The sequence below is a fragment of the Malaya genurostris genome, chromosome 3, assembly GCF_030247185.1.
Source record: "Malaya genurostris strain Urasoe2022 chromosome 3, Malgen_1.1, whole genome shotgun sequence".
NCBI lineage: Eukaryota > Metazoa > Arthropoda > Insecta > Diptera > Culicidae > Malaya > Malaya genurostris.
In genome coordinates, this window is record NC_080572.1 from 1,856,899 (window position 1) to 1,979,559 (window position 122,661).

Here is a 122,661-nt window from a genome sequence, read left to right on the forward strand (position 1 = left end):
ATTTTTCTACAAAGTTTTAGAACTATTGCAAATAATTTACTTTGTCAAATATACCAAAAGTGTAGGTCGCACCGTTTCGGATATACATAGCGTTTTCATGTCAACACCCTTAAAATCAGTTTTTTTTTATTTTTTCGAATTATTTTTTTATGCATACTTTCTTTGGAATAACTGAAGAAAATAAAAAATCCCATATTTTTGTTGAAGGTTTGTTGTTTCCTGGCAAAGTTATACAACATTTTACCTTTTTTTTACCTATGATAAAACCTTACACCGAAGCGAAAAATGCAACTTTATGCAGCTGAATTTCTCAAAATTTACAGGAAAAGATATGCCCAATACTATAAAAAAATCTAAGTGGAACTCGATGGAACTTTTTTTTTGGGCATTTTCAAAGTTAGTTTTACCTAATTCATATTGTCATAATTCAACCCTCTTAAAACTAGTTTTCTACTCATAGCTTGTTTCATGTTAGTTTTTTCTACATACTTTATTTGGAATAATTGAAGAAAATATAAAATCTCATAATTTTGTAGAAGGTAATGCATAGATTTATTTTTTTCTGGAAAAGTTATACATCATTTTACCTATTTTTACCTAGAAAACCTTGTACTGAAGCGAAATATGCAACTTAATGCAGTAAACTTTTACAATACTTATAGGAAAATATATTCCTCATCCAATTTATTTTCCAATGAGAATATCCTGTGTACTATTCGTGTGACTCATTTTCACTATGGCCATGCTGAAACCATGAATGGTTAAGAAACGGAGGGCGTCACGCGTCTGTCATTTCAGTAACTCACTTTTGCAGTGAGCGTAGAGATGTGCAATTCGCTCCTAAGTTATTCCAGTGAATCGAATCTTTAAAGTGAGCTGATAGATAGATTTACACAGATGCTGGAATCGATCATAGATTTGTAAAATTGATCACAATTTAGCACTAAAAACTACAGAGCGATAGAAAATAGTGAGAGTTTTTGGATGGTCACAGATTTTTGAAAAAATGACCTGGCATCCCTGCTGGCTCTTGAAGAGCGAGTTATAATTGAGAAGAAATGTGTACATGAGCTTTTGTTCGTTCTTCCAAGTGTGTGTCTATCCTTTTTTTTACCAAATTGAATGAGCCATTGTCAATAAGAAATTTTACCTCTCACTCAGTAGGCTAAGGTACATTCAGACAAGTTAGTTCGCATAGCGCTCGAAACAAACCTTCAGTTCAATCTTAATGAGCTGATGAGCTGATACATTGAATCAATTCCCTTTAGTGAGCTAATCGGTTCGGAGCTGCTCACCGGTATGAGCTGCTTCGCACATCTCTAAGTGAACGTCGCACGATCAACATATCGTCATAAAAAACGTGTTGCTTCGCGATAACTCAATTTATTTACACGTTTAAAAATGAAATCTCTTCGTTTGTACTTTCACAATACATTTTCATATTTTATTTAAAAAACATTTTTTTCCATTTTTTAAATATGTGTTGAACTTTTGATAATTTTCCGGATTTTCAATATTCAAAACTAACCTCCAAAAGGCCTACAAAATTGCATCGAGTCCCACTTAGATTTTTTCTAATATTGTTAATTGTCAAAAAGTAAACAAAATAATAATCACAACAATTTGCTTAAGCTGTGCGTGCAAGCATGAGCTTGTTTATCCGTATTTATGCGCACTTTGTAGTAGATACTTAGGTGATAGAGGTAGATTCCTCGTAGATAAAATCCAAAAAACTATTTTTAAATTAAGTGAATATATCTCAAAAAATATTTTTTTTACATTATTTATATATTCAGCAAAAAAACTTCATATGTTTTTTTTCTTCAAAATGAGATAGAAAAAAAATTTTTTTTTCGAAATTGGTACTACCCCCTTAACAAAAATTAAGATGCCACTTTCAAAAGAAGTGTAATATAATCTTGTAAAAATTCTTTGAAGACACGTTAGCTCTTAAAAATCAGTGAAAATCAGTACAGACTTTTGAATATCTTTTTTCCAGTTTTGGACCACTGTGCGTCGTCCTGAACGCTATTGAATGGTTTTGAGATCGGATGTATACTTTTTGAGTTATACGAGGTTTTATGTCAAAATTTTCAGTTTTTTGACAATATATGTCACAATTGACCTGGAAAACAGAATATGTTTTCAGACTAAGATTCCCCACGGTGATAGCTATCTAACAAGCTATACATTGTTAAAATCCGTTCATTTTTTAACGGAGATATCGATATTTTTGTGTAAGCGACCTTTCACCTTATTCCAGTAGTAGCATTTTTACGCGCTTGATAATAAAGCGATGTTTCGGAGCAAAGTGAAACACAATTTTCAATACTGTTTTATGCAATTGTTTCTAAGCACCTAAAAGACTATGCACAGCACACTTTTTCATGACGTTCCGATTTTAGCACGGTATGTATTAGAAAGATGGCTGTATTTTCAAATTCAAAACAATTTAATATGTATATTGATTTATACTGCTTTCAACAATAATTGCTGAAAGAACACAACTTTTTACACCCTTATACCATTCGAAGCGGTTCGTCGAGATAAGCAAATTTGTGTATGAAAAATAATAACGAATTTAATAAACATTAAACACAATTCAATTGATGATGACTTTCAATTTCGAAATAACAGGGTGATGAGTTCTTAAACTGTCATAGAAGATGACGATACCGAAAAATCTTCAAAGTTGGGCTTATTTCAATTTATTCCTCATACTAATTACTGATTTTTACATACTGAGGCTCAAATGAAAGTAGTTATAGCTGTGTAGGCTGCTATTGAATTTTTTTCCTGATCTGCCTCCCTATTCCGGATTTATTAGAGAACCAAGTGTGCTTCAAATTTGAATATATATGAAACAGACAAGTTCTTCTAAATTTCACTCAAAACTGTTTCGATTTGTAGGTAATGCTAGTTTATCTTATCAATTAACAGTATTTTGTAGGATCACACAGTAGTATTTATAAGAATATGATTAATATGTAAAAGCCATAATAATTGGTGAATCAAAGAAGGTTTTTATGATAACAGTTCTAAAATGAACATTTTTTTAACAATTTCATTATTTATTTTCTGTCTTCATTCATTTTGGTATTTTCATTTTTTCCTTTCTTTATAGAAAAAGTAAATAATCGCTGGAAAAACTGACTGTGACGGAGTATTTTCGACTCAGCTCAATAAGTATGAGTTTACGTTTTGACGTTTTAACTATCCGCTCAATTTTCTCGAAGATGATTAAACCGAATTCAACTGTAAACTACTATCGAGTTATAGATCAAATTTGAAGATAAAATGACTGACACTTCCAATGCGGGAGATATGAACGTAGAAGTGACAACAGATAACCCGACAAGCAGCGTGTTTTTCCTATCCACTCATTTCTTTAGAAATTGGCCAATGATCGAATTCAAATGTATTATCGCTGATACTTTCGTTTTCTGGAGTGTTGCCAAATATGCGAAGTAAGTGTTGAAGCACGCTTTTGTGATCTATTCGAATGAATATGAATGAACTTGTGTCGAAAATTTGTCCAAATCGTGTCAAAAATGTGTTTAAATGAGGCTGCTTGAAAAGCAAGAGAAACCGTATTATCACCCCACTCGGTGGATTAGGGAGAGATATTTACTTATTATATTACTGGGAATATGCCCCCACCGAACAGTTGAACAGTGTCATCAATCATTTAATCAATACAGTCGGAACGAGCCTCCATGAATCGTCAAGATGGCTTTCCTGACAATCAAGGGGGAAGTTATTCATTTCATCTGTCAGTCGCGTACGAATTTGTAGGCACCCCTCTTCGGTCAGTCATTGAAAGTATGAATCATCCTTTCGGTTTGACAAACTTGACGCTAACCCCTCCGCATGGAATATTGTCCTGGCCATGTCAACATTCAACTGTATCAGTAAAGCTACCCACACCAATATCCAAATGAGGTGCTCACGCATTTCATGGGATGACTGTAAAGTGCATGCGCCCCGTATGACAGTTTCAACAATCGAAGTGGTTCTCACTCTCTTCAGTTTCGCGCGCGTGTCAACATTCTCTCACAGCAAGCTGTGCATGCGCTCGCACGAATACTGTGACGCTCAGGACCTTCCATTCAATTTTAATGTACAAACATTTGCGTTTGGGTGGGGGAGGGGTCTACATACATGCTTCCACCTCATTCTCAGCAAGTATGGAGCATTACACTGAACCGAGAAACTAGTCTAAAATCGAATGATGTTTGTGCAATCTGCTTGATAACTAGTTTAGAAAATTGCAATCAGCCCAAGTAACAGCTATGGTTCCCAATTGATTGTTCGATATTTTGTTTACCAGGAGACCGTAACGCGTAAGTTTGTTACTGTAAATATTACAATCGCATTCCTTGTTTGCTTTTTTTTCTTAGAATCATTAATACAATGATCGTTTAATCATTATGTGTTGAATAAATAGTGAAACTGGAAAAAATAAACACCAAATTATTGTATAGAACGGTATGATCCAACATTTCAAATATTTGAAAATTATATACATTTTTTGTCATCCTTCTGTGACCCTCAGGTTATCTACTGGAGTTCAAATTGATATTGTTTTGAAAACGAAAAAAAATGGAGAAATTCGACTAAACATTTCGAATTATTGAATTATTCAGATTGCAAATTGGCATTGATCTTAAAATAGGTGAAACATTGTATGTTTTATATTTTCATTTAATAGTCGATCATCCGATTATTTGAAATTAACATCTAAACCTTTCGAAATGGGTCGTTAAACGTAGTGCCATTAAATAACGATAGTCTTTTGTAAACGCATGTTTCTTATTGTGAAGGATGTAAATATTTGCACATGCCGCCTACTAAGCACTCACGCAGACATTTTCATCAATTCTTTTCAAAATTTGTAACTCTCACAGTTGTTCGCTCACTTTAACCCCTCACTCTCTGCTTACCAGTGAGGTCGGTTTGGGTGGATGTTTGACATTGCATTCACACCAAGCGACCACCAACGTATCCTTGCTGGTGGGCGGAAGGGTGATCTGCTCACCACAAGAGACAGAGCGATAATACATACATACACAGAAATTGAGGAAGGAAAGTGCTCTCGCCGTAGTCACTTTCGTGAGGTTTGTTTCCTTGCATGGAAAATGTCACTACTGAGTACTCAGTTTCTGCTTGATATGTGTGGAAATCGCCATTGAAGCCGAACCTGTCAGCGCTAATCCTTCGCGAGGATCCCATCGTGACAGACGTCGTCGGGCTGTGTCGAATTCGGTCGAACGAAGAAAAAAAACAGAGTCACTTTGATTGGATAGTGCGCGTTTGAAAGTGGAGAAATTTGGTATTCCAGTGCCAGATTTTTGGATAAAAACGAAGTGCACAAGAACAGGAAGTGCACGACGGACTGCACAAGAAAAGTTTTACGCTTTGCCGAAACCACTGCTGGGCAGCTCGGCTCGACTCTCGGCACTCCGACATTGCTTCTCGCGTGTATGTAGAAATATTGATTTTTCAAATAAGGTGGAGAATTCAAGGCATTGAATTCGTCTGTTTCTGATGGTTTTAAAGTGGAGTGTAAGCTGAAATATGATTTGCTTTCTGCACGATGGAAACTCTAGGCTTCGGTGGTGATCAAGCATGAAGGAAAAAGTGATATTGTGATAATTCATCGGGTTTCGATTAGCTAACATCGTTCAGGAAGTACTGATTGTACTAAGTGATTGCTTTGAAAGATAGAAAGTGGTGTCCCTTCTCGTTAGTTTTTCCTTGGAAAATAGCGAGGATCCTTCCTAGAAGTTTTGCCTAAATTATATCGAAAGGCCATCATAAAATCTTTAAGCTTTGTTCCAAAAATGAGCAGAGAAGTACAGAAAGAAAATAGCACCCCTTCAACAGAGGCCCATCAATACGTGGGGCCTTACCGTCTGGAACGAACTCTCGGGAAAGGTCAAACCGGTAAGAGGATCGTGCTTCAAATGTCCTCTCGAATCTACATCGAACACAATGAAATAGTGAACCGAAGGTCAACATCTCATTTCGTGATTATTTTTTTTTCTTTTCGCAGGTCTTGTGAAACTGGGAGTGCATTGTGTCACCGCGAAAAAAGTGGCTATTAAAATTATCAATCGAGAAAAGCTTAGTGAATCAGTGCTTATGAAAGTAATTATCCGTTTCTTCTGAATCACTCTAGAAGAAAAAAAATTACACATGGTCAATCTAATTTACTTATTATCCTTTCTATCTTTTTTCTCATTCTTCTTTATCCTCTCGTGTAACCTCCCTGCACTAATGCGGGGAATCCCATACAATAACAACAACATCAATAATTGCATAAATTCAACGACGATGGCTAACACACGAATCGAAATAAACTTTTCAACTGCCAGGTGGAAAGAGAAATAGCTATAATGAAACTAATTGACCACCCACATGTCCTTGGCCTGACGGATGTTTATGAAAATCGGAAATATTTGTAAGTTTCAACTTCCTCAACACACCGGCCTACTAAGCATGGATTATTAGCTCGTTTTCTGTTTTTTTTTCTGATGTCGAATCAGTGTGAGTGAGCAGGAGACAAAGTGATGAGTGCCAAAGCCTGCTTTTATCGGTTCTAATAAGCACAGTGAAAACAAATGGAAGGCCAACGAAAGCATGTGAAATTAAATATTGAAAAACCCAATCAATAATGCAACACAAAACAAGTGGCCCTTCTTTGTGCACCCTTCCCCGCAATCGTTTGTCGCTAAATTTTCCGTTTTGGTTCGCTTGTGTAACATACCCCTAATGACACCATTCGTGGATAAACAAAGGACAGTGCTTGTGAAGTGTTTGGAACAATTTGATGTTGTTTTTTTTGGTGAGACCAAATCCAACTAAGAATCACTCATTCCCGCAGATATCTGGTTCTGGAGCACGTTTCCGGTGGGGAACTGTTCGATTATCTGGTGAAAAAGGGTCGGCTGACACCGAAGGAGGCGCGCAAATTTTTCCGCCAAATAATCTCCGCGCTGGATTTCTGTCATTCGCATTCAATCTGGTAAGTAACTGGGACTACCCAAGGCTTGTTCCTATTTTTGTGGAAGCCGATAGTTAGATATGAGGTAGCCGAAAGAAAACATGGGCGTCTACTGGGACGACGACGACGAATGAGATGTTTTTGCGGTTATATGCTATATATATATATATATATATATATATATATATATATATATATATATATATATATATATATATATATATATATATATATATATATATATATATATATATATATATATATATATATATATATATTCATTGATTATTCATGATTAATTTTAATAATAATCAATGAAATAGGTGAAAATTTTGATTTTAATCAAGCACTTTGTTAGGCATTGCGTGATTGTAAAGTTTGTTTCTTATCTCGGAAATATCGCCGAGCTTCCACATTTTGGAATCCGAGAATATTAGATGACGAATTTCCTAACAACTCGTACACATCTCTCAGACTTCAATCAAACTTTCTGGACACAAAAAGCCACTTTGCATTTTTGTTTTTCCATAATTGGTCTAGACTGTCTTTCACCGATTATTTTTGAACGGAGAAAAATTACAAACCCTTCAATTGTGTGGGCATTGAATATTGGAGAAAATCCAAGTTGTATCCTGCACTGAAAAAACAAAAATATCGCTAATAGTACTGTTGTTGTACCGTTGAATTCCACCATGTCACGTCATTACACTCTCACAAAGTCACTATTTTCACAGTCATTATTTTTCCGAGAGTGTATCAAACGTTATAATACAGATACGTATTTCGGAATGTTATTTACATCCTTCTTCAGTGTATCGGTTTTATAAGTTTATTAACAAAAATGTGCTCATCTTGATGTGAATGGAAAATTCTTTAAGTGCGGAGCTCAGTTTGGATAATTTTTCAATATTTTCCTTCGAATCTATATACCTTATGTTCAAAAAAGAACCGAAATATTCATATTAAAATTCCCGCGTTTGTCGAATCGGTAAACTTTTATTCTCTCAACGTTGGCAACACTTTTATACACATTCTGTCAAATTTTGACGCATATTCTTCCCTGGTCGGTCGGTTGAGACAAATCTCGTTTGTTTCACATCGTTTTGCACCGAGCAAATGTCCAACAAATTCCAGATAGACACGGTCTACACTGACCTTAAAGCTGCTTTTGACTCTGTGAATCACGAAATTTTGTTAACCAAGCTGGGCAAACTATGATTTACGATCAGATTTTGTCAATGGCTCCGAACATATCTCGTTAACCGTAAAGTTCTCGTACAAATTGGAAATACTGTGTCTGAACCATTTGCAAGTATCTCAGGAGTTCCTCAGTGAAGTACTCTAGGACCACTTCTTTTTTCGTTGTTTGTGAACGATGCTGTATTTGTCTTAAGACATGGTGGCAAATTATTTTTTGCTGACGATTTGAAAATATTTCTCGTTATTCGCAAAGAAGCTGATTGCCGTGAGTTGCAACATCTTGTTAATATGTTTTACGAATGGTGTGTAAGAAACAAAATGGATCTCTGTGTTTCTAAATGTTCCGTCATAAGCTATCATTGTACGAGAAGCATGTTTAATTTTAATTACACCGTCGCTGGCACTCAACTGCAACGCGTTGATCACGTCAAAGATCTAGGTGTTATTCTGGATGAAAAACTAACGTACACCCGCCATCTTTCAGCAACGATTGACAAAGCAAACCGTTTACTTGGATTCATATTTAAAATCTCGAGTAAATTTCGTGACCCACTTTGTTTAAAATCGCTATATTGCTCATTGGTTCGTTCACAGCTGGAATTTGCGAATGTTGTTTGGTGTCCATACAACGCTTTATGGATTCAAAGGATAGAAGCTGTGCAACGTAAATTCGTGCGTTATGCTTTACGGGGACTACCATGGAGTAACCCGTTGAGCCTTCCACCGTACGAAGATCGTTGTCAACTATCGGGGATTAAAGCTTTAGCTGATCGTCGACGTGCTTCACAAGCCACTTTTGTATCTAAGCTATTACTGGCTGAATATGATGTTCCAGATCTTCGATCACAGATTAATCTGTATGCTCCAGCACGTGTTCTTCGGCCTCGATCCTTACTGCACACTGATCTGCGGAATACCAACTATGCTAGCAACAGCCCGATTTTTGCAATGACTCGCCGTTTCAACGAATTCAGCGATGTGTTTGACTTCAATATGACCTCTTTACAGTTTCATCGTCGGTTGCTATAGTATAAGTTTAATTATTACCATTTTTAATTAGTTTTATTAGTTTATAGTCTAGTTCATTAAGACTTGTTGTCAGATGAGCATTGTCCTAATAATAAATAAATAAATAAATAAATAAATAAATAAATAAATAAATAAATAAATAAGTTTTTGTTTGGCGTCTATACAAAGAAGTTGAAAAATTTTCTTGTGGCGATTTTTATAATGGATGGTTTCGGCTCGCCTTCGAAGCGCCATTCGGTCGATTGTTGTGCGGTTCCGACGTCATATTCATAGATCCACACCTCATCACCAGTTATGAATATGGAGTCACTATCTGCGTTGGAAATCATCTCTTTGGCCACATCAACACGACGCTGTTTTTGAATGAAATTCAGCTTTTTTGGCACCAGCCGAGAAGCGACGAGTTTCAAACCCAAAACATCAGTTAAAATGTGTTCGGTTGATCCAGAAGAGATGCCCAACAACCCAGCAATCTCTCTAATCGGTACAGAACGATTTTGCAACACGATTTGCTTCGCCGATTCAATGTTTTCTTCAGTAACAGATGTTGTTGGGCGGCCAGGGATCTCATCATGATCCAAGCTTGTACGACCACCTTTGAAGCGTTTATACCACTCGTATGCCTGTGTTTTCCTAGACACGATTCACCAAAGGCCTTTTCTAACATTTTCAACGTTTCGGAACACTTAAATCCGTTTGCAACACAAACTTCTTCTTTGTATAGACGCCAAATAAAAACTAATCGTACGATATGCGTCAAAATTTGACAGAATGTGTATAAAAGTGTTGCCAACGTTGAGAGAATAAAAGTTTACCGATTGGACAAGCGCGGGAATTTTAAAATGAATATTCCGGTTCTTTTTTGATCATAAGGTATATAAAAATGCAGAGATCATTCTTTGTAATCGCATCACGTAAGAAAGGATGGACGGATTTACATGATTCTTTTTTTTGTTTGATCAGTTTTTACCCAGTTTTTTTTTCGTACATAAAAAAATATTGAAAACTTGCCGGAAAAGTGGGAAAAATCCATATTGTTGATTTGTATGGACAATGGAATTTTCCGTTGAAAAAATCGCCAATGATTGCAAGATCTACGATTGATGTTTGGTGCGCAACGAGTTGCATAAGGGTTTGACCATCGAAGGAAAGAATACTAGATAGTCGAAAAAATTGTTTGGCGCGCAACGAATTGTTTTGAGTGGAGAGAACCTGGGTTAGGTTTGGCATGAAGCGAAAACGACATAAATGACTGGCGGAATGTATATGACTGTTCTGGAAATACCGCTGTAGGCAGAAGAAAATAGAAAAAAGTTCACCAGTTGATAGATTGTTTTTAATGGAGTCAGATGAGTAATATTGGTCATTGTGAATCAATGAAAAGTTTGTGATGTAGAAGCGCTAAGGTCAAACTAAGAGATTTTCCTTGTATATTGCTTTCGAATGATTTAGATTACACGAAGCGCACATAATAAATGGCAATTAGATATCAATATTCAAGATGGATTGAGACTATTTCTCTACATTGTATACAACATCGTCAATCTGGTAGATGATGCTACAAGAACTCGCTGCCTTTCAATGCATGAACCGCGAGAGAATTTTTCTACATTTTTTCTCTCTACCTTATACTGCGAGTATTTCACGGTCCTTACCAAAATAGATACAATTTTGCAATAATCGGCGCTGTGTGGAATTTCAAAACATTTGTGTTGGGCATTCACAGATATTTTGATAGACACAACTTATATATAACCTCGCATAAGTTGTGTCTATGAAAATATATAGTTAGAATAAGCGGCAATAGTAAAATGATTCTATCACAATTATCCACTGCCCGTATAGAATCGGATCGCAAAACGAGAATTGCTTCACAGCAAATCCCTACCCTGACGTGCTCACCCGTGATGCTCAAACGGGTCATCGAGAGAAGATCGTTTTCGCACTGGTTTCCATTCAATGTTAAATTAATCATGCAGGTGTTTTGTTGTTGAGATGATATCCGTCTCTCTTTGATGGCACTGATTGAATCGTGTGAAGAATTGCTAGAGAGCGTTCTTTGATGAGTTAAAAGCCATTCTTGCTGAGAAGAATGCCCAAATTGGTAAGATCAATATCAACTTAAACTGTAAGCGTCGTCTCTCCAAGTCACCAAAAGTTCCCTCGTATCTAAAAATATCCACTTTTGGGCAACGTACAAAACAAGATCTGAGAAAACATTATCGATGCTTAAAAGCTGTACACATGTTCACGATAATTTTGGGTGATATTTCTTGTTTTGGGCAAAAGCGAATGTGTGTCGAATTTCGTTGATTGTAGGTTAAGTAATTAGAAAAATAGAGAAACGTTAACCACTTAGTCGTTTCTGCTCTCCGAACACATAAATGGGAACAAATAATTTTTGGGCGAGACGAAGTTCGACGGGTCAGCTAGTATTTGACTAATTTTGTGATAGTCGATTTCAACAACGAGAACCAGAGGACAATCAATTCGAAAAGCCATTTGATTGTTTCAACATGAAAGCTACTTCTTTTACAAATAGTTCTAAGTTTTCGAAGTAAATTTTGGGCAAAATTTTGACATAATTTACTTTTAGGCCGTGGATCATATAGCGAAATATTTTTCATCGAGTAGTTAAATTTAACTAAAAACTGCTGCTCATTTCAAAGTTTGACGGATGGAAAGTTATTTCGGTTTATTTTGCACTGAAAACAAAATGATATCCAGTGGTATAATAATTGCAATACAGAAAACGTATGAAGACCTTCGAAAAACACTTACTTCTTTTGTCAATATTTTGATATTTGGGATATTTTTTTACTGAAGTATAAGTTATCTTTACTTAAGATCTGGACATAGAATTTTTTTCGTTGTCAGAAAATATAAATCAAACTCGCGAGCGGACCCATAGCCTTAGTAGTTTGAAATACAAATCGACACAAAATAAAATATATAGCATAAAAGCAATAAAAGATTTATTTTCAAGTTCATCCGCATAATTACTATATATTCTTGCTTTAAGCTTCAGAAAAGTTAGAGCGACGTCCGTCACGTTCATATGTTTGATGGATTTATTAAATGTTCGAAGAATTTTCCCTACACAAAAATCTCAGAATTGCGGAAGCAAATGATGTCTTCATGGTAATAACCAAATCATGTATATAATAGGGCTGAAAAGTCACCACTTGTGGCTGAACACTAGGGTGGGACAAAATATTGATTTCAGCTCCACTAAACTTTTCGTGTTCCTTTTGGGTCCCATAAGCACCATGCAAAATTTTAGCTCGATAGGAGAAACTATATTTTCGCGCCCGCGGTTCAAAGTTTGTATGGGATTTAGTATGGGAAAACTAACTTTTAACAAAAAAATCATCTGGAGGTCACCCTATACACTCAAAAAATCAGCGGGCATGTAATTTTTGTAGGAAATTTAATGAGGAAGAAAACCTTCGAAGACTGTAACATAATCCGACATCTGTAAAAAATGTTATTAAAGAAAAGCCGACACAAGGTCCGAACGATGGCTCATTCGTTAATGTATCTAGCACCACTGCTGCTAGTGGTGGTAATATGAGTTTGCTTTCTTTTATTGTGCTACAACGGTTGATCTGAGTTGTTTGATGTCTTCACAATAGTTGCTCGGTGTAGTTTGAAGATTTTTTTAAACTTAAAAACCATGTTCCAAAACTCACTGTAAAGACACACAAAAAACTAACTTTTTTATTTGAAGAAATACAATTTTGAAGTCTTCCACAATATTGTTGATAAACTCAAATACTATAACTTTGTCGAAGACATAAACCATCTGTCTCATATGGTTTAAAAGATATGGACGATAGAAAAATAAGAAAAAGAAAAACTTGGAATCAATGTTTTTTTCATAATATTAAATGAAATCATCCATATCTTCTAAACCATATTAGGCAGATGGTTTATGTCTTCGACATAGTTATAGTATTTGAGTTTATTAACAATATTGTGGAAGACTTCAAAATTGTATTTCTTCAAATAAAAAAGTTAGTTTTTTGTGTGTCTTTACAGTGAGTTTTGGAACATGGTTTTTAAGTTTAAAAAAATCTTCAAACTACACCGAGCAACTATTGTGAAGACATCAAACAACTCAGATCAACCGTTGTAGCACAATAAAAGAAAGCAAACTCATATTACCACCACTAGCAGCAGTGGTGCTAGATACATTAACGAATGAGCCATCGTTCGGACCTTGTGTCGGCTTTTCTTTAATAACATTTTTTACAGATGTCGGATTATGTTACAGTCTTCGAAGGTTTTCTTCCTCATTAAATTTCCTACAAAAATTATATGCCCGCTGATTTTTTGAGTGTATAGGCTGACCTCCAGATGATTTTATTGTTAAAAGTTAGTTTTCCATACTAAATCCCATACAAACTTTGAAACGCGGGCGCGAAAATATAGTTTCTCCTATCGAGCTAAAATTTTGCATAGTTTCTATGGGACCCAAAAGGAACACGAAAAGTTTGGTGGAGCGAGAAAATAATTTTTCCCATACAACCCTGTCCCACCCTACTGAACACCTAATTTAAATCTTAATTATTTAATTTTAACTCATATTCCAATAAATAGTTATTAAAAAGAAATAAAAAAAAAATTGTTCGAAAATCCAGCGTGCAGAGAAACGGAACCATTAATTTCACATGCTTCTTGGTTTTTCGGACGACAGCGATCATTGTTATTATGTCAACAAGCAGCCCAATCGGACGCTGGGACAGAATCAAATGAGCAATACACGAGATCGGAAATTATATTAAAAATCATATTTCTGGGAAAATGCATGTATTTGGTCATGACCCGACGAGTTATTCCCGATAGATATAAAATTATTTTTGCTGAGGAATGCGCTAGAAAATTTCTGATTTGGCATATGATTTGTAGCTGCAGATAAAAATTTCAAGCTTTCTGCTTAAGATTTCCGTTGAAGCTTCTACTATGTTCGATTCTACTATGTCACGTCATTACACTTTCACAAAGTCATTATTTCCACAGTCACTATTTTCACAAAAATGTATCAAACGTTATAATACAGATACGTATTTCGGAATGTTATTTACATCCTTCCTCAGTGTATCGGTTTTATAAGTTTACTAAAGTGACTTTGTGAGAGTATAATGACGTGACATAGTGGAACTAAACGGTACATTAGTAGTTAAAGAATTGTTCCGGAAAAATCATCAAAGCCAGTGTTTGGCAAGTTTTCATCCTAAAAGTTCTTTTCATTATCACTCGTGGAAAAATCAGCTGTTGGATTTTTCTACAAATCTTATTGTCATAATGATAATACAAAACAGATTGCATGGGAATGAATTAACATTAACTATCTATTAAAACAGTTTTAGGCAAAATTTTGAAGAATTTGTACGTGTTTTGCTTCGTCATTTAAAGCAAATGGCGGTTTGAAATTTTTGAAACACATTCTCCCTGTAAATGTTTGGGGTATTTTCCTTGTATTTGCAAAAGCAAACGCTAGATCCGAACAGAATTCTAAAGTAATTTAAAAAACGTTAAGATCATTAATTAAAAATTAAAAACAATATTTGACACTCACACACAAATATTGCTCAACACGACGAGCTGAGTCGAATGATCTATGCGACTTGGCCTTCCGAGTCAATTTTCACTAGTCGAATTTGGCTAGCTGCCACTGCCGTGAGGCATTTCAGTGTATTGCAAAGGAACTCAACTCAACCTAATTGCCCCCAATTTTGGAGTGGATGTTGCAAGTGTTTTAGAGATGAAGAGATGGTGGAATAGAATGGTCACTGAAGTTGAAAAACAGAGTGTTCAAAAGTTGACGCGGAAATTTGTTATTTCATCGACATCAAAACGGATTCGAACTGTTTAATTTGTGGTAGATTTCCCTGAAAGCACAGTGGAAAACCTTTATTGTGTTTACTTCATCAAAATAATTCTGATATTCATTTAATTTCTTTCGTCCAGATATTGATCTATTTTGAACTTTGAATCAAAGGATTCATTACAGCATACGTGCATCGATGATCATACGTGTGTCATCATTTTTCACTTCAATAGAGTGGAGTAAATGAATTGTCGGAATGAATGGTTCAAAAAGGAAGAAAATAAATCTTTTTTCCGTTTTTTTTCTCGATTCGTTTGAATAATGAGGTTCCAGTAAACTCAATAAATATTAAATCATCTACTACCCAACTGTTGACACGATGTTGAATACATATGAACATGAAATCTAACTGTAAGGCACTCTTCACAATACAGTTGGTGACATTTATCTGCGGAAGCTGTTCAGACGTTCGTCAAGATTTTTTTTCATTATCCGCACTACTGACTTTTGACTACTGACTATTAAAGACTGTCCCAGAAAGTATGGACGCACTTTGATTTCGCTGTAAATAATTCACACACGGAAAGACCGATATCAGCATTTTGGCGAAAAAATTAGTTGATTTTCTGATTTTAGTTAGTTATTTTTTGAGACAACTAAAAAAATCTTACTTTTGCTAATTTAGATTTTTTAATTCTAATTTCCTTGATAATAATAAAATGTTTATTGAAATGGCTATTTTTTTAGTTGAATTCACCAATTGTCATTTCTTAGCTAAGGCACACTTCATATCCATTCAACTAATTTTTTAGTTGAATTAGAGAAATAAAACGTTGTTTTCAACCAACATAAATGGTTGAATTGGTTTCTGCAATTTGCAGCTATATGGCGCTCTGTCGCCGAAATAACGCACCGTAATGACTACTAGCCACTAGATGGCACACCACTACCGAAAAAAATTTCAGTCGCGGTTGTCTTTTCTATATTGGCAGGTATAAATACGATGTTGTATTGGAGAAATAGACATAAGCGAAACATAAACTTCTTTTTGAACATTTTTCTTCTAAATCGCTGTTTTCTTCATTCGACTTCGCGAAATCGACTCTCTCACTGAAAACTTAGAGCAATCGGAAAATAAAAACCGAATACAAGTAGTACATCGAACGGCGTGGCCCGGAAGGTTGGAAGATACAAAAAACATCATTTGACATGTACAATTAGAGTGCAACATTCGAAACTCAATTCACTGTTCCGCGTAAAAACATTATTACGCACAATCGCTTCAAATGCGCACAAATTCTGAATAAATACACTTTCCACTAACAGTTTACGTCATTTTTACATACCGGTTTAGAAATTTATATATGGATATATCGTAACACATGCGTAAAACATCTAAACAATTTGCAAGCAGTTTCAACGAGACTGTCCCTTTTAGCTTTTTATTGGATTGTTTTGTTTTGACACTTCTCATGAATTTTGTGGCTAATAAACTGGTGATAGATAAATAGAAACAAATTTTCTGATTTTAAAAACAAAATTAGTTATCAATGAGAATTTCGTGTTGGATTGAGATATTGCTGGTTTGTGTCCAGAATATTCGCCAACTAAACACATTCTCTAAAAATAAGAGTTTTTTTCAGCAAATAAATTCTCAGTTTTAACTAATTTTATAGTTATTTTGGAAATTTTGTTGTTAAAATCAACTAATTCAAAAACAGTAATACGAATTAGGCGCAGAGCTAATTTCGGTCGTTCCGTGCAAGTGTTAGATATTCAAATTTTATTCGATATATTGATAATATTGGACTACAACAACAGAATATTATTCTCAACATTTGCTACTTAGCCATTGTAGACTAGCTGGCGCACCTTCTTGCGAACGTTCCTCATTAAATTCCGTACAGACTTCTTGGCGAGTTTTGACACTTTTTTCCAATCTTTTTCGAACTGTTGAATGGTTTCGGCTGCCGAGACATGTTTCCTAATATGTGCCTTCGTTAATGCCCAAAATTCCTCAATTGGTTGAAGTTGTCTTTTGGGACGAAAGTGACATTTTTGGTAGTATACCATTCTACCGTTGATTTCGAGTAGTGGCAAGAAGCAAGATCTGGCCAGAACACAACAGGATCCTTGTGGCTTCGAATCATGGGTAGAAGTCGTTTTTGTAAACATTCCTTGATGTATATTTCGCTGTTCATTGAAGCAGTGGTGAATAAGGGTTTCGAAATCTTACCGCAGCTACAAATTGCTTGCCAGACCATAGCTTTCATACCAAATTTTTCGACTTCAATCGATGTCTCGGACTGGTTTAACACTTGCCCTTCTCGGACCGTATAATATTGATTATGCAGTTGAAAGTTCCAGCAAGAATCGTATTGTACAGCTTTCGAAACCTCGGCCTGATCGATGCTTCTTGTTTCGGACTACGTTTTGGTTGTTTCTGCTTCTTATAGGTTCGAAGATTCAAACGTTCTTTAGCACGAAGAACATTTGACTTCGAAGTGCCCACTTTTTTGACCACATCCCGAACTGAACCCTCCTTCTTTTGCTCGAACGCCTTCAGTATACGTTTATCCAACTGAGGGTTAGCAGGACCTTTTTTGACTCGTTTTCCGTTTATCCTCAAAGGTGTTATTCTCACCGAACTTCCTGATTGCATTTCGCACGGCTTTTTCATTTACTCCTTCCATTTTTGCTATCTTTCTCAGTGACAGTCCGCGTTCTGTGCACCATTTGTACACAATTTTTCGACGTTGTTCTGCTGAAAGTCCACGCATTTCGGAACAAACAAATGAAAACGAATAAACAACTGCACAAGTGGTTAGAGAAGAGTGTAAACAACAGGACGCAGTCATAAAAATTAACAGATTCTGAACCATTGCGAAATGGCAGAGGTTTTTGGTTGCGTCCATACTTTCTGGGACAGTCTTTATAGCACTGTTCTCTGAGAAAATTCAACTTCATGATACTATCCACAGAGTGTAAATGAATAACGATTTTTTGAATGAGTAAATATATTCCATTGATCTTTTGACGTCATCGTTGACATACACGAATTAGAAATAACCTCAACTAGGAAAAAAATAGGTCGATATTGACCACAGGTGTTGCATTCATTTGGTCATGTTCTATGTTTATCGTTCGGAACCGGTCTAATCTAATGCATAATTTGTCTCGACTCGGACGAAGACTAGTCACTTCACGACCTCAAATACATTATTTCCTTATGTTATATTATTTCAATGTGCTTTCGTGCTATGCTACTTACCTACTGGTAAAAATTCTGGCCGAGAAAAACGGTATTAAATTTCAGTTTGATAATCGAGCATCACCTGCCTGAGTTTGTATTTTTAGATCGCAAGGGAAGACTCTACAAATTATAGTATGGACATTTTAGAGATGGGTTTATATTAACAGTTTCTTTTGCAGTATTGGAAAAATGTTTGATCCTTTTTGATTCTCTTTTGTGCATCAGGAAATTCTGACGGAAGAAAATACCCCACGAATAGGAAAGGCAACATTTCCCTAACGCGTGCCACGTTATTTATCACTTTCAGTGGGTTTGCAACAAAGAATAAGTGGGCTCGTTTTGAGTGTATGCATCGTGATAAATAAACACACACACACACACAAAAGCGCTGTGGTCGAATATTCTCTCTTTGATAAAATTACATTAATGTGGTCGAAAAACGGTCACCACAATTAACAGTAGGCTAGGAATGTGTGCTATATCATGACCTGTTAATACGTGACAAAAGGTCATAAATCCAGCGCAGTTAGTGTTGAATCATGGAGCTAATAAGAAAAGCCTGTTGGGCAAATTTTTTAATAGGGCAACGTCAAATCGTTTAAACTGCTATTATTTCGGAGATTTGACAGTGCTAACGAACAATTATTTCTTATAATAATACTAATTACAATCCATATCCGTGAATGTTTGTGCTGTATCATTATGGAATTTCTGATCATTGGACGTGGAAATATTTCGTTTCGTTCACTTTTGAGATTAGTTGGTGAATTTAGTTGAGAACTGAAATAAATTAACAAGTATATGCTCTAGTTGATTTTGCCCCGGTTCACTAAATTCAAAGTAGTATTCTAATTGATGTGCAACAGCAATTCTGAACGCAATTCAGTTGATTTAGAAATTTATCGAAGGAAACCTATTAACAGAAATAAAGAGAATATAATAAGCTTTCTCAGCTCATTTTACAAACGAGCATTGCACTGTTTATTAGAGTTCGAAACTGTGATACTTTGGAGGAATAATTGTAAATCTTCATGTAGAAATGGGGGTAGAAATCTATAAAAATAAACTTATTAACAAATACAAACAGTGAATCGATTCAATTGAAAATTGCATCGATTTTTGTCGGAATTCGTTCCCAACCATTAAATTCCATGACAAACCGTTCAATTTTAAAACTATTGTTTGATATCATGAAAGAAGCTGTAGGCTAATTGGGAGTTATTGAGTTGTTGTTGCATTTGGTGAAGTTTTTTCTATGTAGTCAGGTAATCAGGTTCCTATTCCTTTTCCATTCTGTTTTTCCGTTGGGTATTGATCAAAACAGTTAAAACTATGTTTAAGGCGGCTTGTTTTTCAATGAACAAAACATGCAGTTTGACATTCAAAGGAAATGCACTCGATCTCGTTCTAGGTAAAATGAATTGAACTATTTAGGTCTTTCAAGGACCATAAAGCAATCTTTAAAAATTGATTGATTGAGTCCTTCTTGGCTTAATCCTGTGAGGTGCCTATATTAGCAAGTATAGGACCGTGGTCAATAGACATATCATTCCCACGACCTCCGTAGATTTGGAAAATCAGAGGTAAAAATATTATACAATTTAATATTCTTCTGTTTTAATATCTATTCAATCTTCTCTTGTTATAATATCATCTAATTGAGGGGAAGGTGGAAGTGTGTTACCTGTTTTGATCCACCTACCTGCAGTTTATTTTATGTTTCATATGGCCATGTAATTTCGGAGCCAGAATTTGTATCCAAATAGAAATCAGCATTATTATACGAGTATGTAACTCTGGAACCGGAGGTTGGATCCGGATTTAAAAGCGTTCGATGGGAAAGTATGGCCTTTCAAATGAATCCAAGATTGTGAAAATCGGTTCAGGTTCAATCTCCGAGAAAATTAAGTGCAAATGTTTTGCACATACACGCATACACAAGCACACACAGACACACGCACGATCATACATACACAAATATTTTGCGATCTTGACGAGTTGAGTCGAAAGGAATATGACACTCCGTCTTTCTATATTAGAAAGGCAAAATACCATTTTTGAGATTTTTTTAGAATTCAAAAATATAAATTCAAAATAATTTTGAGAAATGAGTAAGTGACGAAATTTTTTCAAGGACGCGTTTTAGAAATCATGATTTGCGATGTCCACTGTATCTAAGCGCGAAATTATCAGAAGTCAAAAAATCCCAGTTGTACTAAATGGTGTTTATACCCTTACGTTTTTATTTTAAATTTAAATTTTTTTAATTTTGGTTGTTGTTTCAAGTCAAATCTCAATTTTCACGAAAAAATACGCTATTTTGTAGCTGTAAAACCTTCCCAAAGTAACAAAACACGAAAAAGAAAACGTTGGGGTTGGGTATTTTATATGTACAGAGTAACAGATCGGCTGAAAAGTTCGTATCGTTTCTATGAGAGGGAATGTTTGTGCAAAATTTGAAAATGATTGGTGAAGCAGTTTTTAAATTACGATGGACACAGACTTTTGAAACATGCTTTCGAGAAAAACGCGTTTTTGTCTTTAAAATCGATGGAAACAATTTATATTTCTAGGGACGCGTAGGACAGAGTTGCCATTTCAAAATCTGTGTTTCAACTTAAAAAATCTGTCTACCATCTGTGTTACATATTATCGATCATAATCTGTGAAAAACATTTTGAAAATCTGAATAGGCATAAAAATTTGTAGAAATCTGTGAGTTTTGATAAAATCTGTGTTCTGTGACACAGAATCTGTGTGACAAAATAGGTAAAAATTGGGTGGTTTTAGTGAAAAATCTGTGAATATGGTAACTCTGGCGTAGGATCTAACCCCGATCAACAAGCCGTAACAAGTTTATAACAAAAATATGTTTTCGTAGCAAGTGCTGAGTCTGGTCTCGTTAGTAGTTAAAATATCAAAATTTTCTAACTTGTATCAAAAAGAGAAATAATTTAGATATGATATGTTGATCGGGACACTTTCGAAATATCATATTTTTTTCTTTGTATTTTGTTATAATAAAACATTCCGGCAATGTTTTGTCAAATTTTCAAATCAATCGAAGCAGAATTCTTGGGCATGTGCGGCGAGCTCTCGCCTCTTTGTAGTATGAGATAAGCACAGATAAAGACTTTTGTTTTGTTCTGATAGGCTTACAAATATGACAAAATATTCTTGCAATGTTTTACTAAAATACAAAGAAAAACGTGATTAATCCACCTAGCAGTGAGATGATACCTTTTTTTATCAATCCGCATGTGTTTTTTGAATGAATATTCCTCGGTGTTTAAGTTTTCATTACATTATTTTAATGACCGTCGTTTTAAGCGACAATTTGAGATTGTAATCACTCATTACTCTGTAATGTCGAAACTGCAAATACAATCGAATTTAAATCTAGAAGTGTGATAATCGATTAAACATGCCATGATATGTAAGTTCCACTTTAGAGTTTACGGTAATTTAAGGTACTTCCAGAGCCGGTATTCAGGAACCAGCATAACCCAAACCGATTCGTATGGCCATATGATGAATAAATTACAGTTTTGAGTACAACTTTGAAGCTTAATTGGATAAAATTCATTAATTTTTGTATGTATGTATAAAACTAATTAATTTTGTATATAAGTTTAATTCAATTTGAATTTTTGTTTCTGATATTTGATTAGGCTTTTTTGAGAAAACGATTGAGCTTTGAGAAACGATTTTATACTGGAACCGGAATTCTAAAATCGGTATGGCCGAAGTCAGATAAATTCACCTGAATAGCTGTATAGTTTACATTTGTTTCAAAATATTTGAAAATCAGTGAAGACATCTTTGAGAAATCATAGCACGAATTAAATTTTTAGGTGCCTTCTGAATCGACAACTGAATACCACTAAAACTGAAAAAAGTTAATTTTTTTATCGACTATCCAAATCTGCTTACCCGATAAACCTGATTAATTTATGTGGAATAGACATTTTTATACTAATCACCCTCTATCCCCGAAACCGGAAGTTGGATCTGACTAAAGAGCAAGATATTTTAAAGAATCTTGAAACTTTTCATTTGCATCTTAGATGATTCTTAGATTTCATTTGAATATTAGATCGGTTCAGCCATCTACGAGAACCAGAGGTCGGAACCAAACATAATTCAGGAACTTTGTTTGGGAGCATACGAATTTTCGTATGAATCTGAATTTGTAGAAAAGAAATTTTCAGAGAAAATTGAGTGAAATTATTTGTCACACACGCATTTGCTGATCTCGACGAACTGATTCGAATGGTATATGGATGTTATGTTCTTCCAGCATTTATTGCTGTAAGTAGTTTAAAACAACATAATTAAAAAAAAATCTGCCATCATCTGGTTTATATATGTCATATTCGAACGATTATGTTGCCAAAAACGAGCCGTGCTAAAATCGATCCGAGGCAAATTGTAATGAAAAAGGATGCTGTACACAGTCTTTTTGGTACTTAGAAACAATTGTATGTAACAGAATAAAAAATCGTGTTTTCCGTTGCTCCCAAGCATTGCTTTGTCATACAGCGCTCAAAACTCCTACTGCTGGAATAGGGGGAAAAGTCGTTTACACAAAAATTTCGATTTCTCCGTTAAAAATGGACGGATTTTAACAATCTATGGCTTGTTGAATAGGTATTATCGTGCGGAATCTAAGTCTGAAAACATATTCTGTTTTCAAGGTCAATTGTGACAGATACTGTCAAAAAACTGAAAATTTTGACATAAAACTTCGAATAACTCAAAAAGTAAACATCCGATCTCAAAACCATTCAATAGCGTTTTGGGTGACGGGGAGACCTTTCATTTGCGACTAGTTTGATCAAAATCGGTCCAGCCATCTCTGAGATCTCGACCTCTTAGTTGACAACACACATACAGACACACAGACATACACACACACACAGACATTTGCTCAGTTGGTCGAGCTGAATCGATTGGTATATGTCATTCGGCCCTCCGGGCCTCGGAAAAATTTTCGAAAGTTTGAGCGAATTCTATACCTATTTTTTATATATATAAAAAAAGGTAAAAATAAATGATCTTTCAAAGATGTTAGACCCTACCCGCCCTTTAAAAAGATTCTTAAATACATTAACTCAACAAAATAATTCACCTGCCAAATGTGACTTTAATCAGTTAGAATCAGATCAATTGTAGAAAGGTTTCTCACAAAAGCGCACCACGTTACGCTATTTGGAAATGAAACTGGAAAATTGTCGACAGAGAGTTGATTATGAAATAATATTCCATTCGTGTTATTTGCCGACAATTTCATATCAGATCCTCTATTATGTAAAATTTAGATCCGTGTTTCGCTTCGCGGCTTCAAGTGACGGTATCCAAATTTTAAAACACTTCACCATGTAATTCCGGAATCGGAAGTCGGATCCGGATGAAATTTGGAAGCTTTATATAGGACAATGACTCCTTTCATTTGAATTTAAGTTTGTTGAAATCTGAAGGTTATGTATCGGCTTTTCAGTCTTATATAAATTAAGAACTCCTTTATTTTCTCTTCTTCCGACGTTTCGGTCCTTATTGGACCTTTTTCAAGGAATCGACAATTATGGTGTTCTTTTGTCTGTTAGTTCTAGTTGAACATAGTTGAAGTTTGTTGAAATCAGTCACGTTATCTCTGAGAAAAGAGAGGAAATAATTTGAAATAAGAATTTTTTCACTGATCACGCTGTAACTCCGAAACCGGAAGTTGGATCAAAATAAAATTCAGGAACTTTATATAGGACAATTATACCTTTCATTTAAATCTAAGTTTATGAGAATCGGTTTAGCCGTCCTTGAGAGAAGTAAGTGCACTTTTTATTTATTTTGCTCATATCATCCTGTAATTCCAGAGCCGGAAGTCGGATTCGTATAAATTCGAATTCAGGAACTTTGTGTGGGGTTACAAGACCTTTCATTTAAATCTAAGTTCATGAAAATCGGTTCAGCCATCTTCGAGAAAAGTGAATGCAAAAAAATGTTGCATACACACACACACACACACACACACCTAGGGCAGTAGGGACTTTGTCCAAGGGCTTGACGACTTGAAATATCCGAGAGTACTAGAAGCGAATAGTTTAATTGATGAGCTCCATAGTTTCGTGGACACAAGGAACAACATCCACAAAAAAATTAAGGAGATGGTCCACAGAATTCGGAAGGCGGTAATATCGGCCGTCAAAGAGTACGAAACGATAGTAGAACGAGCAAACACAGCGGAACGTACATTAACATCCGCTGAAGTTACCGCTATCAAGAGTTCTCTGAAGGAGGGAGGCACCAGTGCAGCTCCGGCGAGCTCAACGAAACAAGGGAAAGAGGGGGTTGCTGGGGTGGATAATGTATCTGCTTCCATTATTCCAAAGAGGCCAAGAACATCTCCAGGAGACGAGAGACCAGGCGGATCCAAGAAACCCATACGCTTAGACGAGGACTCCGCTGATGAGACGGATGAGCAAGAGGAAGGATGGAATACTGCTGCTGGCCGGAAAACAAAAAAAAAGAGTCAGCAAAAGCGAAAGGAGCGGAGAAAAGTGGAGCAGAAGGAGAACGAAAAGTCTGTGTCTCGTCAAAGAACACCAAAAGGGGACGCAGTTCTCGTCAAGGCTAACGGGACTATGACGTACGCAGCATGAAGAATCTCAGTGAGAACGTGGTGAGAGAAAGGCGCACGCAAAAAGGAGAAATGCTTTTCGAGTTGAAAAAGGACCCTATGGTCGACAGTTCGACCATGAAGGAGCTCTTGGCTAAATCGTTGGGTAAAGGAGCGGAAGTGAAAGCTTTATGCCCGGAAACGATGATTCTATGCAAGGACCTAGACGAGGTCACCTCAGCAGAGGAGCTAAGCGGTGCACCTGGGCGACGTGCAAATTATAATCCGTCTAAGGAAAGCATATGGCGGCACACAGACCGCGTTGATTCGTCTACCAACAATTGCTGCTAACAAGATATTGGAGGTAGGTAAAATAACGATTGGATGGTCGCGGTGCCTACTGAGAGCTGTACCGCGAGTGGAAAAGAGAGCGGAAAGATGCTTCAAGTGTTTGGCCTTTGAAAATCGAGCAGGAGCTTGTGAAAGCCCCGACAGATCCAAAATGCGCTGGAAATGTGGAGGGATGGGTCATGTTGCGAGAGACTGCACGCAAAAACCGAAGTGTATGCTTTGCACTTCGGAGGAGGGAGATGATCATCAGACTGGTAGCTTCAAGTGCCCTGCTTACAAGTAATGGAGATAACCTAGATACGTCTGAATCATTGTGATACTGTACAGCAACTGTTATGGCAGTCAATGACAGAAACGAAGTGCGATGTTGCGATAATCTCAGAGCCGTATCAAGTTCCCCTGATAATGGCAACAGGGTGTCAGATAGAACAGGAATGGCCGCGATACACGACATGGGAAGATTCCCTATACAGGAAGTGGTTGAGAGTGCAAGTGAAGGTTTCGTGATTGCTAAGATTAACGGCGTCTTTGTATGCAGTTGCCTACCCCTCCGAGGTGGACAGTGGAGCAGTTTGGCCAGGTGCTGGAACAGTTGACCAATAAGCTAATCGGACGAAAACCAGTAGTCATAGGAGGAGACTTCAATGCCTGGGCGGTGGAGTGAGGCAGCAGAATAACCAAGCGATACACTATGGCATCGGCCAACGAATCCCAGTGGCGACACGGAGAAGGATTACCGATGGGCGAAAGTGGAAGACGAAAACCTTTAACAAGGACCTCTTTATTGAGGCACTTCGACCGGACGGCGGCGTCGATAACATCGATGCGACCGAACTGAAAAGAAGAATGGTGATGGCTTGCGACACCACAATGCTGCGAAAATCGGAACCAACGAATAGCCGCCGCCCAGCCTACTGGTGGAACGAGACGCTCAGTACGTTACGAGCTGCTTGCCTCAGAGCCAGAAGGCGGGCCAAGAGAGCAAGGACAGAAACAGACATAGAGGAACGCAAGTCGTTTTTTTCGGGAAGCCAGGTCCGCTTTCAAACGGATGATTAGGCGTAGCAAATCAAATTACTACAAGAGACTGTGTCGAGAAGCAGACGCCAATCACTAGAGGGACGCGTATCGAGTTGTGGTGACGAAAATCAAGGGTCCGTCCACCGCAGCTGAAATGTGCCCGAACAAGTTGAAAGAGATCGTGGAGGGTCTCTTCCCGAAGCACGACCCGACTACTTTTCCACCAACACCGTATGGCGAAGAAGAAGCCGATTCTGCTGATCGGCAAATTTCTAACAAAGAGCTTACACAAGCCGCAAAGCTCCAGGTCCGGATGGGATACCAAACGTGGCGTTGAAAACCGCGTTGGTGTTGAAAACCGAACTGTGTTACAGAAGTTCTTGAACGAAGCCAACTTCCCAGACATGTGGAAGATCCAGAAGCTGGTGTTGCTGCCGAAGCCAGGTAAACCACCGGGTAATCCTACCTCGTATAGGCCTATTTGCCTGCTGGACACACTTGGGAAACTCCTGGAAAGAATCATTCTCAACAGGTCGATGAAATGCACGGAAGGCGAACGAGGATTGTCGAACATGCAGTTCGTTTTCATCAAGTAGTGTCGACGGTTGAGAGCGCTGAGAAGGCGTCCAAACAGAAGCGAAGAGGTGACCGATACTGCGCTGTGGTCACAATGAACGTGAAGAATGCTTGCAACAATGCCAGCTGGGAGGCCATCGCCACAGCGCTACACAGAATGCGGGTTCCAGATTATGTTTTTTCCACAATAGAATTCTGGTGTACGATACGAACGAAGGACAGAGGTCAGTGCGAGTGTCGGCGGGCGTCCCTCAGGGATCCATTCTCGGTCCAACTCTCTGGAACGCTATGTACAATGGGGTCTTGACACAGCAACTTCCCAGGAAAGTGAAAATCGTGGGCTTCGCGACGGTGATGGGCGAGTCTCTCGAAGAAGTAGAGGCCTCGGTGACAGAGACGATAAGCACGATTGAGGGCTGGATGAACGGAGTCAAGTTACAAATAGCTCACCACAAAACGGAAGTGCTGTTGGTGAGCAACTGCAAGTTAATCCAGCATATCGAGATAGATGTAGGGGGACATGCGATCAGCGCAGAACCAACAGAAACGTGCGAACAATGGTTCGAATCGATTCGATGGCGAAGTGGCAGCAGAAGTGGGACAGTACGAAGAAAGGTAGATGGACTCATCGGCTCATACCACATCTGTCGCCGAGGATGAATAGACAACACGGAGAGGTAAACTTCTACCTAACGCAGTTTCTATCTGGCCATGGTTGTTTTCGGAAGATCCATCACCGGGGACTAATCGAGTAGACGCTACAACACCGATTCGAGTCGTCGGGGCATCAGCGAACCGGAAGCCATGCTACAACCGGAATCGCGGAGCCGACCTCGGCACTCCTTCGGGTGTCCCGCGTGGCGTAAAAGGTGATTCGGTGCCGGGAGAAATTCCTTCGCCGAGGAACTCTCCGTCGGGGTAGTCTAGGTCCTTAGTCGGGGACTAGACGAGTAGACCGTAGCGTAGTACCGTTAAGATCGTCAGGGCATCAGTGAACCGGAAGCCATCCTCCATGATATATGAGAAAGGCAAAAAATCAAAGTATTATTTCAAGACTAGAAGAAAATGCTCCCTATGCTCGAGGAATCTAATTTTTTCGTTTGTTCGATACTTAAGGTAAAAGAATAAGCGCGAATCAAACGATTCGCTTGTACAACTACAAACAAAAGACCTTCCCGTACTTGGTGGGACAAAGAGTTCTCGGATGCCAGATAAACGAAACAAAATTTATGTAAAACCTGGAGATGAGATTTCTCCGAGTTTGATTTTGTACCTCACTGAAATCGGCGAAACAAAAAATGTTTAAAAATATTCTAAATTGTCCTCTGACCTACTGAAGCCAGTAGGCAGTCGGGTATCCTGGTTCTCGGTAATCGATTAACGACGGGAGACAATAGTCATATACTCAAAAAAGGATCTCACTCACCTTCTCCAGAGATGGCAGAACCGATATTCTCAATCTCAAATGAAAGATTTCATGCTTCTACCAAAAATTAAGTACATTCTTCGGATTCAACAAAAATAACACCATTGTTCAAAATACGATTTCAAAATCGTATAAAATTATCAAAATTATAATAAAAATTAGAGAGTTTGTACGTCATGTTGGTTGATGGCCATACGAACCCAATGTGATATAAACAGGTGGACAGACCACATGGCTTGCTTGCGTTGGTAACCAAAAAATTGTAAATAGTTCGGTATGACGACATACATGAAAAATAATCATGCTTTGATTCAATGCCAACTTAGTCCGAATGATGTGACGAAAGCAAGCGCGTGATTTTTAGTTTAACTTGGCAAAGTTAATTTCACTAACACAAAACAGTTGTGTTTGCCCCACCTGTTTCTACCACATTGATGAGAACCGACATGGGTTATAGCTCACTCACTTCGTTTTCTCGTGGATGGCCTAACCGATCAGAGGACTTTTTCATTCTGTAGCTTATACTAGTTAATGAAAAAAGAAAATCTTTGCTTTCTCAGAATCGAAGACAAACATTCTGAATAGAATACCATATATATGTATGTATGAGAATATGATGATTAGGGGACGGGTGTAGCGTAATGGGTAAGTCGATGCTTTTCACGCAGCCCACCTGGGTTCGATTCCCAACCCCGCACATAGGGTCAGAAAGTTTTTCTGACTCGAAGAGGCGAATGACCTAAAGGTTAAAACCTCTATAATCGAAAACAAAAAAAAAATGATGATTGATATGAGAAAGCTAGGTGGATTAAAACAGACTTTATAAGCATGGTATATCATGTACCATTCGGTACTTTGCAATTCTTTGAAAAAAAAAAATCGTTTCCTAGATTGATGGAAAGATGCTTATAATTTTTTCGAATCGGAAGCAATATAACCCTTGAACAAAATGATTGATTCAACTTGGAATTAAAACATTTAATTATTCTGACTACTCTAAAATGCATATATGTTGTAAGAAAAAGATTACAAAATTAAGGAAGAATTGAAGCACTTTTTTCTGACCTGAGAACCGAAATGAAATACTTCCTTTGATGATATTGTGAGAATTGATTCTCGGGCTAAGACAGAATCGAGCAGACCACAGTTGCGGAAGAGAATGCCAATTTAATTTCTTACTAAACCGCACGTATAGATCTGATGATCCGATGGCAATTGAATCCAATTACAGTTTATCGTTAGCACTGTTGAACGAGTTCCAAGAAATAATATCTAAAACCTGAACAGGCAAACTCGGTTCTACAGAATCGAAAGAGACCATCGATGGGGAAGTTACAGTTCAATTGATATATAAATCCTATTCAAAGAGAATTCAATTTCACAAATCCAGTTGACCAGGTCGGATTTCCGATTGATTATAATATTTTCCTTTGTTTCCTTCCATGTTTTGTAGCCATCGCGATCTGAAACCGGAGAACCTGCTGCTGGACGACAAGAACAATATTAAAATTGCCGACTTTGGGATGGCCTCATTGCAGCCGGCGGGTTCAATGCTGGAAACATCCTGTGGATCTCCGCACTATGCCTGCCCGGAAGTGATTCGGGTGAGTAGAAAACTGCTGCTTGTTTGGTCATCGAAACCAAAAATCTCACCGTTTGTAGGGAGAAAAGTACGACGGTCGACGGGCCGATGTGTGGTCCTGTGGGGTGATTCTGTACGCGTTACTGGTCGGAGCACTGCCTTTTGATGATGATAACCTGCGACAGCTACTGGAGAAGGTGAAACGAGGTGTGTTTCACATTCCACACTTTGTGCCACCGGACTGCCAAAGCCTACTGAAAGGTATGATCGAGGTGAACCCGGAAAAACGACTTACGGTAAGTAATGGTTCTGCTGTGCTCAATCCAGTGTTGCAAATTGCAATTAAGTTCTCTATTTAGTTTCTGTTTCCTTTCAACTCCAAGATCAACCAGTGGTCTAATAGGTGGGATTAAGTTTTTTTTTGTCCCGAATTGGGTGAAATAGTTATTCATTTATTTATTCATGTTCTTTCGAATACATGAACATTTGCGTAGCAAAGTCTGCCAGTTGTACAAACATTGCCATATTGGTTCAAGCTGCCCTTGTTGTTATTTCAATTTAATGGACAACTAATTTCGTGTGTACTTTCTTTTTCTGCGGAGGAATATGACAACAGACTAAGAAAACGCGGTACGGGGCAATTCAAAACCCACATTGCGAACCGATGGACAAATTCACAACACTTTCCACTTCAGCGAGATTATTACATACAACAACTAAAAGAAAAAAATTGGAATATCCAAAAAGTTGCAATTTAATACAATAGAGTCAATAGATTGGAACAATTTTAATTAATTTAATTTCTCTTAAATTTTTAGTCTGTCAATTCCACTACACTTCGTTTACTGTCACATGCCATTCGTTTTTTTATTAGAGTCATATAAACTTACGTATAACTGATACATGTACCTTATTTTTTCAATGTTTTGTTTATTTCAATATGACTTCAATTTAAAATATAAAGATTTAACTTGGGTGTTCAATCACAGGTATTTTTTCAATTCAATGCATAGGGCGCTGGTCTTACAAGCCAGTTGCCGTATGTTCGAGCTCCGACCAGGAAGAGTTCTAAGTGTCAGTAGGATCGTAGTACTAGCCATGCAATGATTCTGTGCGCTCAGAATCGGCTGCAAGGTCTGTTGAAATAGAAAGGCCAAATTTCACAAAAGGAATGTAAGGCCGTGACTTTACTTTGCTCAGTCAGAAGTGATGGCTTTTCAGCCCTATTATATACATGATTTGGTTATTACTATTAAGGCATCATTTGCTTCCGCAATTTTGTGACTTTTTGTAGTAAAAAATGGTATACCAACTTGTAATATGTAATGGGGAAACTTACTAACTAATACAACGAGCGAATCGATTCAATTGAAGATTGCATCGTGTTTATCGTTTAATTTAGGAAAAGCAGTTTTGTCGTATTTTCCATTTGTAGACTACAGATCACTCGTATATTTCTACCTGTGGCTAACAAACTTGTATCGTCACTGAGTAGAGATTTCCAACAACCAACGGTTAGATTTGGGAGATCAGAAGTGAACATATTATACAATATCAGAGTTGCTCTCGAACCTTAAAGAACACCTGCTCGTACGGATAGAGATTTACAATTCTGATAGCTAACCTGGAGAGTACGATCTGTTTAATAATTTTGAATCATTTTGATCAAATAACTGGAAAACTAGAAGTCCGACATTGTCGCTATTAAACCTTTGTACCAAATACTGTCGAATCCCTTTTCTATGTTGCTTTTATAATATTTGTTACTGTAACAAGTTGATGAGAGGTTTAATGCTCAAGACGAAATTCAAACTATTCTGCTAAAAATATAGAATTCTCATTTATATGAGACATCATTCTTAATAATATATTTTTATTTTAAAGTTTTCTTATAGTTGAAACTATTGATCGATAACTGGATGTTTCTGCTGGGTTTTTATCGGGTTTAAGGATAGAAATTACTTTAGCGTCTAAGGGGCTGTCCATAAAAGACGTCGCGCTTTTTTTGGCAATTTTTGACTCCCCACCCCCCTTTGTCACAAATTGTCACATCAGCAAAGACCCCCACCCCCCTATGTCACATGTCATGAATTCAAAATAAATTAAATTCAATACATACTCAATATGTCTGACAAACTATACAAATATGAGGAAAAAAATCGATTTATTATTTATTGCTGTCGTTAGATTAAACAGTCGACACGGCCTGCCACTCGCTATTCAAAACTGTATCGCAAATTTAACTACCCCTTAGTAACTTGAAATGTCAAAGTGAAATTGTTACAAAAATGTTTAAAACTGGCAACGCAGGCAAATAAATTGTTGTTTCAGAATAACAGTAACCTTAGTTTCATATTTACTATTTTCGTAGAACAACAATGGTGTAAATATCCGCAAAATGGAATATCTTCGAAGTGAAGTAGCACTCTCTTAAGAATCACGAGGATCATTTCGCTTGAGGATTTAGTGAAACACTATGTTAATGTGAAGGATTGTTATCGCGTCTCGACAACTTTTAGATTTATTAATAATGATGTATTTCTAGTTGCTCTTCCACCAGTACAAGTATGCGCCAAAATACTCCAGTATTTCAGTTACGAATCAACTGGATTTGAATTTGAATTGAATCCAAACGACAATAATGCATCTTTGATTGGAGACTTTGAAAATCTGCCAAACTATAACTAGATTGTAGCAAAAGTAACTGAATATTCAATTCTTTCAGATTTAAAAATTTCGAAAAAGATTTTCCAGAGCACCTTATTTTACCATTTCTACGAGATATCGAAAAATATCTCCTGAATAGATTCTCAGAATGAAGGCATGATACAACAATCGGACGAGTGCACAAACGAGTAGAAAAAATAATTCGGTTATGGATTACTTCGAAGTACATCTACATAGATATTACTAAATACCACAGTGAATACATTTTTAAAAGTTTTCATATAACCTAAATGTTTTCAAAAAATGGTCAAAGCGTTGTGTGAGGCACTTTTATATATCATTTTGACAAACCTCTTTTTATGTCCAATTTCTATTGCTAACTCTAGAGCAGACATTTGAGATTTGGCTCTATTTCAACACTATCGTAATTTTTCAAAAAGTATTAGTGTATTTAAATCCGATTTGAAGTCCGAGTATTAGTGTATTTAAAACCAGAACAATCAGATAATTAAGCGCATTTTCCGTTTACAGAACACGTTGCGGGTGTAAGAATGAAAAAAAAGGAATTTAGTAGAAATACGCAAGACACAGCATTTTTATTATTTTCCATTAGTTTTGATTTTTATGATAGATCATGGTCCTTCTAATGTTACGTGTTTAATTTCTATTTTATTCAAAACTGATGAAATAAACTTCACGATTCTCACTTTTCTTCGTATCTTTAAAAAGTTTTATAGATTTTCCACTCGGATCTGGATTTTTAATGCGCTAGGGTAATAGATTGCATGTAAAATCCTACGTTATTAAATTAAATCCTATTGAGCCAATTTTTGTGTAACTATTGGCAATGAAACGGAATGCTTTTTCAATTTGTTTGTTTATTTATGATATTGAATTTCCTTGGTAACTAACGCATAGTTAGCAAAGCAGTGTTGCTGCAGATGATTATTTCTATGATTAACAAGGGGACCCTCAATATTGCGGTAACTGGTGATGATTCGTTCAAGGACACTTTTTATTTCGATTTTTCTTCAGAGTGCCTGATCGTGTCGTTGATTAAACAATATCTCTAAAACTACAAAACCATCGAAATTATTTTATTAATATTCATTAGATAATTTAACAAAAGTATTTGATTGGAATTGATGAAACATTTAAATCATTTGTTTTAATTCTCCTAGGGGTACACATATATTTTATTTCTTTAGCTAAGGAATAACATTTCGTTAGTGTAGCATACAGGGCTGAGAAAACAAAGTTCAAAACCTCATCAAGTCGAGATCACTGCCGAAGAAGATCGCTTGTGATCTTCCCAAATAAAGATCACTTCTGATCAGTGATCTTTAAATCACATCGATCAAAATCGGTACGGATCTTCCATCACACAAAATCGGTAGTGAGCAAAATCACATATGATCAAGATAAGACATGACATGATCTATTTCTGAAATCGTTGATCCCCCGCTGAGGGGTGTAACATTAGTAATAACAGCAATTATTAAGAAATTAATAACTAAGAATTGCGCGTGTCAATGAGACTTTTCCAAAATCATGGAACATTGTCAATTTTGAATCTTTGGGAAACGCTCTTTTAACACTCCTTATCAACAGAGTTGGGAAAAAAACCGGTTTCGTTACGCTATGAATACTAGATTAAGAGAAATAAATGATAGATGAAAATTTCATGAAAATAATAAGTTTGGATCGTAATCACAATGATATTGTTAATTTAACAGCATTCTCTACGCAATAGCACGGAGCATTGCAAAATTAGTTTAGAAAAATATTTCACACCACATAATGATTAGAGCGACAAAAAACTTTGTTTTACTTCCAGCTGGTTGATGCTGATGATGATGTTTATGATGATGCACTATTTTGATTACACTCAATAAAACGCTTTTGACATGACATTGACATTGGCATTTATGGAAGTAACAGAAGCACAGGGTTTGAGCACACAGCAGGCGCTGCGTTTGAAAGGCGCGTTTGAATTGCCCTAGCAAAACTTGCACTCCTCCTTTGTAAACGAAAATCAAAATAATAGCAAATAGTACCATCATATCTTGTCTTGATGTTCCTGTGCTGTCATAGCAACACTTCATATTTTCTTGATATTTAATCGATGGAATCTTTTTGATAGATTAGACAAAATCTATTTAGCACCAAGATTTGTTATTATATCTTATTTCGTTATTGATGAGGCATACCAGTTTGATCCAGTGGTTCCTTGTTCAAATGGAATACAATTGAATATACTGCATCAGAATAAGATAAGAGAAATTCTTATGATATACTATTCTCAAAGCTAGAAAATCAAATTACTGAAAAAATCGTCTTCTATAAATGTTTTGCTCTTGCTTTGAAGTTAAAATGGTAGAATTTTATATTTTGTCGCTATTTGTTGCAGACTTTGAAATGATTTTTGATATTTTAACTCTTATTTCAAACTAAATAATGTTATTTTCTACCACTGAGATGTTTGGTTTTAATAAATGGTTAGCAAATCACTTCTATCCGGGCTGTTACTTCTGTGTATGATATTCAAGCTAAACAGGGCAACTTAATCAGCTGCATGACATGCTTTATGATTCAACATGTTTTTCTTATCATTATAATTATTGATAATCACAGCATATATGTTAATGTTATTTGTTGGTTTTATTGATATTGCTCCGCCAACATTGTGTTGCTGAATGAATTTTAAATACATCAAGAAGCATGAAATTTCTATGCGACCGACTAAACAAACTTTTTGAAATTCTTTCATTCTTTGTGTGGTTTATATTTCACATCTGCTTACTACCTATTATAAGATTTTCGAAAGTTAAAAAAACCATAATTCCAAGCGATTGGTGAACCCAAACTTATATTCATTGACTAAAATTGTCAGTGCATAACTTAAGTTAAACCGTTTGAAGGCATCTTTTTTTACTCATATTAGGCAAAATTTATTATATTCGTCAATTTTCTCACCGCTACGTGCACTTTTACTGATTACAACTAAAATGATTTCCTGCATCATTCATTTCCGAATTTACAAGAAGCTTTTACATCAACAAATACACGTTTTCCCATAGAATGTAAACATTTATTGTGGAGTTTTTTTCAGGAAATAGGGCAAAGCAGTAATATAATTAGGTATTTCAGAAATGCAGCAAATATAGGACGTCACATTCCAACAACCCACCCCCCTTCCCCCTGTTACAAAAGGTCACGTTTTGTGAAAAACCACCTTCACCTTGCGGCGGGACGTCTTTTATGGACAGCCCCTAAGGGAAATAAGCTAATGAAAACACTTGCTGAAAATGTCAACCAAGAGTCTCAAGGTAACTTTGGGAAGATATTAAAATTTTCCTTTCGCAAAAGAGTATACCTATCAATAATTTCTCTTTGTGAATCCTTCACTATGGTTTTCATAGCCGGATCACGAGAACGTTGATATTGTCGTCGACGAACATTTTTCAACCGAATGAGTAGCTGAAGATTTTCGTCGATGATAGGAAAATTAAATTTAGTTTGAGCTTTGGGGACTGAAAGACTCCTAGTTTCAATTATGTAATGATTCAAGTGATCTGTTACTGTATCGATGACAGCGAAATTTACTGAAACAATTTCTTGATTTTCAATGCGTGATCTGTATTCAACCCAATTAGCTCTATGATAGTTGAATAGCTAATTGGATTAATTATTGCTTCATTAGCCAAAGTCTGCAGGATGCAGTTCACTCCAAATAACACATGGATCAATAAGTCCCGAGACTAACAATGGAAACAACATTTTTTTTTGCAAAATTTTTTTTATTCATCAACATAATCACCTTTTAGGGTGATACAATGGTTCCAACGTTTTTCCAATTTTTCAATACCATGTTTATAAAAAAAAATATCTTTCGCTTCAAAATAAGCTTCAGTTTCAGCGATGACCTCCTCATTTGAGCCAAATCTTGTTCCCTGGAGCATTTTCTAAAGATCAGCAATGAGCCAGTAGTCATTGGAGGCTAAATCTGGCGAGTATGGGGGGTGGGAAAGCAGATCAAAGCCCAATTCGTTCAATTTCGCCATTGTTTTCATCGACTTGTAGCAGGCTGTTTTTGTTCCTTCGAAAGCAATCGCGGCACCCACTTGGAAAAATCCTTTTTCATGCTCAATTTTTCATGAAGGATAGTAAATACACTTCCATATGATATCTGTGTCATCTCAGCAATCTCACGGAGCTTCACTTTACGATCTTTCATTAAAATTTTTGTCACTTCACTCACATTTTCCGGTGTAACGGCTTCCACAGGTCTACCCGAGCGTTCCGCGTCATTTGTGTCGGTACGACCACGTTTAAACTCGGCGAACCACCGACAAATCGTGGATGGACAAGAGTCCGGATAACATTTTTCAATCCATTGTTTCGCTTGCACGGTGTTTTTACCCATTAAAAAACAATGTTTTATCAAAACACGAAACTCGGTTTTTTTCATTTTTTAAACAAACTACAAAACGACTTTACTCCAACCTCGATAACTCAGCTGTTTCTGGTCGGATCGACTTAAAATTTTGACCCGTTTCAAGCAAAGGTTAGTACTCTAGAAAGACGTGATTACTGGTTTACTACGAGCGCCATCTCTGCTTTAGTCTCGGGACTTATTGATCCATGTGTTATGACTTTAATCTGTTAGATACAGATCAATTGTAGAGAGGTTTCCCTGAACATTCTTTGCATTTCGACCCCCTATAGTGAGAAAATTTAGATCGATATCTTTTGAGTTTTTGCAAATCGCCTTTAACGAATGTTATTTGTTACCCAACAGCGCATTGGAATGGCAAATATGCTCCAGCGATGAAATAGACCATTCCATTAATGGTTTCAATTTGGCCGTTGGACAAAACTGGTAACTCCACCACGCATTTCAGTAAAGCTGTCCAATCGATGAACCGTATAATGTGGGTTGCTTTTAAATTTGACATTTGGTTTAAGAAATGTTTCTGTCACAGTAGCAATATGAATTCTGAGAGGGTTATAAAATAAATTTATCTTCACCCGATTTTAAGGATCGAGCATTCCAATTTGAAGTGCTCAAACATTTTTTTAATATCATTGTTGAATCTTTCCATCGGTTGTCTGCTAAGAGCATTGTGTTTCTTTACAATTTGGTGCTTTAGTGAATGTTCAATGAACTGTCATTATTTGAAAAAAAAGATGGCATTGGAATTCTTTGTATTTGTCAAAAATTTTTGAAAATTTTGATTTGATAGAATATCTTACTGGAATTCAGAACCCTAATTATTCTTACTTTTCACGAAACAGCTGTCGGAAATCAACAAACACCCCTGGGTAACCGCCGGTGGCAAAGGGGAACTAGAGCTCGAGCTGCCCATGATGGAGGTCGTCCAAACGCATGTGATCCCGAACGCCACTGCTGTCGATACGGACGTCCTAAATGCCATATGTTCGTTAGGTTGTTTCAAGGAAAAGGAAAAACTAATACAAGAACTTTTGAGCCCAAAGTATGTGATTTCAGTATGTGTTAAGGCAATGTCACTAAATTCTGGTTCCACTTCCACAGTCACAATACGGAGAAGGTAATCTATTTTCTACTACTAGATCGAAAACGTCGACGGCCAGCAGTAGAAGACGACGAAGATGTTCTCAGACCTCGGAACGATATAATCGAAATAGCAGATCCACCGAGGAAGCGGTTGGACACCATTCGAATTAACGGTAGCAATAGTCTTTCGTATGGCCAGATAAGTGAAGGCTCACCGTTGACATCACGACGGCAAACATTCAATAATGGTCGCAGTCACAGTAGCACCCGTCGCTCACCTTCATCCGTTCCGCTTTCCCGGAGCTCATATCAAAGTCCAACGCGAGGAGTGCCGGTGAACTCAAGTCAACCACTTTGTATGAATCCGTCGAATCATGCCAATCGTTAGTGTTTAACTGACTTTCAACTCGTGTTTTTTTTTTCAGCACAACTACATCCGCCATCCTCGCCGAATTCTGTAGTGAATCGACATGCAAACTATGCCAGTCGTGATCGGAAGTCACAGCTCATTGATCCTTCTTCCCCGGTTCACCATCGAGCAAACTCAGGACCGGCTATTACTGTAGGACTTTTCTCGGAAACAGATTCTAATAACAGTAACTTTCTTACTTTTTATTGTTTCGAGCTCATCAAAAACTCTAAATTCAATTTTCAGTGACATCCTCTATTAACGCTATTCCTGGATCGCCGATCCTAGGCAGTCCTCAACTTGCGGGCGTCACAACCGGAAGTCAACTATGGAAAACAAGGCTGACAAACATAAAAAATAGTTTCTTAGGTAGTCCTAAATTCCACCGAAGGAAACTGCAAAGTAAAAACTCGATCGTCGGTTGATTCTAAATAATTTTTCTGATTCAATCATACTGTTTCAGTTTCAACCGAAGAAGTGCACCTTACCCCGGAGTCATCGCCCGAGTTAACGAAAAAGTCTTGGTTCGGAAATCTTATGACGACAGAAAAGGACGAAACCTTCACCGTGCTGGTCAAAGGGAAGCCTCTTGCGACGGTGAAAGCTCATCTTATCCATGCTTTTCTATCGGTAAGTTCTGCAGAGCCTTAGTAACTCATTCGACTCGATCGTTTGATCATTTAAAAAAAATTCTCAGATGACAGAACTATCGCATAGCGTCTTATCGCCAATGTCATTCCGTGTCGAGTATAAAAGGGGCGGAACGGGGCCGACGATGTTCCAACGGCACGTCCGAATACAGGTCGACATCAACACGATCTGCAAACAGGGCGATGTGAACGATATGCTATTCGCCATAACGTTTACGCTGATTTCCGGCAACATCAGACGCTTCCGGCGCATCTGTGAACACATTCAGGCACAGGTCTGCTCAAAACGTTACCCAGCCCTGACGAGCCCGACCAATCAACTCAACAATAAGGTTTCGACGACATCCGTTGCCGAAAGCATATCGTGCGGATCGGACTCGAGCGATCGGGTTAACTACAACAAGCATGTAAGTGAATTGTGTTAGTTAGTGTTGATTTTACAGGGACTCAACGAGAATTAATAACGGTGGAAGGGAAAGCGAGAACGTAAATCTTGCTCCAATTGGGAATTTTAAACTGCGCTAAAATCTGATCTATCTTTTCTTAGAGTCCTATCATTGAAAATAGTCTGTTCCTCAAGAAAGGTGGCACAAGTGTACCGGAAGTGAGCAATGTATTCATTTCAATTTTTCAATTGAAGAAGCTTCGGTGCATCTTCGAAGCATTTTTCCAACAAGATTTTTGGCGTATCTTGATGGAAGGGAATACCAAATTTAAGACATTTAAATAAAACGGAAAAAAATATTTGCTTGCAAGTATATTTTTCTTAATTACTCAAACATTTTCGATAGAATTTGTGCCCGGTGTCTTTTTTGGGCGCTAGTGACGAGGCTTCGATGATTCGGGTCATTGTCCTCTTGCCCAAGTAGCAATCCGCAAATAGTTCTGATGCGACTAAGTCCAAACTATGTTGCAACAAGAGCACGAATATGATTTTTATGTTATACTGGTTAAAACAAGGTGACGGCAGTGTTTCTTTATAACATAAACATTGAACTAGCTATAGTTTGTAAGTTATCGTTACTTGATTCTAACATTAATTACAGCTATGGTTTTAGCTACTAGTTGAAAAAAGGTTGCGAAACCATTATAAATACGTAAGCGTATATCTAAATCGTAACGGTGAATTGATGTAGCAATAACTTAGATATTATAAGATTATAACATACAATTTCTGCATTGATTCCGATAGCTATCGGTAGGTTTTCCCAATGTAATGATAACGGAAATGCAACCTAAAAAACTTTTGTTGGCTTGAATATGGCGATCACACTATGGAGTCGCAAGAAGTGTAAAAAACGTGATTAATCCACCTAGCAGTGAGATGATACCTTTTTTTTATCAATCCGCATGTGTTTTTTGCATGAATATTCTTCGGTGTTTAAGTTTTCATTATATTATTTTAATGACCGTCGTTTTAAGCGACAATTTGAGATTGTAATCACTCATTACTCTGTAATGTCGAAACTGCAAATACAATCGAATTTAAATCTAGAAGTGTGATAATCGATTAAACATGCCATGATATGTAAGTTCCACTTTAGAGTTTACGGTAATTTAAGGTACTTCCAGAGCCGGTATTCAGGAACCAGCATAACCCAAACCGATTCGTATGGCCATATGACGAACAAATTACTGTTTTGAGTACAACTTTGAAGCTTAATTGGATAAAATTCATTAATTTTTGTATGTATGTATAAAATTAATTAATTTTGTATATAAGTTTAATTCAATTTGAATTTTTGTTTCTGAAATTTGATTAGGCTTTTTTGAGAAAACGATTGAGCTTTGAGAAACGATTTTATACTGGAACCGGAATTCTAAAATCGGTATGACCGAACTCAGATAAATGCACCTGAGAAGCTGTATAGTTTACATTTGTTTCAAAATATTTGAAAATCAGTGAAGACATCTTTGAGAAATCATAGCACGAATTAAATTTTTAGGTGCCTTCTGAATCGACAACTGAATACCACTAAAACTGAAAAAAGTTAATTTTTTTATCGACTATCCAAATCTGCTAACCCGATAAACCTGATTAATTTATGTGGAATAGATATTTTTATACTAATCACCCTGTATCCCCGAAACCGGAAGTTGGATCTGACTGAAGAGCAAGATGTTTTAAAGAATCATGAAACTTTTCATTTGCTTCTAGACGATTCTTAGATTTCATTTGAATCTTAGATCGGTTCAGCCATCTACGAGAAGAATGAGTTACACAATTTTGATTTCGTTTCATATATCATCCTGTAGTTCCGAAACCAGAGGTCGGAACCAAACATAATTCAGCAACTTTGTTTGGGAGCATACGAATTTTCGTATGAATCTGAATTTATAGAAAAGAAATTTTCAGAGAAAATTGAGTGAAATTATTTGTCACACACGCATTTGCTGATCTCGACGAACTGATTCGAATGGTATATGGATGTTATGTTCTTCCAGCATTTATTGCTGTAAGTAGTTTAAAACAATATAATTAAAAAATCTGCCATCATCTGGTTTATATATGTCATATTCGAACGATCATGTTGCCAAAAACGAGCCGTGCTAAAATCGGTCCGAGGCAAATTGTCATGAAAAAGGATGCTGTACACAGTCTTTTTGGTACTTAGAAACAATTGTATGTAACAGAATAAAAAATCGTGTTTTCCGTTGCTCCCAAGCATTGCTTTGTCATACAGCGCTCAAAATTCCTACTGCTGGAATAGGGGGAAAAGTCGTTTACACAAAAATTTCGATATCTCCGTTAAAAATAGACGGATTTTAACAATCTATGGCTTGTTGAATAGGTATTATCGTGCGGAATCTAAGTCTGAAAACATATTCTGTTTTCAAGGTCAATTGTGACAGATACTGTCAAAAAACTGAAAATTTTGACATAAAACTTCGAATAACTCAAAAAGTAAACATCCGATCTCAAAACCATTCAATAGCGTTTTGGGTGACGGGGAGACCTTTCATTTGCGACTAGTTTGATCAAAATCGGTCCAGCCATCTCTGAGATCTCGACCTCTTAGTTGACAACACACATACAGACACACACATACACACACACACACACACAGACATTTGCTCAGTTCGTCGAGCTGAATCGATTGGTATATGTCATTCGGCCCTCCGGGCCTCGGAAAAATTTTCGAAAGTTTGAGCGAATTCTATACCTATTTTTTATATATATAAAAAACGTGTTTAATCCACCTAGCAGTGAGATGATACCTATTTTTATCAATCCGCATGTGTTTTTTGCATGAATATTCTTCGGTGTTTAAGTTTTCATGACATTATTTTAATGACCCTCGTTTTAAGCGACAATTTGAGATTTTAATCACTCATTACTCTGTAATGTCGAAACTGCAAATCGGATCGAATTTGAATCTAGAAGTGTGATAATCGATTAAACATGCCATGATATGTAAGTTCCACTCTAGAGTTTACGGCAATTTAAGGTACTTCCAGAGCCGGTATTCAGGAACCAGCATAACCCAAACCGATTCGTATGGCCATATGACGAATAAATTACAACAGTTTTGAGTTCAACTTTGAAGCTTTTCGGGATTGTCATCTTCTATATCGGTTTGAATTTTAAAAATTCATCATCATGTAATTCGAGAACCGGAATAATTGGATAAAATAATTAATTTTTGTATATAAGTTTGTTTTAATTAAAATATTTGTTTCTGAAATTTGATTAGGCTTTTTTTGAGAAAACGATTGAGCTTTGAGAAACGATTTTATACTGGAACCGGAATTCTAAAAGCGGTATGGCCGAAGTCAGATAAATTCACCTGAGTAGCTGTACACTTTACATTTGTTTCAAAACATTTGAAAATCAGTTAAGACATCTTTGAGAGATCATAGCACGAATTAAATTTTTAGGTGCCTTCTGATCGACAACTGAATACCACTAAAACTGAAAAAAGTTAATTTTTTTATCGACTATCCAAATCTGCTAACCCGATAAACCTGATTAAATTATGTGGAATAGACATTTTTATACAATCCCCGAAACCGGAAGTTGGATCTGACTGAAAAGCAAGATGTTTTATAGAACTTTTCATTTGAATCTTAGATGATTCTTAGATTTCATTTGCATCTTAGATCGGTTCAGCCATCTTCAAGAAAAATGAGTTACACAATTTTGATTTCGTTTCACATATCATCCTGTAGTTCCGAAACCAGAGGTCGGAACCAAACATAATGCAGGAACTTTGTTTGGGAGCATACGACTTTTCGTATGAATCTGAATTTGTAGAAAAGAAATTTTCCGAGAAAATTAATTGAAGTTATTTGTCACACACGCATTTGCTGATCTCGACGAACTGATTCGAATGGTATATGGATGTTATGTTGTTCCAGCATTTATTGCTGTAAGTAGTTTAAAACAAAATAATTAAAAAAAATTCTGCCATCATCTGGTTTATATATGTCATATTCGAACGATTATGTTGCCAAAAACGAGCCGTGCCAAAATCGGTCCGAGGCTAAATGTCATGAAAAAGAATGCTGTACACAATCCTTTTGGTTCTTAGAAACAATTGTATGTAACAGTATAAAAAATCGTGTTTTCCGTTGCTCCCAAGCATTTCTTTGTCATACAGCGCTCAAAACTCCTACTGCTGGAATAGGGGGAAAAGTCGCTTACAGAAAAATTTCGATATCTCCGTTAAAAATGGACGGATTTTAACAATCTATGGCTTGTTGGATAGGTATTACCGTGCGGAATCTAAGTCTGAAAACATATTCTGTTTTCAAGGTCAATTGTGACAGATACTGTCAAAAAACTGAAAATTTTGACATAAAACTTTGTATAACTCAGAAAGTAAACATCCGATCTCAAAACCATTCAATAGCGTTTTGGGTGACGGGGAGACCTTTCATTTGCGACTAGTTTGATGAAAATCGGTCCAGCCATCTCTGAGATCTCGACCTCTTAGTTGACAACACACATACGGACACACACACATACACACACACACACACACACAGACATTTGCTCAGTTCGTCGAGCTGAATCGATTGGTATATGTCATTCGGCCCTCCGGGCCTCGGAAAAATTTTCGAAAGTTTGAGCGAATTCTATACCTATTTTTTATATATATAAAAATAGGTAAAAAGGTAAAACATAAATAAAACCAGGATATTATTTTTTTTAAAGTACTTTGTGAAGAAAATTATGAAAGGCAGAATAATCCTTTTTGTTCTATGCACTATTATAAACTCGAAGAAAACAATATAAGGATTAAACATCGATTGTGATATTACAATTATCTTGATATATGAATTTTAAATAATGAGTTATCACTCTACTTAAATTAATTTTGAGCATTCTGAACATAAGGTTTTTTCGTTGTTTATATCTTCATAAACAGATTTTGATTGAAGGCGCATAAAAATAGTTAATTAAAATTTAATTCCGCTAGATAGTTTTAATATCGTTGTGAAATTTGTACCTTGTATCAAATTGGTAATTTCAAGTCTTACACTGTCTTTTTATTGTTGATAAGTAACGTAACAACCGATATAGAAACTAGTAGAGCGTGCGCTTTTTGAGTCACGCAAGTGGTTAGATGTTAGTAACAATAACTCAATTTTATTTGCTAGAACTGGGAGTTGATTTTAGCCTTGTTATTTTGAAGGATTTTTACCCGTTATAGAAAATTATACTGCCTCTATGTTCTGATACCCCTAACTTCTCGTAATATAAAGTGTATTTTGTTTCGCATATATTTCAATGGAAAATTTTAAAGGTATCAAAATAAACTGTGTTCATTTTTCAACGAATACTGTGAGAATTTGTTTGTAATCAAGAGCAAGGCTAGTGATTGAACGTGAAGTGGGAAGCCTTGCATGAAACATTTTCGTTTATCTTTCTTTGATTAAGATATAGCAACATTTCCATTGAGTGTGTGCCAAATTCTCTAGCTACACCGATAAAATTTTTACACCTATTTTCATGCACATACTTGGAACAGGAAATTGAATATAAAATTATTTCTCAGGTTTTTATTTATGAATATACTTTAAAAGCACAACAAAGCGTAAAATAAAATTTGCTATATTATTCATTGAAAAATCAAAACATTCCAATTTACTTTCACATCGATGATGGTTTTCAATCAAATCCTTGATTCAACTAATGTCCATTTCACATTTGATTTGGTTTGATTTGATTTACGTGCCGTGTAATTTCATTATTTTCTTGTGTGTAAGTAACCAAAAAATTTTCTCTATTGCAGCAGGAATCGGACATAGAACCAGAGACGTTCTACGACAACAGCAGTATCGGCAAGGCACGCCGTTCTTCGGCAACATCCTCCAATAAGAATTCAGTTTCGTCTGATGAGATAGAGATTAAAACCGTACGATCGAGGTAGGCTTTGAAAATTACTGTTAAGCAGCAGAATAATATTGTTACCATGGTTTGTAGCTCGGAATCGACCGAACGGGAACGCGAGCGCAGCGCCGAACGAACGGCGGCAATGTCCGGTAGTGCGTTAGTATGAGAGTTATTTCTCTGATAGGATTTACCGAACACCATTCCCGTCGACGGTGACGATTCGGTCGAGTCCCAGTCCAGAAATGTGCTTCACCAGCAACAATCAATCCCCTCGTCACCGTCGATGGTGGCGGCATGTACAGGACCTACTGGCGACACTGATACACTATCCGTATCTGTTGTTGATGATGATCCTACTGCTCCTACCAGCGATTCCACGTGCTTTCACGACCCTAAAGCTTCGAGTGATGAAACAGTCGATTAGATCTCGAAGAACTGATCGACTAAAACAAGAGAACTAGTCAAGCAAAAGCAAGGGTCTGACTGTTTTTTTTTGTGTAAGATATAAATAAAAGCTAGGCTTATGACAAAATCAACAAAATCGTGCTTCAGCAATTTTTATTTTTCTATTACGTCATATCAGCGGACTAAATTCCTTCATATGACGTACTCAGTTCCTCTCCGATCAAAGCAACCATACCTGAATGGAATTGACACGTTCGATCAGCCAAAAAGCCATGCTCATCTAATCAATCATGTTGTGTTATCAAACACTAAAACAAAAGACAGGACTTTAAGTCAATTTGGCTTTGCATTATTGCATGTTAGAATCATGTCGAAATGTCCGATTTATGAAGCCTACAAGTATCAACTAGTGAAAATAAATACTAAACCAGAGTGATGAAAATTATCAGAGTTGGCGTGGTTGAAGGTAAAATTTGAAAAATATTACGCCAATCGCAGGAAATCGTATCCAAACAAATAAATACATACTAGCCAATTTTACTGCAGAATCATCTATAACACGTGAATAGCGTTCAGTTACTACTAGCTGCAGTTGGGAGGAACACTTGGCTTCGAAACATGCAAGTTACGCACATTCAATAAGAATGATAGTCCAACGTGAAGACAGGAAATTGTTTAGTTAACATTTATATTTACTTATCAACTCGCCATAATAAAACAAACGAAGCAACAGGTTCACTCACACATATACTACTGGGATTCTCAATGGTGTTTTCTTGTTGATATAAAATAAAAGTGAGTCAACAACTACACGATCCTATACTCGATATCACTAAATATCAAATTTTCATAATAGCTAAAAACTTTTGCAATATTGTTTATTTTCGTTGTAACAAAACTTATATAAAACTTTCAGGCAATATAAGATTTATGTATGATTACAGAAGTGAGAATGTTTTTGATCTCGCAATGTTTTTTTTATGATTGTATAAAATATTAAAACATATGGCTTGATAGCTTCTGTGCGTTGGAATAAGGTTTAAAATTGCGGTACGGGAAGAAAATCAAACAACTAAACGCTTATTAGTTTTTACGCTAACCAAATACAGAAGCTAGATTGATGATGTCGGCTTATCTAGCTTTACAAAACAACTAAACATAAGTGGTGAATGATGACACTTGATGAGCATAAGAGTTTGAAAACACACAATACACACACACAACAAATGTTAATCAAATACTGCTTAGTTAGTATATCTTTCTATCACATTCGATGCAAAATCCGCCACATGCAGTTAGAAAACTAAAACAAGTACATACACTAAAGCAGCGAAATATACAATATGGACAACACAAAAAATGAATAGAGACAGTTTACTTACTCATGATTGTGAACAATTGTCTAACCGTGAGAACCCTTCAGATGAAACAATGCTATATAAACTACTTATCTAAGTATCTAAGCAAAACGAACACAAGGAAGCGCATAGTGGAGCTACACATAACTCATACACCCAAATGATGCATCACAACTACGAACTAGATTTCATGACTATTATTAGTTCACCCAGAAAAGAATCAAAAGATATGAAAACAGGCACCGACTTGTTGACCATAATCGAATACAATATGGCCGTTAAGGCGCTACCGGGGTTAACGACGCTAAGGATGATGATGAGGAGAATGAAGATGTTAATGCGAATTAGTGAAGAGCACTGTAAAAAGCTGCAAACTGAATAAAAACAAAACAGTGGACACCGTAGAATTTGAGAATAGAATGCAAACACAAAACGCGAAGCATATATAGGAACCAGGGATGAGTATGTACGCAGATTATGAAAATGTGTAGTAGAAAATGTAAACAATGGCACATGGGTAAGGCAACAATTTATCTCAATGAAGTTTAAAATTGGACAGCAGAAAAAAGCAACAGAAACAACAAAAACGGCACTGTAAAAATCAATACCATGTTTTGTAAGGATAAGTATTATTGTTCTCAATGACAAAACAGAAAAAAATATACATTTGACATACACGCGCTATGAAAAAAAAAACAGTGAAACGACGCCCATGCTTTTTCCGATGTTTTGAAAGAACAAGTCTATTCGTCCAAGCGGTCTAACTGTTAATTTCAATTAGAAGTTGATGCAACATTTTGACCACGCGCTCTGAGAAGAGTAAAACTGAAGTTCATAAAGAATCGTATTCGTCAAAGAATGGACATATTACGTAAACCAAAGATTTTGTATCACTTTGACCTTCACCGGCCACGTTTCAGTCGTGGGAACACGGGAAGGTAATGTGTGGTTTAGTTAGTATTTCAAGGCAGTGTTTTAAACATCTTATATCCAAAAGCAATCATAGCTCCATGAACGAAACACTGGCGGCCAGGGTCATTACCATTAGATATGGTCGGGTATTTGTACCCGAAACCCGATTCGAACCCGAATTCGACGGCTATTGGGTTCGGATTCAGAAATAAATATGTTTGTCGAATTCGGGTCGGGTGTGAGTGTTTTTTTTTCATTTTTAACGGATACATTTTCAAGTTCGGAATTAAAAACCCATCTTAATCCACCTAGTGGTGTGGTAATGCCCTTCTCTTTCTTCGAAGCAGTCTCATGAATTATTCATCATTTTATGAAAAAATTTCTGACACTAATTTTGGCTCATTCTTGACACCAATTAATTCAGATTGATTCGAGTGGTTCACAAAAGCATGCTTCAGTGTTTATGTCACATACTCGGTATCGTTTTTCCAATCAAGCGCTTGGCATTTACGTTGCCTATTTATACGAAAAGAGTGATGCTAATCTAAAAAAAACCTATTTTAATCCACCTAGTGGTGTAATGATGTCTTTCTCATATTACTCATTACATCATAAATATAACCGTGAAATTCGCAAAAACAGCTGTTCATTGAATAGAAATAGGAAAATTTGCTCGGACCTAATCTCATAAACTCTATAAAACCTGTTTACCCTGTAGTTCCGTAACCGAAAGTAGTATCAACAACAAATTAAGGAATTCCGTATGAAACTGTAAGGCTTTTCTTTTGAACCTATAAGTTTGTGAAAATCGATTTGGCCATCTCCAAGAAAAGTAAGTGAGATCCTTTTTGCAGTTTTTGATCACTATTTCCAATTCTTCCGAAACCGGATTCAGATGAACGGAATAGCCGAAGTTGGTTCGTTTACTACCAACAAATATGACCTTCAAATTGGAACAGTTTTGAAAGTCAAGCTAAACAGCATGAATCAGCAGCATAAAACATGTTGTGGGATTATTATTATTATTATTATTATTATTATTATTATTATTTTTATTATTATTACTATTATTATTATTATTATTATTATTATTATTATTATTATTATTATTGTTATTATTATCATTATCATTATTATTATTATTATTATTATTATTATTATTATTATTATTATTATTATTATTATTATTATCGACATCACTACACAACGTGTACGAAATAGAACAAAGCACGCCTTGTTCGTTTTGTGTTTTCTTCTTCTTTCGGTGTTGTACATAATGTCACTCTATATGGCGATTCGAAAACTTTGACACTCATCGCCCTGTAACTGCGGAAGTGGAAGTCGGATCCGGATGAAATTTCACAGTAGCTTTAAAGACAGTATGAACTTTAATTCAAATTAAGATTTGTGAAAATCGGTTCAAGCATAGCAGAGAAATCGAAGTGAATTTAGTTTTAGGAGTTTTTCTTCTCCACTTTCGGTGCTGTCGGAACAGGAAAAGAGGGGACCAGTAGTGCCGAATTAGGTTTTCATGCCCACAAACTTACAAGCTCTGCAAACTAGAAGAATTTATCGGTCAGTTTTATGGGATTTGTACCTGTTTTTAGCCATCGTTCGTGGAAAAATACTAATAAAATTGGTAATTTTCCACTTATAACGCTTTAGTTCCGGAACCGGAAATCGGATCCAGATAAAATGTTCTACAAATTTTCAGAATATTGTAAGACCTTTTATTTGAATCATGGTTTGCGAAAATCGGTTGAGTTGTTCCAGAGATAATTGAGTGTAAACTTTTTCTCAAATTTTCACATATTACCATATAACTCCGGAACCGGAAGTCACATTCAAATGAAATTCAATAGCAAACTATAGGACCATAATACCAGTTATTTGAATCTTGGTTTGTGAAAATCGGTTCAGCCATCTCTGAAAAAAATGAGTGCATATTTTTTTTTTTTTTTTGGTACATATCATCCTATATCTCCGGAACCGGAAGTCGGATCGAAATGAAATTCAATAGCAGGCTATGGGACTATGAGACCTTTCATTTGAATCTTTGTTTGTGAAAATCGGTTCAGCCTCACTTCTCTGAGAAAAGTGAGTGCATATTTTTGTTACATACACACACATAGACACACACACAAACATTTGCTCAATTCGTTGAGCTGAGTCGAATGGTATATGACACTATGGGTCTCCGAGGCTCCGTTCGAAAGACGGTTTTTCCAGCAATTCTAATACCTTTCTGTAGAGAAAAGCAAAAGTAGTGTATTTGAACTCGAATACCCGTATTTTTTCGAGTTCGCGTCGGGTACAGGTAAAAGATTTTTATTATACATATCGGGTTCGGGGTTGAAAAATATGCTTATCTGACCATCTCTAGTGGCCATGCCATGCTTGAGATCGGCCTATGCGCAGTGGACATTTCGGCTCCGGTACTGCAAATGACCCAGTTTAGCGACAATTTCTGGTATCCGCACGGAGAACCCTTCGATCATAAAATTGCGATATCGCAGTTTTTGATTTTTGCGATAGTTGATTTAGCTAAATTCTTTTTGATTCTACCAATATGGTTTTTAATTTGCATATATTCAAGTAGTTGAAAAATATGTTGTTTTGAATGCTGTCAAATGCCAGAGACAGTTGAAGGCAAAACAATAATCACAATGCAAAATCAACAACTTTTTTAGTTGAAATCTGTTCGCGTCGCTTCAAAATGTTAATGAAAACAACATCGATGGTTAAAGCGTTTGGTGAAATTGTGTTCATTCGATTTGAGATATGATAGATGAAAAGATAGATAGATGAAAAAGATTTAATGACAAATTAGAAAATGTTTATGAAGGATCATTACGAGATCTTTCAGGTATGCGCAAAAATTTTATGCTTCAAATTCGATCATTGATATACTTCCAGCAGACTGTTTTACTTCCAGCTGTTTGATACCGATGATGATGTTCATGCATTAGCAATAAAACGCTTTTTGACATGAATTTAATTTATAAAAGTAACAGGAACGAAGGGTTTCAAACCCACAAAACGCGCTGCGTTTGAATGGCGCGTTTGAATTGTCGTCGCAAAATTCCAATTCCCAGCGGTTGATGCACCCAAGCTCATATAAATTGACTAAAAATATCAGTGCATAACTTTAGTTGAACCGTTTGAAGGCATCATCTTTCAATACTCATTTTAGGTAAATTTAATAATTTCGCTAATTTACTCGCCCCTCCGGGCATTTTTGCTGAATAAAAACATTTTTCTACATCAATCATTTCCGATCGAATCAGAAGTATTTTTTTTAGAATTTAGATCTTTACTGATCTTGATTTGACATGATCATGATCATACAAAAATCAAAATCACTTATAGATCAGATCAGTTCTGATTTTGTAATGATAATTTATTCCTTGGTTAACATCACTTGAAATCAGCAGTGATCGGTGGTTTTCCCAGCCATAATGATATTACATGTCAATATAAAATACTGTTTTCTATTTTAACAACGATATTTATTTCATGAATCTCAACATACCGAACTTATTTCAAATAGATCATGACATGTATCAGTAAGTATATTTTGATTATTTTCGCAAATCAATAACATTGTTCGAGTTGATTCAACTATTTGCAATGTCTAAAACAAGTAAAACCGATTTATTTTTCAACTAACAGAATTTTGTTTCAATAATAATACCAGTTATTTCAACTAAAATATTTGTTGAAATAGGAAGGTATGTGTCCTCACTAATTGACAGCATTTTTTTTTCAAACAGTTAAATTAGTTGTTTCAACCATCGTTTCTGCTAATCGAAAAACAAAAATGGCAGTTTAGTTAAAACAACAATCGATTAGTTGTACCAAATTTTAACCAATCGAATTCAGAAAATCAACTTATATTCTGGTTGAAATGGGATCGCGGGTGGTGCCGTGCGAATGCTCTGACCGTCCTTCTAGCTTTTGATTCTGTTGTGGTTAAACATTCCTTCTTTGAAATTAGTATAAGAAAGTTAATTTACGTTGGAAATATCTTTTTCAGTGATCTTTCGTTGGATTGTCAAGCATCAACATTATCGAGCGTGATTCAACAAATTCTTCCGAACGTTTGAATGGTTGGTCTACCAAGAAATTTTTTTAACGATTCCACTGCTCAAAAGTAAATGGATAGATTGTGTTGTTGAGCTAACAAACGGTAAAACATTGTATAGTATCCAAGTACTTGTTTCGAAAGTAATTTGCTACTAATTTCCCTCAGATCGATTCAGTTTCGATATTTGGATAAGAGATGCACTCTGGTGATAGACGTCCAGATGACAAATGCATCTGGACCTGATTTATTCAGTCAAGAGTACTACTGATAAATGTTCATTATATCAGCCTGTTTTTCTCTGCATTACGGGAATTGGAAGGCAGATTTTTCAAAACAGATACATTATGTGGAATTTAGGGGAATAATATCTATTTATTTAAGCTACTATTTATGATTTTTTACGGATTTTTCTAATTTTGCGTTATAATGTATCCAGTCTTAATCATAGACCTGTTACATTGGAATTAAAAATGGAATCTATTCACTATCAACCAACTTAACTCTCCCTTGTCAAAATGCATCATAGTTTCTTTTGTCCGATGTAACTAAAGTTTTTTTTGTGTAAGATCTTCCAGTCATACAGGTCATCCAACTGTCAAAGTCACTTCTGGTGTTTTGTTCATTAATCTTTGACAATCCATCATGGATATGTTTACACAAGAACAACGCTTCCTGATTGTGAAAATTTATTTTGAGTAATAGTTCAGGACGTAAAACGCACAGAAAATTTCATATGTTTATGGCGTTCATGAACGAACCATTCGATGAATTTCGCACAGATCACACACGTCTCGTGCTGTGCTGCTATTAATGAGAGTGTTTCAGAAACCCGGTGCGCATCACAATTCTGTATGAAATGTTGAAAACGACTAATGTAACAATGAGAGATTCTCTTTGTTTACTTTCTCTTACTGTCGATTATTACGGTACTCTTAGCAATCCTTCACTAGAATTATTTACCGATAATAATAACTAAAATTATCATCTTTGAATCTGCACTGAAGAAATTACCGAAAAAAGCAGGAATATTCCGCAATAATCGAAAGAGAAAGTAAACAAAGAGAATCTCTCACTGTCACATTCGTCGTTTTGAACATTTTATACAGAATTAAACCTCTCTCCGTCGACCGCATGGAAAATTTTGCGAAAAAATCTTGGTCTACATCTATACAAGCTCCAGTTGGTTCAGAAATTGAGTCCAATCGACCATGGTAAGCGTTGAACACAAAGAAAATGAATATGTATTTTGCAACAACGTCCGTTTTTCTAAGATTATCAATTAGGATTGTCTCTTAAACAAAAATTGGACGATCACTATCACGAATCACGAATAAATGAACACAGTTCAGCAACGCTGATAACTTCTCCTCACATTCCTGTGTGATGCCAGGTATCACACAATTCCCTTACTAACTCTAGGGGAGTATACCGCCCCCTTAATATGGCGTCTTTTCTCCTATATAACAACAAGACAATCGGCCACGTTAAGCTAAAGCAAATGATCCAAATAAAAATTTTAAAAAAACGCTGATAACTTCTTAACCGTAGTGAAGCCAAATGATTGTTTTTGCATTGTTTTCTTCACCAGAACGAACTGGTTTGGACGTAAGCAGCAATCTGGTTGTTTGGGGTCAATTCAGTACTTAAAGTGATAACAGCCGCATCGCACACATCGTCTTCTGTGAAGAAAAAAAACCGGTTTCGGTTACCTACTAGTGAGGCATGCACAGAAATCATTACCGTTTCTAGACAAGGTAGAGCAGCTTGTATGCCTTATCAGCCTATCAGACGTGAATCTTTGAACCCAGTGCACATATTCAAAAACAAGAATATTTTTTCCAAATCACTCGAATTTTGAAATGTTTTAATGTTGTCTATGATTTTACTGTTATTACTTCGAAGTTAAACTCATATCGATGATCGGCAAATGTTTGTGCCGATATGTACAAACTCTTTTTTGAATAAATAATTCAGCTGCATTATAAACTGTTGCTATTTTTTTTCATATTCGAGGTGGATGAACGCCAGACCATCTCCAAAATATCCATTCGAGTCGTGAAGCAAAACTAAACACCAGTTTCTATTTATCTAGTGGACCCAAGTAACCAAAAGTTGGATAAAAAGGGAACGATTCTTGAACAATTATCCCCACTAAAACCATTAAAAAGTAACACGACGCAACTAAACAAACTTCTAAGCCGCTTCTGAAAGCAGCTTCAGTTAGTTCCACACGTACTCTTAAATATTAAGAAAATTTCACCGGGAACTCGTTCTGTACTTTCAAGTTGCCAAAGGTTGCTGTACTTTTAAGCAGTGAAAAAGTTCACTCTGAAGTAAACAGAGTTTATTGTGAACTTGTTATTATTAATATTGGTTAATTTAAACCCGACTTTAAACATTCTAAGCAGCCCATTTTTTAAGTAATTATCCACACTTGAAAGTTCGCGCGACGCAGCGGAACGAACTTCTAAGCTGCTTCTATAATACATTGTTCAGCTTCTATGCAGCGAAAAAGTTCACGCGGAACTTGTTCTGTACTTTCAAGTTGCTAAAAGTACCACGTGCACTCTTAAGCAGCGAGAAAGTTCACGCGGAACTTGTTCTGTACTTCGAACTGTCAAAAATTGCCACGTGTTTTCTTAAGCAGCTAGAAAGTTCACGCGGAACTTGATCTGTACTTTCAAGTTCTCAAAAGTTTCGCGTGTACTTTTTAGCAGCAAGAAAGTGGATTTTTTAAGTAATTGTGGAACTTCTGGTTGCTTGGGAATTTTATTTGCTATACTCCTGGAACTGGAAACCGAGAACGGGTATAGTCAATGCAAGCAATATTTCCAGGAATGTGCTCACGGGTATACCAGAGTAACTATGTTGATGAATATCGTCACGGTAAGGAGAATGTTGTAGGTTCAAATTCTGTCTCTGGACGGAAGTTTTTCCAAAATTTTTGTTTTCTTATTGTTTTATTTATGTATCTTTTCTCTCAGTGTGTTTCACGTTGATAGTTATGAAAAACAGATCTACAATTTGGTACAGGTTATTGCACAGTTTAAGTTTCAGTTAGCTATACATTCATCACATTGCTATTGTAAATAAAGATTTGACTTATTTTTGTTCGAAGAATAGAACTCTAAGATATTTAACGGAAACTTCGAGAATCGATAATGACAGAAAATATTTTTAACTGTTGGTGCTCGAATCTATAGTAGTTTTATTTCTCAAAGAGGTTCCGGGGTGTAATTACTTCGATTTGAAACGTCATAGATTTTCAATATATCTATGAAAAAATGAGAACTGAAATTATACTGATTTTTCTTGCAGACGTTAGTTTTGTTTCATTTTGTTATAGAGGAACGGGAGACGGTGGCATTGATACACTTTTTTTGCAATGAGAAACGAAAATGCTTCGGAGAGCTCTTTTATTTTGAATCGAATATGAGGCTGATGGATTGGATTTCATTGACAATGCGTGACAATTTTAAGATCTGGCCCCACTATCTCCTATTGATGAACTACAATTCAGTGTGCTTTCTTCCTATATACCGGCACACAATAAATAGTTCTAACTTGTTTCTTTACACCCCCTTCATATCCAGTTGAACGCGTTCATATTATTTACCATGGGAACCTTGAAAACCATACAACTTGTCAACCGCAAACAAGCTAATTGAACAAAGAAAGCGTTTATCGGTAAATCGCTTGAACGTCGTTTATTTATACTGGTTACTAGGGCAACCGCATCTCTCAACCAGTTTGCCAGGGGAAGCAGAAGAACACACATCCAAACCTATCACCGCTGATAATATCCGATACGTAACGGGTACTCAATCAGCAGTTAATAATCACCAATTTCACTAGGTGGAAAATTTATTTTCTCAGTAGACCGCTGTCAAACTACGTAAAAGGAAGTAGTCAGTGTGCCATTGTTTTTGTAGGACGAATGCAGCAGTGCCGACACTATCTCCGATTCGGCTGTCAACAATATAAACTACAGTACGGCTCATCGAAAGAACGGTGAGTACCTAATTGTTGTTTAGTAATGTACTAAGGTGGCAGACGCGCTCGCCACATGTTTTGCGAAGATGAGTAGTTTGAGTAAACAGTAAACATCGTGTCGCAAAATGGTACCCCCCTCAAACACAGTGCAATGTCTAATGCGGATTAGTACCATCACGTATTAGAGAGAAATCTTGCAAAGGGACATTCAATGGCAAAAATGACGTTTCAAAGCAATCAAGCCAATCGTGCCTTTGGGATGCTATACTATCATCAGGGTAGACTATTGCGTACATGCTTTTATATTCTAGTGGAAAAAAAAACAAGTACTGCAAAGGGAAAAGTGTGAATAAATAATATGAATACAAGCGATAGTAATCTCTCTGATCTACATTACGTATTGTCTTTCCGGTATTTGGGAGAATGTTTGTTTCAGTGCGATGCTTGAAAAAGTAAACTTTTCAACACAGTTTCTATGACGCTAATACGAAATATAGTAATTTTGTGAATACAATTGCTTAAAAAATTCGAGCAGTAATTCTAACAATAATAAGTTCGAAAAACAAATTTGAATAATAAGTTCTCTGTTAGCTAGATCTGTTCAATCCGCTGGCATGACGAAGGGCATAAAAACAGACACTCGGGATTAATATTCTATGTGTCAAAGTTCCGTTTCGGAAAAAATAATATTGAAAGTATTTTTTTAGAGGTTCCATGGTTGGCTAGAAAATATACGGGAACTGGATCTGCAGACTCTATGTAAATAATAAACGGTTTTGAAATTAACACACAAAGCGGAATCGAGTTCGAAGACCTTTAAATCGGATCATATAATCAGCAAACCGATTTCGTTTCAGCACAACCGTAATATAATGCAATGTTAACCCTTATTAACAAGTGATTTGATTTTTTTTTCATTTTACTGATCTTGGCTTTCGGCCTGTTATCTCCTGTTTTTGTTTTCCTAGTATGAATGGAACAAGCTTCGACTGTAAGAAGAAATGAAAATCAGCTGATTCAAATCGTCTCATATAGACAGTTTGATCAAATATAAAAGTCGGCGAGATGAGCCAATTGTGGCCCTAACCTTGTCATGTTAATGACGGTGCAAAAAAAAGTCACTTCAATGTATATAGACTGGACACGGAAAAAAATTCATTTAGGCGCCAATTTCCACACGAATCCATTTAAAACTTTTGTTTTACAACACTTGAAAGTGTTTGAACACACTGATAAAAATAGAAAAGATAAAATTATGTACAAAACATATAAACTATTCCTTCATGTGAAACCTAGCATTCGCGAAAAAAATCCATTAGTCATCTCATATACGAAAACCATTAGTTAGAGTGAGGTCTGTTGTTTCTGTTCGATAAATTGACTTCAAGAGTGAGATATAATTAGGAGCATTCGCTTCTAGTTTTCGCATCGCTATAATATCAGTATTGAAAAATTTTCTAACTACTTTTTCTGCGCTATTGCCTTACAAAACCGAAACAAAGATATTGTATTTGATTTTATCATAACTCATTGACTGGAAAGTAATCGGTAAAATAACATGGCGACTCTACTAATGAGATGACTATTGGTACATTAACCCTAGTTAAAATCGATTAGAATAGAACTCAATGTTACGATGTTTATATGTGTGTATATGTGCATATGCATGTGTGTATGCAGCTTAAAAAGTTGGGTGTTAAAAATCCTAACTTCTATATAGTTGATGGCGCAAAATAGGGAGGAAATCACTGATTCTGAACAGAATGTTTTAATCTGATCTCTGGTCTGAGCTTCAATTCAGATCCAAAGACAGTATTCATTTCCGAAATTAAGCTCGACTGTTCAGGTCTAGAATCAAGATTCTGAACTTAGTTACAGATTTTGGTTTTAAAATTCGGGCTCAGAATCGAGTTCTACAATTTGATTCCTGCTTGGATTCGGAACGAGAAACTGAAATTTAGATCTTGGTATTGGATTCTGCATCTGAATTCAGAATTGAATTCTGGACCAGGATTCTGGTCTGAACTGAACGAGTCAACTACTCAGGTTAGAATGAATGAAGTATAAAAGTTTCACCTTTATTTTACTTATCAAACATCCTAGACAACTTTGATTTCGAGTTTTTTGTGGTTATGTCATACAACTGAAAATTCTATCATAATATTCTGATCACATCTCCGTAGACGTGGAGAAAATATTAGGTTAATAGGTTGAATAAGCAAGAGATAATCAAAAACTTATCTTTCACCTATAGGATAAATTTTGAAAATGCGCCTTATAGTAAAGTAAGACGAATTCACGTCAAAAAAATGATTGAGATGATTGAAATAAATCATCTGATAATTTCTTTCTTCTGTTTTTTGTTCATTATTTTTAAATAAAAGGCGTACTGAAAATTGTACTTTATTTCGAACTCAAATTGAACTGCTTAGTGCAAACTTGAACAGTTCAATTTGAACCGCTAAGCAGACGCAAAGTTAATGCTATTTGCAATTTCAGCTATTTGTCGTTTTCAGCTAATACTAGCCCATTCAGGTATGCTCATTTTGGGATTCAAATGACAAATCAAACTTAGGATTACCACTGAAACAGTCTTCCCGAAATTTAAAAGTCGTCGATATCCAATTTAATTAAATTTATCATGATCATGGCTGTCGTAAGTTTCTCATGACATTTTGTATGTCACATTTTTTTTTGACGAGTATTATTTCAACATATTTGAATACGAATGAATGAAGATTTCATTCGGAGTCGTTTGAAGTCGATGAGGAACCTCCCCTCTGAACTAATCCTGATGAACCAGTTTGGAAACTAGTAAAATAATACCTCGCACTCGTTTTTTCAGAACATTGAAATTTGATTCGTTAGAAATATGTATATTTTTCGGACTTTTAATGTTCAGTTTAAAAAAATACAACCTTTCACGTCGATGGTCCAAAATTAAGAGACTCATCATTTTATTTCAATTCAGCATATTATCTACTTAATCGATACTGTTGACAGGTCTAACCTAAATCGATTTCAGGTTTAATCGATTACACACAAAACTATAATGTGTGTTATAAAGATAAACAGTTCAATACAATACCTTCTCTCTTAAGAATCTATGTACAATATTTTTACAACATATGAAACTATTTTGACAATATGAAATTACACTTTTAATTTCGAAAGCAAAATATCTAACTGATTATGTATAAACGAAATCGTTTTCTAAATTTCTCTTTTTTACTCGATTAGACCTTCTGAGTCTTTGTGTATTAGCACGATTGTTATCATATGCATCGTTCGAAATATGACTTTTACTTGTTATTGCTGCTTTCAATTTTACTGGATGTCTCTCAGGTTTAGCTGGAGTAGGTGCCTCCCCAGTTGACTCGAATCCTTTGAAATCTTCTTCCTCTTCAGATATGCATCTAGTTCTCTTAGTTCCTCTTCGTTCTTACTGACTCGTAACACGAATCGCCACATTGCGTTTCTGTCCCTCATAGTTTGGCAACTTCATCTGCCCCCTGTGGGCCGAGACTATGTGAGCGCCGAGTGCAATCTGAAAGATATTGGTTGAAATTCTTTTAATGAAAATTGCTTCCAACCATCTAATCATTTCTAGTTTATTGGGATTTCTGTAGTAAACCTTGTCCTTTTGCTTTAGATTCGCAAAAATATCTGCTTTGTAGTCAATTGAATCTGAAATTTTCGTTTTGTTTGCTTTTGTCATTAAAGGTAAGTTTCGTTTAGTATTGTCTAATTGATTCTTATATCTTTTTGTTGGATTAATCAAGTCTAATAACATTTTAGGTTTATAGCAAAACACTTTTCTGATGGTGATTTTGTTTCCACCGTCAACACATTATTACGACAATTAAACAAAAAATAATTTAGTCTGTCTTCTAAATCCAGCTGGCGCATGTCTGGGTCTATGAGAAACTTTTTCAGCACATCTTTCACTACCCTTACTAAACGTTCGGCTTGACAATTGCTTTGAACACCTTGTCTCTCTAAGAAATTTATGAACTGTTGTGAGTTGAAAGGTGGGCCGTTATCCGTTACCACTACGTCTGGCAATCCAAATCTTGCGAAAAAACTAGTAAACTTTTTTAACACTTTCTTTGAATCCGTTCCGTAAGGCATTACATCGACCTCCAGGCATTTAGAGTAGCTATCCACTAATAATAAATAAACATTTCTTTCGAAATAAAAAAAATCCGCATGTACTCTACTAAATGGTCTTAAAGTGGGCACCCAGTTATTAGTTTTATCTTGGTGCGAAACGACTTCCATCTTTGCACAAATATCGCAATGTTCTACATATTGTTCGATATCTTTGTTAATACCAATCCAGTATACACTCCTCCGAGCTTGTTGTTTCATTTTGATAATGCCAATATGATTTGAATGTAAAAGCTTTAATATTCTATCTTTTAAGGATATTGGAATAACAACACGACTTTGAAAAAGTAAGCAACCGTCAACTCTCTCTAAGTTATATGCTTGCGAATAAATATTTCTAAAACTTTTATCTAGCCGTTCAGGCCAACCGTTTTGTAAATAAACCGAGACTTGCCTCAAAAATTTATCTTTGCTTGTCTCTTCAGCAACTATTGAAAAATCTAGAGGGAGATTGGATGAGAAATTTATACTATTAATACCACTATCATCATTATAAGGTACTTCAGGTGACAAGGGAAACCTTGAACAAAAGTCAGCATTTGCGTTTTCCTTTGATGTTCTATATAAAATGTCAAAGTCATATATTGCTAAATCCATAATGAACCTTTGTAACCTTGTTACAAATATTGAGTTCTTACCGGCCTTCCCAAAAATTCCTAAAAGTGGTTTATGATCCGTGAAGATTGTGAACTTTTTGCCGAACAAGAATTTATGAAACTTCTTCACCGTTGATACTATTGCCAACGCTTCTAAATGCAAAATGGGATATGATCTTTGAGCCGGATTAAGAGAAAATGATGTGAATGATATTGGTTTCTCTTCTTCATTGATTATGTGAGCTATGACCCCTCCTAGCCCGTATGAAGAGGCATCTGCCTATAATACTATAATTGGTTTTTGTGGGTCATAGAAGGTTAAAATATTTGCATTAAGCAAATGCCTTTTGCAACACTCAAACGCTTTATCACAGATTGAATCCCACACAAATTTTGAACCTTTTTTTAATAACCCATATAACGGATTCAGTATTGATGAACGATTTGGTAAAAACTTACTGTAATAATTTATTAGCCCCAGGAAGGATTTCAGTTCTGTAACACAACTTGGCGTTTTAGCATTCCTGATTGTATCAACTTTCTGAGGATCCGGGGAAAGTCCTTCACCTGAGATAACATGCCCAAGATATGGAAGCCTATTAACGAAAAAATTACATTTTTTGAAATTTACTTTTACGTTAGCTTGCGCTAATCTGTCCAAAACAATTTCTAATCTATTTTTGCAATCCTCTAAATTTTTCCCTGCTATTAACACATCGTCTAAATAGCCATATACATAATCAAGCCCTTTCAAAATACTGTCCATAAATTGCTGAAAAATGGCAGCGCTTGAAGAAGCTCCCTGAGGGAGTCGATTGTAAGTAAAAAGTCCTTTCAAAGTATTAATGACAACAAATTGCCTAGATTTCTTGGACAATTTGATTTGTGTATAGGCTGCAGTTAAATCCAGAGAACAAAACACACTACAACCGGCCAAGGAAGCAAACACATCTTGTGCTGTAGGCAAAGGATATGTGTTTGGGATTAAAACTTTGTTTAAGGAGACCTTACAGTCGATTACTAAACGAATATTGCCGTCTTTTTTCATAACAGCTATTACGGGAGAAGCCCATAAACTAGTCTTAATGGGTGTTATAATCCCATTTTTTTGCAATGCTTCTAACTCCTCTAGTAATTTCTCCCGTAATCTGTACGGCACTTCGTACGCTTTTCTGAAAATCGGTTCATTTTCCCTTAGAACTAAATCGGCTTCATAGCCCTTAATAGGAGAAGAAAAATCATCGTCAAATATACCGCCATATTTATATTGCAAACAGCGTATAATTTCGTCTTCAGCAATACTCGTACATTTATTCTTAATGAAAAAAAACACCACAAAATCGATTCCTCCAATCATAGAATAAAATATCCAACCAATTTCTTCCCAACAGAGGGAAGAAATGGTGCTCGCTATTCAAAATTATTAACTCTAATTGTCTCTTTTCATTATCAAGTAAAACTGCAACCAAAACTTTACCAAAAACATCCAAAGTTGAACCGTTAATCACTACCAACTTTTTACTACTTTTTTCTATTGGAATATGACTCAAATTCTTGAGATAATCAATTTTGCTTATCACTGACACAGCCGACCCACTGTCAATTTCCATCTTAAATATTTTATTTTACAATATTCACATTAAGGAGACAAGGTTCGCTAACTCTGTTAACAGATCGAATCATATTGGTATGATAATCACCTGATTCCTCCTCACTAGTTGTGTCGTAATCAAGTTTTAGTCTTTTGAAGTAGTCGTGGACTTTATCAGTCTTCGGAATGTCCTCTACAAATTTCACCGAATTTCTCTGGCTGTTTTTAAAACGATAACAATTTTCTTGAATATGCCGTTTCATATCGCAAAAGTGTCACACAAAATTAGCATATCTTCCCCTACTAGTTGACCTACGATATGAACTCGACTTCTCTCTGTTAAATTTCCTCCTATAATCATCTTCATTTCTACTTCTTGACCTATTATCTTTATTTTCCATATACTGACCATTTCTTTCATCCCGACGACCAAAACGATAGCGGACTGAGTTTACATTAGTTCCCTGATTGATTACTTGCACTGTAGAGGAAGCCATTTCTTTATTCTTTATGATCTTTTCCGCTTTGCACAAAGTCAAATCATCCTCCTGCACTAAACGTTCCAATACATTTGAATCATGCACTCCAAAAACTAATTGATCCCTAATAGCTGAGTCCCTAAACTCACCAAAATCACATTGTTCCGCTAATAATTTTACTCCTAAAATAAAATTTTCACCCGATTCACTTGGTCCTTGTACCCGACGTCTGAATTTTAATCTCAAAATGATGTCAGATTCAATTTTATCATACCGTTCTCTTAATTTTTTCGTAACGTCTGCGAAAGTTAACGTTTTTAAGTCTGTCGCTGGGTACAAAAGTTTTAACTCGTCGAATACCGTCATGCCGCAAAAACTCATGAAAATGTCTTTCTTGCGACCATCTTCCACATTATTGCAAGAAAAAAAATAATCCAATCTTTCTATGTAATTGGAAAAAGATGTTCCCGGAACATATGGATCAATGGTACCAATCAGAGCCATTCTTCTGATTAAATTCTCAATCGCTATGTGTACAATTTTCACTATTATCTGATAATATAAGTAAGTAGAAAACATAACGTACCTTTAAGAACAATTTTGATCCCAGTTTCAATTCTCTCTTTTTTATATCTTCAATCTATATTTTCCGTATAACGTTAAACTTCTCCTCTATAGCATACGTGACACCCTATTGCGCCAGCACGTGAAATCAGCGTCGCTTTCGACCAGCTGTACAGAACAATAACGAACAAAGGATTTCAATTAAAACAATGCTTTCAATACAACAGCAAAAACAATGAACTTTTTTATAAAATATGAATTGATAATGGACTGTTTTATTACTTTTTGTTGGGTAACTTACTTCTTTAATTACAGCGATTGTCCGTATATCTACCCCACTCCAGCAATTCAGACTCCTTCTTTGATTGTGTCCGTCCAATTTTATCAACTCGTCGCCACTTTAATGTTCAGTTTAAAAAAATACAACCTTTCACGTCGATGGTCCAAAATTAAGAGACTCATCATTTTATTTCAATTCAGCATATTATCTACTTAATCGATACTGTTGACAGGTCTAACCTAAATCGATTTCAGGTTTAATTGATTACACACAAAACTATAATGTGTGTTATAAAGATAAACAGTTCAATACAGAACTGTGGCCTTCTTGTTAGCGTAGCCCATTTAGATTGAACACACCCTCTGAACGAATTATCACTTATCATCGACGTTACTCGTCGCGGTCAAATGAAATTTTGCATCAGCTGCTGAATGCATGCACTAAAGTGATGCAATAGATTGGATGCGTGCATGTACTGTGTAACGGGTTCTTCGTTGCTCTCTGTTTTCGAAAACAAGATGATCCCATATTCCATATACTTTGGTCAAGGCGTTACGCTACTTGATTCTGTAGTTTAGTTTTGATTATCTTCATCGCCGTCGCGTCATATCACGGAATGAATGGAAACAAAATATTTGTTACACAGCCATTATCACCGGTTGGTGCGCACGTTTTCATCTCCCTTCGTTAGCCCTCAATAGAAGTGCTGGATGGTTGTTTCGAGCTGTTATCAAGCCTCTTAATACTAGAATAAAGAGTGGTTTCAATCGATGGATGCGATCAGTCGTTTTCCGTAACTTCTTCAACGAGGACGTATCTTCCTGTTCGAACGGATTATTGTGTATAAAAAGTGAAACAAATTAGTGTTTTTATTCGTTAGGAAAAGAAATTATTTGTCTGACAAATTCAACTTGAACAATTATTGGAATTTCAAACCATCATGAACCGGTGAGGAATATATTTATATCGCAAACAGTTGATATTTTCTTTTTAGAACATAGCATTATAAAGTGGCTTACATGTGCAAAAAAAATCGATTAGTGCGTATTCAGATTTTGATGCCCCAAGAAAAAAGTTACCAACCAATTCAACATCCTTGGTTTCGGCCAAAGATATGGCATAATTTTTCTGTAATGGATCCACCATTTAGCCTGTGCTTTTCGTCCCAGTCGAAGATTGTTCTTTGATCATCGGTCTAATATTTTGATAGCGAGAACCCTTTATCTTGAGTCCGGTGTACCTTATGATCAAAAAAGAACCGGAATTTTCATTTTAAATTCCCGCGTTTGTCCAATCGGTAAACTTTTATTCTCTCAACGTTGGCAACACACCCCACATTCATCGAATGCAGCCGTTGTTCTAAATTTTCATCCATTATAAAAATCGCCACATGAAAATTTTTCAACTTCTTTGTATAGACGCCAAACAAAAACTAATCGTACGATATGCGTCAAAATTTGACAGAAAGTGTATAAAAGTGTTGCCAACGTTGAGAGAATAAAAGTTTACCGATTGGACAAGCACGGGAATTTTAAAATGAAAATTCCGGTACTTTTTTGATCATAAGGTATGTTTCCATCATAATCCTAAAGTTACATGTCACAATATCAACGTCGTTAACATAACAGACTTTCAGAAGCACCGCTTCTTTAGTCAAGCTTTCCAAAGCAATATCGAGCAGCGCACAGCAGTGGGACCCATTACCTTAACGTAACCATCAAGAGCATCTCAGATACTATAGATAGGTAATGAATAAATGAGATTTGGGTACGTTGCATTCGCGCTGTATCTAAAGGTATGTGTCACAGCGAATGGACCATTTGCAAGGTAATCTACCATGGTACTGATTATTCTACTATTGGCGATAGACTACGACAAAGGATTTGGGTCAGCTTAGCGCCATTTCGGCAGATAGGAATAACTACTCAGAGTGCTATTGCTCTATTTAGGAGCTATTCGCCTGACAGAAGATTATTGCCAGACCAGTAAATTTACACTGTCTATTTACTACTGTGACCGTTTTCTGACATCCATGTCAAATTTCATGTCAAAAAAGCCATTAGTTTTCGAAATACGCATGTTTTTGACAGACACCAGAAGTTATTTTTTAGATTTTTACGATATCTGAAATTGTTCAACAAACAAGTGCGATTGGATTTAGTTTTTTAAATGGAATGCGGAAACATTTTAACTGCTAAAAAAGGCTAAGAAAACATTTGATTAGTACAAAACATTCAAAGAAGACAGACAACGGATTGAAGCCAAAGAGTGTCCTGGTAGGCACACTGCATTGATTTTATGTGAGTTCTTCGTAAAACAATCCGTATTCGCCTAATTTGGATCTGTGTGACTTCTGACTGTGACCTCAAAAGGGAAACGTGGTTCGAGTCGATTGAAGAGATAAGAGCCGACTCGAAGGCTGTGAAGGTTATACCAGGGAAGGACTAGTTTGCATGCTTCTATGACTGAAAGAAAAACGTTGGCATAAGTCCATTTAGTCGGTACGGGTTTACTTTGAAAGGGATGAAACTCATTTAGGAGAACAAATAGAGATATTCCAATTTATAATCTCATACCAGGTATTTTTCAGATAAAGTAGTATAATTAGATCGATAAAGTAGTATAATATAAATATAGTATAAAATATTCAGATTATGCTATCATTTCTAAGATTCAGTTTAAGTTTCTGTTTTGCTTGTGATGAATATTTATTTGGCTCAGAGTATTTAGTACACTCTCTTTAGAACTATGATTCCAACTTGATCACAGCAGGCTATGATGTAATATAACAGCACGCTCATAATTTTCCCAACCAGCCTTGAGAACGGACGGATAAAACAATAAACATTAGTGGTCCTTCGAACCGAATCTGTCCAGGTGAGTTTTGCAGAGCAACGTATTAAGGAGTCAATACCATTGGGGTACTTGCTCATAAAAAGTTAATCCTTTAAAAAAATAGAAGGGTCTGGTATGGCTCGATTCTTATGCAATAGATAGCTAACACGTGGGTTAGTAAATTCGATAGACATTAGACAGCAATAAGATTACCAACACATGGGTTGGCGAATAGACAATTGAAAAGTAATACAAGTAATTCAAGAGAGGAAGATAACACATGGGATGTCTTATCTTGCATTAGAAATGGACTTTGGGGTCGATAAAGCAAATGAAAAGAAAAAAAAAATCATCGGAAAAAGTTACGAAAAACAGGTTGTTATGGTTACCAATACCTGGTACAAACGACAAATGACATCCTCTAAAACAGCGATTGCGAACTTGAAACTGAGAAGTCTTCATTTTATCAGATGAAAATGAGTGAAGAGTCAAACAGTTCGCAAATAGAAAACGAGCAACCGGTATACTTTCTACAATCGGAACAAGGAAAAATAAAATGCAACGAAATCATGCGACAGTAAGAATTAACCATATTGTGGATACGATGATGATGTACATTCGATGAGAACAAGGCGAGAAATACAGCCAGATGCCTATTAATTACTTATCCAAAAGCATACACGTGAGCTATTTCGTCTCCAATCATTGGAGTCTGAATCAGCTGAAGGTTTGCGAAAATTGTTTGATGAAGCGAGGTACGTCTCCGTTGTTTACAAGTATTAAAACAACCAGTCGAATCTTGGATATTCAAAAAGATATAAACCAGAAGTGAAGGTGTTGACAATCAATAATCAAAACAAACAACATGGATGTGCTGCCTGCAATAAAGATCATTTTATTGGTACCTGTAACTTGTACGGAAGTAAATCAATAGAGCAAAAACTTCATATCATTAGACGGTCCCAGTTATGCTTCAATTGTCTGAAACCCAATCACACTTCAGAAAATTGCTATAATAGAAGCTGCACCAAATGCGTAAGAAAGCACCACACACCACTGGATAGTTGGCGGAAATATAACAAAAATAAATACAAATCGAGAAGTTTCACGTTTCAACAATCAAACTACAAATGTATCTATACTGAATTCGACAGAGGAAGAGCTCGCATGCGAGAGATATTTTGTTGAATCTATGCGTCGAAATTTGGATGGACGCGTTTCGTAGTACGATTGCCATTGAAATCAAATATTGTAAATTTGGGCGAATCCAAACAAATGGTTCTAGAAAGATTATTACACTTGAAAAGGAAATTTATTGAAAACAAAACGTTGCATGAAGGCTATATAATTGTTATGCAAAAGTTTGAAAAAATGGGACGTATGGAAAAAATAGACAATGAAAATCTAAACGACAAAAGTCCAGTTTTCTACTACCCTCATCTTGCTGTATTAAGACCTGATAGTAGCACAACAAGATTAAGAACTGTTTTCAATAGATCGCCAGCAACATCAAGTAGAAGTTCCTTGAACGATACTTCTATGACTAGCTGTGCAAGACGATTTATTCAACATATTATTGAGATTCCGTTGTCCACGATATGTTCTTACTGCAGATTTGATAAAAATGTTCAGAAAAGTTGAGATTGATTATGCAGATAGGCATTTGCAACTTATATTATGGCGATTTTCCGTAAACGACGCTGTTCAAACATATCAGTTGAATACAGTAACGTAGGGCACGTGTTCAGCTTCGTATTTATCAGCGCGATGTTTGCATGAATTGGCAGCCGAGTATGCACAAATTTATCTGGAAGCGTCTGTAGTCATAAAAAAAGGAATTCTATATTACATTACTACATATTTATTATTAATTTACATTATTATTATTAATTTACATTGCAAATGAACCAGGAAAATCCATTACTATTAAAATTTTGGAATTAAAATTAATAAACGACCAATACTGTCTGAAATCCAGAAAATTTTCGATACTCTGGGAATATTGATCCCTGTTATTGTTCACGGAAAAATATGCATGCAAAATATTTGGAAAGCTAAATTAGACTGGGATTCGGCAATACCCAAAGATCTGGAAGAGCAGTGGGAATGGTATAATCATCAAATAGTTGGACTGTCTCAATTTATCGTTCCTCGTTATGTACATTCAGAAAGAGAATCAGTAGAACTGGAGTTCACTATTGGTCAGATTCAATGGTAACCTTGAATTAGATCAATAAACCCGCTAACAAATGGCTTACATTCATTGCTAATCGACTTACTATTATTCAACAAAGATCATCTATACTAGAATGGCATCATGTCAGCTCAAAAGAAAACTCAGCTGATCTGATATCGCGAGGTGTGTAAGCAAAAAAGATTTCCCGTTGCTCATTGTGGTGGAATGGCCCTATTTTACACCAAGAAAGTAATGAACAATGGAAATCAGAATTCTCAAACATGTTGCTCATAGAAACTATTACAACTTCGAAGGACAAGACGGAAATAATTAATGAAAACAAACAATGGGAAATCTTTGAAAAATATTCCAGTTATACAAAATTACAAAAAATCGTTGCTTATTGCCTAAGATTGAGAAATAATTTAAAACAAAAGAATGTTGAGAAATCTAAAAAACTATCGTTGTATCATTTAAAGAAGAAACATACGTCACTGATCCTTAACACGAAATCATGGAAATTGAACTAAATAAAAATAAGAATTGGACACACAAATGTCGGGGCGGCACTATGTTGAATATTCAATTGGGCTCAGAGTATTGTGCATGCAGAAAAAATCTGAAGCGACATCTCTCTTGTCTGATTATGTTGCTCCAGCGAAGTTCACTGGGCACCAATGATATGTAGACTGGCATGCGATATATTAATCACTCATAATTGTACGAAAATTCACTTCCTTGTAATGTTTAGTGTCAAACCCATTGATTCCTAAACATACATTATCAACTTAAAGCGCGTGGAATATCAATTTCTATATTCCATCGTTATGTGCGTTAGCGGAGGTAAGACAGTGTATTCATTTATTTATTTATGTTGAAGCACGTGGTTCATAAACAAGACAACAAAATATGTATGAAGCAACATGACTCTACCAGTTGATGTATAGGAAATGGCCGTTTAACTGACGTCGCTCGGCAACGTCGCTGCGCTAGACTATCCAGCGAATTGCAGATTAGTGCTGCAGCGACAATATTTAGTACACTTTCTTTGGGACTATGATTTCAACTTGATCACAGCAGGCTATGATGTAATATAACAGCACGCTCATAATTTTCCCAACCAGCCTTGAGAACGGACGGATCAAACAATAAACAGTCTGTTTTCTGGAAATAGTTAAGTTGATCAGTTGACCTTTCAAGTTATAATTAATTGAATATTGTTACTTCGCGTAGGAATAGGAACGATCGCAGTAGGCGTGCGCATCAAACACGAATAACTATCGCTCTCGTCAAAATTAAATGGTATCGAGTTTTTCGTGTGAATTCTTTAACAGGAATGGTGTAGTCGGGGAGGTTGTTCTAAATTTCGTTTAATGTTTTTGCACTTCATGATAAAATCCAACTTTGCCAACTAATTTCTAAGTAACTCTTATTAGTCAATCAGCAGAAAACATGATGGTATCAACATGCAATCCGCCAAGACCATCGTCATATTTTTGAATACTCAAGAATTTTTATAATGAGAATTAGGTTGTCAGTCAGGTCAGAGAAGATTATGATCAAGAAATGACCAAATCGCAATCATTACCAATGGGTGGTTCGCTTGTAATCTTGTTCAATCAAGATCGCTACTGATCAGATATTTCTAAGATTAATTAATCAGTAATTACTGAATCGCATCTACCAAAACAATAGGGATATTCCGTCACAAGAAATCGGTAATAATTTTTCACTACGGTTATTCTTGATTCCTGTAGGACAGAATCATTGGGTGATTTGATCTGTTTTGAGAATTGTAGTCAAAATCGCTCGTGAACATAACCAGACATGAATGCCGACATGATTTACTTTGAAAATCATTGATTTTATTTTTAATCCGGAAGCAATTATGCATCCTACATATAATTAATGATGGATGATGGAGCATCTCAATGCGGCTTGTAAACCAAATATACATATACATATACACATAATCAGAATGTAGAGCTGTCCTTGCCGTAGTATTACACTCAAAAAGAAGAATGTACTTTAAATTGGTGTATTGATATCAGAACTCTAATCATTATTTATTTTTGTAACAAATTCATATCGAAATGCATGATTGCAAAATTCAATCATTTCTGTTTAATTATTCATTTAATAATTAATTCCTCAGAATAATTTCTTTCTAAATTAACATTTTCTTAAAAATTTCTTAATTTCGTAACATTCCCATGCCCTAATGTATAGGGACCCGTAATTTTGCAGTCCCCTGGACCGGAGTTTTCTCTTGACGGACCTGTGTGTCATTCAGACGTTCCGTAAATATGATCTTCCTGGTGACACTTTTTTCTGTGCATGTGCCTTGCCTGTCTGTAACGTTGTTCGTTCACTTTTTTTTTTCGTCGTATCATTCGAGTTCAAATTTTTGCTTCGATTAAACACAAGTATATCTCAAATGTCTCTATCTGCTGAATGATGGAACAGAGTATTGTAGTTGTGAATAGAGAATGCCGGCCTAAAATTAAAATACCACCACATGTACTTTCTGTAGCTCAATGACAAACCAGTTTTTTGGATCGAAGAATCTTTATATTTTTGCCTCTGGAGTAAACTTTTACTCTCAATATATCATTTGTCTATATGTTCCAATTTGGAAACCAATCGCCCTTCTCAACTGCAGCATAATTCTCGAATTTCGGATTTAGAAATGTCTCTACCTACATTTACTATTTATAAAAAAAATCAATAAATTTATTCTCTTCGAACGTTACGAAAATAAAATATGTAAGCAGCTAAAGGTCAGGCAGAGTTTTAATTCATCGCTTTGCTTTGAATGACCTGGTATGTGCAAGACAACCATTGTTCGATTGTTTATCACTTGTTATATCTATACTAGTATGCTATTCGTCATCTATTACTTTCCAGTCCAGCCCTTCCAGAGCGAAGTGACGGAAGCGACAGCACTGGTCATGAGACTCGTTGTCGTTACCGGATGGTGGTGCTGGTTGTAAAGGTGATGATGGGTTTGGTATCGATGAGTATTGCTGTAGGGCAGTGCACTAGTGCCGATTGTTCCCGCTATGTGTAACGCGTCTGCTTCTCCAGGTGGTGGGAGATTGCTGGGAACAGCCTCCCATTCGTGTTGTATATTGCCTTCGCCTGAAATTCAAAGTGATGGTTGCAATTTTTCACCAATCATGTCAACTAAAATGCGTAGCTTACCGTCCGAATCGGAGTCTTCCCCTGTACCCAAGTACTGTGTTAAAGCCGTATCCGTCTGCTCGTTCAAACAAAAATTTCTATCCATAGGTCCTAGGCGACCCAGATCTGCATGAGATGCATTAAGTAGACGTTGAACATTTTCTAGAGTGTGCGTTGGACGAAGTTCGACTAGACGACAACCTTGCGTGTAACATAAATAGAGAATGTTGGCGTTCAAGCGGGCGACTTTTCGATTGAAGTGAGCCTCCGAGAGAGCAGTAGTACAAAAATCATTGTACGATACTTTGTAGGGGAGGCGAATGTCCAAATAGAAACTAATTATCTGAGTCAACTGAGTAGTATAGGTTAAAGCAGCAGCGATTGTGTGTGCGGGATTTCTGCTAGCCATGTTTTTAGTTGGATCTTCAGTTTTACCTACGGATGACACTTCTGTGGCCGGATTCACCGTAGCCCAGTCGTTGTACGCGGAATAGTTCCCATTGCCTGGTAAAGCTGGAGCCACAATTATGTGCTGTATTTCACCGAAACTGTCCTGTAAGATCCATTTTCCTCGAACGTATGCCGTCCTGGTCGCTTCGGAAATTTCATTAATTGTATTTTTACTCTCCCCGTCGCTGCTGGAAAAACTACTTTTATTGCTTATGGCTTGAGATACTGGAAAGATATATTTAATCAATTTTTCAATATTGTCCCGCTTCAGTTGCTTAAGCTTTGACTGTAAATCGGCCAGACATCCTCGCCGTCGTTCACTTTCCTCCAGTTTCGATAGGACATAGTCGCCAATCACCTTCACCTTATCATCGCAACGGGGAAGTTTCATGCGTAGCATGCGGTTAGATTCGAGTAATTCTTTTTTTCGCGATTGTAATCGTAATACATTTTCCCGCTTCTGAACCATCAACTTCCGAATGTTGTCAATATTTTCGGACTTCTGTTTAATCTCGGCCCGCAGCTGACAACTTAGCCTTCGACGAGAAAACAAATGAACGCACTTGTTTTCTAGCGTATTGTGAGCGGATTTAAGATTTTTGTAACGGGATTGCTTATCGGAAAACCTTGAATGATGAAATTCTAAAGATAACTCAAATATTTTCCCTTCGGTGAATTTACCTTTCAAGCAAATGATGTGAGGAATGCAAAAAGTCTCCGTTCCGAATACAGCTCCTACAGTAAAAGTGACGCTTTGAGTAGCTGCACAGAGGACATCGCATCGATCCTGAACTCATGTTGGAATCATCGTCATCGTTCCCGAACGAAATGTGGAAGTTTTCCGGAGCACCACCTTCTGAAGTCATACTGATGGCCATGACTACCACTCCATCAGCCACAGCGCCTACGGTGTCAGATAAAACTTTTCACTGTCTAATATGTTCAGGTTCTACAGAATGTTTTCCTGTAATGTTTGATAGTGAACATAAAATTGATATTTGTCACATCCAATACCTACTGAAAATTGAAAATTTACCACTTAGAAATGTAAAACCTACGTCGCACTTTGCTGTTCACTTAAATAATCTAGCAAAAATCAACAGCAAACTGAACACTGCAGCAAGCAAAGTGAGAATGAGCGATTCAATCGGACGAAATCGCATGAGTGTGCAAAAGATAGCATTCGAATTTGCCTGCATCGTGAAGCTGTCAGGTAAAGCGTTATGCTAGCGTTATTATTGACATCAATACAACAATCATAAACAGCTGATGATTCAGCTGACTGGTAGCACGATGTAATAGTAGAGGTGGTCACATGCGTCATTGCTTTTGTTCAGCTCGGTGGCAAGGATAGGGCGCTGCAGCAAGTGCTATCGTGGAAAACATCTGGGGCATTTGGTGGGCAATCAGAGCGCTCAGAATATGGTAAACAAACATTCGAGCATTTCAAATCGAGTAAAATCTTAATTGTCTTATCGTAGTGATGATATTCTGATCGATAATTTCCGGGGAAGTACTGTAAAGGGTACTGAATAAACAAGTAGTTTGTAAAATCCAATTGTTTGTTAACCATTCTTCTTCATTGTTTTGTTTTTGCAAAATGATGCTGGTCACAGTCAGAGATGGCATTTCACTAGAGTGATACACCAGGGCGTAGGTTTCAATTAAACACTGCGGATATATTTGCTCCGCTCCACACAAAGAGGAAAGCGCACTCTTTCTCCGTGTCCAGACAGACAGACTTTGAGTGCGTGCTTCTGTTGAAAGAAGCTGGTGCGAGAGAATAACATTCTCTTCGCACGAATCGCTCTCACGTGCTCTCGCCTAAATACACACAAGTGATCACTGGCGCGTGATGGTGAGCGAACACTTCTGTGAAATTCAATTAATAGAGAGTAGATCTGGCCTTGCTATGAAAAATTTGCAATGAAAACCAAAAATTTAACGATAAATTGTTTTATTTTGCTGATTTTGCGTGTCCCACACTTCTTCTACGCAAACCATACACCAGAGTGCTCACCGGCGTGTACACCTCTGTGAAAGTATCTGCATCCACCTCAGAGAATTTATTAGCTCTGCTCTAGCACTTTGGTGCGTGTGGAGGATGTAAATATAAAATATATAAATATAAATCTTAGGTCAGCTTTATAAAAAAATATGGATGAATAAATGAATAAATAAATGTTCGAATGCTTCTGTTAATCGTCTTAACATTCTGCCCTGTGATAAATATGTATATCTATATCATCAACCTTATTCCTTGCGTTCTTGGTCTAGTGGTCTATGAAAATTCGCCAAAACGGAAGTTTTGGAAGCATTCTAAAAACATAAAACATAAATAACATAAAACGATGTTTATTTCCCCTTCGTTTCCTTGACAATATTGCCATGGCAGTCCTGGTGTTTGCTTGGTCTTCAGTTAATGATTGTGCAAGAATTTGCTGGAAATATTGCAGCTTTAAAAAAAATTCGTCATTCGTTCGACGACACTTGCGCGAGGCAGTTCGGACTAAAAAAAATGGAGAGACGGCAATACACCAAATCGAAATTGGCTGTTGATCACGACAATAATGACTTGAAAACGACGTAGGGGGGTGAAATAATTCGAACTTTGAGTAAATTTAAGAACTTTTCTGATTTCAGATAATTTTAAGCCGAGTTATCGTGTTCACCGCGCAACGTGATTCTCAAAAGAGTTTTTGGCTAATGTTCTGTTACCGCCTTAGTTTTCAATATTAATATACGGAAATTTAACTAAATATTCTTTAAACGATTCTTTATAATGTAAAAAAAAGTTTGAAAAATTTTTCTTAAGCTGTTTCTCCGTAAAAAAAATACAAAAAAATGTTTTTTGATTCAAATTATCCATTACTTCCCCCTTAAAAGCGGGACACTGGAAAGTCGAACAAAATGGCCCTTATTACCGTTCTCACTTCCACTTCCACTTTCACTTCACTCACATATCACTTCACTTGATTTTACCTATTACCAGTATCACGCTCAGTGAAGTAATCACTGTAGTGAAAAAAATATTTTTTTCCAACAAAATTTTGGTGATTTGATGTTCGTAATAACAACAAGCTCATCTAAGAAATTACTTTCACAACACATTGATTCCTCATTCGCGGCTCGGAGTAACCCCTTTCGAGTTGTTAGTCGGTTGAAAATATCGAGGGACCTTTCCAAGCCTTTGGAAGAAATCAGAAGCTAATCAATTGGATCGCATTGACATAAGAGAGCGGTATTGTGAATCGAAGTTTACTAGTAAACACTACGCGGACGCGGCACGCGGGGCTAAAGAATCAGACATAAGTATAGGAGACACCGTTGTTAGCACAACAAAAGAAGTCAAAAGTACATCCAACGTTTTCACCGGAAAAGTTCACTGTGATAGCAAGAGAAGGAGCCAAGGTTATTCTCATGAACTCCGGAGGTGGACTGTACGCTAGAAACGTTCAAGACGTCAAAAGAGTTCCAAACCCGTACAGTAATCTTGCAACCAACAATAATAATTTAGAAAGCACTCATCCAACGATTGATAACGGATCACATGTATTACCAAGGATAGACGAAAAATACAACCATATTTTCCCGAATCCGTCGTCTTGCACTAGTTCTACAACAAGAGTTCTAAGACAAAGAAATAACATACAGAAACCATCTCGATTCAATGATAAGTTTTTGTATATCATATACTGTTGAGAGTGGAGTCGAGAAGGAGTGTGGAGGATGTAAATATAAAATATATAAAATATATAAATATAAATCTTAGGTCAGCTTTATAAAAAAATATGGATGAATAAATGAATAAATAAATGTTCGAATGCTTCTGTTAATCGTCTTAACATTCGACCCTGTGATAAATATGTATGTCTATATCATCAACCTTATTCCTTGCGTTCTTGGTCTAGTGGTCTATGAAAATTCGCCAAAACGGAAGTTTTGGAAGCATTCTAAAAACATAAAACATAAATAACATAAAACGATGTTTATTTCCCCTTCGTTTCCTTGACAATGTTGCCATGGCAGTCCTGGTGTTTGCTTGGTCTTCAGTTAATGATTGTGCAAGAATTTGCTGGAAATATTGCAGCTTTAAAAAAATTCGTAATTCGTTCGACGACGCTTGCGCGAGGCAGTTTGGACTAAAAAAATGGAGAGACGGCAATACACCAAATCGAAATTGGCTGTTGATCACGACAGTGCGATTCAGTGGAGGAGGTAAAAGGAAATAAACAAACGCACTCATGATGCGTGCACACTTTATACAACAGTAGTGTGTATATGTGAAAGAGAAGAGCTCTCGTTGAAGTTGTCAGTGCGAGGGGAGAAATTTTGCTTGCTCTTCGTCACACAGAGGAGATGGACATCTCTGGCCACAGTTTCATGACGTCATAGTAGGGGCCTGGCTATCGTAGCCAACTCGTGGACAACTTGACAGCTCCCATACATCGAGAATATTAGTGAAAGTTTTGGTTCTCTGGTTCCACAATTTTTCGTCTATTTCGTCGTAAATAGAATAAGATTTAGAAATAACGTATCTGTTTTTCGACAATCTGCGGGTTAAATTTTTATATTTAAATAAGTAAAATAAATTTTGCTAGCCTTTCTTGACATTTATAAAATAATTATGATGATTAGTTAATATGGTTCAGTATAAGTATAATTTTTCTCTTTTCATCAATACAAGGTTGAAAAGTAGTTCATCACATTTCAATGAACAATGAACGTGAAGTAAGGTATTCTACTGAATCTTGAAGAACAATAACATACTAATTTGCAAATCAAAATTAAATCTATGGTTTCTTTATCCGAGTCGTTAGAAGATTATCCAATGATACCAAATACTCCTACAAATGCTACTAATTTCTTGCGTTTTCATTGATACGACTAAATACGTTAGGTAGTCTTTAGTCACACACCACCTTTCAAAAAACACTTCATTTCTAACTCTATCAATTACTATCAATAGTTATCTTTTTACACCAAAGAGAAGACGTTGGGCAGAGTCAATTAAAAGATATAGAAAGATTACAAAATATACATGTTTGGAGATTTATGACGTGTGTTACTGATAAGTTTGTTGCTATGCAGCGCTGTTAGAAAAAATCGCAATATTTTGATTTCATTCAGGAGTTCTTGCGTGAGTCACAATATGCAAAATTACGCTCCTTTTAAATATATTGCTGGACGCATACACAGTTTTTATTGCTTCAAATTGTTCATCTCAAGTTTGCCAACAGCATTCGAACAACGACAAACTCACAAAAATGTTCAGATCATAAAATTTAAAAAAACGCTCAAAAACATTATTGATTTTATTATTCCCATTTTTCTGTGTAATATCTTTACTTTTATAAGATTTCGTAAAATTTTTTGACATGACAAGTAAGAAATGTAAGAAACGAACTATACCTGGTTTGTATAGAAATTAACCTGAATACACTTCTTATTTATACCGAAATGCGTAAAAAAAAAGTAAATGAATAGAGGTCTGGCCAGACCCATCAGTCAGACCGAAGATATAAAAATATCTGTCAGACGGAGGGTTAAACAGATTTCAACAAGCTTAAGCCATTTGAAGACGAACATTAGAAAGGTCTCAAGTGCAAATGATAGTTTTCATCTTTCGAAATTCGCTCTTATCGGTTCGATTCTATTAAACGTCTGGGCAGTAAATTTCTTTTGTGGAATTTGATCTTTTTGTTACAACTGACTTTGTAGCCGATTCATAGCGTACAGAATCATTGCAAGACTATAGTAGTACGATTCTACTGACACTAATACCGTTTTCGTTTATTGATCAGAGCAGCCCGAGAGTCGCCAAAACAACTTTTGATGAGTTTGTTTTAGCAACCTGGGGTCGCTCTAGATCGTACTCCATTCGCGTAGTTTCGCTCTGAAAATTTTCTCGGGTCGCACCACGCATCCATGCGAGTTTGTTTTTTTTTCTTTTTTATATGAGTTGTTGTTTAGGACGCCTACCACGTGTTCGTTTTACTCGGAGTCAGAGTGGCCCGCGTGTAGGTTCTAAAACGAAAACGGTATAAGAATCCTTTCAGGTCGGGGCTTCTATTGAATGTATAATACCCATTAAGCTAATTGTCACTTCTTAAACGGTGACAAAAGTAAAGGAAAGTCGAGAGTGTAAATCGACTTGTGATGCGACGTGTACTGACTGAGGGGTTCTGAGATCTGATTGCACGGTGTAGCTCCCGATCACAGCGAAGCATGCTCGGTTATTCTGTTCAATTAGGCTGTTTCTTCATGTGTGTTTCATAGGCAAGGTAGATTGATTAAGAAAAACGTTTTCTCCGGATGGGAGTTAGCCACGGGTTCAAATCTCGTCTCTGCGGTAGCATCTTCGTGGTTTCCATTACACAGCTGTATTCGCATGTCATTTTTCCAATCTGTTTTCCTCGTCAGATTAAAAAACCTAGCTCTACGTCTTAACAAGACTTAAACAAATTATTTCGGACTTATTTTAACAAATCATTTTTATATTTTTATTTTTGATAACGCAGTGCACTTTTTGGTAGTTTGGTAGCGATATCGGCTACAGAGCCTACGGCCAGTGGTACATCCGTTGCACTCGGAAACGGAGTGCCAGGAGTTGAAATCGGTCGACGCAACAGTTTACCGGCGCCACCTGTCTTCAAACCTGTACTCAAACACATACAGGCAAACAGCGTAGCCAACGGAGTCACTACCGGTAACAACACAAATCCGCAACCGCAGTCTGTCAGAATGACACACGACAAAGTAACAACAGTAAACCATGCCAAACAAACGTGTGAAGCACGTGACGTGCTCAATAGGGCACAAATCGTTTGTTTCGATGTCGATTCGACCATTATCACTGAAGAAGGTATTGATGAGTTAGCACAGTTTTGCGGCAAGGGTAGCGAGGTTGTAGCACTGTAAGTTTTCAAAATAGAATTGCATGATAAAACAGTTGAGCAAGTTTTCATTTCCAGAACAAAAGAAGCCATGGGTGGCAGTATGACGTTTCAGGATGCCTTGAAGCGAAGACTCGACATCATTAAACCATCGCAAAAACAGATTCGCGAGTTTTTGAAAACCCGTCCGAGCACGGTTTCTTCTGGGGTGCGAGAGTTAATTGATCAGTTGCGACAAAACAATGCCGAAATCTATATGATCAGCGGAGGATTTGATTGTTTGATTGAACCGATAGCTGATGCACTGGAAATTCCTTTATGCAATCTATTTGCCAACAAGCTGTATTTCCACTTCAATGGTTTGTTTGCCGTATAACTTTATTGATGGATTTATTCAATCAATTCTGTATGAATTTCAGGAAGTTACGCTGGTTTCGACATTAGTCAGGTTACTTCCAAATCCGGCGGTAAAGGTGAGGCCATCAACATTATAAAGAGCCGCTTCAAGAGCAATAAGATAGTTGTAATGATTGGCGATGGAATGACCGATCTGGAGGCTAGTCCACCTGCTGATTACTTCATTGGTGTGTTCAATAATAGGTTAAATGTTGTATGACTGCAGATAAACAATATTTTTTGTTGTCATATTACAGGTTATGGAGGTAATGTCGTAAGGGAGGAAGTCCAGAAACGAGCAACGTATTATGTTACTAACTTTGCTGATCTTCTGTGGTGATCAGGAAGATCCTCTAAAACTGTCTGTAAATAACCGTTCTAAGTAAACAAATATTTCAGATTAATTCATACAAACCTTTCGAGGGTATTCGAAATTAATTCATACAAGTATGCTGAGATTTTAATTATTATTGTTGACAATAAGTTAGCGTTAGAAATTAGGTTTAAGAGTAAAGAACGAATGAAACATATAGCAAATTCTACCGTACAACGCCTCACTCGGCGAAGCAATTTATCGAATTGTTGAAAGAAAGTTGCTTACTACTGATAGGTTTTAAATCCGTTGGTACAGATATAAATATCCAAGTTCCTTGGGGGGATTCTGTGAAATCGCCACTTTGTTGTCGTTGAAAATTACCCACTGGCCGTGCTTGAGGATGTGACACACGTAATGACCGACCTGTGACGAGGTACCCATGTGTGAAATAAATGCCACCAGTTTATATTCTATACAAAAGAAGGAAAAAATACCAAGTTAAATTAATTCCTACAGATCAGTTAACGGAGAAAACTCACTGCCAGTTCCATCTCTAGATTGCGGCCCACTTGAGGTAGTAGCATGCGCAGTTGACTCTTCCAGAACACCGCCAAGCGCTAAGCTGTCCAACTCGTCTGTATGAGAAAAAATCCAGTCAACCGCTCTTTCAGTATTGTTTTGAGTTTCCTTCAGAGCTTTGCTAGCCTGCAGTTTAGTGAATCCCATTCCCATCAACATTTCCAGTCCCATCGGATCTGGAACGAAGGCCGGAACCGTTCCGGAAGCTTTGTCTTTACCGACATCGGTGCCAGGCGGAACGAATGGAGAGGCAAAATCAGCATCGGCAATGTGTTCCATGATCCATTGGGTAGCTGACTCAGCACCAGTATTTTTGGTAAAAAAAATTGCCCGTTTGCATGCTTCTGGAGGGAACCCCATGGCCATCAATTGCTCCATGACGGCCGGATCCATCGGGGGAGGAGTAGGAGCCTTACCAACTAGTTCTGGAAGTTCTTCTTCATTCGGTTGCTTGCCCGTTCCTCTAAGAGTTTCTAGGTCTAGTTCTTCCGGAATGTCGATCGCGACGTCTAATTTGACAGAAGTCCAGTCTTCCTTGAGGGTAAACTTCTTCAAATGAAGCATTAAGAAATCTGGCATGGTAGCCAATTTGGTAGTCTTTTTAGCAGTTGTTTTGGCATTGATGGCCGTGCTGTAAAACTGTTCCACTATTTCCGGTTGAGCAAATGCATCTAGACAAGCGCTGAGAGGTATTTTTGGACGTACCAAGGCATCCGGATCAAGTCGACGGCCTTCTTTTTCCGCCAGTGCTAAATCATCTTCGTACTTTTTTACATCTGCGATATTGGTAGCCTGATTCAATGGAATCTGCAACGGAAGGCACCAGTCATCGCGTCGATTATACATCACTTTTCCACTAGAGCAACATTCCACGCGATCCTCAATGCAGAACTTAAGTGCTTCGGCTGGATCTACTTGATGTCGGCTGTGTTTCTGCAATGTATTTACCAAGTGCAGAAAAAATTCCTGAGCATCTTGCTGATGTTTGGTGGAGAAATCAGGATGACCTTTGCCGATTAGTGCCTTGAACATAGTGGGTGCTATACCAGCACCAGAATCTGTTGTATCCATACTATTTTCTGTTAGAACACTGTATCTTCCGCTACATAATCCTGTTCCAAGCTTTGCCATTTGAATGTTGAAATCATTAGCCGGGTCAACGGGGTAAGCCTCAAAAAAATCTGGAGCTCCATCGACGAATCGTCGGATGAAGTCCGGAACCGTGAAAATTACCTGCATCACACTGTTAAGATAGCACGAGTTTCCCAGATTACGCATTCCGGTCAATCCTGGACCAGCAATCGGTTTCAAATTACTAGCACTCTCGCAGAGAATTCCCCATTCACCAATCTTTTGATTGAGATCAAGTTCCAATTCAATCATGGATTTTTCAGTCTTTTCCAACTGACCCACGTTGATACCCCAGTGAGCCAGGTGTTTTATCAAATAGGGATCTTCGACCATATCGTCCTCCTGATAGCTGTAGACATCACCCTTCCCATCCGCAGTAATCGTTCCCAGTTTCACAGCTAGCGGATAACTCGTCTCGCGATAGTGATTCAATGCATGTTCGTTACCTCCGGAACCATCGTAAAACTTTCTACCGCACAGTATCGACCCATCCGTCAGATTGAGCCACAAGTTATTGTTCAGATCACAGCGTGCACACTTCCATCCAGTGGGAGGAATCTTCCTTCCGTTATCCAATTGGAGTAAATTCTCCGCATGCTGAGAAATCTGTCTGATTTCACCGTCCCAGGTTCCGGATAATTGTTCACGTTCCCGTTTCGCCGAGACGGCTTCTGCATTGAGCACCGCTTCCACAGAGTTCTGTACAATTAGCGGAAGATCTTGATTCGGATAGTTGAAGGTAACACGTTCCGGCAGAATAATTATCTTATAATGTTCTTTGTATTCATACTTCTTCTGCTCGGACGGATTAAATCCACCTTCCACACCAATAGCTAGACGTGTAATCTTCTTCTCCGGGCCTTCCTCGGGAGAGTCCACTACGGCAATCTTGTCCCGCTTCAAATGTAGGAAAACTTTATTTCCAGTCTTCACTGCATACCCTTCGGCAAATGGTTCTCCAAATCCAAGAAAGCTGGCTAAACTCACATAAAGCCCAGAGGCGGATTCCTACCAATAATCGACCATTACTCATTAATTACCTATATAACCAACAAATGAAAAAAAATCTTTACCGGACTATCGAAGCTGTAGACACACTCCTCTTTATACACATTGTCATTAGCGCAAGGGATTTTGATTTGGTTTATTTGTTTCTGAAGCAGTTCCATCATTTGTCGTCCGTTTTAGCAAATTGTCGGTTTTGCTTTTTCTGCAAATCACTTTTACTGAGAGCGTTTAAAAAAACAAGATGATGCAGTTAAACGCGGTTGCTTCTCGTTCGATCTGTGAATGTTGTGTTCTTTTTCTTTTACAAAGTTGACAGTTGGAAAAATTATCTTTGGACCAGTGCAGTCAACTGTTTTTTCCAAAAAACTGTATACGGCGGAAAAATCTATCAGTACAACATCTTTCTCAAAAAATCAAACATCGATTTAGTGCGGAAACTGATTTTGCGACCAAAAAAAAAGGTCGCTCGCCCTGGTTACCCCTATGGAATCCAACACAAAAACTAAAAATCGGTATTTGTCTGTATGAAAATTGAAATATCGGTATTTTGAGAGAGCATATCTGTATTCCTGTATCGTGTCCAAAAATCGGTACAAATACCGAGAAATTGGTATAGTTGGCAGCGCTGCTTTGGACTACTGTAACGCGTAACGTCCCGCATAGGCTGCCAGGTCATTAACGTCCCGCCAGCGTTGCCAGGTCATTTTACCAAAAATCTGTATTCGGCGCAAAAATCTATCTGTACCATATCGGTATCAGAATCCCGTAACATAAGTACCAGGAAAATGTCACCAACCAGCTATTCTCAACCAAAATAATCAATATTCTCGTCCATATCACACTTCGTGATTTCAGGCTTTCTCTTTGTATCATCCAGTGATTGTTAAATGTACTCGTATACTTTCCACATTGACAGGACTAAAAAACAAATTGAACTTAAATCCTATTTAATTTAATAATTTTGAAAAGATAATCCGAAAAATAAAATATCCAATATCAAGCTACATTATTACCGACGATACTGACAACCCTTTTTCTACCACCCTGCAGTAATTTTGATTTCAACAACTTGTACTTGCTTATGTCAATTTCAACCAATCACGAGCTGGTACGAAACTGGTCCTAGAAGTGGATTAACAATTGTCAGGTCCTGTCCTAGATTTTTACATACGCATACAGAATACAGATTTGATACAGATTTCCTAAATTTAATACGAATCTCCCAAGAAGCAAAATAAAAAGTTTTTCGTATGAGCAATTTATTAGTATTAGATTGCAGTGACGAGAAGCAAAGTCTTGGTCTCATTGGATCTATCATTCTACAGCCGTAATGTGTTGGAATAACATCTTTTAACATCATTTTATTGTTGAAGTTTTATTTTGTTAGTTAATACAGATAAATACAGATTTTTTATAGAGAGTAATGCAGATTTCCTATGACAATATCTGGCATCTCTGCATACAGGCGACTGTGTTCTGCCAAATTGGATTTGACAGCTGTCATTGGAACAATTTTTTGTCGTTTTCGTTTTTAATAGTATGTTCACATTAGCGCTGATATCAAGTGATATACCGATATATTTGATATCCGATGATATCATGTGCGATATCACTTGATATCCCATACAATTTGATGTAAACGCGTATCACCATTTTGGCATGATATCCGGGATATCATGTACGATATCATGTCGAGTTGTCAAAAATCGCAACTAGCAACACGGATAATGGCATTGAACGCACTCATTTATGAACGTCACTTCGAGAGTGATAATAAACAATCATTATAATTTCGAATTTTTCAACGAATACTAGCATTCGGAGACCATTAAATGCAAGACTTCAATTATTGATTGAATTGTAGGAGAGAAAAGCAATATTATTGATTTTACTCCTAATGGGAACATTCAATATGACAACTTGATTGTCAAACGATATCATTTCGATCATATGTGAACACTTCCACGTGATATGCATATCATCTCGGTATATCAAGTGATATAAGCGCTAATGTGAACATGGTATAAATTGCACTACACTGGTGTAGCGAAAGCTGCACTGAAACCGTTCGTTTTTACCAATTTCACTACACCAGTGCTACACTTTTTCTGCACCGATACCACTGGTGTAGCACTCATCAAATGTTTGGTGTAGCTCTGTGCAATGGAATCGTTTATTGTAGTCAATGGTTACTGTTTATGTTTTCGTCATTTTTGTTCGTTTATTCATGCCTCAGTGTAGCACTGCACCGGTGTAGTGCAAATTAAAAACGAAAACGCCATTAGTAGCCGTCTGGTGCCCATTGCTCAGAGCTGCCAGCTGTTCTTCGAAAAAATTGTATTTGGCGGAAAAATCTATATCCAATATCTATCTCGGAAAATCAAAAATCAATTTAGGATGTGAACCATTTCGCGGTAAATTTCAACTTCTGGTTAAAATCTGACACTGCTGTCAAAAATAACCCTGCACGAGAACATGGTTATTTTCGACAGATCGATGGTTATTTTCCGACTCTGAAAAAAATCTTTCAATGAAAATTCTAATATTATTTCTTTAGTTGAAATTATTTCCAGTGGAAAATAAACCCAAATAACTTTCCGTCCATCAAATTTTGAAATGGGCCCAGTTTTAGTTAAATTTGACTACTCGACACAAAATAACCGCTCAAGTGTCAGATTTCAACCAAACGTTAAAATTAACCGCGAAATGGTTCACAGCCTTAGTGAGGGCACCAATTGTGCGAAAAAAAGGTCGCTCAACCTGGTTAACCCCTATGGAACCAAACACAAAAACTTGAAAATCGGTATTTATCTGTATGAAAATTGAATTATCGGTATTTCAAGAGAGCATATCTGTATTCGCGACTTAGAAGGAACGGTGCTGCTACATATGAAAGTTTAATCTGTGTGTGAAGTGGATGTAATCAAAGGAGGACATTTTTTCGCTAAAATAAAATTAATTAATTCTCTGTTTTTTATGTGATTTTGTGCGTGTTGAGGTGGTAAAAATTGAAACGCCTAGTATTTTACCTATTTTTCTTGCTTTGTGGAGGGTCGTAACAGGAATTCGGTTAATAGGAAGCAAAATAGAACTTCTCTCCCGGCGCTAGCAATCCGTATAGGTAAGGGAATATTTAATTTTTTTATGATAAAATCATTTTTCTTAGGTATTTTATTATGAAAAATCAATTCATTATGTCACAAAAGAAGGTAATCGAGTTTTTTTTGCAAATTTTTTTCTCTATATTCTGCAGTTCATGGATTTTAAAAGTTGTTCGTATGGGGTCGCAAACAGATTTTGTAATAGTGTTATTTATGTTGATGAGAACAACATTACAAAAAAAGTCGATGAGTCGAAGTGTGTATAATGTTCCAGATTGCAAAAATAGATATCGACCAGATATATCGTTCCAAGAGAATGCCTAAAACCAGAGAGACGATATCTCATCCATAATGTTGACAACAATTGAAAACATTGCAAAGAAGGGCAAATCGTATTATCGTATAAATTATCGTATATTATCAGATCAACTTTTGATAAATCGATAAACTGTTGGTTTATCTTCAAAAGGACAAAATTTAATTGTCCACTTTTCCTCTATATCCACTGAATAAATCAGCATAAAAAGAGTTTCGTCTTCTTTCGTTTTGTTTACTTCTAGGTGAATTGTGAAGTTACGCCCTTGCGCGTTCTTCGTGAAATTGGTTGGTTTCAGCGACTAAAATAAATCTTCAGGCTTTTATCGTCTCGTTTGCTATTTACAGTGGTAAAAAAATCGGAAACCATCTAAAATAACGAAAATAAACAGTTTTGCCCTTTCTTTCAAGTAATTGAAATATCGCCCTGTTTGTTGGCATAAAACAGGTTACCCGAAGGGGGCGACAGATCTGTTTTTTTTAAATACAACACGAAACGTAAATGGAAAGCGAAAAAACTACATATAACCAAACATCTATATCGATCCGTTTGAAAGCGTTGCTAACCGTGGAAAAGAAAGGCAAAGAACATGCGATCTCTTCAAAAGTTGTTGTTACTGTTCTTGACAATCACTGAGTGTCAACATGAAATCGTCGGCAGCAAAAACGTTGAATTCAGTAGCTGGGAACGTGTAGATGGATAATATTTAATTTTTCAATTTATTGTGACCCTTTGAAAGTCTAACCAAAGATATCTCTGTCCCTGTTCCTCTGACGCTCATACTATTTTTAACTATTTTCTGAGAGTAAATTAATATTGGTTTCGAATTGGTAAAACCGTCATGGTCTTAAGTTCCTTAGCGCAAAGTTTCCTGAGAGCTTGAAGATGTAACAAAAGTGCCTTATATTAATTTATGGCATGAATGTTACTCTATTATAAGAATTTTAGACCTGTTGAAAATGATCCATTTAAGATTTAAGAACTATTCTGAAATTTTTAGATAAATTTTCGATATCTGCATGACGACGATGAGCTGCAAAACGGTATAGAATACCGGTTCCAACATTAAACAACATAATTGCAAAAATACACCGACGTTTTCAAAAGTATATGTTCCACCGCATGTTTAGATGGATGGAGCTCTCTTCGTTCTCTGTTTGGACACAACTTAAATTCTATTGTACTGACTGTAATGTTTGGTACCGGAGATCCTCACTTTTATTTCGTGTCGAATTTGAAATTCATTGAATAGTGGCATGACTGAAAAGAAATTTTGATTATCCCGGAAGTATATATTGTTAAGTATCTCTTCTCTAAACTCTTCATTATGAAAGTTTTGAAATGCTAGAAGCCAGGAATTGAAGCTGAACATAATATCGGTTCGATTTTCCAGTTCATTGGTAATCTGGAGTAACTTCTCTAGATGAGCTGTGTAATTATAGGCACTGGACAGAAGCGTTGTCTCGATGTCATTGTTGGGATATTCTTTACTCGTCTGAAATTAACCAAATTGGATCAAGTTTCTAGCTAATATTTACTAAGCTGTGAATATTCAGCCCAGTTGTCATTCTTCTAATAAGCTTAATTTACACAAGCAAATATTACTATAAACAACGTATAAATCACCATGGTAATGTTTCTAACCCGAAAAAACTCAGCAAAAGACAACCGATCCAAAACCATCCGTTACTATGCGCAGTAAAGATGAACAAGCGATTATAAGAAAATGCACCACAGAAAAAAGACGATTTATCCCTTAGAGTTTAAAGTGAAATTTTTAAGTGTCATCCCCCTCGAGGTTACCATGAAAATTCGTTATCATTACCTATAATTTATTGGTAACAATTTTTTTTTCTGTGTGTTTTCGGCTTTTCTACTAACTAATCTGGCATCTCTGACGAGTAGTTTTTTTTAGTTTTTTTACAAGTTTTGACGTTTCGCTTTATTCGCACTTTACGGTTGCATGAGACAAAATTTCATTTACTTCTTTTGTTCTGACCCTAAATCGTGTTGCACCACATTGCAAATAGCTGAGGAAAATTTCGAAATTTGTGAATAAATTTGGCCAAACTTTTTGTCGCAATGCCTCCGAAAAAGAAGGGTACTAAGAAAAACCAGGACTGGGACTCGGACGAATCCGAGCTGCAACAAGAAACGAAATCGGTAACTGGGAAAGGCAAATCAGGTAAAGGAAAAGCTGTCAACGTGGATTCCGACGAGGAGTCGATTCCAGCTGGCAAGGGTAAACAGAAAGCAGCTGCGGTTTCAGTGCATCCTTCGAGAAAGGTTGGTAAAGGCAAGAAAGGTAAAGGAAAGAATGGCGATTGGAGTGATGACGATGACGACCGAAAGAATATCAAGGCGCTGGACGTTGATAGCGATGCAGACGAAGAGATGGCGAAGTTAACGAAACCGGTTCAAAAAAAGAAACAACCGACCAAGGGGAAAAAGGGCAAGAAAGATGATGATTGGTCTGATCGGGAAGAAAAGGAAATCAAGTTGGAAGCTTCTGATGAAGAGGACATACCGGTTGTGAGCAATAAAACTGCAAAAAAGAAAGGTAAGGCGTCCAAGAAGCATAAGAAGGTGTCTTCAGAGGAAGACATTGCGAGCAGTGTGGATGAAAGTGATGAAGAATTAGTGTCCGACACGACGAAAAGTGCTAAAGGTGTTGAAAATACACAAGTAAACGAAAAGGATGATGAGAGTAAAATCCAGCGGAAGCCTGCTTCGGATGAGATTGAAAAGATCAACTTGAAGAAGGATTCGGGTCTCTTGGCCATAAAGAAACTAGAGAAAACTTCAGAACCAACAGTAGAGCCGGTTTTGCAGACAGAAACACAACAGAAGGAAACGCCAAATTTACCAGCGCCATCGGAACCTACCAACGAGCCAAAACTAGAAGAAAATATCGAGGAAGAATTAGTGGATAAGGTTGAAGAGCTGACCATGGAAGAAAAGGAGAAAAAGCTTACTCATAAAGAGAAGAAAAAGATGAAGAAGCAAGAAGAGTTTCAAAAACAGATGGAAGCTATGACCAGAAAAGGTGGTCAAGGGCACTCTGATTTGGACAGTAACTTCACAATGTCGCAGGCCCAAAAAAGTGGAAATCAGAGCAAACACATGGACCACGCCGTTGATATCAAAATTGAGAATTTTACTATTTCGGCAAAGGGAAATGATCTGTTTGTGAATGCAAATCTGCTGATAGCAAATGGGCGCAGGTATGGTTTGGTAGGTCCTAATGGTCACGGCAAAACAACGTTGCTCCGACATATCGCTAACAAGGTATTTGCCATTCCACCAAATATCGATGTATTACTTTGTGAACAAGAAGTTGTTGCCGATGAGAACTCGGCCGTAGATACGGTGCTCAAAGCTGATGTTAAACGTATTGCGTTGTTAGAAGAGTGCAAAAAACTGGAAGAATTGATTGAATCGGGAAAACTAGAGCTCCAAGATCGTCTGCAGGAAGTATACAACGAACTAAAAGCGATCGGAGCGGATTCTGCGGAACCCCGAGCTCGTCGTATTCTAGCAGGTTTAGGATTTTCACGAGCTATGCAGAACCGGGCTACGAATGCTTTCTCCGGAGGTTGGCGAATGCGTGTTTCCCTCGCTAGAGCCCTGTTTCTGGAACCGACTTTATTGCTACTTGATGAACCTACCAATCACCTGGATTTGAATGCTGTAATTTGGCTAGACAACTATTTGCAGGAATGGAAGAAAACTTTACTGATTGTATCTCACGACCAGAGCTTCTTGGATAATGTATGCAATGAGGTTATCCATTTGGACAGCAAAAAGCTTTATTACTACAAAGGAAATTATTCTATGTTCAAAAAGATGCACGTTCAGAAGCGCAGAGAAATGATCAAAGAGTACGAGAAGCAGGAAAAACGAATCAAGGACCTGAAGGCTCATGGCCAGTCTAAGAAGGCTGCGGAGAAAAAGCAGAAGGACAATTTAAGTCGCAAACAGGAAAAGGGTAAGGGCAAAGGACAAAAGGTTACCAAAGAAGATGATGGGCCAGTGGAACTTTTGGCCAAACCAAAAGATTACATTGTCAAATTTAGTTTCCCGGATCCCCCACCACTGCAACCGCCCATTCTTGGATTATACAGTTTGTATTCGATATGATTCGCACATGTGCCTTGTTTATTCATGCCAGATATTTATTTTCAGACGTTAATTTCAACTTTCCCAATCAAAAACCACTTTTTATCGCTGTTGAATTCGGTATTGATATGAGCAGTCGTGTAGCAATTGTCGGTCCGAACGGAGTTGGAAAATCCACTTTCCTGAAACTGCTAGTCGGTGATCTGAATCCCATTTCTGGTGAGGTTAAACGGAACCATCGACTTCGTATCGGTCGCTTTGATCAGCATTCTGGAGAACATCTCACTGCAGAAGAAAGTCCTGCCGAATATCTTCAGCGACTATTCAATCTCCCGTACGAAAAGTCTCGCAAAGCATTGGGAACTTTTGGATTGGCCAGCCACGCACATACGATTAAGATGAAAGACTTATCAGGTGGTCAGAAAGCACGAGTGGCATTAGCAGAACTATGTTTGAATGCACCCGATGTCCTTATTCTCGATGAACCGACCAACAATTTGGATATAGAATCGATCGATGCCTTAGCGGATGCTATTAATGAGTACAAGGGTGGAGTCATAATTGTTTCCCACGACGAGCGACTTATCCGTGAAACTGAGTGCTCTTTGTACGTCATCGAGGAACAGACGATAAACGAAATCGACGGAGACTTTGATGATTATCGAAAAGAGGTACTTGATAGTCTTGGAGAGGTCATCAATAATCCGAGCATATCAGCTAACGCCGCTGTTCAACAGTAGCAGTAGCATGATTGTCTACTTTTGTCCTCATGCCGCTTTATTAATCCGTTGAAATTAATTTTAACGCGTTAATCACTTATAGGTTTATGTTGTATTTTAATAGGTATTGAAATTAAATTATGCTAAGAATGTTTAAATGATTTCAGCAGTTCTCTTTGTTGTTTAGTTTGTCGAAAGAATTCACTTTTATTCGAATATTTCTGCATACTCATCGGTTCTTTCCAAGGCCGATCCTTGCAGCCAAATCTAAGCTGCTGACTTTTTTTCATTCCGCCAAAGCCTCCCCCTAAACGCCGAGGTTTCCAATTTTTCAGTCTTCTCTCCCATTCCTCATCCACTAGAATCTCCTTTCCGTTGACAACCCTACCGTGCATTTCCTCAATCGCACGTTTAGCATGTCGTCTTCTTTTATACTCCACGAAAGCGTAACCTCGCGATAATCCTGTCTCGATATCTCGAACTAGTCGACAGCGTATAATCAATCCGAAACGTTCGAACAGTTCACGTATCTTTTCTTCGCTTACCGCATAGTCCAACCGGCCGACAAATATCGTATGATATGGATCTCCGACTACCTTTTCGTTCGGTTTGTAGTTGGATTCCATCGCACGAATAAGTGCTCGATCATGCGGAAATTCGTCGGTTCCGTCGATTGAACCCACGCGAATAGGATCGTACTCATGTTTGGCATAGCGCGACCAAGCGGTTTTTGAACCTGCCGGACGCTCATCACCTGAAGACATTTTTGTACAGAAAAGAATATTTTTGGTGCTTTTTTTTTTTTTATTTGCTGTGTCACTAAAGTGACAGGCTAAGGCCAGTGATGGCCCATCTTGCCCTTGTATTGTTAGATTATAATTTAATTTTGTGTTTTAATTCGATTGTGTTTTTGCACATGTATTGTTCATTTATTTTCTTGTAGGTTATGTTTGGTTGTATTATTATTTTCGATTATTTTATATTTTTCGATTGTAATTTCTTTTACATTGACTCCCGATGATGTTTCGCGGCGTCGCCACACGGATTCACTCTAGGGCGAGAAAAAATTTTTCTTCCGCGAACAGAAATACACAAAATTTTATCGCACTAGTGCGAAACGATATGCTAACACTTTGAGAGCTTCACCGGAAGTGATTTTTGGTGCTTAATTCATGATACTGATTAACATTGTAGGCACAATACTGTACAAATAAAACTTTTTTATGCATAAATAAAACTTCTGTATAAAATGTTCAAAACGACGAATGTAACAATAACAATGAGAGATTCTCTTTGTTTACTTTCTCTTTCCATTATTGCGAAACATTCCTGCTTTTTTCGGCAATCTCTTCAGTGCAGATTCAAAGATGATAGCTTTAGTTATTATTATCGGCAAATAATTGGAGTGAAGGATTGCTAACAGTACCGTAATAATCGAAAGAGAAAGTAAACAAAGAGAAACTCTCATTGTTACATTTGTCGTTTTGAACATTTCATACAGAATATTCATTTTGAGCGCAGGGATGCCAGGTCTTTTTGTCAAAACTTGTGATCAAGCCAAAAACCTGTCTGTGAAAATCTGTGCACGTTTCCCGTTCCATAATAGGAGATCGGAATCATTTTGGTGAGTAGAAAAAGTCTCACAATTACCAACCGCTCTGTACTTTAGATTTTAAAAATCTGTGATTGATTTCAGAATCTGTGATCGTTTTCAGAAATCTGTGCCATTTTTAAAATCTTTATAGAAAATTGAAAATCCGTAAACCTAGCATCCCTGATGGACCGTAAGCGGTTTCAGCTGTCAAAAAGACAAGCGAATGAAAAATTCATTTTGTTGATTGGCATATTGTCGCAAAACTGAAATGTAGAGGCGCTGCTTGTTTAGAGATGATACTTTCAGCAAGAGCTGTCAAATCGGTAGGAAAATTTCCAATTACTCCACCTTTTCAACGATTTCTTTTGAAAACGGGCAAATTCATTTGAAAAATCATAGTAGCAGTTGAAAAAAAGTTTTTACTCTGAGGTGGTAATGTTGATCTTAGTTCATTGTGCGAAATCAACCGTTTATTCAGAATAGAGCATAAAACTTTTCAAATGCCTGGAAATCACAAACAAAGTATCCAAAATAATTAGTACTCGATCGCTATACATTCTAGTACTCGAGAAATCAACATTACACTGGTTTCTGTTTAAAAAAATGTTGATCGGAAAAAACCTAACCTTACCCAATTTCACACATTTCTGAAGATGTTTCATGTTTAATCGTAGTTTACACTAAAAAAGTAGTAGTAATCACTTTGAAATCGATTTTCTTCTACTCCGAGTATACTTTTATTGCTGATATCTATTTGTAATATTGAATAAACGATAAAAATATTGCAAATCACTACTGTCGATATGAAAATTTCCGAAAGAATCCTCCTTTTCATGGTTCCATTTTTCATTGGCAGGTGTCGCTACCGGTAAATCAGCTTTGCGACAATTTGCCAATTAGGTTTTGCACGAACATGACATAACCTCACAAAAATGAACAGAATGAACTTTTTTTGACAGTCGAGGTGTACTTGTTTACAGTTTAAAAGTTCATCAGAAGTTCATCGTTCGAATGTAAAAATTGCAAGTCGCCTCACACTCAACAGATTCATACATAAATCGCTCCTTGATGCTGGAAACACATACAGGGCAATCTTTTTAGTTATTTTCACTGTGGAATACGTTTTTACCAGGCACTTTTTCATCATTTTTTCAATTTTTAACTTGCAGTCGCAAAACAAAACAAGTACACGGCAACTGTCAAAGATGAACTTGATTCATCGGCAGTTCATTTGTGTCGTCATCGTGCAAAACCTAATAACCAGCACTAGAGTGTCTATTAGGTTTTGCACGAACATGACATAACCTCACAAAAATGAACAGAATGAACTTTTTTTGACAGTCGAGGTGTACTTGTTTACAGTTTAAAAGTTCATCAGAAGTTCATCGTTCGAATGTAAAAATTGCAAGTCGCCTCACACTCAACAGATTCATACATAAATCGCTCCTTGATGCTGGAAACACATACAGGGCAATCTTTTTAGTTATTTTCACTGTGGAATACGTTTTTACCAGGCACTTTTTCATCATTTTTTCAATTTTTAACTTGCAGTCGCAAAACAAAACAAGTACACGGCAACTGTCAAAGATGAACTTGATTCATCGGCAGTTCATTTGTGTCGTCATCGTGCAAAACCTAATAACCAGCACTAGAGTGTCTATTAGGTTTTGCACGAACATGACATAACCTCACAAAAATGAACAGAATGAACTTTTTTTGACAGTCGAGGTGTACTTGTTTACAGTTTAAAAGTTCATCAGAAGTTCATCGTTCGAATGTAAAAATTGCAAGTCGCCTCACACTCAACAGATTCATACATAAATCGCTCCTTGATGCTGGAAACACATACAGGGCAATCTTTTTAGTTATTTTCACTGTGGAATACGTTTTTACCAGGCACTTTTTCATCATTTTTTCAATTTTTAACTTGCAGTCGCAAAACAAAACAAGTACACGGCAACTGTCAAAGATGAACTTGATTCATCGGCAGTTCATTTGTGTCGTCATCGTGCAAAACCTAATAACCAGCACTAGAGTGTCTATTAGGTTTTGCACGAACATGACATAACCTCACAAAAATGAACAGAATGAACTTTTTTTGACAGTCGAGGTGTACTTGTTTACAGTTTAAAAGTTCATCAGAAGTTCATCGTTCGAATGTATAAATTGCAAGTCGCCTCACACTCAACAGATTCATACATAAATCGCTCCTTGATGCTGGAAACACATACAGGGCAATCTTTTTAGTTATTTTCACTGTGGAATACGTTTTTACCAGGCACTTTTTCATCATTTTTTCAATTTTTAACTTGCAGTCGCAAAACAAAACAAGTACACGGCAACTGTCAAAGATGAACTTGATTCATCGGCAGTTCATTTGTGTCGTCATCGTGCAAAACCTAATAACCAGAGTGACGACACCTCATCCGTAAGTTTGGCAACAATTCAAAACATTCCATTAGCTTTACATTGAATTGACAGGTCGTTTGCTCGTTTGGAACTGGGAGCTGTCATTCCAAACGAACAGCTGTCGCCACTCTGATTATAGTCACTCTAACCATCACTAGGGACGGGTATCGATCAGAGTTGCCATCTTAAAATCTGTGTTATAACTTGAAAAATCTGTGTTGCATATTTTTTATTATAATCTGTGGAAAACATTGAAAAAATCTGTCATTTTTATGAAATTTTCATGAAAATCTGTAGAAATCTGTGAATTTTGATAAAATCTCTGTTCTGTGACATAGAATCTGTGTGCAAAATAGGCAACATAATCTATGATTTTACCGAAAAATATGTGAATATGGTAACTCTGGTATCGAGAGGTAAAGTATCGATACTTGGTATCGCGGAACTGTTTTGTCATTTCAGGTATCGGTATCTATACTATAGGAAAAAGTATCGATACTGGGTATCAGTATCGGAATCAATCGAAAACACAAGCTAGACCGATTTTGATTAAACTAGTCTCAAACTAAGGACCTCCCCAAAGAGCCGAAACGCTGTCGATTGGTTTTGAGATCCTTGGTTCACCATTCGAGTTACAGACAATTTCGGTTATTTGCAAATATCTTTTGCAGTTGATCAAGAACTTTTTTTTTAATTATCTCAATACCTCGCGAGAATACCTTTCCAACAAGCAATTGATCATTTCACTTCTTGGCTGATAATTCTGTCGTGTAAGTTTGTCGGCTGCTCGGCCATCCATGGAAGTTGACCATCAATGTCAACTTCCCTCTCTGAGCAGCCTAGATAGCCGTGTAGTGTCGGTAGCAGTTTCCCAACTGGCTAAGAATAACACTACGGTCCACCTGTACCGTTGGTATAAGTCCACCAAACAGGTAAGCCGTGTGGCATCCGGCGGAATTATTTTCTACCAAGAATTGATCCACTGGTTTCCTGTTCCATGTCGTAAAAGGCCACAAAAATAGGAACTCCTAAGTCAAGGTGTATTTCCGTGCCGATGGCTGAATGGCTGCAGGAGGTTAAACAATGCAGTCGTGAACGGAATATCTTGGGATTTTCCCTTACTGTGTTAAGCGAAGCTCTGGCACAGTGGACGACTTCTTTCTTCGCAACTCGTGGGATTTAAATGATTTAAACATTTAAAATAATCCTTCCATGGTTCGCTATAGGCGGTTATAAGCCATTATATTTGGTTTCTTCTAGTTGTTGTACGGTAAGTGCTGGAGATGGAGTGTTCGTTACTTTAATTGAGAATGGTTAGAGTAGCACATATTAATCTCCAGCATAGACGTACAGCAACTATGAATTTATCCAGACTTCTGCAAGAAGGTAAAGCTTCTATAGCTTTGGTTCAAGAACCATATTTCCAAAAGGGAAACTTCTACGTTCGAAAATTGTTAAACCCAGTCTTTGTTGCCTTTAACAAGAACGGTATGACTAATCCTAATGGAATTTGTGAGCAGTACAAACCTGCACATAGTCAATGCAGAAACCGTCCAACTTTTGCGAGATCTGGAAGAGAGGAGGTTTTGGACGTAACTCTCAGCTCTGATAGAGCCCGTGGTCATGGCATACCTTCAAGTATTACAATTTGGATACACACAATGCTTAGCAATCGACTTCTTTGTTCATCGCTTCGGCAAGCAGAGATTAGAAAGCTGAGTGTCTGTAGGTGTCCTCAAGGTGGTGTACTATCCCCACTTTTATGGAACCTAGTCGCTGATGGTTTGTTAAGGAAACTTAATAACCTTGGATTGAGATTGAGAGATTGAGCACCTCTCTTCAAATTTAGAGCAGTTTGAATGCGCTGAAGCCTAAGTTTGTGTGTTCGTGCACAGCCCCGCCAAACAGGGACTGCGTATTCAATTGCGGGGTAAATGATTTGTTTATAGACAGCCATCTGATTCTTTGAAACAGTTTAGACGTTCTACAAATCAGCGGATATAGAGACCTCATGAGTATGCGGCATTTTCAAACAATTTTGTCAACATGTGATCTGAATATCAGATGTCTGTCAAAGGTGAGTCCTAGACAGATAACTTCGTCGGACCATTGGATGACCTCATCACCGAATCGTATTCGGCATTCGTCTGATGGAACAAGTTTTGGAGATCTTGAATGTGACCATGACCGGAGTTTTTGCTGCATTGATCACAATTTTCCAGCTTGTAAAATATTCAGCTAGAGCGTAAGTTTATTCTTCAGAGCATTAATGACACGACCTTTGTAAAGAATGGCAGTATCATCAGCAAATTGTGACTGAACACCACCACCCGGAAGTGGGATGTCTGATGTAAAAATGTTGTATAGAATGGGACCTAGGACACTTCCTTGGGGTACACCAGCAGGAATAGTAAATCTTTCTGAAAGTGCATTATTCAGAGAAACCTGGAATGCTCTATCTGCAAGATAATTTTTGATAATTTTAATAAGATACAAGGGAAAATTATACCGATGCACATTATCGAATGCCTTTTCAATATCCAATATTGCCATGGTAGTCGTTTTGGACACTGATTTGTTTTGCTGGATGACGTTGTTAACCCTTGTGAGTTGGTGGATTGTGGATCTTCCTTTCCGGAACCCAAAATTGTTCTTCCAGTAATATATCCTGTTCATCTGGGAAAGCAAGAATTCACCTTTGTATTGACTTTTCAAACAGCTTGGATAGGGCAGAGAGTAAGCTGATGGGCCGATAGCTCTTGGAAAAGGAAGGATCTTTCCCCGGTTTCGAAACTGGGATAACTTTAGCTAACTTCCACATTGAAGGGAAGTATCCAAGCTCCCAGCACCTGTTAAAAATTTTAGCTAAGAAGACAAATGAGCGAATGTTTCAGCTCAATGTTGAATGTGTTGTCGAAACCGGGGGCCTTCATATTTTTGGATTTGTTCACAATAGCCATCAGCTCATTCACAGTGACTCTACTTTCCTCAGGAACTAAGCTGTCTGATTGGTCAATCTCAGCTACGCTATCATGTGGACTAACATTGTTGAGTTCTAAATTGTGAGAACACACAAACTGCTGGCCTAGCGTATTTGCCTTCTCTACTGGTGTGATTAAAGGTATTCCTTCAGCTGCGTCCTGGGGTGGCAGCAGAGTAGGAATAGGCTTCGGTTTTTTCTTAAGCACCTTCGTTAAGGACCAGAAGGGCTTTGAATGTGGGAGAATTTCTCGTAGCTTTTGCTGGAAGTTCCTGTTTCGAAGCTCAGTTATCCCTTCCTGGATTATCCTAGTTAAGTTGTTATAAGAGGTCTTCTTATCTAGGATGCCAGTTCGTTGATACTGCCTCCGGTAGATATTTCGAAGTCGGATGAGTTTCTTGGTGACACTGTCAATTTGAAGAGAGGAACTCTGCATATGTTGTACTGGAACCGTCCTATCACGAGCGACTGTGATTGAATGCTGGAAGGAAGATAGGGCCGCATCGATTTCCATCGGGGAATCTAGTGGCAAATCGATATTAATAAGTTGGTCAGCGATTTGTTGAAATTGGACCCAGTCGGTACGATAATAGTTCCTCCGAGGTTGAATAGGTACTATTTCTGGTGAAGATCCCAACGTCAATATTACTGGAAAGTGATCGGAAGAGAGCTCATTGTAAACAACTGGAGAGCTGGTAAAATGGAATGAACTCCCGATCTGCAAAGTCGCGTTGGTTGATCCGGAGCAAGGATGTTGTACTGTCCAGCTTTGTAATCTTCGGCAAGTACGAATCCGTTTCGATTCTGTCTTTTGTTTCCCCACAGCTCATGCCGTGCGTTCAGGTCCCCAGCAATGATGAATTTGTTCTGTCGTCGAGTGAGCATAGCCAGATCTCGCTTCAATGTTGCACACGTACCATCTCGAAGATTGGTTTGTTTGGGGCAGTACGTTGCAATGATGACGATGGGTCCCATCGTCTTTGTAATCTCAATTCCGATGGCTTCTATAAGTTGCAATTTAAAGGCTGACAGAAGCCTGTGCTGAATGGATCGTTTAATGGCAATGGCAACTCCCCCTCCTCTGGTAGTTGTCCTGTCGAGCCTGTGATTATTGCCCCATCCAGGAGGGATTTTGGAGGAAGAATCTTTTTGTGATCCAGCGGCTGAATCTTTTGGATTGCTGTGAGGAAGTGGCGGCAAATTCGGAATATCCCTCTTCGGTGGGAGCCGTGGGAAATTAACTTCATCCTTCTGTGGAACATTCTTGCGCGTTGATTGTTTACGGGACGCCTGTTGTCGAATTTTTGTGAACTCAGCACGTTTGGGACACGATTTGCTAGTAGATGGATGGTCGCCATCACAGTTCACACATTTTACAGCGATGTCATCTAGTAGGCAATCGTTGGTATTGTGTGGTTCGGCACATTTCCCGCACCGACTTTTCATGTGGCAATTCCTCGCTCCATGGCCGTAGTTCAAACAGTTTGTGCACTGTGTGACATCCCGATGTACCGGTTTATACTTTTGCCATTCGATGATTATATGGAATAACGATTTTATCGTTTTCAGTTGACTCATGGTAATGGAGCCCTTCTCCAGATGAACCAAGTACAGTTGATCTCGATACTTTTTGTCCGTGTTGTGTCGCTTCCCAAGTAGCAATCCGCAACTAGTTCTGACACGACAAAGTCCAAACTATGTTGCAACAAGAGCACGAATTTGTTTTTTATGTTATACTGGTTAAAACATGTTGACAGCAATGTTTCATCATAACATAACTAGTTACGAAATAGTTATTTAGGTTTCCAATAATAACATCTGTGTGTCGTATTGAATTCAATACAATTTATAAGCTATCGTTACTTAATCCAAACATATCTTTAATCACAACAATGCTTCTAGCTACTAGTTGAAAATAAGTTTATTTGACTTCAATAGTAGCAACCCGTAACTAGTTTTGATACCACTTAACCCAACTGTGGTGCAATAAGAGCACGAACATGTTTTTTTATGTTATACTGGTTAAAACAAGGTGACATAATAACGTAAACATTGAACTAACTATCATTTGTATCGTTACTTGATTCTAACATATCTTAAATCACAGCTATGCTTTTAGCTACTAGTTGAAAAAAGGTTTATTTTCCGTTGCGAAACCATTATAAATACGTAAGCATATATGTAAATCGTTACTGTGAATTGATGTAGTAATAACTTAGATATTATAAGATTATAACATATAATTTCTTCATTGATTCAGATAGTTATCGGTAGGTTTTCCCAACGTTACGATAACGAAAATGCAAACAAAACAACCTTTGTTGGCTTGAATATGGCGAACACAATATGGAGTCTCAAGAAGTGTATGAAACATAAATAAAACCAGGATATTACTTGTTTCAAAACTACTTTTTGCCGAAAATAGTGAAAGGCAGAATAGTCATAAACACGAAGAAAATAATATAGGGATTGAACATCGATTGTGATAATATTATAATTCTCATAATATAAGAATTTAAAATGATGAGAAATCGCGCTACTTGGAATAATTTTGAACATTCCGAACTTAGGGTTATTTTGCTGTTTATTTTTTATATCTTTATAAACAGATTTTGATTGGAGGCGCATGAAAAAACAGTCAAGTAAAATTTAATTCCGCACGACAGTTTCAAAATCGTTGTGAAATTTGTACCTTGTATCAAGTTTGTGATTTAAAGTACTCTTCTGCTTTTTTATTGATGATAGAAAAGTGTTCTGTATTCATTCAATGTTTATAATGTCGATGGTGACTATTTTTCAACTAGTTTACTTGAAAACAAGTTATTTTTGAGTTATGAAAAGATAAGTTATTTCAGTATGGCATTACAACGTAACGACAACTTATATGTAGCCGACTTTACAACTAGTAGAAACTGCGCTTTTTGAGTCATGCAAGTGGTTAGATGTTAGTAACAATCACTCAAATATCTGGTTGCAAACTAGTCACAAACAAGCTAGCGTAACAAAAATTGTTACTTGGGTTCATTTTAAACACCATCAAAGGCTTTAGTCCAGCCTCCGACAGTGCCTGCTTTAGTTCGGCTTCCATCTTTTCGGGTAGTCCACGAAGTACAACCTTCATAGGTTTGTTGGCGGTAATATCGTGTGTAAAGTATTCCGCTTTTGTCTGCTTCAGGTACAATTCCACTGCTTTGTGGTGGTTCAAAGCCGGAACAGTTATTTTGTAGCCTTCAGTACATAAACGGATTGTTGCCTGAAGTCAGCGTGTTGAAATCCGAGCGTAGAGTTGGTGGGAAGCCCTTCAGGTAGAAAGGCGGTATTTTTTTCTTCTTCTGCAGTTCCTCTTCGATATCAACTAGCAGATCAGCGTATTAATTGTTACTCAGCAAACGGTCGTTTACCTGTATATCACTTGGCTTCAGACGCTTAGCATCCTTCTCGGAACTATGGCGCGTTTTACCCATAGCGCGGGTAGGTAGACAGCTGCGAATAAAAGATAAAACAAAATCGAAATTGGTCGCAGTAGGTTATTCGTCTGAAACGATTTTCAATCAAAGTTTACCTTTTATACTCGTCCAGTAGATTATCGGAACTGATATGTGCCTGACTACCTCAAAACCGTCATCCGGATGCGAAAAAGGCAAGTAAACGTGATGCATTTTCCTCATTATTTCCAAAAGTTTTAGAAAACTTTGTTTTTCAATTATTTATGGTTATCTCACGATGTTGAAAATTTAATAAAAAATTCCTGATCATATTTCCGATAGCTTGCAGAAAAAGTTATGTCTTTGGACTAAGTAAATCAAGAGATATTCGCGATAAAGTTCTGCCCATTCATGTACAACGTCCAATTAATCGTTCAACGGGAAGCCAATACTGGACCTTCGTTTGTCGATGTTGCAACAGACCATTGAACCGAGCACTATTTTTTTTCGTTCAACAAATCTGGCAGACAGTGGTCCATTGTTGAGCCATTTTCAAAATGAGTAGTTGGAGCTCCGTTGGGCTAGTTTTAATGGAGAATTTTGGAAGTTTTTATGCACCTATTTTTTTTAATGAACACTAGCGAGCAGTAGAGAGACTTCAAACAGTTGATATCTGTGAAGTGCTTAGTGCTTATAATTGTCATTCGTCAAGATAATCACCAAGATCCTGGACACACGTGACTCTATCTATCGTAGATCCTCGGAGACAAAAGTCGAAACGTATGGGTGTTCTTTTTCGTGTGAACATGATAATCGAGCATTTGCTGATATTTGATGTCATTCGGTTAATCTCGCACCACTCCGAAAAACATTCAAGTTGACTCTGGAGGAAAATGGCATCCACAATTGTCTTGATAATTTGAAATAACTTGATGTTATCGGCAAATGACAATTGTTGATCTTCCAGTGAATAGTTCACGTCGTTTAAATACATGAGCAACATCAGTGGTTCGAGGTGACTGCTTTGTGGAATACCAGAAAAAGCAAAAAAACTCCTTAGATACATTGTCATCGGAGCTCAATGACTGACTCAAAGCAGGAGCGTTACGTGATGTTTGGGAGATTTGATCTGTTCTCTAGAAAAAAAATCCCATAGAATTTCTTCATAAACATCTTGTGTTTGCCAACGCCATTTTCAACCAATCCTGAGCGGGTCCGAAATGGGCTCGATAAGTGAATTAACAGTTGTAGGGTACTATCCTAGTTTAGAGCAAAGGAGGAACTTGACGATTATTTGACACAATATAGTACACCCGATAATATCAAAGCGCTTGATGGTTGTGATGAATAATGCAAATGTTGCAAAATTGTCCGAAGCGCTATATTTCAGCCAATATCGTGCTCAATCCGATTTGTATTTGGTTTACTCAAAGAGGGTGGGATATCATGTCATTTCGTTTCAGGTCGCCATTAGTAGCTTAGTTTTGTGAATTTTAATTGATTCGGTCGATCACATAGCGCAGCGTCTGGACCTCCAATCCGAATCGTTTCAGAAGCAACTCGGCTTTTCAAGAGTTAGATTAGACTGACACCTTATTTCCGTTTTAGATAGTACGCACTCTACACGAACACATATTCGACGCTAACTTATTTATTATTTGAACGATGATTAAAGTAAAAGGACAATGAAAATAAATCGATTGTATTGTCAAGAGGTAACTTCTGTAATGCGACGAAAGACCGTATTACTTGATTTATATGATTGATAATATACTTGGGTTTTAGCACGCATACTCGTACCTGTTTTTTTTGTTACTATCAAGGAAAGCCATAGTTTGAGATATCGGTTGACAGATATAAAAGGACTGCCCTCAATCAAAATTGTCCAATGAGAATAACGATGCTTCCCTAATCGCGGTTATCAACCCAACTACAAACCGGCAATTTAAGAGATAAAATAAAATAAAATTAAAATTAAATTGATTAGAAAAGGGCAAGAAGTGAAGTAGAAGAAAACGTTGCGTCAATTCAGCCCATTTTACCTTTCTCTATATAAAGTAGAGTCTCTTAACTAGAGTGACGACAGCTGTTCGTCAATTACAATGTAAAGCTAACGACACTGCCAACATTTCGAATTAAATGTTTTGAATTGTTGCCAACATTACGGATAAGAAGTCGGCATACGATTGTCGTTAGCAATACTATTCATTTCTTGTGATAAACATCTCGTTAGGTTTGTGGCTAAATGGAGTCAGAACATTTGGCTCAATGGATTTCGTTATTCAATACATTTCACATCTAATGTGCAATGAAAAATTGAAGCTTTTCCTAGTTCGCAGATGACATTTGAAATTGACGTCAACAAGACGGTTTTTTAATGATATACGCTATTGGGTAGATGAAGATAGGTTATCATAGTCATAGTCACATTTTACACGTGGCTGACATGAGTTTAATCTTCCGCAATGCTTTATCGTTGTTGATTATAGGTATGGTCCCAATTGGCACTTGATGCAGTATGCGCTGTGTAAAATGATGTGATATTTATAATACAAAATTAATAATCGAAGTGGAAAAAAGTTTTTTTTGCGTGAACTAGGTAAATGGAAGACAGTGAGGTCTTGATTAATCAGCATTAGGATGCACGTTTAGGTTATTAATATTATATGTTTAATATTGAATATTACTTGTGTTTCTCTCCAACACAGCTTTTCAAAATTGTAGGTAACAAATGCATGAAGTCTAGATGAAAAATATGGTTTAATGTTGAGGGCATATACGGTAACGACTGTATTTGGATTTTACGTCAATTACACCGTCGGGAATAAACGCTGCACCCCGGGCTAAGATCTCGTGTTGTCAGCTGATGACGTTCTATCGTCTACCGTCGTTTTGAACCGTCATGCCGCTATTATCAGGTTTCTTAAATATGTCGAAGATAGTAGCATGCCATGCCCACTAGTAATGATCGTGCCCACCGAACGCTAAGGTGAATGCTAGTCACGTGTGCATAAACTGCGCGGCCTACTATCATCGCGTTATTTCGCGCCGATCCAATTGAGACGCTCGCACCGAAAAGACAATGACGCCGGAACACTCGCGTTCGCTTATCAAAACGATATGACAACTCTTATTGTTATGATAGTCGTTCCGTATCGACGTGGTGGCAATTGCAATTTTGTTTACGCTGCGTTCTTAAGAGCCATAATGCCACGGTTGCAGTGTATAATGCTAAAGATGGCGAACATTTATTAGGGTACTATCCGTACTCTCGGCCACTTGACGGCATAGAAGGCTAGGTTATTTGGTTACTAGAGGAACAAACAGGAGAATTTCCGTTGGTTGAATGTCACACTTGATTGAAGTTTCGATGGATTAGTAGTTGCAGAATGTTTAATCATTTGACATACAATGAAGTCACCTGGTCAAACACGAGAGCTATGGCATGTGGTTTGCGATTTAAGTGTAGTAAATCAATAATTGTCACGATTTTATAGATATCTTTGGGGATGAATTGTTTGTATTTTACAATGCATCATTTGCGGAGGCCTTAGCGACTGAATTATCTTCAGAAATTAATGATTGATTGGTCACTGCGATTTTGATATCTGATACATAGAATATACCTGAGCGAGGGGGATACTCGTTTATTGACTGAATAATAGGCCAGAATCAGCCAATTGTGATTGGCAATTAGATTGTTGTTTGACTTCTGTAAAATACACGCTTTCCGGCTAACAGTGGCCAATACTAGCGATAAAAGCGATGGTATTTGGCTCGATTGTATTGTTAGTTTTCAAAAACATTGAAAGCATTGAATTGGATAATAGGCAATTAATGAATTATGAAAAAAAATCAATACATCGTACATGACATCATCAATACAGATGGAAGAAACAACGATTTTTTCTGCGCAAATCAAGCAGTACCAATTTTTTTCTGATTTATTATTCCAATCCAGGGTACATATTGTATGTCATGAAATAATCTCGCCACGCGAACAGGCCGCCTGCGGTGATCGATTGTATCGATTACATTCGCAAGTGGTGAAAGAGAAGGCTAGGTAATGGAATTTGTATGGTATCGCATTTGACATATTAACTGAAAGATTGTAAATTATTTGCTAGATTACTTTGAAAATTAGAAAGACTTTATTAATTAGAGACCACATACAACGTAGAAGAGCCGGGATAAATAAAATATTGAATATGAGCAAGAAGTGAGAACAATTGTTACACACTTAAATATATATTTTTGAGCTCGGTGGTAAGAATGTAGAAGGAAAACGGTAATAAAAAAAACAGGATAGGAGTCAACAAACGAAATCAAAGAGTCTTCTACCCAATAAAGTCTAAAGTCTAAAGTCTAAAGTCTAAAGTCTAAAGTCTAAAGTCTAAAGTCTAAAGTCTAAAGTCTAAAGTCTAAAGTCTAAAGTCTAAAGTCTAAAGTCTAAAGTCTAAAGTCTAAAGTCTAAAGTCTAAAGTCTAAAGTCTAAAGTCTAAAGTCTAAAGTCTAAAGTCTAAAGTCTAAAGTCTAAAGTCTAAAGTCTAAAGTCTAAAGTCTAAAGTCTAAAGTCTAAAGTCTAAAGTCTAAAGTCTAAAGTCTAAAGTCTAAAGTCTAAAGTCTAAAGTCTAAAGTCTAAAGTCTAAAGTCTAAAGTCTAAAGTCTAAAGTCTAAAGTCTAAAGTCTAAAGTCTAAAGTCTAAAGTCTAAAGTCTAAAGTCTAAAGTCTAAAGTCTAAAGTCTAAAGTCTAAAGTCTAAAGTCTAAAGTCTAAAGTCTAAAGTCTAAAGTCTAAAGTCTAAAGTCTAAAGTCTAAAGTCTAAAGTCTAAAGTCTAAAGTCTAAAGTCTAAAGTCTAAAGTCTAAAGTCTAAAGTCTAAAGTCTAAAGTCTAAAGTCTAAAGTCTAAAGTCTAAAGTCTAAAGTCTAAAGTCTAAAGTCTAAAGTCTAAAGTCTAAAGTCTAAAGTCTAAAGTCTAAAGTCTAAAGTCTAAAGTCTAAAGTCTAAAGTCTAAAGTCTAAAGTCTAAAGTCTAAAGTCTAAAGTCTAAAGTCTAAAGTCTAAAGTCTAAAGTCTAAAGTCTAAAGTCTAAAGTCTAAAGTCTAAAGTCTAAAGTCTAAAGTCTAAAGTCTAAAGTCTAAAGTCTAAAGTCTAAAGTCTAAAGTCTAAAGTCTAAAGTCTAAAGTCTAAAGTCTAAAGTCTAAAGTCTAAAGTCTAAAGTCTAAAGTCTAAAGTCTAAAGTCTAAAGTCTAAAGTCTAAAGTCTAAAGTCTAAAGTCTAAAGTCTAAAGTCTAAAGTCTAAAGTCTAAAGTCTAAAGTCTAAAGTCTAAAGTCTAAAGTCTAAAGTCTAAAGTCTAAAGTCTAAAGTCTAAAGTCTAAAGTCTAAAGTCTAAAGTCTAAAGTCTAAAGTCTAAAGTCTAAAGTCTAAAGTCTAAAGTCTAAAGTCTAAAGTCTAAAGTCTAAAGTCTAAAGTCTAAAGTCTAAAGTCTAAAGTCTAAAGTCTAAAGTCTAAAGTCTAAAGTCTAAAGTCTAAAGTCTAAAGTCTAAAGTCTAAAGTCTAAAGTCTAAAGTCTAAAGTCTAAAGTCTAAAGTCTAAAGTCTAAAGTCTAAAGTCTAAAGTCTAAAGTCTAAAGTCTAAAGTCTAAAGTCTAAAGTCTAAAGTCTAAAGTCTAAAGTCTAAAGTCTAAAGTCTAAAGTCTAAAGTCTAAAGTCTAAAGTCTAAAGTCTAAAGTCTAAAGTCTAAAGTCTAAAGTCTAAAGTCTAAAGTCTAAAGTCTAAAGTCTAAAGTCTAAAGTCTAAAGTCTAAAGTCTAAAGTCTAAAGTCTAAAGTCTAAAGTCTAAAGTCTAAAGTCTAAAGTCTAAAGTCTAAAGTCTAAAGTCTAAAGTCTAAAGTCTAAAGTCTAAAGTCTAAAGTCTAAAGTCTAAAGTCTAAAGTCTAAAGTCTAAAGTCTAAAGTCTAAAGTCTAAAGTCTAAAGTCTAAAGTCTAAAGTCTAAAGTCTAAAGTCTAAAGTCTAAAGTCTAAAGTCTAAAGTCTAAAGTCTAAAGTCTAAAGTCTAAAGTCTAAAGTCTAAAGTCTAAAGTCTAAAGTCTAAAGTCTAAAGTCTAAAGTCTAAAGTCTAAAGTCTAAAGTCTAAAGTCTAAAGTCTAAAGTCTAAAGTCTAAAGTCTAAAGTCTAAAGTCTAAAGTCTAAAGTCTAAAGTCTAAAGTCTAAAGTCTAAAGTCTAAAGTCTAAAGTCTAAAGTCTAAAGTCTAAAGTCTAAAGTCTAAAGTCTAAAGTCTAAAGTCTAAAGTCTAAAGTCTAAAGTCTAAAGTCTAAAGTCTAAAGTCTAAAGTCTAAAGTCTAAAGTCTAAAGTCTAAAGTCTAAAGTCTAAAGTCTAAAGTCTAAAGTCTAAAGTCTAAAGTCTAAAGTCTAAAGTCTAAAGTCTAAAGTCTAAAGTCTAAAGTCTAAAGTCTAAAGTCTAAAGTCTAAAGTCTAAAGTCTAAAGTCTAAAGTCTAAAGTCTAAAGTCTAAAGTCTAAAGTCTAAAGTCTAAAGTCTAAAGTCTAAAGTCTAAAGTCTAAAGTCTAAAGTCTAAAGTCTAAAGTCTAAAGTCTAAAGTCTAAAGTCTAAAGTCTAAAGTCTAAAGTCTAAAGTCTAAAGTCTAAAGTCTAAAGTCTAAAGTCTAAAGTCTAAAGTCTAAAGTCTAAAGTCTAAAGTCTAAAGTCTAAAGTCTAAAGTCTAAAGTCTAAAGTCTAAAGTCTAAAGTCTAAAGTCTAAAGTCTAAAGTCTAAAGTCTAAAGTCTAAAGTCTAAAGTCTAAAGTCTAAAGTCTAAAGTCTAAAGTCTAAAGTCTAAAGTCTAAAGTCTAAAGTCTAAAGTCTAAAGTCTAAAGTCTAAAGTCTAAAGTCTAAAGTCTAAAGTCTAAAGTCTAAAGTCTAAAGTCTAAAGTCTAAAGTCTAAAGTCTAAAGTCTAAAGTCTAAAGTCTAAAGTCTAAAGTCTAAAGTCTAAAGTCTAAAGTCTAAAGTCTAAAGTCTAAAGTCTAAAGTCTAAAGTCTAAAGTCTAAAGTCTAAAGTCTAAAGTCTAAAGTCTAAAGTCTAAAGTCTAAAGTCTAAAGTCTAAAGTCTAAAGTCTAAAGTCTAAAGTCTAAAGTCTAAAGTCTAAAGTCTAAAGTCTAAAGTCTAAAGTCTAAAGTCTAAAGTCTAAAGTCTAAAGTCTAAAGTCTAAAGTCTAAAGTCTAAAGTCTAAAGTCTAAAGTCTAAAGTCTAAAGTCTAAAGTCTAAAGTCTAAAGTCTAAAGTCTAAAGTCTAAAGTCTAAAGTCTAAAGTCTAAAGTCTAAAGTCTAAAGTCTAAAGTCTAAAGTCTAAAGTCTAAAGTCTAAAGTCTAAAGTCTAAAGTCTAAAGTCTAAAGTCTAAAGTCTAAAGTCTAAAGTCTAAAGTCTAAAGTCTAAAGTCTAAAGTCTAAAGTCTAAAGTCTAAAGTCTAAAGTCTAAAGTCTAAAGTCTAAAGTCTAAAGTCTAAAGTCTAAAGTCTAAAGTCTAAAGTCTAAAGTCTAAAGTCTAAAGTCTAAAGTCTAAAGTCTAAAGTCTAAAGTCTAAAGTCTAAAGTCTAAAGTCTAAAGTCTAAAGTCTAAAGTCTAAAGTCTAAAGTCTAAAGTCTAAAGTCTAAAGTCTAAAGTCTAAAGTCTAAAGTCTAAAGTCTAAAGTCTAAAGTCTAAAGTCTAAAGTCTAAAGTCTAAAGTCTAAAGTCTAAAGTCTAAAGTCTAAAGTCTAAAGTCTAAAGTCTAAAGTCTAAAGTCTAAAGTCTAAAGTCTAAAGTCTAAAGTCTAAAGTCTAAAGTCTAAAGTCTAAAGTCTAAAGTCTAAAGTCTAAAGTCTAAAGTCTAAAGTCTAAAGTCTAAAGTCTAAAGTCTAAAGTCTAAAGTCTAAAGTCTAAAGTCTAAAGTCTAAAGTCTAAAGTCTAAAGTCTAAAGTCTAAAGTCTAAAGTCTAAAGTCTAAAGTCTAAAGTCTAAAGTCTAAAGTCTAAAGTCTAAAGTCTAAAGTCTAAAGTCTAAAGTCTAAAGTCTAAAGTCTAAAGTCTAAAGTCTAAAGTCTAAAGTCTAAAGTCTAAAGTCTAAAGTCTAAAGTCTAAAGTCTAAAGTCTAAAGTCTAAAGTCTAAAGTCTAAAGTCTAAAGTCTAAAGTCTAAAGTCTAAAGTCTAAAGTCTAAAGTCTAAAGTCTAAAGTCTAAAGTCTAAAGTCTAAAGTCTAAAGTCTAAAGTCTAAAGTCTAAAGTCTAAAGTCTAAAGTCTAAAGTCTACAGTCTATATGCACTGAACTTCAGCGTAGTTCTACGTCAAGATTCGGTTAAAATGGGAAAAATCCCTGCTGTACCGGGATTTTCGAATGAAACAGGGGTTAGATTCAAAGCGAGAGGTTGACTATTGATTAATGGATGGATAGCCAGGATAGCTAAAATTAACTGCCACTCGATATGGGCATGACATCAACAATGACAAAGCTTCTGGTATTTCCAAGGCCTTCGGATAAAAACATTCTTCTAGTAGTATCAATCGTGACAGATGGCCAAATCAATGTGGAAATTGACCAGAAGTGAATGCTTTATTGGGGTCAGAAGAGCTAGGATTTGCATGCATAGTAACCGACTATTTGTTAATAATAACACACCAAAGGCAATCGATGTTCATTGCTAACGTAATTAAAAAATCTGAACAAGTTTTTTTTAGGACCAATCGTTAAATCTGACGAGAAACTTGGCAGTTCGAGAAACATGATTTTGTCATCTCCCATAAAAATAACATTTTGATCTTTTCAGATATGACACGATTGATGAATGGGGAATCACTGGTATTTTATTTACAACACAAGTGTAATATGTTTACAGTACAGTCGCCTTCTCTAGGTCTAGAAGCACGTTTTCATCGTGTTTTGAATAGGTTGAAGCGATCTGTTGAATGATTTCGTTCAGCAAAGTTCTAATAAGTTTATCGCTCGCACGGTGCAATCGGTTAAAGCTTGGCACTTCCATCATATGTCGTTTTCGTTTTTAAATTGCACTACACCAGGGTAGCGAAAGCTGCACCTAAACCGTTCGTTTTTACCAATTGCACTACACCAGTGCTACACTTTTTCTGCACCGATACCACTGGTGTAGCACTCATCAAAAGTTTGGTGTAGCTCTGTGCAATGGAATCGTTTATTGTAGTCAATGGTTACTGTTTATGTTTTCGTCATTTTTGTTCGTTTATTCATGCCTCAGTGTAGCACTGCACCGGTGTAGTGCAAATTAAAAACGAAAACGCTAATAGTTACCCATATCATGCCTCGTCTACTTTGATTCCGAAAGCAAACACACTAAGTCAAAAAATAAACAAACCATAAAAATAAATACTTTCTAATATGCGAATCATTCTTCCGACGAATCCACTTTGCTTCATACAGGTAATCGAGCAAATCAGGTTTTTTTTGGCGCGGTTATTCCCTCAACAGAGTCAGTAAACTCACATCTTCCAACAAATACTCATAAAACTTTATTAACTGTTCGTCAAGAAAACTCATAAACTTTACTGGCGTACTGTTCGTTGGTCTCGTTGAATTTTAGAACTCATATAGTGACATGGAGTAAAGAAAAATCACAGATAATAGACGTTTATATCTAGCCGAATGAAAATATCATGTGTCGTTTTGGAAAGTTATTATCAAATTTACTGTAAACTTATTAGAGACTGATATCATTTGCGTTCAAAGTTCCATGCGACGTAAGTTTACACATTCAACATTGTACGCAACAGTGATTTGCAACAAATTTTCAGTTTTGTTTTGATGAGGATTTCCGTTCTCTGTGGTCAAACCTAAGCTACAAAGTCAAGTCAACTAAGAGGATATTCATTCAGTTTGACTGTATATGTGCTGGAAATTTTCTGGAAGAATATGAAACCACAGTTTGCTTAGATCAGCGTCAAGCGTGCTGCGATCGCGTGCGTGATAGTTTGATGTTATATTCTTGATGTGGCGAGTCTCTCTGAAAAACGTTTGCATTTACTAGGTTGTTGTTAAATTTTATGACATAATTGCGCAAAGCTCGTGTCGGTTTCAACCAGATTAGATGTTCAGTGTTTGTCTTTTTTTCGGCGGAAGAGCCGGCGAAGGTCAGATTGGAATTGCGTTTTTTTATTCATAAATTTAAATGTTTGTTTCACCGTTATTGAATGTGTGATCAGAGAAGGCCACTATCTGCACTGATAGGGAGAACACTATGAATCTCGGCGTCAAAATATCGCATGGAATAATTGAAGTATTCTGGAAGGAATATGCCAGGAAATTTTAAGGTTGATTGGTGCATTGTCTATTTAGTCTTATCGGCATGGAAAATAATAGTTTTTTTTTTAAATTATCAAATATTATTTGACAAAATCCAAAACTGTTCGACTTCAGTTTTCTCATCTCTATTAGTCCAGTTGTATTGATCTGCATACGACAAACTGGATCGACACTTTAGCTTTACAAGTGACGTGTTGTTTACTTGTAAAAATAAATTTATCAACATAGACAGGCTCCGATTTTTTTCCACATTATTCTTTTTTTAAAATGATATCGAAAACAAGACAATTACGATTGTTTTGGTTAAGCAAGTCATTTCCACAACCATTGTAACAGCCTGCAATATAGCACGTATTCATAGTTTGATGGACGAGCTCGATTCAAAATAATACTTGTTAGTTATTCCAGTTGTAAGTCTTGGTTTAGTGAGTGCGAACGAAAAATAATCAATTGAATTACGTTGGTGCGTGTTCTATAATTTTGTATGACTCATTCAAGGGTGCCAGTCGATACGAAATATAAATTATCTGGAAAAACTCAATGGAAAATATAACAATTTGTTTTGCTTTGAAATTCACGGGCCCCGTATTAGCATTGAATGAAGAAACTCGTGAGTCACACAGTTAGCTATATACAGGCAATGAGTGTTTGTTTTATGTTTATAATGCCGTCAAGAGGTTACATAGCACTTAAAGTTTAAAAACAAACATTCGAACAATTGGTAAGCAATGTTCTGCAATTGATCACATGCATAAACAGTATAAGCGATATCGGAATGGAGGATTGTTTCAAAAAAATTTTGAAACTATGAATCAAAGCAGGTTTTCCATTTTCTTATTGACCGAAAATCAGATTATGTGCAATGTTATCATCCACGGTGAGATAGATAAATTTAGAGATAGCTGGGACTAAAAAAATAGATATAAACTGGGACTATCTTCTACTGGTATTCTGTAAACTAAAGTCACTTTAATTGTTAGCCAGATATGCTTCTTGTGCAGCATCGAATAATCAGCAGGTTAAAGTTGGAAATAAGCGAACGAATAAAAGTATACTAATAGTTCTAATAGCTGCCAAGATTTATGGCATCGAAAATTTGTGATCTACTGCTATCGGTTTTAATACTATCAGGCAAGATGTTTTCTCGGTGAGATTAGATATAGAAGTGATAGTGGAGTAGAAATCGATGCCAGAGCATATGAGGGAGTCATTGAAAGAGCTACTGGTTGAAAATAACATTCGGTCTTCCTCGTGGCCATTCAAGTGTCAGTTAGCAATATCCGGTATGAATAGACTGGGTATGGAAAAAAAATCAATGAACACGATTGACAGAAGAAAAGTGTTGAAGTGGGTGGTTAATATCTACGATACTGTCTTGATAAGGAGAATTTGTGTAACAAATTGTCAAAATGAACTATTTGGACAAGGAACTCATAAATAATAGAAATTCCAAACTGATTGCGGAAATTGTAAATGATGGTTTGTGCAAAATGAAAGAAACGAAAACTATTTTTTTAATTTTAAATCTGGTGTCCTATACAACGGTGAAATATAGTTTTATTTAAGCAACACTATGATTTCACCTTGTCGCAATATCTTCATTGACGTATTAAACGAATATTGGAAACTACCCTGTGTTCTTCGAATTTTATCATTTTAGTTGCTGATGGATGCTAACAACCACCAAGTGGTCATTTTAATCATATTAGACTATTGAAAAAAAGAGTTGGTGGGTAATGTTAGAGACATAACTGGATGACGTAGATACAAATGAAACTAACACGTTTATGCATAAATTTACGTTTCGTCTTACACTCATCAGTGCGTAGCAGTTTATGTTGAACTGATACCTCCGACCTGACGGTATTATCAAAACTGACGTACTGTTTGACTCTGTAGGCTATATTAGATTATAGACAATCCTTTTTGTTTTCAAGAATCAAATAAAATTATTTTGAAGAATACCACACATTTATGTATGAGAATAAGTGAAATATGGAAAAGGCATTAGTACACCACTAGGTGGATTAAAACAGGTTTTCTGTTTCATTGCGCGTTGGATCAAATAAAATATTCGTTTACTGAGAACTTGTCCACCAACCCTCGATAAGTCGCACAAGTTTCGCCTCTTACGCTTTTCAGGTTACATAGCATTCATAATGCACGATTTATCCGTAGATATACAGATTTCTGTTTTTTTTCTACGGATCTACGGATGAACCACTCGAAATCTACGGATTTTGCATTATTTTTTTTTTTTTTTTCATAAATACGTTTATTTCATAGGCAATATACATAAGTTTTTCTTCGCCGTGGCATCCACAATACATAGTAGTTTAAACCTAATACATTTCGAATATCATATTAGTATGTTGGTACTCATTAGTTAATCTAAACACTGTTTTTATCAAGCGAGTTGCTATTTTAAATTACATTAAATAAAATACATTTATTTTGTACATGATCTTATAACTATTTCAGGATTGTTTGTATCAGTTCACCACTTATATTCAATATCCTATAGTTGGCTATTGGTTGAACTCATGGAAGAGAAAACAGTTTAACATAAAATAAAATTTAAATTGGAACTCCAATGGATTTAATGAAATGATAAAGAAGTTTCATGTATGGAAGGTCACGACAAGCAAGAATGTCGCGAACTGGGACATTGGATAGTCTACCTTGGGTACGCAAGGAATTTATTAGTTGAGATCTGACATCACGAAACTCCACGCATGTCCAAACAACATGGTCAATATCGCGGTAACCTTCGCCGCAAGCACAATGATTAGTCTCGGAAAGTCCAATTCGAAGGAGATGTGCATCTAACGTGTAGTGATTGGACATGAGTCTGGACATCACACGAATGAAATCTCTACTCACATCCAGTCCCCTGAACCATGCCTTTGTCGATATTTTAGGAATAATTGAGTGCATCCACCGACCCAGATCATCTTTATCCCAAGAAGCTTGCCAGCTGGCAAGTGTTCTTTGGCGAGACGCGCTATAGAATTCGTTGAAAGCAATCGGTCTCTCATAAATTTCACCCTCAATAGCACCACGTTTGGCTAAAATATCGGCTCTTTCATTGCCTGGAATGGAGCAATGAGCCGGAACCCAAACTATTGTGATTAGATAATTATTATTCAATATGTCGTTCAGACACTGTTTTATTTTACCCAAGAAAAACGGTTCATTTTTGCCAGCAGCGTTTGAGCGAATGGCTTCAATTGCACTCAGACTATCTGTGAAGAGGAAATAATGGTTTGGAGATAATGTGACGATTACATTCAAGCTATAATGAACTGCTGCTAACTCTGCTATATAAACAGATGCAGGTTCTTGAAGCTTGAATGAGGCCGAAACATTATTGTTGAACATACCAAACCCTGTCGCTTCTTCCATTCGCGATCCGTCCGTGTAAAACATTTTCTCAGAGTTAATATGCCTGAACTTACTTGAAAATATTTTTGGGATTTCCATAGAGCGTAGGTGGTCCGGGATTCCACGCACTTCGCGCTGCATGGATGTGTCGAAAAATAAAGTTGAGTCAGGTACATTTAGGAGGCTGACACGGATAGGAATATATCTTGAAGGGTTGATTTCCTGTGACATATGGTTAAAATATACTGTCATGAATTTTGTTTGAGATCGAAGCTCGACTAGTCGTTCGAAATTATTAATTACCATGGGATTCAGCACATCACATCTTATTAGCAGGCGTGATGAAAGCTCCCAAAATCGATCTTTTAATGGAAGAACTCCCGCCAGAACTTCAAGACTCATTGTATGTGTCGAATGCATGCAGCCTAAAGCAATTCGCAAACAACGGTACTGAATTCGCTCAAGTTTGATAATATGAGAATTTGCAGCGGAACGAAAACAAACGCATCCATATTCCATCACTGAAAGTATCGTTGTCTGATACAATTTTATTAGATCTTGCGGATGAGCACCCCACCAAGACCCTGTTATTGTTCGAAGAAAATTTACTCTTTGTTGGCATTTCGTTATCAGATACCTAATGTGTCCTCCCCACGTGCATTTGGAATCAAACCACACCCCGAGGTATTTGAAAGTCAAAACCTGTTCGATTATTCTTCCCATCATATGAAGCTGAAGTTGCGCGGGATCATGCTTTTTTGAAAAGACGACCAGCTCTGTTTTCTCCGCAGAGAATTCGATACCAAGATGAACAGCCCAAACGGACAATTTATCTAAGGTATCTTGCAATGGTTTTTGCAGATCAATAGCTTTGGATCCAGTAACTGAAACCACGCCATCATCTGCCAATTGTCTTAGTGTACATGGGGTTACTAGACAGCTGTCAATGTCATTCACGTAAAAATTATAGAGGAGCGGACTGAGGCATGAGCCTTGCGGGAGACCCATGTAGCTAATTCTGATTGTTGCCAAATCGCCATGTGAAAAATGCATGCGTTTCTCTGACAAAAGGTTGTGCAAATAATTATTTATAACCGCTGGGAGTCCATGTTGGTGGAGCTTGTCTGAAAGAACATCAATGGAAACTGAATCAAATGCTCCTTTAATGTCTAAAAATACAGATGCCATTTGTTGCTTTTGAGCGAAGGCAATTTGGATGTCAGACGAAAGTAATGCAAGGCAATCATTCGTCCCTTTATTTCTACGGAAGCCAAACTGAGTATCTGACAACAAACCGTTCGTCTCGACCCAAGTGTCGAGACGTCGTAGAATAATTTTTTCGAACAATTTTCTGATGCAGGACAACATCGCAATGGGTCTATATGAGTTGTGATTGGAAGCTGGTTTCCCCGGCTTTTGAATGGCGATAACTTTCACTTGTCTCCAGTCAGGTGGAACAATATTTTGCTCAAGAAACTTGTTGAACAATTCCAACAAACGTCTTTTTGCGAGGTCGGGCAGATTCTTCACCAAGTTGAATTTAATTCTGTCCAATCCAGGAGCGTTATTGTTACAAGACATGAGTGCTATGGAAAATTCCATCATTGAAAAGGGGCTATCAATGGAATCATCATTTGAAGAAGACTCCCTAACAATGCTATGCGTAGGAACGGAATCTGGACAAACTTTCCTCGCAAAATCAAATATCCATCGATTCGAGTACTCCTCACTCTCATTTCCTACGTTACGATTCCTCATTCGTCTGGCCGTATTCCAAAGAGTGCTCATTGAGGTTTCTCTTGACAAACCTTCCACAAAATGTCTCCAATAGCTGCATTTCTTAACCCGAAGTATGTTCTTGTACTTGGTTTCTAAAACCAAGAATTTTTCAAAATTCTGAGGAGTTCCTCCTCCTCGTTTTAAAAACGTCTTGAAAGCATTTTGTTTCGCGTGTTTAGCATCTGAGCACTCTTTGTCCCACCAAGGATTTGGAGGTCTTCTGTTAGACGATGGACCAAGAAATCGTTTGGTTTGGGCTTGTTCTGCGGCCTCCAGAATCGAACAAACGAGGAAGTCATATTCTTCAAGTGGGGGAAGCTCTTCCATTGAAGTTAAGACACTTGAAATATTACTTTGGTATTTAATCCAGTCAATATTTTTTGTCAAATCATATGGAATATTAACTGAATTAGCAATGCCTTTGTTACTGCTAATTGAGATGATGATTGGTAAATGATCGCTACCATGTAAATCAGGAAATACTTTCCAGGTGCAATCTAGTCGAATTGAAGTCGAACAAAGAGATAAATCTAATGCACTTGGACGTGCAGGAGGTCTTGGGATCCGTGTCATGCTACCCATATTTAGTACCGTCATGCTAAAATTGTCGCAAATATTATATATTAGAGATGATCTGCTATCATTGTAAACGGAACCCCACATCATTCCGTGCGAATTGAAATCTCCTAAAATCAAACGTGGAGCAGGAAGGGCTTCGACAATTTCATTAAGCTGTCGTTGTCCAACTTGAGCTCTTGGAGGAATATATACCGAAGCAATGCAAATGTCCTTTCCTTTAATGTTTATTTGACAAGCAACAACTTCTATACTAGAAGTCGAAGGAATGTTTAATCTATAAAAGGAATAACATTTCTTAATTCCTAAAAGCACTCCACCATACGGGGAGTCTCTGTCGAGACGTATAATGTTAAAGTCATTAAAATTTAAGGCTATGTTTGATGTAAGCCATGTTTCGCACAAAGCAAATACATCACATTTTTGACTATGCAACAAAACTTTAAATGAATCAAGTTTTGGCATGATGCTTCGACAATTCCACTGCAGGACAGTGATTGAATCATTTGCGGCGGATGATAAATTATCCATCAAATGATACAAAACCTGTAAGAGCTGGCCATTGAGCTGATAACTGTTTCAAAAAAGTTCTAGCTATTGGAAGGAATGCTGTTATGATGGTCTTTAGAGGTTCAGAAATATTGAATGCAGCGAAAATCCATTCTACAATTTCCGAAAATTTCAGTAATCCTGTTGGTGAATGTGAAATGGAGCCCACTGGATTATTGTCTTTTCTTGAGCTAGTTCCTGGATTGGTTTGTGAATTTGACAAACCAGGAGGCACAGTTTTTGGTTTTAAATTTGGCTTTTTAGTTTTAACACGGGGATCTTTTTTTGAAGGTATAATTTTAGGTGTCTTTTTTGGTATTTTGTGGTTTGTTAATCTCCTCTTAACAGACCCTTGAGGAGTGACAAACGAGGTATCTTCACTATTTCCGTCAGAGTCAGATTCCTCTGGCTCCGCAAGATTTGAAAAACCGTTTTCGGTTTCCAAAGGGGAGACATGTATGACCGTTTTGAGCATTTCTGCATATGTGCGCTTAGACCGTGCTTTTAAAGAAAGCTTCATTTTGTCTTTACGCAGCTTAAATGCAGCGCACACTGAAAGATCATCATGAGGTCTCTCCCCACAATAAACACATTTTTCAACATCTTTATCGCAAAGATTATCCTTATGAGGCCCTTGACATTTGATACATTTGGACTTATTACTACAGTAAGTAGCTGTATGTCCGAATTTTTTACAGTTCGTGCAATTCATAACATGCGGTACGAAAAGCCGAACAGGAAGACGAATTTTATCGATATAGACATGGCTAGGCAATGCAGATCCGGCAAATGTTACGCGAAACGAATCTGAGGGACGATAAGACTTTTTTCCATCGACAATAGATGCTGAGTACAATTGTTTGCACTCGAGTATCTTAACTCCCTCAAGCATGGAGTTTTTAAAACGGCCAACTCCATTTTTAAGTAAATCATCTGCTGTCAGACTTGCTTCAGTCACAACACCGTCAATTTCTACCTCCTTCGATGGAATGTAAACTCGATATTCAATAGCAAATAATTTACAGGTTACAATATCGTTTGCCTGTTTCAAGTCGTTAACTACAACTCGAATTTTATCTCTATTAACCTTACAGATTTCTTTAACTTCAGAGAAATGTGATGTCAAATCCTTTGTAATTTGCATCAAGTTTAAAATCTTTTCTTTTTTTCGAAGATAGACTATCCATGGCCCAGTGGTACCCTGTGGATAATGTTTAGCCCTCGGAGTATTTAAACTTTTACTAGTATCCGGAATCGGATTCGGATGATCTTCCATGAGATCATCCATTACATTAAATTTTTTTTGTAAATTAATAATACCAAAATAAAAACTTATGTTTAGTAAAATTTCAGATATAAGAAATAAAAAATAAATTAAATTAAATCTACCTTGTAGCTGATGTCTCTGTTCCTTTATCGTGAAGAACGACGTGAAGCTCTTCCAACGATTTCCAATTGGCAGTCTTTTGCTGTTTCCAATTGGCAGTCTTCTGTCGTTTACTGCTATCTCAGTTGCTCTGCCGTCGTTGTGAACACCACTGCACTTGCTGTACCTGACCCCAGGTACAGTGCTTTTGCTCTTGGTGGCGATCAAATGCGATGCTTGCAGTGTAGCACCTCGCGATATATGCCGTCTCTTTTGATCCTACGCAGCGTACAAATTCTGGTACCTGGTAGATCAGCACTGGGTTGCTTTAGCACCTCTGTGCCTTTGCACCCCTTCGTCTTCGCACCTTTATGCGATGGCACCTCTGTGACTCGTCACTTCTATGCTCTCGCACCTCTGTGTCTCTACACCTCTGTGCGTATGAACGGGATGGCCTTCGTTGCTAGCTTTCCAGTCGGGAAACGCCCCGAATATTGCGTTTGCTATGGGCAGTTTAACTACCTGAAGCTTAGAATTGTCTCGGTAGCAGCCGTTAACTCACGAGCCAGTACAATCGAAACACAACCTCTTCGCTTGAATGGTTTTTACTGAATGATTTGCATTATTTCTCTAGAAATCTTCAAATTTCGCATTATTTCTCCAGATGTTTACGGATAATAATTAAATCGTGCAACTCTGACAACGGCCCATAAGTAATTTGTCCACATTCACTTTGAAGACAGATTTTGGACGATGCGGTGCTCATTGAGAGTCATTCACAAAAGCAATCGAAAAAATGCGTGAAATATTGTTATATCATCTCCATAATTATTTTTGGCATATCTATCTATCTATCTATCTATATATATAAAAATACAGAGATCATTCTTTGTAATCGCATCACGTAAGAACGGATGGACGGATTTGCATGATTCTTTTTTTTCGATTTTTTTCTATCCCCATCGGGTTCGTACATAAAAAAAAATTGGTAAAATTCACCGGAAAAGTGGGAAAAATCCATAAAGTTGTTTTGTATGGACAATGGAATTTTCCACTGAAAAAGTCGTCAATGATTGCTAGATCATCGGAAGGTGTTTGGCGCATAACAAGTTGCATAAGTGTTTGGCTGTCGAAGAAAGGAATACTAGATCGTTGAAAGAATCTTTTGGCGCGCAACGAGTTGTTTTGTGTGGAGATTGCACATGCATATTTGATCCATGTAATCCGTCATTTCGAGCCACGTGCTTAATTGGGTATCAAAATCATTGCTTGCTTGGTGAAATGCATGTGACTGTTCTAGCTATGCCAATATACTATTCAAGCTCTACCGTAAACAGAGCAAAAGTTCTGATTTCGTTTACCAGTACTAAATGAATATGTGTCATATAATCAGTTAGATGAATAATATTGGTAATCGTGGGCGTGAGTTAAACAAATGAAACTCTTGAACGAATCAATGATACGATTCTACTGCTGAACCAATGAATTTTAAACGTGTTTAGTCTATGATTGAGGCTGCACAAGTAAAAACGAGCAAGTCTCGAGGCCACGGAAAATTTACGGAATCAATTTAAATTAGGGTAATTGTACACTTAATCTCATATGTCGAAACCATTAGTTGGAAAGAGGTCTCGAAACTATTGTGTTGTCTTTGAATTCGTTACAATCGTTTATTGTAGGCCGAGTAATAAGTCGCATAATGGAGATAAGCGTTAACGACATTAGACGTTTGACCACTCTGCCGTCCGAAAATATAAATTAAAATAAAACTGGCGAGACGAAGTTCGACGGGTCAGCTAGTCCAGTTATAAAAGTGATTATGCATTTATTTGCTACCGATCATTAATTTTTGGGAGTCTGGCTCCAAACTGTTACTTTTATGTAAATACACGAGTATGAGAACACTTGGAAACCAAATCTACGGATTGGACCTTAGTGGCAACATTTAAGAAAACCATAATTCAGCGTTATCTGTGGTTCTTTTATACTACTGAAAATTTCATCATAAATTCCTGGCCATTTTTTCGATTTCCTGGAGAAAAATTATGTTGTTGTGTTAGGCACAAAAGCAAATATTCACGATCAAGTTCTACCCATTCTTGTACAAGACTCGTCCGATTGCGATGACATTGAAAATGCAGTAAATCAAACATTAACGGAATTATATTATATTCACAGAATACTTCCACACAGTTGAAACTAATTTTAATTCGAAGCCACAAGGATCCTGTTGTCTTCTGGCCAGATCTTGCTTCTTGCCACTACTCGAAATCAACGGTAAAATGGTATACTACCAAAAATGTCACTTTCGTCCCAAAAGACATGAATCCACCAAATTGCCTACAACTTCGACAAATTGAGGAATTTTGGGCATTAACGAAGGCACATCTTAGGAAATATGTCTTGGCAGCCGAAACCATTCAACAGTTCGAAAAAGATTGGAAAAAAGTGTCAAAACTTGTCGCCAAGAAGTCTGTTTACAGCGAAATCAAAGTTTGTCCATACTTTCTGGGACAGTCTTTATATATATATATATATATATATATATATATATATATATATATATATATATATATATATATATATATATATATATATATATATATATATATATATATATATATATATATATATATATATATATATATATATATATACATATATATATATATATATATATATACATATATATATATATATATATATATATATATATATATATATATATATATATATATATATATATATATATATATATATATATATATATATATATATATATATATATATATATATTCTTTTTTTTTTCTCGGGAAAAAACTCGAAAATATTCGACACGTATTAATATGGTACGTGGAATATTTTCGGGATATGATTTTTGAGAGCCTTTTTTCAACAGCCTATACTGTAAAATCTAATAAAGATACAAAAATTCGTCCAATACATGAAATGTGCTTCTTTTCCTTAGCTTTGAAATAAGCGATTTCATAAAACAGCCTCTAAAGTTAATTTAATGAAAAAAGTTAAAAATTTATAAACAAAGAAAAATATTCAATCATATCTCGAAAATTCCATGTATCATATTGAAATAAAAAAATACGTATCGAATAATTTCGAATGCTTTACCGCTTTACTGTTCTTTACTTATTG

The 122,661-nt window shown here is 36.6% G+C and overlaps 6 protein-coding genes and 1 long non-coding RNA gene across 13 annotated transcripts; 3 read left to right on the forward strand and 4 right to left on the reverse strand.

Moving 5' to 3' along the window:
• The first annotated feature begins 5,159 nt into the window (after window positions 1–5,159).
• LOC131434878 (serine/threonine-protein kinase BRSK2) lies at window positions 5,160–47,964 on the forward strand. Of its 2 annotated transcripts, none has more exons than XM_058602105.1 (14): window positions 5,160–5,946; window positions 6,056–6,150; window positions 6,378–6,463; window positions 6,887–7,027; window positions 29,761–29,911; window positions 29,970–30,185; window positions 37,855–38,054; window positions 38,114–38,451; window positions 38,521–38,691; window positions 38,751–38,906; window positions 38,968–39,134; window positions 39,202–39,561; window positions 45,397–45,527; window positions 45,585–47,964. In XM_058602105.1, exons 1-14 carry the CDS (start codon window positions 5,844–5,846, stop codon window positions 45,658–45,660), a joined length of 2,391 nt encoding a protein of 796 aa, XP_058458088.1. In that variant the 5' UTR covers window positions 5,160–5,843; the 3' UTR covers window positions 45,661–47,964. The 2 variants fall into 2 exon arrangements, with proteins under 2 accessions (XP_058458088.1, XP_058458085.1); XM_058602102.1 differs by having other exon boundaries at window positions 5,162–5,946; window positions 45,394–45,527.
• An 8,022-nt stretch (window positions 47,965–55,986) lies between these two features.
• LOC131439257 (phosphoserine phosphatase) lies at window positions 55,987–80,415 on the forward strand. Of its 2 annotated transcripts, none has more exons than XM_058610053.1 (5): window positions 55,987–56,267; window positions 79,095–79,490; window positions 79,548–79,828; window positions 79,889–80,053; window positions 80,123–80,415. In XM_058610053.1, the coding sequence occupies exons 1-5, from the start codon at window positions 56,194–56,196 to the stop codon at window positions 80,203–80,205; spliced, it is 999 nt and encodes a 332-aa protein (XP_058466036.1). In that variant the 5' UTR covers window positions 55,987–56,193; the 3' UTR covers window positions 80,206–80,415. The 2 variants fall into 2 exon arrangements, with proteins under 2 accessions (XP_058466036.1, XP_058466037.1); XM_058610054.1 differs by lacking the exon at window positions 55,987–56,267 and adding an exon at window positions 64,706–64,877.
• LOC131439259 (uncharacterized) lies at window positions 59,107–64,450 on the reverse strand. Its single transcript, XR_009231091.1, has 3 exons — window positions 63,951–64,450; window positions 63,672–63,817; window positions 59,107–59,796 (listed from the first exon to the last, which is right to left on the reverse strand). It is a non-coding gene; the product is annotated as an uncharacterized LOC131439259 (long non-coding RNA).
• LOC131439256 (beclin 1-associated autophagy-related key regulator) lies at window positions 71,645–73,714 on the reverse strand. 5 transcript variants are annotated; one of them, XM_058610048.1, is made up of 4 exons: window positions 73,592–73,714; window positions 73,255–73,537; window positions 72,145–73,199; window positions 71,645–72,081 (listed from the first exon to the last, which is right to left on the reverse strand). In XM_058610048.1, the coding sequence occupies exons 2-4, from the start codon at window positions 73,449–73,451 to the stop codon at window positions 71,837–71,839; spliced, it is 1,497 nt and encodes a 498-aa protein (XP_058466031.1). In that variant the 5' UTR covers window positions 73,452–73,537; window positions 73,592–73,714; the 3' UTR covers window positions 71,645–71,836. The 5 variants fall into 5 exon arrangements, with proteins under 5 accessions (XP_058466031.1, XP_058466030.1, XP_058466033.1 ...); XM_058610047.1 differs by having other exon boundaries at window positions 73,610–73,702; XM_058610050.1 differs by having other exon boundaries at window positions 73,255–73,477; window positions 73,592–73,697.
• LOC131439255 (ubiquitin carboxyl-terminal hydrolase 5) lies at window positions 80,319–83,202 on the reverse strand. The gene is made up of 3 exons (XM_058610046.1): window positions 82,965–83,202; window positions 80,721–82,899; window positions 80,319–80,651 (listed from the first exon to the last, which is right to left on the reverse strand). Exons 1-3 carry the CDS (start codon window positions 83,061–83,063, stop codon window positions 80,479–80,481), a joined length of 2,451 nt encoding a protein of 816 aa, XP_058466029.1. The 5' UTR covers window positions 83,064–83,202; the 3' UTR covers window positions 80,319–80,478.
• Window positions 83,203–88,216: 5,014 nt separating this feature from the next.
• Window positions 88,217–91,323, forward strand: LOC131439254 (ATP-binding cassette sub-family F member 1). Its single transcript, XM_058610045.1, has 2 exons — window positions 88,217–90,439; window positions 90,502–91,323. Exons 1-2 carry the CDS (start codon window positions 88,399–88,401, stop codon window positions 91,173–91,175), a joined length of 2,715 nt encoding a protein of 904 aa, XP_058466028.1. The 5' UTR covers window positions 88,217–88,398; the 3' UTR covers window positions 91,176–91,323.
• On the reverse strand, window positions 91,248–92,637 carry LOC131439258 (U11/U12 small nuclear ribonucleoprotein 35 kDa protein-like). The gene is made up of 2 exons (XM_058610055.1): window positions 92,456–92,637; window positions 91,248–91,908 (listed from the first exon to the last, which is right to left on the reverse strand). The coding sequence occupies exons 1-2, from the start codon at window positions 92,466–92,468 to the stop codon at window positions 91,298–91,300; spliced, it is 624 nt and encodes a 207-aa protein (XP_058466038.1). The 5' UTR covers window positions 92,469–92,637; the 3' UTR covers window positions 91,248–91,297.
• Between the last annotated feature and the right edge of the window lie 30,024 nt (window positions 92,638–122,661).

Excerpts from the sequence above, each read along its gene's own strand:
- LOC131439254 (XM_058610045.1), top strand. The coding sequence starts at position 88,399 with ATGCCTCCGAAAAAGAAGGGTACTAAGAAAAACCAGGACTGGGACTCG. Across the intron at positions 90,440-90,501 it reads GCCCATTCTTGGATTATACA|ACGTTAATTTCAACTTTCCC; the intron begins GTTTGTATTCGA and ends ATTTATTTTCAG.
- LOC131439257 (XM_058610053.1), top strand. The coding sequence starts at position 56,194 with ATGCAGCAGTGCCGACACTATCTCCGATTCGGCTGTCAACAATATAAA. Across the intron at positions 79,491-79,547 it reads GGTAGCGAGGTTGTAGCACT|AACAAAAGAAGCCATGGGTG; the intron begins GTAAGTTTTCAA and ends TTTCATTTCCAG. Across the intron at positions 80,054-80,122 it reads ACCTGCTGATTACTTCATTG|GTTATGGAGGTAATGTCGTA; the intron begins GTGTGTTCAATA and ends GTCATATTACAG.
- LOC131439255 (XM_058610046.1), bottom strand. The coding sequence starts at position 83,063 with ATGATGGAACTGCTTCAGAAACAAATAAACCAAATCAAAATCCCTTGC. Across the intron at positions 82,900-82,964 it reads TCTACAGCTTCGATAGTCCG|GAATCCGCCTCTGGGCTTTA; the intron begins GTAAAGATTTTT and ends GATTATTGGTAG. Across the intron at positions 80,652-80,720 it reads ATCTAGAGATGGAACTGGCA|AATATAAACTGGTGGCATTT; the intron begins GTGAGTTTTCTC and ends TCTTTTGTATAG.
- LOC131439256 (XM_058610048.1), bottom strand. The coding sequence starts at position 73,451 with ATGGCCATCAGTATGACTTCAGAAGGTGGTGCTCCGGAAAACTTCCAC. Across the intron at positions 73,200-73,254 it reads TCACATCATTTGCTTGAAAG|GTTTTCCGATAAGCAATCCC; the intron begins GTAAATTCACCG and ends TCATCATTCAAG. Across the intron at positions 72,082-72,144 it reads GGAAGACTCCGATTCGGACG|GCGAAGGCAATATACAACAC; the intron begins GTAAGCTACGCA and ends TTTGAATTTCAG.
- LOC131434878 (XM_058602102.1), top strand. The coding sequence starts at position 5,844 with ATGAGCAGAGAAGTACAGAAAGAAAATAGCACCCCTTCAACAGAGGCC. Across the intron at positions 5,947-6,055 it reads TCTCGGGAAAGGTCAAACCG|GTCTTGTGAAACTGGGAGTG; the intron begins GTAAGAGGATCG and ends TTCTTTTCGCAG. Across the intron at positions 6,151-6,377 it reads GTGAATCAGTGCTTATGAAA|GTGGAAAGAGAAATAGCTAT; the intron begins GTAATTATCCGT and ends TTCAACTGCCAG.